The sequence below is a fragment of the Phalacrocorax aristotelis genome, chromosome 1 (assembly GCF_949628215.1).
Source record: "Phalacrocorax aristotelis chromosome 1, bGulAri2.1, whole genome shotgun sequence".
Classification (NCBI taxonomy): Eukaryota; Metazoa; Chordata; class Aves; order Suliformes; family Phalacrocoracidae; genus Phalacrocorax; species Phalacrocorax aristotelis.
The window spans coordinates 136108321-136252499 of NC_134276.1; the positions used below are offsets into that span (position 1 = coordinate 136108321).

Consider the following 144179-nt stretch of genomic DNA (forward strand, 5'->3'; position numbering starts at 1 on the left):
CTTGCCAGCACCAGCTGAAAGGCTGCTAGTGCCTTCAGCACACAGGGAAGAACCAAGCACCTTCTAGCACAAGCCACACCTGCTGAGCATAACACGGGCTCATGTAGCCACCGGTTCTGCTCTCCTGCCTCTGTGCAGGCTGTTGCTAGGCTCTTTTCATCACCCACCATCCTGTCCTACCCTACCCTTGCCTTCATCCCTTAACTTGATTTAACAGGGATTGACCCTCTCTTTGTATTTGTTATCTGATTCTGTGCTTTTTAGAAAATCACAGCCATTCAGGGAAAGTCCATGGCTAGGAGAGAAAGAGGGTTCACATGGAGGATTTATGCTGAAGTTGAAAGGCAAAAAAAATTTCTGCACCCTTTTCACCTAAAGACTCATGTTTTTCGCAAGGATGGATTAAGTTTTATTTTTACGAGTCATGTATGCTTGCAAGAGAAGCATGAAAAAAGAATAGGGTGCTAGTCACACGCAGATCTCAGACACTACCAGGAGATAGAGATTATGAAGCATATACGGCTACTCAATGAAATAAGAGAACCCTTAAGTTTTTTTACCTGGAGCTGTCATTCTAAGAGAGGAAGACAGAACCAGAAGGGTCACACCTGCCCCAGACTTCTGTTTCTGACAGTGACCTGTACCAGCCAACTGAAAGGATGGTCCCAATAACAATACCATAGCACCTGCTTTTTTCTGAGCCTTGTGACGCTGTTTTAGAGCCTAAAGCATCAGGATTCATGCATCTTCCAGCACTCTTGTGCTTCCTTTTAATCTTTACTCCTTTAATTCTGTAAATCTTCATTAACCTACTACCAATCCTATTCTACTTAGCATCCTGTTAAATGCTTGATCTGGATAACATCTTACAGAAGTCTGAGTATTTTGCTTGGTAACTTAGTTGAGGGCTATGTGGTTTTGCTGAAGCAAGGGAAAGCTGCGCACTGCAGACAGCAGGTTGAATAAGACCACAAACCTGTTGCAGAACTCTGGGTAAATCCTCATCCCCAAGAATTCTTCTCTGTGTTCAAACAACCTCTGGTGCATAAGCCGGGAGTCTATTTGCTGAGGCAAAGGTGCAATCCTCGATACAGCTTAAATGTTTTTAGAAGGGAGAAGAACTGATTTTAAGGCTCAAGAAGTAGTAAGATTGGCAATTTAACCTCAATTTCTATGATTATATTGGTGGTTTACTAGCTTGAAATCCTTCAAAGTAGATCACACCTTCTCTTGCCCCACTATGAGCATTTAAATGAGATGCAGGACTTGTGCCGTTCATCTGCCCAAGACTGAACTTCATTCCTATCTGTTAGCTTTCAGGGTAAGCAACATGCCTAGGCAGGCACAGGTTAGAAAGAGCAACTTTCCCAAGTGAAATATTGCCTACTCGTTCCCCCCAGAACCAACCATGCATTAAACACAAACTCCTGGGTCTGTTGCAAGGGGAAATCTTTTACAAAATGCTATTGGTGCTCATCTGAGTAACTCGAGGTTTTCACTGTATTTGGCTCAGGTCATTGTCTTCCATTTTCAAGGTAAAGTTACGTTTCTCAGCTCCTCCTTTGAAGTGGCAAGAATTACACGTAGCGTTGCAGGTGAGATCTCATCAGTTCTTGTACAACAGCATTAATGACTCCTTACCTTGACCAGAGACACCTTTCAGGATCAGGCTTGTCCTTCTAGATGCAACACCACCAACTACCCAGAGTAAGTCAGAACTCAATATTAAGCCACGTTATTCCCCTCCTTTGTTGTTTTCAACAATTATCTTCCAGCTTGGAGTGGACATTATTGTCATTGGTATCAAAGTGCCTGAGCTTGCAGTCTGTAGTAGCTGGTTTCATGGCATGTTTTTAATTTCACTTCTCAAATTCATCATTTCTTCCTCTGCATGATATTCTGACCCATGATGATGCTTCCTCACTAACATTTCCACATTCCTATATTTTTATTCAGTTGTTAGCAAAAAATTGTCCCACAAGGAACTTAAATATTAACTTTACTCCAGCTCAGTGCTTGACATTGGACGCTGCTTGTAAATTGCTTGCATACCTACTTCACTTTTTTTTTCTAGTAACATTTATCTCTACCAGTTGAGCTGATGGTTTCCATCGTGGCATTGTGTCTAGCGTTCAATTAAAATTCACCTAGATCATATTCCATGATTTTTCCCTTGCCTAGGCATCATTTATTTCCTCAAAGAACTACCAGTTTAGTCTAGTGTAAAAACTCATTTAATTATATTCCAGGTTTCATTTCCCTCTCTTGTCTGTAATTACGTTCTCCTCCAGAATTTCTTCTAAAGCCCTGAATGTTATTAAGGTCAAACTAACAGTTCTGTAAGATTACTTTGTCCTCTGTTCTCAAATAAAAAATATTTTATTTCCTATTCTCTAGTCATACGGTTCCACACCCAACTTGACAGATCTATTTAAAATACTTGCTTACGGATGTGTAATTTTAGATGTGCCTTCAGAATTCTGGGATAAAGATTAGTCATTTCCCCTGACAGGAGCATATTAAATTCTCTAATTCTTGGCTTTAATTGTGGTATTTTCCCTATTCTCATTCCCATCATCCATCCTCTTTTACCCTTCTGTTTAGTACTTCTGTAAATGAAGTAATTCATTTTGGGGATACAATTTAAGACGATCTAATCTCTATTCCATCCACACACTGCAACATTTCTGACACTCCTTGCTCTCTATTTTGATACATGCGTACCTCAAGATCTTTTTGCTACTTATTTTAATTTATTTTGCAAATTCTCATCATTTCATATCTAAGGTACAATGTTCTGTATGATGTAACTTTCTTGCTACACCTTATAAGCTCTTTTCCCAGAATAGGTAACTTGTTCTGAAATTATTATTGAACTCCTTGGGCCTAGAGACCTTCCCCATAATTTTTGCCTGTTTGGGATGTAACTTCTACATTAATTTTTACACCTCTGATTTAAACAAGCAAAACTTTCCCCCCTTTCTTCCATATTAAGTCCATTTAAGGCTCTTAAGTATAGTTGTCCTTATTAACTAATTTTGTGATTATTGCCATTCTGAAACAAACCTCTCTTTTTCACCTCATCTTTTTTACTTAAGTAAATCCACTTTTCAATAGCTAGCTCTTCCTAAACATATTAATGACTTATCACAGTCAAGTCTAGTGCATCACCCAGCATCAGTTTAGCTATGGCTTCATCAGCCAACTGGGCATCAGAGGGAAGGAGTATCATATCCAACTATGCCCCAGAAGGGGTTCTGCCTGGACCTCAAGCACATTTCTTTGGTGACCAGTAATTGCAGTTTATTATTTGTGTTTTTATCCTGATACCCTCCTGTGCCCATAGTCTCAAGGCCTCTGCTGTTGTTCTCTGTGCTCTCAGGAGCCCCACTGCAAGCTCCTGGTGTTCATGTAGGACATTCACAGGCTCCCACAAGGCTCCCTGCACGCCAGGAAGTCCCAGAGGCGTTTGCAAGTGACACTAGAGCTCTCTCAGCGCAGGTGACCTGCCTGAACAGCACTGGATTTACCACGCACAAACAGATCATCCACACAGCGGGTTTGCCATATCCACAGATGTCAGGGAAACAGCTCACATACTGTGCAGTTGATTTGTGCTTGCGCAGCTGCCATTTGCCTGGGATTACTATATATCCAAAAACCTCAGGCTCACGGCCAAAGCCCTCACAAGAGGGACACATCTGGGGAAAATCTGACATATATTAGGTCCAGGCATGTGGGCTGTGGGTCTGAGGCAGTCTCATGAAATACCAAAAGTTTGGATAGAGAATGTATCTGATCTAAATTCTGTACTTTAAAAAAAAAAAAAAACCCCACCAAAAAAAACCAAAACCAAACAAAACCCCCCCACCTCCTCCTTTTGCAAAGACAGGGCTATGTCTGGAAAACATAAACCCAACAGAGAACTGTGGGAACAGAACAAGTATCTTGGAAAAAGGTCTGATACTTTAGAGGAAGGAAACTGTGATACTATCAGAGCACTTTGCCAAAGTGCATGCCTGATGACTGCTAGACATTTAGCAGACCTGCCAGGAGATGATGTTGGTGGAGCCAAAACTGAGGAACAAGTGTGCTACCATGCAGGGAACTTTGAACTCCTCTTTGTCTCTCCTGTCACCTTTTCCAAATCAAGCCCAGCCTGGTAAAGCACTGCTTAAACATGAACGACAGCTTTATGAAAAGAGGTTACAACTCCCCTACCTTTTGAAGCATCACTTTTTTGGGAGCAGGATACCACTGGACTCTTCAGCAAAAGAAAACGTGAGCTTAGAAAGGAGGCCAAGTTTCCTCTTGATCTTGGTGGTCTCTACAGTCACCTTTTCTGCTCCTATTGTTCTGCTGAAAAAGCCTGCCAAGACAGCTTTTGCTTTTGTATTAACTCTCACCAGTTTAACAGATAATTTTAAAGTGTGCATTGGTTCTCTCAGATCTGGCTACAGGCCATTATGTAGGCAAGCTGACATGCTTTAACATTTATTTCAGCTCTATTTTACTACAAAGGTATTCAAAAGGAATTTACCTTTTTCTTATCACTTGAAATTCTTGTCATCCTGGTAATGTGTTTAACAGCTCGACCTGCTTTCACGGTCTCTCTTACATCTTGGCAGCTACTGTTGAAAATCCACCCTGTAGTTAAGGCCTTGTCTCCTGCTGCTAATTAGAGACTGGCATTTCACAGGGACAAAATATTCATTGCCCACTACTGAGTAATCCCTCAAATATTTATGTTCTACTACTATTCCTAACAGAACCATCTATAACTGCAGCTCTCCTCTCCCAATAAACTGTACGGAATTGCTGTACAAATGTCCAAGAGTCACTTTATTAAAAGAGCAAGAGGAAAGATTTAATCTCAGTGTCATTTCAAAGGCTTAAAAAAAGACCAGTACTATACATAGACCTAAAGAAAAAAGGGCTTACAATTAACTTCAGAGGTTTCCAAAATTACTGATTTACTTCTTAATGCATAGAGAAGCTTACATATGATATAGCAAAGGTGAAATAAAAAGTGTAACTATATTAGGGCAGGCTATAAGACCACCTAGGCCAGTGTCCTGTCTCCAACATGTCAGGTGCAGATACACAGGGAAAGAATACAATAGGGCAGCTGCAGAACATGCCTGACTGCTTATATTCCCCCAGCCACTGGCAGAGGTGTTTGCACCGATTTAGTGTGTTTTACAAAGTCTTAATTAGGAGATTGTGGCTCCTAAGTTTTTCACTGAAAAAATGTTACTTTATTAACATAGGAGCTGTTTAGAAAACTTGGTTTTAGCCTTTGGTATTTTTCATGGTTAGACACTATTGTTCCTGCTGCTTGCCCTATGTAAGGGTTAACACAAGATGAAAGAATTTGTTAACAATAACTTAAAGAAAAAAATCATAAAGACAGGTTTCTTAGGATGGGTCTAAATTTTAACCACCTACAAATACATTAAAGAAGGTAAAGCATACTATAGAGGAAGAGTCAAAAAAACCCTACGTGAAGAGTATTACCCATGAAGTGGCAAAGCATTAACAAGTAGATGTTTCATAAGATATTTATCTCATCAGCAAGAAAAAATGTTAACTTGCTTGAGGGTAAGCAGGAAAGAAAAAGAACCCTTTAAAACTAAAGGAAGCACAGAAATCGTGAGTATGTTTTGAAGTATTTGACAAAAGTTACTGACTTAGGGAGGAAAACGTGTTAGGCCTCCACTCATTTTCTAGCTGATGAAGGATGCGCATTTTCAACTTGGTTACTCTGGCTCCAAGAGGTATTAATGGAATGACTGACCAAACTCAGGGCATGGCAATCACAGAAAAGTTCAAGCTATTTAAAGCACCAGCAGGATAGTCTCCTGCTATGTAACTAGCCTTCCTGAAATAAACAGGCACTGCCAGGGACAAGCAAATCAAGAATGAAGTCCTGTCCCACCCTCTGCCATTACTGCTGTTAAGTAGACATAGTTAAAACTCTTCTACCTTCTTCGGCTGTGATCATCAGTTTAGTATTCAGGAGCCCTCTAGGAAGATGCATTTCACAAGAAGCTCAAGGATTCCAGCCAAAAGCCCACATCCCCATTTTTCCTTCCTGTGTACACAACTTACCTCCTCTAGTATATTAAGAATGAATTCTTTTATTTGTGAAAAAAATCTATGGACACTTTTAAACAAAAGTCTTGAGCAGTTCCTCAAGCTACCGCTGTCATCTCTGTACCTTCGATTTGGAACAGGCCCCTTTTAATTTCACAAACACTAACTTACCGTTTGGGTGGTAATCATGCATAATGCCAATAATGGTTGGCTACCAAGGATTTTTCAAGTTGGCTGGCTTTCTAAAAACAAAAATTTTACTAATTTTCTGAACATTTTATTGTGAATTCAGAAATTTTTACTTCTGAGTTACACTGAAACACTTTGCATAAGAATATTTTTTGATTTCTGTTTTGAGCAAAGGCTGCTTATATAAAATTGAACATGAAATAGAGCCATTTTGACCAAAGCTTGTTTTTATGTTATCGAGCAATCTCAAGTTTCCCAGGATTCTACATTAAGAAGATTTCATGTTGGCTGGAAAACCCGTCACAAAACTTTGCCCAGATACACCTGTACATTTATGAACTGCCTCATATGGGGAATGAAGAGACATAATGAAGTGGCTTTCCTCTGTTTCTGTAAAGAAATGAAAGGAAGCCAGCTGACCAATAAGTAGCAAGTTTAGCCTATCAATGCAGAAGTTCAGTATAAAACACCAGTTAAAATTCGCCAACTTAAGATTGTTAAGACTTGTTAATATTTCAAGCAAGATCGGTTGAAAGACCAATCTTTGCCAACACCAGTTCCTAGTACCCATCTTTACACATCAGGCAAGCTGCTTTACTCTCTACAGACTAGTTTTCAGGCACAGCAGCAGACGGTTTCATGGCCATTGGCTAGATAAACAAGCCCTGCTGCAAGTAAAAAGCCTTAGGTTCATTCCCAGGTTCTGGGGAGCACTACCTTAAAAGCCTATCTCTGGTCACCCTAGGGCTGAACACTTCCCACTTCATCCTCTACTTTCTAGCAGTATTAGCATCGGGCAAACAGCAGGGAGAACGGAAGGAGGTCCCTGTTCTGTGTTCAGCTAGGAATCATGAGAACTTTCCTACTGAATCACAGCCACAGGAGTGAAAGAAGCAAAGTACAGTCACTAGAGTCAGATTAAATAATTATTTTGCTGTTTTTCAGTAAGGCCGCAGTAAAGTACAGGTACCCACCTCTTCAAGGAAACAACAGGAACCTCTTTTTCCTCCTCAGAATTCAAGTCTCTGCCTCAAGGCAAAGAAATCGAGTAGTCTGAAGTACACAGGACAGCGTATTTTTAAAAAGGACAAAAAAATCACAACTTCAGTCAAACATTCACTTTGTGTCATTGCAAGCAATGTAAGACCAGCCTGGGTTTTTCCAGAAAAAAACCCGGAAGTTATAGGATCCAAGCAAAACTTCACAGAGTAACATTAACAAAGATTTTTACGTCAAAAGAAACAGAGATGAAATGGAGTTCTATTCAGGAACCTTTAATTTTATTTTTTTTAAAACAGGCTTAAAATATGCAAATGAAGAAAAAGTATGTGGATGTTATAAATAACATAAGTCAGATAAGCTTACACAGTAACACTACAAACACCCCAGCGGGGAAAGAATACAGTACTAACAGCAACTACAAGCAACCATCAAGCAATCAAACTTGCCTAATTCTAGGCAAAAATATTCATCCACCAAGTATATGGCTGCAACTGGCAACAGGATTCTAGTCGGGTGCAACTCACCCTGTTGAGAAGGTTCCTTTTCAGAAGAGAGACCATTATTTCAACTATGCGCACATGAGGTTCCTCGTCCTGCTTACAGTTAAAAATAAATACTATATGTTTGTGTACAGTGCTCTTCAACAGAAGCCTCAACAACACTAACAATTTCTTACAAAACACTCCTGCGAGGTAGGTATATCATTGTCCCTGTTTTACAAATGGAAAAGAGATTTGCCCAGAGTCTCACAGCTATTTAGTATCAAAGCCAGGAACACGTCCCCTGACTCTGTACCAAACCTTTTCCACTAGGCAATGCTCCTTTTTAGGTTATACTACTGCATTAAAAAGAGTTATTTTAAGACAGCATGTATGTTTAATATTACAATATAGCATTTTGTAATAAAACAAGAATACAGTATAGGTCATCCTTGAGGTACCATTCCTCTCCCCTCCCCAGCTCCTCTATCTGGAGATAACCAAAATAATTACCGACTAATCAAAAGAAGTTTTTAAAACTATGCGCTCTAGGAGCAGATATGCAAGTGACTGAAGTATGGCTCTGTTCAAAAAGAACATTTGTGTTATTTCTCTAGTGCCAACTTATGTCGGGCACTATGACCATGCAAATTGTGTTATTTTAAGATGGTAAGCAGTTGTATGTCTTCGATTTTCCAGTTTAGTGTCAATAACTCCAGTCAATCTCAGTAATGACTACACATACCTTTCCCACGCTTAGTATTATGGTGATCTAAACCCACTTCCCCTACAGAGACACTTAAAACACTTTTGGAGCTACACATTCAGCTCCCACATCCACTAAGTGAGAGTCTTGATTAAGACAAACACATGTTATTTCAGGTTTTAACAAATTTCCGTTTTCAAGTTTTATAATGAAGTGACTAACTCCTGTATTGGGACTGACAGAAGACAACTGAGACTTTGTTAAATTTCTTGGTAAAGTACAGTTTAGATTTGAAACAAAATAACCAATCCAGTTCCTCATGTAGGCTCCATGACTCACCACTAATATATTGGCATCTAACATTTTAGAAGCTCCACTGTTACCAGAGCTAAGTTCTGCTTCACTGCAGTGGTTTGTCCATGGGAAAACTAACTGTTCTTCAGATGCTCCTGAGCTTCTGCTTGCTGCACCATGCACATCTTGCTCCTTCTGTTCCAATTCAACAGCTAGCCGACACAGAAATTCAAAAAAATCCCTTGCACGTTCTCTTACCTAAAGAGAAAGGTCAGAAGAGTACATTGTGAAGAATGCAAGAGACTTCAGCTTTCAGAAATCTGATATAACTACTTCAGTTAAAAGATAAACATTTATGACCGACAAGTCTCAGAAATTAATGATAAGTCTCTGAATGCTGTAAAAACTCCTCCGCCCTCCAAAGCCAAGGTTGAGAGTAATTGCCATCATCCTTCTGCAAACGAGAGCTTCATGAGGAGTCAGTCTCAGAATCAATATTTTGGTTCTAAAGAGATTCAGCCACTGCAATCAGGTCAGGTAGTGTTCTTAGCTTGGAAAGTAGCTACCTCTGGTTGGGCTAAGTTCTCAATAAGTTGTTCCTAAGTAGCCATCTGCACTCATGAAACGGCCTAGAAACTAGAGCACAAATAAATAAATACCATACTTCATCCAGTGTTTCTCCTCCAGAAGGTGTGAATGAAGGACACTGCTCTCCGGCAGCCTTTGCCATAGCCTTGAGGTCAGTCAAAGGCCTTCCTTCTGCAACACCGTATTTCTGTAAGAGGTAAGTTACGAAGAGGGGGCTTAGCAAGATATTTCGAGTCTGCAGAGGCGCTTCCAATGCAAACATCTCTTAACAGCTTTGTTTTCTTGGATTCCCGAGCGTAACATGGAGGCTTAACTACCTTTTACATTTTATACCAATATTGGGGGAGGAGGTATCTTTATAGCTGCTATTGAAGTTAAAGTACATGTATTTGCTGAGTAGAGAAATACATTAAGAGCAGTATCTCATTTAAAGTATTAACATTCAAAACACTACCTTCAGCCTGATCTTTGCCTTGAGAATTTTTCCTACATTCTTGACACTCATTCTTAGCATACAAAATTCAAGTGTCTTTGCAGCTGAGGTTACATTGCAACCACCTCTGTACATAGCTGTTCACATAAGGTTAAACTCCATTTACTTTTCATTTGCAAATGACTACAGGGAATTATTTTTCACATATAAGAAACAAATGTTTTCTCTACAGACCTCTGAAATCTCCACAACAGAGGAGGATGATTCCATTTTAAAATCTGAATTTTTGAAAAAGACATTAAAAAAACTTCCCAAAAACAAAACCCCAAACCAAAAAGGCCTCCCCCCACTCTTTCAGGATACACATTACTGCTGTGGACAGTATTTTCAGAGAACAAGAAAGGCAAAAAAGATCTTAAAAACATATGCTAGTGGACTCAGAGAACATGCAATTAACTATCTTTAGTGATGTGCTTATTCCTGAGACCTCCAAATAGAACGGCCATATGAGAAACAGTAGTAAGAACCCATATATACCAGCTAGTTATTCTGGATCACTAGAAGTCCCATTATAAAACATAATATTTATCATCTGTAGTGTATTTTACAAGATAGATTACTTGGACGTGCTTTACCATTTTTGACCTTGAAGATCTTTCCAAGGTACTTCTCTAACAATTGTAAAACAGATTAACACTCTTCCCTCTGAAGATTAATACTTCATTACCACTAACAGATGAAAAATATTTTCCAATGGAAAGCTTTGGTCTTTCCTTGGAACATCCGAAGACTGAAAACGCTGCAGTTATGGTATTTTGAGAAAGTAAGAGCTGATGCTATACTGCCAAACACTGAGTTATGCACATTCCAGAAATCCAGATGTTGATGACTAGGATACAGACATGCACTCACTACTGAGGCTTTTTTGGCTTCTATGTCACTATCCACTTGCTGTGGATATGCAATTAGATGTCATAATAATTAATTTATTACAGTCTTCAGAATTTAAATGTACCAAAACACATTTAGTTCAGCCTCTCAATCCCTTTCTCTAAAGCAAAATATTGGCAATTTAAGAACATTAAGAAAGACATGAAGAAATAAGTGCTCTGAAGCTGCTGAAAATGAAATCCTAATCTTAAAGATTTTTCCAGACTTGTCTCATGAAAGCAAGGCATGAGAGAATAAAACTTTATTAATAGGGTCAATGACATATGTTCTTTTAAAGGACTTTTCTTCTTTTCATGCAATTCAAACTTAATTTCGGTTATCCAGAGTAGTGACTTACAACCTGTGGCCTGTAGACACTGTACTGGCATTTCTATACATCCATACAAACACCGTGAAAGGGGAAAAAAGTGTAACAGAGACTGAAGATTATTCTTTCTAAAATTCTGTATCATGAACTGTAATATTTTCCAAAACGTCAGGTGGCAAAGGAACCAAAGAAGTTTGGGAGGTATTTAACTTGCTGATTTCAGGGGAAGAACTGGAATTTCTGACCAAAAAAAAAAGAAATCTAAGTAGGAAATGATACAATCGTGTTCTGCTTCTTGAACACTTATTTGCCTGATGGCAACTTGCCATCCCACTTTTGGTTTTATAGCATTTCCTTATTTAAAATTCAGCTGACACTCTCAGTGTAGCATCTGAAGGGTGAGTCATATTAGCAGAAACAGCCAGCATCTGAGTTTATTCTGATCAAGACACACTTAAAAGCAGACAGGAGGTACCATTATGCCTGTTATCAGGCAGAGAGGCTAATCAGGAAAGCAGACTCCATGGTCAGCAGAAAGCTTTTCAGTAGTCTTTGTGCAAATGAAAAGGTATAAACAGCTAAAAAGCCAACACTGAGTTGTGCAATCAGGCTACAGAAGGCAGGCAGAGGGAGTATCTTTAACACTTTACGTATGGGGTTAGAAAGAAGAGCTAAGCTTTTTATTACATTTAAGATAACTCTCTCTGCATGTAAATCTTACCTTACTTAAAGCATTAAAGCATCACAGCTACAGCACTAATCACTAAATTTTGGCTTTGCTTCCCAAGTCTGCAAGCAGTTTATAGTACCTGATGTGAATAGTTCAGTTTTCAGTGATTAAAAACACATCAATTAGTGCTCTTCACTGTTAAATCCACCATTTAATAAGCCAGGATACCCATCACCAGTAAGTTACATTTTCAAATTGTTCAACATTCAATATTAAAACAAACTCTTTTGGCACTTACTCTCTCTCGAAGTCTTGCATCATACTTGATTTCCAAATCTTTGCAAAACTTATTTTTTCCTAGAATTGTGGCAGCAGTCTAAAAAGTGAATACACAGTCGCATAAATGAGCTGTTTTCTCATGGGATAGCTAGACCATCTTACACCACTACAGCCAATGCGAATCACATTAGTAGTGCCCAACAACCCAAACAAACAAGATAAAAAGTTTTTCAGAGAGTCGTGTCTGTCCGAATTGGATATATGGCCTGTGTCAGGCCATAAAAGGCAGAAACACTGCCATCTTTTGAAAGTTCTTTCACAATTCAAAGTCCAAAACAGTCAAAGACACTGAGCACCCATGAAAGGTGGGCAGCATGATGCACAGTAGCAGCAGGATTTGCCACTCACAAAGCAATTGTGACAACATGTTCTTTACTTGTAGTATGTGGGTCAGATTCACAAGCAGTATGTTCCTAAAAACTGATCAATTAATCCAACTGTGAAAAACATAGCATCTTACAAATGAAATTACTTTCTGGCAAGTGGCTACGTAATGCACCTCAGAAATCAAATACTCTGGAAGCAGTGAAGAGGCAGAAGGGTATTTGCTGGCAACATACTGAAGTGTCAGACTCGATGTTAAGAAGGAAAAATGTACTGGATGATACACTTGGGGAAAAAAGAAATATCTAGCTTATTGTATTCACCTGCCTTCTGATAGCATGGCTTAAGAGACAGAGAAAACCCAAGGGGCTTAGTCTGCTTTTAACAATAGGCTGGATGTCTTAAGTTTTGTGCTATGTATCTTTTTTTCTTCCATGGAAGCATATGATTTTGGGGGTGCAGGGAGGGCAAGACAACTGATCAAGAGGAAATTCTGATACCACTTTGGAAAAGTATTGCCTAACACAGCCTCCAGCATGTTGGGTATCATAGACCCGTCTCGCTGCTGCAGCCAATAATGGGAACTAAAGGATGGCTAACCTGCTCCTGTTCTTACATGCACCAGTGTGTGAAGGCTGTACCGGATTTGCATAGTTTTGACTGGTAATATCAGCTGCAAGTCTTGTGCAAATGTCCACATCCAATCTAACTGACATTCAAAGAAGTAATTTTGAAAAGGCTCCTTGGATTCTGGCAAATAATAAGCAGCCCTGTTGTACTAACAAGATTTTGTGACCTAATTAATGTATGGCTTAGGAAAGGCTTTCTGTTGCAACTTTACATTTCTGTCACAGAGTAATGTCAAAATTCACATAGGGTTGAATCAATGTCCTTGTATATATGAATAGCATAGTTAACTGTATTATCATATCCTGAAATTTCTCCAGTACTGAGGTCCTGTTCAGTACTTAGATTAGACAACATTCACCTACTGAGCACTAATTCGTACTCTAAATCGTAAACATTGAAAATGAAGCCTCATTTACTGCGCTGAAACCAAAATCTGCTCTGAAGATGAGATTAACTTCCTCACACCTTTCCTATACTATCCATTACTAGAATATCAGCATGCTTCAGAAACGTTCCTGAATCTTCACAGCACCCCAGTGAGAGAAGGGATATTAGGCCCACTTTACATATGTAAAAGCCTCAAAGATTTTCTCTCATCCTTCTCAGAGCCCAGCCTGCCCCAGTCCAGAACCTCCCTTCACTGCTGCAGAGTTCTTGTCCCAACGGCATGAGCATCTCACAGTAGGCCCCATATTCCCCTGCAGGCTTTGGTGTTGTGCTCTGTTAAGCTTATGAGTCTTACAGAATCATGCTCTGTTCATACCACATCCCAGTCTGCCTCACTAGTCTTTTTTTTTATTTTCACATTGCAGGTCTGCCTGCTGTCTTCTGCCCTGCCAATTTCTGGACGTAGTCTTTGACCCTCCCTCCTAGGCTTACTCTCTCAAACAAGCTTCCCTGCAAAGTCTCTCTGCATTTCCTATACCTGCTCACTTTGCATCTCCTGTAGCTCTCAGAATTCCTGCCCAGCAGGAATCATTGCATTTCTCCTATCTTGCTCAGGCTTGAACGTTCAGCTGTCAGCCACAGGCAGTAGCCAGACCGCGTACCACTCCTGGTTCCAGTAACCAGCACACACCCTGACTACAGCTGATGCAGGAAACATTGCAAGGAAAACTAATCTTTATCAGTAACAGTTTCTTTAAAACCCATTTATTCTCTTTTGCAAAGGAACTTGTACATTCCTCTCATGCTTGAGCTATGAAGTGACAGTGTAGTAAAGACTAAAGGACACTTCTTCATAAATCTGCAGCTGCCAAAAAAGGGAGTTCCAAGCAAATGGAAACTGCAGCTTTACACATCTTTGGAAAAGCTTCGACAAAGTCTGGATAGCTTGTCAAACGAATGGCAAAACACATTTCCTTTATACAAAGAACAAATTCAGGTCTGTCTTCTACATTATGAGAGTGCAAATGCTTCTCATGGAAAAGGCTGTCACTAATATAAGGAAAAAAATCACCAACCTTACTCTCAAGTGGTTGAGCATTCAAAACCAATTCCCCCAAGGCAGGCACACAGCACAGACAGTCTTATGAACGCTATAAAGCACTATTAATATTTTTAAATACAATCACTGCCATTCACACACTTAAAGGAAGTGACTTGTCAGGCAGTTATTATGCATTTTAAAAATATCTAATTATTGCACTCCTCCCTGTCTGTCTCTCTAGTTTGTTTTCTGCCTAAGTTGTGCTGCTACAGCAGTTTATGGGACTGTTCTGCAAAACTGATGAGCAGTGTTGATGAACGTTTTAAGAGAAAAAGGGGATTTATGCTAGATATTGTTGATCTGGTTTACAGCAAGGCTTTACAGACTTCTGTAGCAGGACAACAGAGCAAAACACAAGGAACCAGCAGAGCTATCAAGAATTACTTAGTAGTGTCAACCACGTGAAGCCTACATGTCTCCTGAAATCACAGCATCAGTAACAGTAGAGAGAATTGAGGATAGGGCTTCCACAGGAGATATGACCTTCCTAGGACAGCTGATCTACTCCTCTACCTTTAAAAGTTCTGTTTCCCTAATTTTTTGAGTATTTTATAATCTTGCACACAAAATCACCTGTAATCAAGGTGAGAGGTGTGCTATTACGTTTCCTGCCAAAATCCAACCTCTCTCTGCACATTTAACAATCCTTGTACTGACTTTAAAGCAAAACTTGATCTTGCCTATACTGGTCTGCATTCCTCAGAAAAACACAGCATACAGCCACAACGCATAAGACAGCATAACAATATCACAGCCAATTTGTTTTGTTTCTTCAAAGAAAAACTGACTTCAGTCTGTGTTACCTCAAAGTGCCGATTACGCCGTTAGAAAGAACCTATGCACATATAAAATACCAGCAAATCCATAAGAACACCACTGCATAACAACCTGAAAAGCAAGCTGGCCTTCATCGCTTCCTAACTGAGCTGGTCTCATGGTAATTTCCTTACTCACTGAGGCCTTCTTGAATTCTACAGAACTCCAGTTGCAGTTCTAAGTCCATCAAAATGCTTTTGGCCCTCCATCACTGTATTATTTTTGCATCATCAATAGCAAATAAATGCCGAAATCTGAAGGTAGTATTTACATTCAGTTGCCTCAAGAAGCACTTGCCTGCTTTGCTCGAAGGAGGTCACTTGAAAAGACATGAGTAAACTTCACATTACTGAGAAATAAACCAGCAGCATCTGCTTGTCTGAAACCAGTTGCAGAAAGCGGCTCATCCACTCCTTGACCTACAAAATAAAAACCCATCAACAGTAAGACATGCAAATTTTAGATCATTTAGCAGCTGAGCAAGCATGGCAGCAATAAATAATCTGATCAGTCATAATAAAACACTTCTTCATTAAAGCCACCATTAGTAAAAGTCACTGTTCCTCAGGTCTTCCCTAAACTCACTCAGATTGTATGAAAAAAAGGAGTGCAGGCTAGGAAGACAGAAGGATCATCATTGATATTTATATTAATGTATACATACAGCAAGTTTAAGCATAAAGCAGAGGCCTACATTTTCTAATATTAGTAGTAATTTCAAATCACTTGTCCTTTTTAGAATGGTTGCTGGTAGGCTTCCTGCAAGAGGAATCTCACAAGTGAAACAAACTCTATAAACAGATTTGGTGATGGTAAATAAGAAAAAGAACAATACAATTGAGATAATGTTGTTGATACTAAAATACACATATGGAAAAAACACGCACAACGGGAGAGTCAAGTCCTGACAAATATGAAGTGCCTGCTCCTCCCCATTCCCTAATGTTGACAATGCCTTGAAGAAATGAGGCAACAAGAAGGGATTCTCTGTAATGCAGAAAGCAGAACACACTCTTTGCCAAAGACAGTTTCACAAAAATTTTACAGTTGACGTAAACACAATCTGTTGCAGTCTCTTCCTCTCCCCTACTCCACCTCACACATTGACACTGATGCTTATGCAGCTGCACAGCGAGCAAGATGATGGAACGAACCTAGCAGAAAAGCAGCAAGCCTTCCAAAAACTGTTTTCAGCCAGAGTAGTCTGTGAAACTAGCTGGTCACAGAGCTCTGGAAGAGTGTTGAGAAAACCAGCACTTTGGTGATCCAACTTGAACGAAATAGGTGTGCTCCTGTCACAGCTCAGAGAGCCTGTAGGAGAACCAAGAAAGTGGCAGAGGGACAAACCTGTAACAATGTTGACACTTGTATCGCCTACTCTACTTTTGTAGGAAGTCAAAGCAGAGAGTGTGCAATTCTCATCAGATCCAGAATAACAACAAAAACAATTTTCACCAAGTAAATGCACTGTCATTTATATGCTTCCAATAGCAAAAGGACACCAGAAATCCAGAAATTGAGTTCTAAGCACCTTGTCTGTAATTCAGCCGTGTGAGACCTCGGACCCCACCATGCTAGTATAGGTCTTACAGCTCTCAAAACACAAGGCAATGTTCACTTTCTGCACTGGAGAGGGGAGAGGAACCTCCTACCTCTCATTTGACACAAAGGGCTATGAATTTAAAAGACACCACTGGTACTTTTAAGAACATAAAGCAGGGGAATATTCTTTATTCACTTTATTATGACCAAAAAGCGATGTTGCAAGAACTGTAAAGTGCAATATCAAAACAGAGGTAGGAAAATCCAGAAGCACGATTCTTCCTCACAGCCCGTAGCATTATATAAAGGTTATTCATTCAGACTACAACACCACTAGGTTCCTTGGGGTGGTAAGCCTCATTTTTCCTACAACAGACATCCATACAGCTCAGCGTTTTCAATTCTAGATGTACAAGTCAGACACAATAAAGGAAAAGTCTGGTTTTAAATGTTTTGTCCAAAAGCCACCTTCCTAGAAAGAGCTGGGATTGAACAAATCAAGCATTTAAACAATCTTCACTTCTCATTCATCCTTGTTCTACTGTAGGCTTTTTTGCAAGCGACAGACTACCTTCTTAAGGCAACAGCCCCTTACAGCACGACTTTTACCCAACCTTCTGCAGCTCCTTACCAAATCCATCATACAAGTGTGTACCTGGCTGGTTCTTCACCAGAGCTGCAGTTCTCACTTCTCTGAGCCCCAGAAGCCCATTTCCCAGCCTCCATACTGCTGAGATTTAACACAGTGCTATGGGACATTATGACATCCTCAGGAACAGGTGCTGCTATTGTTTTATTTGATTACAGGTAACCTTTTTTCCCCCTGTTCAGAAAAAGGAACTATTGTAATACTGCTGATACCAGAAATGCACCACTATTTGTTGGCATTCTGTGGAGACTGACCTAGAAGCTTCATAGTTCTGTAAAGCTATCAAGCTAACACCCTGGCTTACAAATAAAGTCTCTTAAGGGTTACAATGTTATTCTGAAATAATACTTAACATTTCATCAGTTGGTTACATGATTTCATATTTTGCAGGGAAGAATAATTTACCATCTCAGTGTCAGAATAACTGACACTAACCTTGCAGTATCTTGTCTTTGTTGTATCTTGTTTCTCCGCTGAAAGAGATTATAAACAAAAAAATTAGCTCGCAATAATTTTACTGAACATTCAAAAATATTATTGTATTAGATACCAAGAGGATACAGCAGAGTCTGATTATGAAAAATGAGATGTAGTACAGCACAGCCTCTTTTCAAAAAGACATACCTGAAGACTTTACAGTAACAAAAAAACCCACCGATTTCAAGTAGTCAACCCCAATCATGCCATCAATATTTACTAACACAAACCTACCTGGGATAAAAGGAAGGAAAGTAATTCCTTAAATTTATCGTAAATGCAGCAAAATTCATCTTTTACAATAACACCTCTATACTGGAGAGAGAGAAGATGCAGGAAGACTCTGGAGTCCTCTTATGCAAAGCGTGTGCTAGCCAACTAGACCTTGGTGCTTTTAAAGGGAAGCCAATTCGAGCACCTACCAAAGACAGCAGCAGAGCACACTGCACAGCTTGAAGTAACACTAGATTAAGCCAGAGCTGCAGAAAAACTACTGGAATGAACATCACCTTCTTTAAGAATTAGAATATTCTACCTTGAAAACTATAACTGACAGTATTTCAAGAGAAGAGTGACTAAAACCATGTGCAGATTTATTCAGGAGGGGAAATCTAACAACTAAACTTGACATGAACAAAGTTAAGCATGTTGACTTCGTTGAGATTCCTCACCTGACTGAAACATCATGTGCGTAAGTTTTTTGCAGCATTAAGGCCAAAGTGTGCTGCTTGGTTTTTATACAGAGAGCTATCAACCATGCTGTACGGAAGTTCTCAAGATGAGCCCCAAAGAGGTAACTGATCACAGAACCTTTCTGAAGTGTCTGCAAGAGTCCCACCTGAAGATTTCAAGTTCAACAAATTGTTTCAGGCTCACATGTTTTCTAGCTGATGTAAAAAGTTAGGCTGCAACTGCAGCACCAAATCAGCAGATCCAGGTCTTTAAGGGAAGTCAAGAGTCACTCTTAACAGGAGGACAATCAGAAGGGGAAAAAAAAAAAAAAAAGTCTTCATAACTCCAGTTGCACTGATCAAGTATTAAACTGTATTATGCTGAAGTGGAAAAAAAAGTTAAGCAATTGACTACTGTCAGTTGAAAGAAGCTGGATCTGTTTAGTCTCGTTAAGGACAAACCTTTGACACTGTCCACCGTAGCTTGAAAGAAGAACTCACCTTAACAACTTCAACTAAGTCACAAACGCCAATTCTTTAACATTTCACAGTAGAAACGTTAGACTGCCACTCCTAAACGAGCTCCCTCACGGCGCACACCCGCCCGCCACCCCTGACGGACGGAAGGACTAACGGACTGACAGGGGCCGTTACACCTAAAGGGGACTGACTGACTGACTGACAGGGGCCGTTTCTCCTGAAGGAGCCGCGCGCGCCTAACGGACCGCCTCGGGAGGAGGGGGAGAGGGGGGGAGCGGGGAGCGCGGAACTCCACTGACGTCACGGACGTCCCGGCACGGCAGGGGGGTGGGGGTGGGGGACAGCGGGACGATGGGGGAAGGGCAAGGCCCGGCACCGGCGGGGGCGGGGGGTGCCCCGGTACTCACTGCCGGACGACGGTCAGCCCGAAGCGCACCATCGCGCGGCCGCACAGGTGCGCGCAGGCCCAGCCGCCGCCGCCGCCGCCGCCGCCTCCCGTCCGCACTGCGGCGCCCGGCTGCCCCGCGCCTGCCGGTGACGTCACGGCCCCGCCTCCCGCCGTCCCGTCGCGGTGGTGAGAGGAGGCGAAGGGAGGGCGGGTGGTGGACAGGCGGCGGGCGGCGCTCACCTCCCGGAACACATCCCCCCATTCCCCGGGACACCCCCCCGGTTCTCCGCCGCCGGTTCCCGGGGGGAAACGGGTAAAAACGGTTCCCGGTGCCGCCTGCTCACGGAACTCCCGCTGGCGCGGGTGAAAGCGTCGCCGGGGGGGATTCGCGGGAGTTCGGGTCCAGCGCAAAGGGGGCCGGCTTGTTTCACACCCCAAAAAAATGAAGAGGCTTGTTCAGCAGCAGCTGCAAAACAGCCTTCCGCAGGGAGTTCCTCTTCTCAGAAACTCCGAGAGCTGCTCCCGACGGCGCCCCGGGGGCTCAGAAGCGCAGTTACTTGACCGCTTTCCTAAAGGATGACCTTCCTCCACATTAACTATGTTTAAAGCTGCAATGTACGCGTTCATCGTCTTAATATTTGGCAGAGACTGTGGGGAGAGTTGCGAGTTCAGTCAACGTTTGGTAGAAGGATGTGAGTGTGTGGGGACAACCTGCCGCTCTCTGTGGCCACAGGTGCGGGCAGTGCACCAGCCAGCGCCAACAACCTACGTATTTAGAATATTCATTTTTTAAAATTAGAGGGAATATATGTCTAGTCTGAAGCATTTTTGAAGGCCTCAAGGCACATGTTGAGAACAAGTCTTAGGAGGAGCGGCTGAGGGAACCAGGGTTGTTTAGCTTGGAGAAGAGGAGGCTGAGGAGGGACCTTATCGCTCCCTGCAACTACCTGAAAGGAGGGTTTGGTCTCATCACCCAAGTAACAAGTGATAGGGCAAGAAGAAATGGGGTCAAGTTGTGTCAGGGGAGGTTTAGACTGGATATTATGAAAAACTTCTTCACCAAAAGGGTTGTCAAGCATTGGAACAGGCTGCCCAGGGAAGTGGTTGAGTCACCATCCCTGGAGGTATTTAAAAGACGTGTAGGTGTGGTGCTTGAGGATATGGTTTAGTGGAAGACTTGGCAATGCTAGGTTAACGGTTGGACTCGAACGATCTTAAGGGTTCTTTCCAACCTAAACAATTCTATGATTCCATGTTCTTACTTTACAATTATAATCAGATGGCTGTCACCTTAAAACCCTAGTTTCCACATAATCTCATGATTCTGGGACCAGAGAGTTGAGTATGTTTACCACATTGCAGAAGACGGAATTCTGATGATGTTTAGTCTTGTTACATCATCTAAACTAAGAATGCTAATCGGCAACAGAACTTTGCTCAGAATAATATCAATACTTGGATAAAATATGTTAATTACATGTCGATTAAAAGTCTTTGAAGCCAAATCGTACCCCTGAGTAATCATTGGCAAGGTGGGAACTGTTTCGAAGCAACGGTTTCAGTCCAGCAGTTTACAAGGCAAAGGAGTGTGTAGTGTGGGCTTCCACAACACAGACATCCACAACTAGCCAGGGCCATCCTGGCCTTGTGCAGCAGAAGTCCAGAGCCTTCATATATTTTCTGAAAAATGAGACAGACCATAATCTTCTTCAGGTCCTATTTACCCACATTGTTTCAACTCTTGGGATCTAGATGGAAGATTGGTGGAATACAGTTTTGGGATCCACAGTCCTGGGACGGCTGAGCTTCATATTAATACTGCATGATTTGTTGGAAAGAGGCCACTTTTGCTCCACAGCCACCATCATACTTGGGAAATAAAAGAGAGAAGAATTAGGGCAGTTGGGGGGAGAGAGAAAAGCAAACCTACTACCTACACACTCTCTATATTACAGTGATGTTTTCAAACTCAGGAGTAAAGCTGACATTTAAAGTAGATAAGAATAAATCAGCTCTCCTCTTTTGCCTAGCTGTGTTCTTTCCGGGCCAACTGCAGCATTTGTGGGAAGATACATGATACATCTGCATTTTATGGTTCGCACTCTTGTTGCCTGTGCATTACTTGCTGGGTGAGTAAGGGGATTCTTCCTTCAGTTGGTAGGGTTTGACATTCAGGCTCTCACTTTCCCTAGTGAGAGTGAAAAAGCAAAGCAGAAGAAAAAAAAGAAGTCTTACAAAAGTAGAAATTTATTTTGCTGTTCTTTCCCCACTTCCCAGTTTTTGAAGATTTATGAAAAAACACACATCTTGGCAAACTGCAAGGATACGGCATAGAAGGTGTTTTCCTCCACACAGAAATACAACATTCACCTCAGGAAAGGTCCTGCTGGACAGAAAATTTTAAGGATTAATATTAAATATTCAAAATGGTTTATATTTTAGGAAATTAACGATAAAAGATTGGTCAACACTCTGTTTTTGATGTAGAATACAGCAACAGGTAATACCTATTTTACGGTTGCAAAAAGCAAGGAAAGAAATAGGAAAGTCACTTTAGCATGAACAAAAATATCCAAGGTGCTATAATAGCACACCAGAACTGAGAAAACAGCATTTAAAGTTAATATTTTAATCATTTTGCTAATGGTGATTTCTAATAGACAATGAGAGCAATGATCCAATTGCTATTATTAAATAATAGCTTTATGAAATTACTGCTGGTAAAATGGGCAAAGTAATGAAGAAACAACTACAAATCATCCTTTTCCCTTCAGAAAGTTGAAGCTTTATGAATTATGGACAATCTGATCAACAAAAATATTAGCTGGTCAGATAGATGAGTGTATCTCCTTTAAGATTTCACAACTGGATGGAATAAATGCTATCTGAAAAATCACTCATTTGAGAAATTCTTCTGGGTTGCCCAGAGGTCTGACTTAACTTTGAAACTTGTTTGTGCTTTAACACCAAGCAAATTCTAAATGAAGACTAAAACGTGATTTGTTTCGTTTGATAGCAGTTTAAAAGATGTGCTAAATAAAATATTTAATGCAATGGCGGGTCTGCATCATTGCCTTTTTATCTTCCTTTGGCAGTGTGGCACAATGCTGTGTTTCTGCAGTGCCTCTCCTCCACAGATTTCAGAACTGACATTTTCAAAGGGTGAGACTAGTGACATGTCTAGCCTCTAAATGAGCCAATGCCAAATGACTCAGCTCTGACCTATTTCTATTGTATCACCATTAAAAACAACTGTGGTTTGCTACAATGATAAGAACCCAGCTGTCTTTCAAGCATGTTTTAGAAGGACAAGAAACAAATATGAGCCAACACTGTTAGTGTCTATAATCTTCTAAGTGCATGTTTTGACACAGGTCCCTTTGCAAAAGTGACAGCCCTTCAGGCAAAGTTTTGAAGGGACTTTGAAGTCACACAGTTTGGGTTAGTTAGAAAACAGCTCGAAAGGCCTGCAGCTTCTGACTTACGGCCTCATGGTTTGCCTACTAGATCATGTTTCCCTTTTCCACTGTTTAATCCTCCTATCTTTGCTCCTGTCTCCTTTATCTTTATAGTATGTGCACATTTTTTCCTGATCGTTAAAATTCTGATTTTTCATTTTTCTTCCTCAGTAATTTCTCTGATCTGCTGTAGCACATCATGTCTGTCTGTGTTCATGAGTCTATTTTTTAAATTGATCCACTGAAACAAAGTGTTTCTAAAGCACAACTGCTAACACAAGCACTATGCTTCACCAGATGATTAATAGCCCTTCGAGGAAGTCATCTTAGGAAGAAAAAGCTTTTGTGGAGCTGGAAATTAAACATTTTTGAATGATAAAGTTTTATTTTAGTAAAAATTTTAAACTCTAATCTACTAAATTCGTCATCATATGGATCACATACCACTAACGTCAGACAATATTATCAACCCAGGGAGAGTTATCTAGTCTCCCTGAAACAACAGTCAGCAATTAGGAACGCAAAACTGAAATGACCACCTGGGCTATATTCCTGGCAGCCCACCTGTCATTCAGGATCTGATCTTGCTTCTGTCCCACTGAACAGAAAACCTTCTGTGCTCCTGCAACAGCACTTCACACCAATTTGCCCAAACTCCCAAGTGTAAAAGTTCGAGTCGCAGCTGCAGGGTTACTGGTTGATGAAGATGTTCAGATGAGCTGTTGGAAAAGCGAGAAGGTTCATTTAAACATTTTACTTTACAGAAGGCTGGGAAACCCCAGGCAGCTCCTGGAGGAGCTCCAGGAATAGCGGCAGCTGTAGGAGTTACATTACCGTCATCTAGCGGTCCTGCTGCAGTCTGCACCCTCGGGTTTTACAGTCCAACTATAGTCAGTTCTCATTCAACTTTGCATTTTGCTTAGATAATATATTTAATCTTTTGCTCTGGTGCTGCTATTCATCAAGGAGAATGATATCCAAATTTTGTGCATTTCGGTTGCCAATTCCTATAACATTAGGCCAAGCCTTAATACCAAAACTTGGGAAACTAAATAATAACATCAGGACACTCCAGAAAAATCAATATGTTGTCGTGTGTGAGAAGAAAATCCAAAGAAATTGAAATAAAAAACTTCCTGGAGAAGCAAAGAGGTTGAACTTGAGAAAGCTGGAAAAACTGAGGGAAATTTTTGTTCGGGGATGCTGGGTAACAATCCTGAATTCATTCCTCATCCTCCAGCTGGTTATGTCCAACTCACAGTTTTGTTCAGGTTCTCAAAACCCTAGTCATCAGAAAGGTCACTCTATTGCTCTTCAGGGATGCTTGCTAGTCTCCTGCCAAATGAACCAGTTTTGCCTTAAGAAGCATTACCAAGTAATCTGAGGAGCCGTAGCCCCGAACGTGGCCAGTGTACTGACCTTTCTCTCTTTCCCTCACCACTCTGTCCTAATTCTTCTTGTACTTTCTGCATGTTATATTTTGGAAGAGCTCAAATAACATCCCAGTTTATTTTTAGAGAAAACTCAATAGCAAGACAGAGCTATCACCACATCATTTCCACAGAAGGACAGACATTTAAGGAGACAGACATTTTCCCCTTTTTATTCTCATTTTCTTACTGTGCTTTGCATCAGCTCCTTTACTGTCTCTCGCAGGTTGCAGCAGAACTCAGAGCAGCCCTTCATGCCAGACATATTGCATACACGAAGCTCATACCTAAGCATAAATACCTCAGCTTTACTCGCCTTAACTTGTAAGGCCAACAGGTCTTGATTTAACGTATCTGCTACTGAGGGATGCCCTTCCCCACAGTGTACCTGAAGGCCATGCTGAGTGCTAGCCTGATGTTCTCCCTGACAAGTGTCCATACTAAGACCCCGCGATTTTCACTGTTGTCCGCTGGCAGCATCAGCACCAGCACCAACATCAGCTGCTATGCACTCTTTTTGGTGTAAAAATATTGTGGTACCTGTACCCCTATGACTGCACACAGCTGAAATGCAAATCACCTTTGGGAACCCTTTGAAATATATCATTATATTAAGAAAAATGAAAGAGTGTGGGGTTTTTTTTTAGTATTTCAAGGAGGTACAAAGTAAACGTGATCTAAAGGGATCCCCAAAGTCTTTCTGAAATAAACTTTCCCTTAATTGGGAGAAATGATTCAGTGGGCTGTGGGGGACAAAGAAGTAGAGCATAGCCTGTTTCCCTTCATGCCAGCTGGCTGGTTTTGATTTGCAAACAGTGCAGAGAAGGCTCTAATATTATTCTCTAAAAACTGAATGCAACTACTCTATGTTTATGCCTGCCAGTGACTGCAGAAGGGTGTGAAAGTATGTCACCAATTGAGTCACTCGCATAAGCAAAGCCATACTCTTTCCTGACCTGTTTCTTCTCCATTAAATGTTAGATTAAAATACACCTTTTCTACCTTATGATCTACATTGCCATTAAGCAGTCCATGTGTTTGATAGTGCACGCGAGGTGCCCTTTGTCTCAATCTTTGCCCATGGGGCATTCCAGTTACACTATGTTTGAAAATGCTTGTCATTTATGCATCCTCCTGCGCATCCTTCCAGGCAGAGTATGGACAACTGATGGGCTGTGACTGCAGACAGTGGGCTTCAGTGTGCTGATTTTAATAGGATAAAGCACTGATAATGCTCAAGGGTTAACACCATATTCAGAAATACGGCTTCACGCCTCTCGTACCTCTTGGCAGCTAAATCCTGACTTTTCTTGCTGAAAAAAAGGAAATGGCTTGGCCAGACTTAGCAGAAATTGTACCTGCCTTTACATCAGCTTCGCATTTATTGATGTGATTGAGGTAATTTACAGTACAAGGCAAGAATGAACTGGAGTTGGTGGGAAAATTATTAAACCTATTAAAAGGTTTAGCAGCAGGGATAGAATTTCGTTCTCCTTGTGCTGGTTACATTAGATTTGTAGGGCTTTTTGCTTCTTTACAGCAGTGCAGGCTGAGGAGTGGCTACATAGTTCATGAACAAATTAAAAAATACAGCAATTGCAACAGAAGCGTTTGAAAAGACTCCCGAAACAAGCATTAAGGATGCCTTATTTGCAACACAAAGGAAAATTGCCTGCTTAGAAAGATAAACTGCATTTCTATTCCCTACAGAAAGATTTGGGGAAATATAAAATAAAACATAATCTAACTCATACACCAAGATTGGAAACACTGAGCAATTGCATGGTGTTTTTCTCTTCTGAAATCTCAATGCTAAAGCCGCCTTCTCTTTGCCTCCACAGTTTTCTTATACATAAAAGTCAGTCCAGCATGCCGTTGTTTTAAAGCATGATTTTGCTATGTTGTCTTTCCTTAAAATCGTCAGGCTGTCCTCATGTAAAGTATAGGATCATGATGGGCAGAAATTGTTTGCAGATGGTAAGAAGATGACAATACAAAATGGTTTCACAGGCCACATAATAATGGAACTTAACCCTATTGTATGTGGCTTCTCGGCATTCAGCCAGCTTTCTTCAAAGGAAGGGAACAGGCTGTTGTCCTATTAAATTCAATTTCAGCTTCTACACCCTATATCCACTAATTCTAAAAACATACATTTACTTAAACAGCAACAGAAGATCTCTTTTCTGCTAAATCTAGATTTAGTAAAACCTCTTAAACGCAAAACTGCAGTGCACATCCCTGCAGTTCCAGGACTACTGGTGACACTATAGTGGGAAAGGAATTAATCCCCTGAAACCTGAAATTAGGCCAGAGAGCACCCCTTTGAGCTTTAAACTACAAATGGAAGGTGTAAGAACAACTCTCATGAGTTCCAGTTCTTCATAGGCTCTAAGTTACACCTAGGAAATGCTGCAGATTGCTGTTAAATGGTGGCCGGAGGAACAGGAGGAATCACAATGCTTTAAAGTCTCTACCTTTCATGCAGACAACCTGTGAAACGTGAGGCAACAGGTCACTTTCACATCGAAGTATTGAGAGACTTTGCCTAAAGCTCCCAAGTATGTGTGATTATGACCAGAAAGATCTGTATCTCCTGACTCACCACCTCAAGATTTTGTTCGTATTTCCTTACCCATCCATGATTTTTTTTCTATTTGTTCATATCTATTTTGCTCACGTATTTCTTCATTTTAGCAATGTGTTTCTCCTTTTGCATATTTTCCCTTCTCCCTGTTCATTAAATCTTTTTCCTTTTTTTCTTTCATTTCTCTTCTGGTTTTGGCTGTATTATTCACTTTATGATGGTGTTACTTTTTCCCCAGTGTGTCTACCTAAATACCTCTTCTTCATTCTTCAGTGCCTCTTTTTTCTCCCCAAGGGTGCCCAATGCAGGCCTCAAATTCAGCATAAGAGTACTACTGGATGGCAGTGGAGAAGGAGAGACCCTAGGTCAGGCCAAGCATGTCACATGGGAGACTGGTGAGTTCACAGCAAGCATCCACGAGCAGCAGACATCGAAGAGGGAGAAGGTGAGCATCCTGCCTCCTGAGCGCAGGCTGAGGAAGGACACTCTGTGCATGGAGGCTCATTTCTTCCCACTGGCTTCACCACAAAGCCCTCTCCTTTTACTCAGTTTGCCCAAAGCTTATAGAAAGAAAAACGACAGAATTTTTGCAGTAGTCTTTAAATGCAACCAGTAACTGAGTGGAGGTTTAAATAATATTTCAATTAGTTGCAAAAGTGTACTTACGAGGACTTTTCCACCAGCTCAATTTGATTTCCATGAAATGTTTCGATCCAGCAACTTACCATTTCCAGGACTTTGTTCTTAAATCTCATGGGACTGTTTCACAGAAGAAACAGGCCAGAATTTGCCTACCCAGGACACAATGAGCTACATTTTAGAGGAAAACTTGTTCTGTGACTGCAAAATTCAATAGTTCACATTTTATACGCCTGCTAACACCATCTACCTAGAATCACGTCTCCTTTTGCACCATCTTCACACTGAATGAATAAAACCAAGACAGGCAAATTTAGGTCAAGGTGAGTTTATTGTCCATACAGCATACCTAATCCCGCCAAAACACTTTTCTTAAAACCATCTTTAAACTAGTCAAAACAACAGGTTATTAATAAAAATGACAACACTGAATAAACAAGACCTTTTAAAAGGCAATCAAGACTACACTGTATCAGAGTCTTATCCATCAAAAACAACCTCACATACTTTCTAAATACTTTTGTTTACACTGATCATGTCTACTACCGCACTTTCTAGCATCCCCTGACCATATAAACATCCACACCTCTTAAAGAGCACATTGTGAGAGAATAACGTTGACTTGATATGGCATCACACTCGATAAAGCAAAAAAAAAAAAAAAAAAAAAAAAAAGTCTGAGAACAGAAACTGTGCAACCGAGAGTGATTTCTGAGGTACATGAGAACATGGTAATAAACATAGTGGAAAAAATCCAGTGGCCAGGTGGTTTGCTGAGTAATTAAGAGCCGTCTGATAATTCAAGCATAAATCATTGACATTGATATGGGATTAATAGTGTTTTTCTCTTTCACAAGCATGTTGGGAATATAAATAAATCGATTATGAGGTGCTCCTACACTACAGTAATGGGAGGGAGGGGAAGATCATCAAAGTACCATCAATAGGAAGCTGGGAGAGAAATGCCTTCAGTGATTGTGCCAATCCTTTGGCACTTGTGAAGGTATAATCAGCAACGTATTTTTTTGAGTTTGATTAACTCAAAAGGTTAAAAGGAAGGTTTATGATTTCTGCAGTTTGGGGAAAAAAAAATCTCACACTTCATTTTCAATAGCAATATTCATTTTTTTAAATGTCTGTTAAAAAGGAGTACTATGCAGTATTTTAATTTTGAATGCTACTGTGAAAATGCTCAAGTTCTACGCTTTCCAGACTCTAAATACAGCATGCTTCTGGGTGTAACTAGACAATAACTATTTTTTGAGTACATCACTGTAGCCAAGGACACTCTTACTGATGGCAGTGACACTTGCAGATCCGCCAGGTCCCTGTGAGGGACCAGGGCTGCAGAACGGCACTCCAACTCCTGCGCCTGCTCCTCACCCCTCTGACTGCCATGTGAAGAGCCAACATCGGTGATGGAACCTCACCCCCCTTCCCCATCAGTGCTGCAGAGACCTGGGGGGACAATATTGCAGGAGGGGACCCCCGCATGGGACCGAGGCACTGAAGGAGGTGGTACAAAGAGCAGGGGCAGGCACCCTAAATACTACTCCTGCCTTCACTCAACCTACAGCACAGTGGGGAGCAAACCAGGCAAATGTGATGGATGTAGTGCCTACGCTCACTATGGGCAGCCATGATACAGCCCAGCGTGTGGACAGGGCACCCCACCATCTGGGGACTCTCTGGAACACCTCCCCATGAAGCCTAACAAAGGAAGGCTGTCAGGGAATGATCTGATCTGTCATATACACTGCCTGCAGCTGTGAGTCTTGCTTCCACAAAATCCACTATTTTTCTCCTCCAGGAGAGACACCATCACTGAACTTCAGGTGCTCCCAACATGGAACATCAAGGTGGGAAGTGACGGCAGTGAAACAAGGCTGTCCCCACCACCGGTTTTGGGAAACATGGACCTGCTCCGGTGAAGCTGCCAGCAGAGAGTCAATGCATTTTTTCCACTATGAGAATGATACCGAAGACCGAAAGGGAGCCAGCGCTCCGGCTGCCTGCAGCTTCTCCCCGGCACGGCCGGAGCGTGGGCCCCAGGGAAAAAACAGACTGTCATGTTGTGAGGTATTGTGAAAATGGGAACCATTTCTGTTTTGTCCAGTAAACCTGAGGTAAGTATACCGTCTTTGCAGGATGTGATCAGGAAGGAAGGAAAAAAAAAAAAGAAGGAAAAAATAAAATAAAATAAAAAAAAATAGTCATGAACACGCTATTAGGAAAAAAAAAACTGTACAGGGCATTTCCAGTAAATCAAAGAACTCATCATATCTCCACTTAACCATCTACTTCAGGATTTGAAATTTAAGCAGTAAAATAATATATTATAAAAATGTTTATAAAATAGCAGCACACTCAGTGAAACAATACAGCTAAGTACTGTTAATGTGAATAAGAATGAAACAAATCATAGCTTCTTAGCAGCGCAAAAAAAAAAAAAAAAACCAAAAAACCCCCAAAAACCAAAAAAACAACAAAACCTTAGAATCTTATTCCATTTTCTACCCTCATCTAGCCAAATACGGCTGAGTCCATTCATATAATATTCTTCAAAGTAGCATGTTCTTTCTGGATTTTTGTCTTAAAAACGCAAACATTAACATTTCAACCAACAGCTTCATACTGTATATTTGCAAACTGTTAATACAATTGTGCAAAAAAAAAAAAAAAAAGTTGCTCCAACTCCTTTGCCATCTAAATGCCTCTTCATTACAGATGGAGCAGAAAAATAAATTCAAGTACACTGAATACACCTTTGTAATGAAACTCCAAGTCACACACCTTGATGTTTACCACTCGTGTCTTTTGCACCAGCAATTTCTTACGTCGTCCATAGATAAGTATGCAGGTGGTATTAAGATCCTTCTGTGACACTGAACAATACAAATCATCAGGCTTTTATCCGGAATGTCATGACAGGAATGTCATCTGAAGCAGGTGTTGGTATTTCCAGCAACACCGCAACTAACCAAGTACACCAGATACTGGAAAATATTGACTATAAAAAGCTATATGCTTTGCTTTTGTGACTTTTTCTTTCTTTTTTTTTTTTTCATTTTCTTTTTTTTCTTTTTTTTTTCTTTTTTTTTTTTTTTTTGCTCGGCAAAATTGTCATAAACCATCTCATTTAATCCCTTAGGAACAATTTTCAAAGTGCTTTTCGAATGAAATGGTTTATAAAAACACTCACTGTGGATCAAGAAAGTTAATGAAATGCTGATAAAGTGTGCGGGGGCAGTGGGAGAAGATGGGTAGGTAGAAGAGGGATCAAACCAAATCTCAACCTTCTTTAACACAGTGAGGTTAAAAAAAGGAAGATGGACAGAGCATCGTTTAAATGTCCTTACGGCCAAGCTAAGGAGCTGCCAAAAGTTAACGTTGACGTGAAGCATTAGCACTGTAAAGGAATATAATGCTTTTCACAGATGATCCACTGCATCTTGCAATCCAAAGGTTGGAGGCGGTCTGATTAGCTGACTGGTCGAAATTAATTGGTGCATTTTCCCCATCTAATGTGAACACTTGATAACTTTGGCTTGGCCCACAATTGGGTAAACGGAATTGCCCTTATGCCAAAGATGCTGCTGTGTTTAGAATGAACCATTTCTGAAGGAAAAGTAGAAAAAGTCAAGAGGGGAGAGGGGAATTTGAGAAAAACAAAAACAAACAAAACAAAACAAAACCAAAAAAAAAACCAAACCACCTGCTCTTCTGGCTGGCAAAATAAAGCATCTTCTTTCTTAGGTAGCAGCTACCACAGACAGCAAGAGTAAACAAAACTAACATACAGAGATCCAACAAACACTTCTGACTAATAACAGAGGTGACAGATCAGCAAATCTCTTCTGCATTCAAAATGGTTCAATTGCTTCAGGGATCTTTTCCCACTTTGCCCTAAACCCCTTATTCTATTGCTTTGCAATCTAGTCAAGCCATAAAATCGCACACACGATTCCTTTCTTAAATCTAAAAAAGGGGTGTATGCACTAGGTCATAATACACAGACAAGTATACTCTACTTTGTTCCCACAAATGCAGGCTTACATTTATCTAGCTACTTTGTATGCTTTTATAAGCATTTAATATCACTGATACATAATCAAATAGCAATTACCAAATATATTGTGGGATTCCCTTCTGTAGAACATCACAGGCACCAAATGCTTTTTTTTTTCCTTATTCAGTTTTTATATTTTTTATACCTAAAAGAGCTTTAAATATGTTCTATGTGGGAGCAGATTAAAAAAAAATCACTCTAAAAATAATAACAAAAATAAAAGGGCTGGGGGAGCAAGCGTGACTTTCTGTGCCGGTGTCCTCACAGGTTGATATCTCTCACATCTGTGGGAGTGCTGGCCTGGTCCAGTTCGTCCACCGTCTTGGAAGGATTGCTTTGCTGTTGCTGCTGCCGGACTTGCCTAAGGTTGTTTACTAGCACCGCCTCGATCTGTTCTTGACAAGCTTTAAGGCAGTCCTAGAGGACAGAGAGCAAATTGAGCTGTTAGTGGAGATGATAGTGGTTTTTTCCTTACTGAGCTAGTAGAAGTTGGATAAGCATCAGTCTGGTATTCCCAAGAAGCATCTGCTGTGACAGAAAATGACCTTGAATTCTCCCAGGTAAAATCACTGTTTACAAACTCCCTGGGTTAAATAATGCTAACGCCATACTTACCCGACTCTCTAAATCTTAATATTGTATGTGTTCTTACTCATTTGTGTGGTCTTCTTCAGCAGGAACACAAAGTGTTGCAAAAAATGAAGGGCGGGTTATATTAATTTTTGCGTTCTCCTATGCAGTATTAAGTGACTTGGGTGGGCCTACACCACAAAAAAGCTGCATCTTTCTCCTGAAATAACCATTATCGAAGTCGCATAGACAGACACTTCAGTTTTACTGTCAAGCAAATGATGGTAAATCAAAGTGAGAGTGGAGTTTTGAGGTCCCTGGAAGAATGCGGTGCTCTGTCACTGGGTTTTTATCAGTCACACATTTGGGTCCCCAAGGCAAAGGCAAAAGAAGGGTCCATTTATCTGTGAAAATTCAGGCAAGAGGAGTGAATGATGCAGCCCCAAACATGCAGCCATCCTACCATTCTCTGAGTGCACTCCAAAGAAGAAAAGTGATTTCAGCAGCAGAGGACGAGGAGGTGGTGTAGGGTACACTCCCACACCTTCACTCTGAGAGCAGGTCTATTTTAACAGCCCCAGGAATAGTTATTGGCAATAATTCACACATGGAATTAAAGCAAGGACAGCTACTAGAAAAAGATGTAAGTCAGAAATGCACAGCCAAGCCTGAGAGACTACTGCATTACAAATTATACTACACAACACTTGGAGAAAGAGCAGCAACATAAATTTGGGAGCGCTGTACATTGGGAGTCCTGCAAGGAACATGAAGTACAAATAAATAAATGTGAAGGATTCCCCACACTTCAACCAGACACAGTGGTGAAGATGATGACTATTAAAATATTACAGGATGTTCCATGTTCTTGATAATATGCTGCAAGACCAAATAATATGGATATTTTTTTAAAAAGTGTGAGAAAACAGAGACAAACACGTGGTTATAGTAGAAACTGAAAACTAAAACCCAGGACATGAGTGTATAAACACAATGCCAATTATGTGCAGTGTGCTGGGACTGAGAGTATCAATATGACACTGGGTAGGTGGGCAGGTGGTGAAATAATAAATGGGTTTTCTAAAAGCAGCCCTGTGGAGTCCTTCTACAACACTGGAAAAGGTACTGATAGTATAAACTCACTAAAGCCTCAGTCTGCCTAAGAGGCTGTCTCTTCTGAAGACAGCAGAGAAATGCCATTTTTGGCAGCAGGAGTTTTACACTATTTAACCAGAATACTGGCAGTGGTGAGACCTGCTATCACCATTCCCACTTTCAGGCAGGGGAGCTGAAGAACAGAGCTGGGCACTGACCTCCATGGGGTCCCACAGGCGCCTGTGTCAGCCCAGAAACCGTGTATGGGATGCAACTGCGATGCTGGGAAGCTGGGCTCTGACCAACAACGCCCACTTTCTCCATGCAATACCAGGTTATTCAGGAGAGTCTGAAATATTCATGTATGGAGGTTTAAATTGTCATCCTAGCCAGACTGGGAAAACACGTCAAATGCAGAGTATCTGTTCTGCTGACGACATTTATGTTCGTGATGGGTGCAATTAGCTCCAGTGGGTCATGAACACCCATTTTTCTTGGCTACCAGCCAGCAGCTGCTAGCTCCAAAATCATGTCCTCTCCTTGTCGTGAAACTGTCCTGCTTAGTATAATGAAGCATAACAACCTTCCTCTGAAGGTGCATCTGCGAAAAAGAAGCCGTGAGGGACAGCTTTTCAAACTGACCCAGGAAAAAGGGGTTAGATGAGATGCTGGCTGTCCTGGAAACAAAAATATTCACAGTGATGTGGTTCACGTCAGCTAAAGCCAGAGTGAGATGTCATCAAAATCTCCTGAGTATCTGGGCTACCTGTGTGCAATCTGGCTCAGGAGTTTGTTCCCTTAGCACAGTGAGTAACACCATGCTGAAACCGAGTACAGGGCATGGCAACATGAAAAACCTCTGCTGCAATGTTGAGTACATGCGGTGGCAGACCAAGCCTTCCCCGGGTTCACTTTTTGTCTCAAGAGTTGGGGACTGTGGGACTGCCCCTGAAAAAAAGAGCTGCGGTCAAGTTAACTGGCTTGCAGCCATACCATACCTACCCCAACAAAGCTCCATTATAAGCAATGCTTCTCACTGCTAGCAACTTTCCTAAGTCTCAGTTGCTGGAGCTAAACTTTACCCCCTGCTTCAGGCTGGCTTGTTTGTGGAAGGGGAGAAACTGTGCCAAAAAAAAGTGCTGCTATGTCCAAGGAAAAGGTTATGGAAAGCAGGTAATTTTACCAGCATTAGCCAGCCCTTAACCAAAGTTTCTAATTGTATTTTTTAAAGAGTTGAGTATAATTAGGATTCAGTATGGCACATGGAAGGGGGGAGTCAGATATCTTTTGATATCCTCAGGAAATGCAGCTCAAGGTTAGCCAAGATACATGACTTAGGAAACTGCAAACGGCATTCATCGAGACCCTGTATGATCAAGGAAGCCTGTGCTTTGGAGGAGGGCAACCACCACCCCTGTTTGCATCTAAGCCCAGCTGAGCACATGAGGGTCCCTGCAGGGGTGCATGGGAGCTCCCTCCCAGCCCAGGCACCCATGATTCCCTCCTCTGGAAACCAGGTTATAGGAAAAATGGTACATATGTGCCATAACACTGGTGCAGAAGCAGAATACAAATGAAGCATGATGCCAAAGTAAGCTGGGACACAGCTGTTTAAGATGGCCTGGGCAACACTCAACACTGAAGTCAGGTGGCTGGTTAGTGTCTGAGCTTGCTCAGAGTGGACCAGGAAGCCTCAGAAGTGAGACTGAGACAAAAGCCTTTGAAGATGCAATAAAATGTGAACACAGTGGATTTTCTGGTGATGAGATCCAGGACAGATAAGCAAGTTTTTGAGCATGCTTCACCTCATGGGGTTCTTCCTTTTAGCAAAAGGTAAAGAGAAGGGCTTCTCTGTCTGTCACCACTTTCCTGCTGCTACTGGCAAAACTTATTTTTTTAAGGTAAGAATATGTCCTTTTGTTTAACCAGGTAAATGGTTTTTTTTATAGCTGGGGCTTGGTCTTGTATAATTGGGGGCTTAGTAATTTCCTAATACTGGAATTGCTTGTTTAACGATGGGAGCTGGACAAATTCCTCAGCCTTTCTTCCGAAGTACCTATCTGCCAAAAGCTATCAGAAACTCAGATAAAGAAAATCCCGTTATTAGCTTGGGTGGGTTTTAGGTCTGTTGTAAGCATTCACCTGCTTGTGAGAGGGCAATGGCAGCAAGTCACTTCAAGGGTCAAGGCATTTTCAAATGGAAGAAAGAGCAGGGGCACCAGTTCGTAGACTCTTCTAACAGACTACACTCATAATGTGGGTTTTGTTTGTTATAAGAATATCTTCTTTTAAAGCACAGTGGTGCACGATTTCAAAATAGTATGTCCTTCTGAAAATAAGCCAGATTTTTTTACAAGCAGCTTCAGACTGGAGAGCTTAATGAGGCAATTTCCTTGCAGCCAGGCTTAGGGAAGGAAGGGTGGTGACACTCGGAACATAAGGCTTGAATATTTGGATCAACTTTATCTGTTGCTAAACACCCTTCTGTATGGTCATTTACACTGTTATACAAACTTCTGATGGACAATATTATGCTTCATTTAATGTATGAAGTGGCTAAAATCTCTAGGTAATCCTATAGAGAAATGGGTCAGTTCCGATATCTTCATTTTGTACGTAAAACCAGTGAAGGAGCACAGACTGAAACTGTCACATCTTGCATAGATTTTATTTCATATGGGGATCCACAGGCCACTGATGTATCTTTTTCTGTCATGTGTTAGCTCTGGTCTACGCTTACGTTTTGAACTTAAAATAATGTACCACTGAATTCTTTAAAACAAAGACCCTATGGTGAAATGACCAGCATGTTGCATTCAGCATGAAATAGCTTCCTAAAAAAGTGTTGCTATTTGCATACTAAAACTCATGTTTTTGGTAGTCTCAGTAAAACAGTCTATTTAATTAGTCTTGTCTATGAAGCATCTATCCAGGAGCTGAAAATACCCGGCCAGCACAAACCAAAAATGGTGAAACCTTTTATTTTGCAGGTTGTCAAGTTCTACCATCAAAATCTAGTAAGGAAAAAAAGCCCCAATGCCAGATTCATGAGTGAACCCCAGTCTTGCAGCAAAACAAGCTGGAACACACCAGCAGATGCAGCCCAAACTCTCCATTACTCATGGTGGAGATACGGCAAACTTGTCACGTGAGGCTGTGGCTGTGCAATTTTTAATTCTGGCTCTGCACACTACCCGATCAGCCAGCCATCCTGGTTTGCTGAAAATCACGCACAGTCCCACACCACCACTTCTGCCAAGGTATTCAGGTCACACGATGGGTTTTTACTCACTGTGGTAGCTGCAGGACAACAGATGATATATGGCACTACACAATGTCAAGAGTGTTGTAGACAGATTTGAGCAACAGGTTTTATGCCAGATGAGATGCCAACTAAACCTGCCAATGGCTATTTTAGTAAACTGGAATTGGCAGAAGTTCTCCCCTTGCCAATGTGACATGTGGGCAAAGTGCTTGTACTCTTACATGAAAAATCCTATAACCACAATTGCTGTGCACTTGAACCACTGTCTCAGTCTGCAACTAGCTTTAAGACATATTAAGTACACCAGCTGGATGGTAATCTCATGGGTGAAAAGAAAAAAACAAGAATTTATTATGAGTATCTTATCAGCCCAATTGTCACAGTGTGATACAGCCAAGTGGCTTATTTTACAGATGGGGCTACCACTTCTGTTTGCCTTACTGGAACTTCCTGTCAATCCAAAGTTAAGTGACAAAATACAAAAAATACAAAAAAACAATCAGGACAAACAGCCTGGCATTCCCATGATGCAGTGTTTTTAATCCCTCCAAGTTTCATGTGGATTTGTTGCATGCGTACATGCTTTATTGGTGGAGTTTCATTTTACAAGCTCTAGATGGCATTGACAAGAGAAACTTGAAGCTTTCAAAAACATATCAAAGAAAAAATACGAATGGCACTATTTTCAGCAAATCTTCCTTTAAAGAACACTATAATGCACTGAAGTAATGGCCCTAGATTTTGCAATAAAGGGACTAAGCCATTCCTTCAGAATACTGTAGGGTTGCCTTTGCTGTTTTTATAAAAAGGTTTTTTAAGTGTGTGTCACATGGATCAACTTCCCCATTCTTCTATATGGTCTAGTAGTTTTAATGATTAAAATAGTTCAGGTACTTTCCATTCCATAGTTTTATTTTTACTTCAGCATGTACAGAACTAAAAAGGCAATTAACTTTTGGGTTTCTTTTTTTTCTCTGACACTCTCTAATCCCTCGGCGATTTTACTAGCACACTTAAAATGCATTTGAAGGAAAAGAAATGCTCTTCTCTGTCTGATGAGGAGTACCCTCGTGGCTGTGAAGGCAGTGCTGGCAGTGATAACGACTAGAAGGAGGAATCAGCAGTGCTATGGCCGGATCTACTTATTCAAGTCAGTAATAATTGAGGATTTCAATTTCCATTCATTACAGTCTTGAAAGAAAGCACAAGCACTAGGAAAGGTCCTGCGGAATATTATACATAATTCATTTTCCTGAACTTTTCAATATCTCTATAATATACATGCCCTATACTGCCCCCCAGCTTCCAGTTTTAAACCGATGTTTATACTCCATTGGCAAGCTATCAGGGGAGGAGGCATCCCACTCAACCAACAGGCTCTCGCTTTGCACTGGTAATTGCTGGGATTTTCAGTCCTGACTGCTCCAAGTTCCAGGACTACCTCATTGTGACCCAGGCAGCCTGTTGCCCTAGGTTTACTGTGTTCAGCAGGTGCAAGACACCCTCTACATCTTGCAAGATTATGACTGAACTGATAAATTTAAAAAAAAAGAAAAAAATAAAAGAGGAGGGTACTGAAAAGACACTTTATAGCTGTTTTAATAACGTGGCTTGGGTTTAGACTATAGACTTGTTCTAGCCATTTTCAAGTCTTCCTCGGCACCCCATCCAAACTGAAGCTGACAGATGGTACCTTTCAGATGACAATGGTATCTGCATCAGATCCCACAGCAACTGAGTAGAAGCACACCACCTTCTCCACAAAGATCACTCCTCTCAATAGTGAACAGACGATAGTGGAGGGCTATCACAAGGAGGTAAACTGTTTCAACCATGCATCTTTTCTCTCCTTCTCTATTTTGAATGAATCCAGAGCTTCTGTGACCGTAAGGGGACTGCAGCTGTGTATTTATTGCACCTACTCCCATGATGACACTCCCACTCTAAAACAGACTTAAACCACCGGATTCATTTCACAGCCAGGCAGGGCCGAGAAACAACAGCGCACTCCTGGATCCATACTAGCCACATAACACCCAGGTCTGCCAGCCTGTGCGCTCCTTGTGCTAGCAGCCACCACGGCTTTGCCGCTCAGGGACTCCGGCAGGCAGGGAGGCATGCCATGCAGAAGTGGTGAACTTAGCTCTGGTCCCTTCCACAGTGCCTCAGGACACAGTGCTTTTTGTATCATGATTTTTAGATTCCCCTTTTGCACCTCAGTTTTCATCTTGCCTGGGAGAAGAAATAAGAAAGCTTACCCCAGCAAACCTCCTCATGTTTGTTTGTTTATCAAAAACTAAATTTAGGGAAACATCTGGGTACATGGAAACTGCCTTGCAGCCATCCAGCTTTTGCCCATCCAAGGTGGTACTCATTGGGGAATACCTGTGTCCACAGAAAATGCATTATGGCAGCATTTAAGGAAGAAACCAAAGACTGCAAAGCTACTGTTTAATAAGGTTCCATTTTAATTCTGTTAAATTTAAACATTGCTTAACCCTTGACAAGACCTTAGCTTTATGATGAGGTGTTGTTCATCAGCAACCACAGGATAACTAAGGCCAGCACCAGCCAAAGCCTGAGACAAACAGCTTTGATAAGACCAGTGCTGAAGAGAAGCAACACCATATCTCAGAGCCCCACCTTGGATGTATGGACATCTAGCTGCCAAGAGCACAGCTTGGTAACCCCAGGGAAGTCATCAGGGATCGCACGCCTGCCATCACTACCACAGCCCAAGCCAACAGCAACGCAGAGTCATGAAATCCCTTGTAATGCCAAGGCTGAGGGCACCCCTGCTCAGTGATTGAGTGGGTCATTTCTCAAGGGCTTTCAAAAGCCAAACCACACCCTACTCTCCTTTACAACCAGCAGCAGAAGTGTAACAGTAGGACTGTTGTTATGTATAACATATGCCTACAAATGATGCAAAATACTGAGCTATAAACTCTACTGGATACTTCTTGATGCTCCCGCATTTCCTGACCAGCTTTAGAAGCCTGGATCCAAACCCTCGGTGCTTTGCTGAGTGCTCAAAGTCCCAAATCTGGGAACGCTGCAAAAGCCTTCTGGCATTTTTGTGCTATAGTGTGGTTGGGTTTCCACATATACATTAATTACTTAACAAATACCTGTTAACGCCCCTGATCTCTTCCTCTTTCTTAAAACTAATTGCAAAAGGGAAACCAGAAAAGGACTCTTTTTAGGTGTAGGACCTGGTATGGTAAATGGAAAGGGTGGTGGAAATATCTGTGACAATACTGGTCACCAGTCATGTATGCATTGCCTGGATAATCTAAGAAAGCAGCAATTAGACATGCACTAAAGAGTTGGGATTTACATATATTCCAGCATGGAACGTGTCATCTGTACTCCTAAATAGAAGAGATGTCGGGATTGCCCTGCTGGTTTACATTTAGGCCCCAGTTCAAACACCTCCAAAGCACATGCTTCATTGTTGACAGACAGGGATTCCTTCCCAAAGCAGGGCCTTTGGGTGCTGAGCTCTGGCCTTTAGCTCGCTGATGTTCTCCACAACAAGAGCCTGAAAAGCTGCTGTGGGAATATCATGCCCATTTACTACATTTACCGTATCTCAGTGATCTCACGTCTAATGTACACAGTTTAAAACCAGAAATATTTTCCCTCCTAAATGTGCCTATTTTTGCTACTGTAACAAAGAGCATCAATTACAGATAAGCATCTCTATCTCTGTTTTTCCATCTGTAAGTACAGAAAGTAGTAATTTGCTGTTCTAAAGGGCATTTCATGTTTCACACAGACTAACGAGGGCATCTCACTTCAAAAAAAAAAGAAAAATCTCATCTATGCCAGAATTTCTCGACTACTACTGCTACATTATTGTAATAATGCAATATACAAGATGACTAACATTAAGCATCTGAAGATTGCACATTTTTCTCTGCAATTTTTCGGTCTTTTCAGCACTTTCAACAGTGTACTTTCTAGATTCAGTTCCACTGTTAGCTTCAACAGTCAGTTTGTTGGTTTCCTGTTGCTCATGTGGGTATTTCTCATAGCAACAGGAGAGAACAATGTTTTCAGAACTGGAAAAAGTGAGAGTAAAGCCAAAACACTGGCAGGGTGATCCAGGGGCAGATGCCATGCCTGAAATTATACTCCCTGCTTAATGTGACTTGGGATTTTGAACTGACTGTCTAACAGGAATACGTCGCAACTGTGAAAAGCTGTGAATTTACCCTGCTCCAATAAATGCCACAAGCGTTTATTGAAAATGGGGTTTTTTAAAAAGCTGCAACAACCCACCTGCGTTATACAAAGCTGTATGAGCCAAGCAAGGATTTGGAGGTCAGGGGCAAGTCTCTGACCAGACTGTCTGCTGCCGGCCCATGAGCTCCTCCGGCAGTGATGCTTGGGCTGCGGAGCCGGTTCCTCGGGGGGCCTGGCTTCCTCAGCGCGCCGGCCGAGGCTGTATTTATGAATGGATCTGACGGAACTCCGCCATGAGCCCGCAGTGTAACTGCATCACCCCATTGTTGCTACACACGCACAGCACTCACTGGGGAACAAAAAGCTGAATGAAGCGGAGCAGCTGCCAACTCAGGCAAAGACAACTTAGGAAACTATCTCATTCTTCCTTTCTTTTGGAGGCTATTTTGTCTGTTGTTTCCTTGCATACAAAATGTGGTCTGCAACAAATAAGGCAGGATAAGATACAGCGAGTCCTGTTACTTGGTTCCAAAACCACAAGCCCTAAACACTACAAAGGAGGGTATAAATGGTGTATGTGCTGTAGGGACAATGTTCAAATGCTATCCATTCAAGATAGATTTCCATGATTTTATACTGCAGCTCAACAGAAACTGAATTCTTGAGCGTGGTGGTTCTGACTGTTGTTTCTGTGCAGAGACTTGCAAGGATCTTTATGAAGGGACTTTTCAGACCTTGGGGGAAAAAAAAACCAAACCATCCCAGCACTGACATATGTAGCACATTTAAGTGGAGATATTTTAAATGCCATTTATTATGGATCCAGTCTTCAAAACAGCCTGACTCCACATTTTCAAGGGCTCACAGCCAGCTATTTCGACAAGACTTTAAGAAAAGCTTGGTTCCTTTTTTCTTTCTACCTCAGGCCCTTAAATATGCTTTGGATTTTCAAAACCACTCAGTACACACCAGTTCCCATCTGGGCACAGACTTTTAGAAGGGACTTGTGCCCACGCACAAACCTACATGTTGGCTCTGCCTGAAAACCCCTTTCCCTGCTGCTGATGCTGAGGAGGGCAACTCCTTTTGTCATCTGGATGCAACCTTGAAAGCTGGGCTCTAGGAAGAAGATGCTCCTTATGTGCGCATAGAGCCCTCATTATCACACCGAATGAACCTGGCCAGCCTTCTGGCAGCTATGGTGCTACAGAGTTTATTACACAGCAACTAAGCAGCTTAATTTGGGAGCTAACCTTGCCAGCTTTTGTCAATGAAGTAACCCTGAATGCACTTTTTAGTATGAGATAATAATTTCTACATTTCAGTGCACTCAGCCTCATACAAAGGTTGGAAGGGACCTCTGGAGGTCACTTAATGCAACCTTCTGCTCAAAGTAGGGTTATCTTTAAAACTTAGTTGTGTGCCTAATTCTCAGTGAATTTAGCCTACAAAATTCTGGTCCAAGGTGCTTTGTAACCGGTGAAGACCTCATCTACCTACCCCTGCAGTAGTTTCTTGAGCTCCTCAGAAAATTTAATGTATTTCTCCTCCATGAGGAGATCCGGGGTACCATAGAACGGAAGGGACAGACTGAAGGGAGATGCAAGCAGTAACCAGGCCAGGGCATGCACGCCCTGCACATGATTTATGAGAATGCTCCCAGGCATGGCCAGAGAGGCAGTTTCCACCCACAGCTAGCGAGCTGACAAGGAACCGATGGCTGCTCTTCCAGGAGGTGAGGAGAGAGATTTGCCCAAGGCAGGTTTGTGGCAAAGGAAAACATTGATTGCAAGGTCTTAAAACGTGCCCTACCCATTCAGCTATCCTTCCTCACATCCCGTAATTGTACACAGCGGGGATGCTTGTATCCTCCTCTGAAGTATCTGGCTCCACTGGGGACAGGATACTGCATGCACTGGAGTGCTGCTCTGGGATGCTGTGGAAATTCCTGACTTCCTGAGTTGTTTATTTTTCCATTGCAATGACCCACCAAGAGATGTACAGGGAGCTCGGCGCGCTTCCTGTGAGTAGGTCTGTTAACTCTTTGCCCACCAGCCTCCCCTCTCCTTGTCAAGAAACAGTAAAGGAAATGTTCCAACTCTCTAGCAGCAAAACACATCAGATAATGCAATCCCTGTCCTGCAGAGCTGTGTGAAGCTGTATGGGACTAGCTCTTATTGACTCTTTGGGACAATAATGATCAGAAAAGGCAATTCAGATATACCACGCAGAGCTACTTTCACTATGCACAAGGCTGCTGAGCTTCTCCAAGAGTAGCTCCCTGGCATTTATTTTGGTGGGTGGAAGAAGTAATGAAACTGAGGTTTGCACAGCCTCATTGTCACTGTCTCTTCAAACTGCGATTCAGCCTTCACCAAATGGCCCAGGACAGCCATCTATCAGAAATATCTGACACGATGCCTTGTACTATCTTGTCTGAAGTCTGGAGCGCTGCTTTGGATTCATACAAGGATAGCCGACACCAAAGTAGTTTTGAAAGAAACACTCATGTGTTGGTTGTTTGCTTACCCAATAGCTGGGTTCTAAATCAAATGCTGTTTATTAATAACATATTTTTGGTCTAATTCTTCATGAAACATCCATTAAAAACATTATAGCTCTAAATGCCAAACTCCAGTCTCAATTACACCAGTGTAAATCTAAAATAACTCCATTAACTTCAGCCTCTTGGTTTATGCTGCTATTTCCTAGCAAACAGGTATCACCCTCAAATTATCATTATAAAACAGTAAAAGTTCAGAAAAGCTCATTGCAGTTAAGTTGCATCAGGATTTCATTATCATTCTCTATTTTCATATGCTTGCAACTTTGAAGCTGAAATTTTTCATGCTTCTCCTCAGATGGTGACATTTTTTGGAACGCCAGTGACAAAGTCCCATCGTCTGTTTCCGTGCTAAGCAATCATACACATCAAAAGTAAAAGAAGCAGAAGGCTATGGGACCCCTCTGGTCAGGAAGGTCTCTCCCCCCAAGCTCTCCACCATTTCCTATGGGTTACCAGGAGGCGGGGCAAAAAGCTTTTCATCCACAGAACTGCAATTTCTGCGAGTTCCCTCGCTTTTCCACCACGTGATACTCCTGAAGCCTAGAAGCTCTTGTTTCTTCCTCTTCCCTAACCCCCCCTTTGAAAACAATCATTCACAAAGTGACGATGAATTAATTGTGTTGCTGCAGGAAGAGCTCTCAGGCAGCAGAAATTAGGAAGTGAGAGAACTGAAGCTGTTCATTCAACTTCAATTAAGTCCCAGGGAAAAATATATTACAATAGTCTTTATTCTCATTAACACAGCCTTGGGCTAACTCTTACACAACCTAGCCAGTACATTTTTTCCAACAATACATTTTACAGATGAGGCTGGTATCACTACCTATTACTAAGATCGACCAATACTTCTCTGAGACCCTGTCTTCTGTTGCTTATCTCTTTCTCAAGCCTTAACATGTGGGATGAAATTCTCCAGTCCTGGGCCCTTTCACATTTTTCCAATGCAAAAGTCACGGAGAAAGTTTCTTCCAGAATATTTCTCCCATTTCCAAATATCTGGTTAATGAAAAATACACTATTTTGCACAAGTTAAAAAATCTGGCCGCCTTTGTTGGGCTGAGACTTCAAAGCTTGCAGGAGACTGAGTTAAGGCAACCTCTGCCACAATGGAAACACCTTGAAAAATGACAGCACCTCTAACTTCTGCAAAGACTTGAATTTTTTTAGTGATTGAATTATCCAGAAGCTCCTTTTGTCTCGAGTGTGCCCTGATTCAGGGGGCAACTAAGACTCTCCTCAGCGGTCCACGCTGCTGTGGGCTAAGACCAGGAGCAACGGGAAGAAAGTTTGTCTCTACCAAGTGCCGACAGACTCTTGGAAAGGATGTGACCAGCAAAATGTTAAGAGTTCTTTGTTATTTGGAAAGAGTGATTTTTTTTTTCCAAAGCCAAATTTCGGAAGATTTTCACCAGAGTGGTTAAAAAGCACATTTCTGACAAAAACCAATCTGTTGAATTTCAAAGAGAAAGCATGAAGAAATTTTCAATGCAAAAAACAACACCCTTTTTTCTTTTAAGCACTTACGAACTACTAAGCTGTTTTGCCAGGTATTTTCTTTCTGACTCAAACAATCAGGATAGAAAAATTAGGCATTAGAGAAAGCTTGTTCAATCTGCAAGATGCTGCAGAAGGGCCTCACATTAAGAAGCGCTGGGATGCCTGAGAAAGCTTTAAGTATCTCCTATAATAAAGAACATGAGCTTTAACTGTATATCAATAAATATCAAATTAAGAGGATCCAGAAAAACTCCCAAGAGAGCAATGAAAGCCATGTATTCCCCCTTAAATGTGGTTGTGTGCTAATAGCTCGCAACATGCTGTGAAAGTCAATTAACATGGGGTCTACCAGACCAAGGAGGAAGAAAATTCCACCAGAAAGACACCCTGCTGTGACTTTTCTTCTGTCCCTACAAGCCTTCATAAACATCCCCAGTATGCAGACTGAGCATGGGGAAGAGTCAGCTGGGATCCCAGTTCAAGCAGGACTTCACAGATGAAGCAGTGAGGCATGAGCCAGCAACCAGAAAGAAACATATGGAGAGGTGCAGCAGCAAAACCCATGGGTGTAATTCCCCCTGTGAAGAGCAGCTATGCAAGCAAGCAGCTGCATCTAGCCTTGCGGGACCTTCTGAACATGAGCCTATGCACGAAGGTGACTAAGGAACAGATTAGTGAGGCAAGGGCTGCATCAGAAAGGGATGCTCAAAATCTCTTAGCTGGCAAAAATTACAGGTGAGAGAGGGAAATCCTCTTCCCTGTGACCAGGGAAACAAGGCAGAACTAGGTATCTTCCAAAGTCCCAATGATGTAGCCCTTGTGGCCCATGTGTTGAGCCTGCTTGCCCTAAGAGCTGCTTATTGTCAGCACCGTGCTGTCACTGCAACCCAAACCTCCTGCCCATGCTGGAAGAGAGCAAGAAGGGAAAAGGTACTTGTGACTGCACAGGGAAACTGTTAGAGGAAATGAAGAACTACCCTGAACAACTCCCTGGCATCTCCAGAAAGACAGAATCCAGCTACTCAATGGTTGATCAAAGCCCACCAATCACCTCAAATACAAACACACCAGCAAGAGCTACCTTGGCATCTCCCATTTGACAAGTGCTAAAATACTGTGGAAACAACATCAGAAGTTTATCTGGAGCTTACCAATATGGAGAACATGGCCTAGTGATGGAAGACTGCATTGTTAATCAGATCGTACAGGAACAGAGTGATGAGCTCTGCTCAGGGTATCTGTTCTAGGTCTGGGTTTTGCTGGTACCTGAGCACCACTTGCTTCTGCCTTCAAGAAAGACTTCCAAAGGTCTACCTGGGGATTACTGCGGGCAACATGCTCCATTCTGCTTCACAGCAGCAGAAGCAGGAGCCAAGCTTGTGAAGGCTCCCCCTAAACTTTCCATTTACTGTCTTCTCTTTCATTCTGCATGCCTCCCTGTCCCATAAGGTCTATTTGTGTTCCCAGTCCTCACCCCACACTGCCATTCCCTCACTCTCATCATTATCCTTTTCCTGCTGATTACCAAGTTGGTCCATCAGGCTGTAATTCCTATAGCTGTAGTACAAGAAGCTCAGAGACAATGATGGTTACAGAAATTCCTCTCATTCCCATCTCCCCTACAGTCCTGCCATCTGCCACTGCGCTCAGCTCTCCCACCAGTTTGTGAGGCTGATCTTGGAAATCTATCAGTTAACTGATCCAGTTTACAAACCAAGAAAGCCCTCAGAGCCCCCACCTCTGAAAAAACAAGTGGTCCTTCCCTCCCTTCTTTAAGCTGGATTAGTTCCAGGATGGGGTTTGAAACACAAGGAATACAAGAGTTGTGTGGGCATACATCAGCAAAAACAAACATGAAAATAAGCAGCAGCCAAGCAGGAACAACTTCACATGACTTTGTCATAGAACAAGGGAAATCACAGCAGAGGGGCATCAGCCTTTCAGATACTCCATGGAGGTAAGGCATGGAGTTACACAAGAAGTCCTTAGGGGCTAGCACAAACCACTTTCCCTATTCTACGGATATTTGCAACCTTGGCTGTAGACAGCACCTTTGCTAACAAGATGTTAGTCTCTCCCTAAATCCTTGTCCTTCTTTGTCTGGTTTTCTAATGTTCCTCTCACATCTGCACACTTGTCTTAAGAGTCCCCCCAGACATTCGCTGCATGCAGGAGCTAAAACTTACTGTGTTACATCAAATCAGACAAACATCCAAGGAGGAAATTTCATTCAGCCAATAACTACCAACATCAGTACCAATAACGGATAATTCTTGTTATCCACGTAAATAAAGTGAACTTAATGGGTTTGCCCAGTCTAAATGTACAAATGAGCTCTGTGCATTACTTGCACCAGGCCATGCAGTCTGAATTGTTATATAGGATTCTCCTTGCACACTCCTGTTGCTTACTGTAATGTATCACTGCTGTTTCTCCATACTTATAAAACGAGACACGAAAGAGCAACTGCCTGTGTAAAATTTTCATTTACACTGGAATGAGTGTATGTTACGTTTCTGCAGCTACTTTATTTACCTTATAAGCATTCAGAATTGGAAATGTTCCTTCCTCTGTGCAAAACCAAGTTCCAATCAGAAGAAATGGAAAGCCCCGGAAATGCACTTGAAAATTAGGCTCAATCCGATTGAAAGAAAAAAAGAAATAGTGAAATTCTTCCCTTTTTGTTAAGCTGGACTACTCCTTTTTAACCAAAACGCAGAATATTTGCTGGAAAAAACAAACCTTCTCTTGACAATGTTATCACAGATCTAGTAACTGCAGTGTATTTACTCCGCAAAGTAAAAGCAATAAAAAGTTTTATAGTTAGCACACGATAAGGACGACGCATTGGAAACTCATAGTTTTATGGTAAAAAAAACCCACATTATCTTATTAGTGGCCTGCATTTCAGAAAGCCTCACTCATTTTCTTTCAAGTGAATTTCATTATGGCAAAACACGTCAGCTTCAAAAGAGATGAAACTCCTGTTTATCCAACCAGTTTGGATTTGCAGGAGCGTAAGCTCTCCCCGCAGTGTCCCACCGACACAGAGGCAGAGCAGGTGAGGCACCATCCCCTGGGGAAGGCACCCTGAGTGTTCCTTTCAGTCCTCCCAGCTTTCTGCCGAGACTGCCAAGAAGAGCTGTCAGATTTGGGTTTTTCTGTTGTCCCCACTAGAAGCTGACCCCAGACCAGCAAACTCATTTCTGTGTGAGTTTGAGCCACTGAACTGCTGTCAGCTTCACCTCTCCTCCTGACGACACGACCTTCTGACAAGCCAAGAAATGCCCTTCGTGGGGCAATCTTAGTGAAGTCACAGACAAAAATCCAGACAGCCTGGGCTGTACCTGCCTCACACTGTGCCAGTGCATTAGGTCATTATTCACTTTGCTTAAGTCAAGGATTATTAGAAGATACCTCAAGGAGGGTGAGAAGAGCATTTCCAAGGTTGCGAATGCAGGACCGGCGCACATACTGGTTTACCTTATGCCCCAGGGTAAGCTCTCTGCCTGCTCACCCCATCACCTGGGGTGGTACCCAAGGCGGCTCCCCGCTATAGCAGGACTGACGATCAGCCAGGGTGGGCAGAACAGGCTCTCCCCACCAAGCTGCTGAACAAAGCATGAATGAAAAATGATCCCAGGAGCCTAAGGAGCTTTGGACATCCAAAACACTGCAACCAAGGTGCCAGGTCCATGCCTGCAATCTGCTCACTCCAGGAGCACCCCTCCTCCTTTGCTCCACTGGGCTTTCAGAATCAGGCTGGATTGGTGGCCCAGTTCTCCACTGCACCCTCAGAAGTGAAAGGAGAAGGGGAATGTGGGACACTCACCACATCTGTGTTTGTGATCTTGGCCAGGAGGTCCGTGAGGCTGTCCCCGTCATCAAGCTGAAGGCCACAGATGGCTGCTCCCACACTTCCAGTTGCTATCATTGATGGTGGGTACATGGCAAAGTTAAAATCTGCAAGAACAGATCTGGGAATTAGTCCAAGCCCGGACCAGAAAAGCTGCAAAACATCAGAGGCAAGCAACATAAAAAAAAACCACACCCAAGAATAAAAAACGGGGAAGTAGAAGAAAGGGAAAAGTGCCACTCTTTTTGGTCCAGCGGAGCTCATTAGTCACAGTGCTCATCACAAGCAGTCAAAGGAGGGGTAACAGATCTGCAAATTAAAATGGAAATGCAGTTTGGTCTTTTATTCTCACTGATGCATAAAGTAAACCTGGACAATTTTTAATAGTCTTTCCTTAGTTTTAAAGAAAAGGAAAGAGAAGAAGGAGGCTTTCTGTAATTTATGTCAGAAATTTGGGTCTCAGTCACATTAGAGCTCTCTGTATAACTGGAAAACTAACTGGAATACGGTATCACAAAGGACCAAACTGCGATTTTTAGTTACGTCAATTTTTAAAGACTTAATTAACTGAAGCATTTAAACACCTGTCTGTGAAAGAGATTTTAATTAACAATTCATCTTTACCACCTTTGCAATTAGGAAGTGAGAACACTTACAGCCCATAGCTATGTCAAAGAAAAAACAAAGACCACATTTATCATTTCTATTATTTCTCAATAAACAAGTGGAAAATACATTTCAAAACTTCCTCTCACACATCTGTAGATATCAGGAGAGAAATTAAAATAAAACTAAATGTTCTTGTTATCTTTAGAAGGCCATTTTATGGTTTGTGATACTGCCATAGGCACTGGCTTATCAGCATGTCTTACTAAATACCATTTCCAGGAGATTTTCTTGGTTACCGATGTCTTCCTAAAATGAAACTTGGTTTGCAAGTTTGGTTCATCAATAACTCATTAACAAACCCTTCTCTACCAGTTTTCAGTTGGGAGCGACTGGAAGAGAAGGAAGAGGAAACCCAAGTAACACTTAATAAGAAATAAACCACAATCAATATATTCAGTCTATTTATAGAAACAAATTGTTACAGAAAACTGCCCTTCTGTTAAGGGCAGATCCCAAGTCCTCTCTGCACAGCTAGAACAACTTCTGTAACTGTGTTGATGTCTGTGTAACTGCTCACGGTTTAGACACCTGGAGTGTTGTTCTCAGCCTTCCAGACTCTGAGCTGGCAGATCCTGCAATAGCTGTGGAGGCGGCATGTTCTCCTCCAGGCTGGAATATACCCCTGGGACCCACAAGGAATGAAGTCAGGTAAGGCTGGGACTTGGGTCATAACGTTCATCCAGATGGACTGGTGGGGGGATGTTAGCAGTGGAGAGAGAAAAGGAGGAGCTGAAACCCTGACATGGATTTGTCTGTCTCACAAAGCCACCAGGAGATAACCACCTGCAAGCCCACCATTGCACGCTGCTGAAGTCCACTGTCCTTCCTACCAGAAAAGCTCAGCAGACATCACACTCGGTCAAACACTTCTGAAGGAGCAAATTCCCACCAACAGAAGCAGTGAATATGGACTGCCATTATTATAAAAATAATAATTATGCACTATTGTAATAGTAACAACCTACTGTACACAGGAAAGCTGATGATCTTGCAGATTAAGTTATATTGCCCCCACTAATGAGTGAGTAAGCAGGAGAGCCTTGACTCCTACTTACCAGTGTGGGGGACAGCCCTAAGGATGCTGATCTCAGCACATGTCAAGGTAACCAAAATTGCACTTTTATGATCAAAATCACCTTCATACACACATCACTTTTATACACACATATGCAAGGACATCCAGCCTGTAAATGGATGACCAGGTAAAAGAGATAAGGCTACCTGACACAGAGCACATGCACTCCCCACAGAGCCTGCCCTATCCCTAGTGCCTCAGCCTGTGGTTGCACTTATCATCAGGCCAGACCTTAAGAGCAGGCCACAAATACAGTGGGATTTTAAGCCCTTGAAACAGCCCCCATTTTATATTGTTTTGCCTCTCTTCTTACTCACTGCTACTGACAGGGGACCCCAGGACTTGGCTCTGGGTGACTGCTGCAATAGCTCATGCCTGCGGATTGATCTGGTAGCTAGTGGCTCCACAGAAGAAGCGTGATTGCTGGGCCACCAGTTTACAAAGTCTAATACGAAAACCAGGAATCGTTAAAGGGTCCCAAAAATAAGAGGATGTTTATGTGTTTGCATGACTGTCCTGAGTGTCCTCCTGGTCCATGGAATAAATGTCTATAAAATTTAAGTATGTTGGAACATCTATGAGAGAGACCTAGTATCCCCAAAACCTGCTGTCATCTACATAGAGCAATTCATCAGCAATCCCACTAATTTCTTTAGAAAAGGGTTAAATTAAAGCAGACTACATCTCCACGTGTGTTTCTTCTCTGGTACACACTGCATTCACTTGGGTTTGCGAAATCTGTGTGCTTGCATTGGCGTGAATGAGGCTGCACTTAGCCAATGTGGGCTTAAGTTGGGATGTGACTTCCACATTTAAATCATTGAATTTATCAAACCGTCTCCTAGTTATGCATGGGAACTACGGGCTTCCCATAACTTACCCCTCATTGTCTTGAGTTTTGGGGAAGATGTAGCGAAAAGATGATGTGAAACCTCTCAAACTCTGCCGGTATTTGGATAGTACCTATGGAAGCTACGATGCAGTGGATAAGGACGAAAGCCCACCCCCTCCCACCCATAATTTGAGCCAGCAGCAGGGAGAAATGTACTGACTCGGAGGCCTGGGTGGACCCACACCCTCATGCATGGTCACTGAGCCCCCATGGAGCAGTCCCACCCAGCCCCAGACAGCTGGTGGGGAAACCCAAGCAACAGGGAGCTCCCGTGTCTTGCACTCAACGCTCAGCACCAGCCAGGCATGGCAGGCTGAGCGAAGGACACAGCTCCAGCCTGTCCTCTGAACTTCCTTGCCTCTTAGGGGCTTGCATCAGGACCTCCACATTATCCAAATGCCGGTTTTCTCATGGTTGATTTTATATCTACTCCCAGAAAGCGTCTTCCTAGGAAGCTGAATAAAGAGCCACAGTGCCCCTGCCAACTAGCACTGCTGTAGGTCTGCTTCCACGTGGGGTCACATGAGAACATTTCTATGCCCAATAACCTTGTTAGTTCCCTTAATGTCATTCATAATGCAAATGAGACAGCGAGCGAATGGCCAGAGGCCCAGAGTGACTAAAGCTCAGCATCCAGAAAGTCTTACATTGCCTCTAGCTCTAAACTAACTTCCCTCCATAACAAGCACCATAAACTTGGCTATCAAAGCTACACATGCCCAGTCTTTGTTGTACAACAGGCAGCGATTTGTATCACTGGCTTCTATTTTTAGCATATTAATTAACTACTGCAACTGGTGAGGCAAGTGTCTCCAACTGGAGAGTGTGGCGCCATTGTCTGAAGTCATCACCTCATCTCGCGCTATTGAAAATCATGGCAGTGACCCTCCTGCTGATATGAATTTAACCTGACATACCCACAAAGGGATGGGGGGTGGTGCACCAATTTTGTGCACATGGTTCTCCACATCACCCTGGACCCTATTAGTGTGGAAAGAGCTCATTGAAAGAAAAGAAGCCACATTGTGCTGGGCCACCTAGAGGGTTGAATAGAAAAGGCTGAGGAAAAGAGCAGGCAGCGGAATAAAGGCCGTAATTAACATATTTCCATATTCAAGCAAAGCAATAACTACGTGAAATGTTTGTCAAGGTGCAACGAAAGCATAAAAATTAAGTACCGTATCTGAGGGGATGCAGAATGCCCCTCAAGTCCCTTACATTCCATCAAGAAATTCAAAACAAGCTTTTTACATGTTATTTTCAATTATAAACCTCTACCGCTGCTTCCCCCATGATAACAAGCCAAGTCCCACCACTCGTACTCAGTTTTCACCCAGGTAAAACTGCCCCCAGAATTAAGTCAAAAGCTTGCCCTGGGATTTAAAAAAATAAAAAATCAAAAGGGGGAGAGAGACGACTTAAACATTTAACTCTGAAACATATGCTTTTACTTTAAATTCTTGTTGGAGATTATGAACCCTGAATTACAGAGGGAATCTTACAAAAATCACTTCTTCATGGACACCTGAAGCAAGGTTATGGGCTAAATCCGTCTTTCGGATCTATGTGCAGTCCTGGTTAATGGGCACCCAGAACCTGCACCGAAGACATGGCTCTGCCTCCAACTTTTTTGTGATTTATGCAATTCCACTGCAAAGTACAAGAGCCTCGTGAAACGTCAGAGGAGCAGTGCAACAGCATGTAGATGCTGAGAATCCGAGCACACGAGCTGTTCAAGGGAAGAACTGGGTAGTCAGAAAGCGTGACTTTTTTTACTTTCTATTCACAGGAAATAAACACCAGAAACTGTCCTATCGCCATTTCGGTACCAACTTTTTCCTAAACTGCCTAAAAACATGGGCCAACCTTGCATAACCCCAGTGACTTCAAGTGCTGGAAATAAAAAAAAAACGACACAAGAAACAGTGCCCTTTGAAACACAGCCACCTCTGGACCAGCCAGCCGCAGACATCAAGCAAATTCAGGGTACTTCGAGTCCTCAGCCTGCTTTCAGGCTGGAGCTCACACTGACAGCTAGGGCATGAACGTATGCATGTGCCAAGGACGTTTTTCTGCCCGCACAGCACATGTAACCTATGGTCAGGTTCTAGGACCCTGTGCACCACAGCCGAGCTGTTTTGCTGGCTTTCTCCTGATCCAGTGGACTTCACTACCTCCGAGCCAGGAAAATGCAAGGTTGACAGTCAGTCTAAAGCAGGAGGGAACCGGAGGCAGGAACCCAGAGAGGTCCTGCAAGGGGAAGCCCTAACTTGCAGCCAATAAATGAAAACTGCCGGAAGGAAAAGAACACTGACAAATATCCAGGCTGAATGTGCTCGGTGTGCCAAAGCAGGTGCGAACTCTACCTTCTTATAACGACCCTTGTTACTGCTTGGGCCGCAGGTTGGTTTTTTTTTTTAACAGCCAGTTTTCATCTCTATAATTCGATAAAGATTTATTTTCAGAGTTGCAAATGGAGAACTGGAAACTGCTGCCTGGAGGAAGACAATACTCTCACAGGAGGAAAAAAAAAGGAATCTTACCTCCATTAGCAGAACAGAATCATGACAAGTCACCAATATCCGTTTATAAAACTATATAGATAATGGTCAAATTTCACCCAGCCTCAAACTTCACTCAGCCAATGACTTTAGTATGAGGACTTAATGGATCTATATTTTACCATGTAAGTTTAAAAGAGAGGTCTAAGGGAAACAATATAAGTAGTGAATCTAATTCTTGCCTGTTTTGATCCAAATGCAATTACAGAGTCAGTGTGCTACTTTTTTTTCAGATGCAGCTGGTTTTAACTGCATTGGTCATTTTTTTCTCTTGCTCTTTTATTTCTACAAGACACAGCAATTTTTCCCCATGATAACTATTTCTGCTTTTAAAGGCAAAACCAGGTGACTCTCCAGCCCTTCAAAAAATGGCATGGCAGTGCCAAGTATGACCAAACAAAAAACTGTCAAGTAAAATGTAATGCAGACCTGCTTCTATTTGAGTAGGCGGGAGGGCAGACATCTAATTCTGTTCCTAGGCTACGGTAAGGCAAAAAGTATTTGGCCTTTACACTAATGGGTCTGAAGTATCCTAAATGCTAATGCTACGTTACAACCATCCAAGTGAGGCAGAGACAGGGAAACACGTTGAGCAGTCTGTGTAAAGTATATGAGCACTCAGTACAACATGCTTATTAGCGGATCCTAAACTCTATTTCTGAACAACGGTTTGTACTGATTATTATTTTCACTTGTTCTACACCTCCAGTAAGGAAGCCTAAGCAAGGATCAGGATTATGTTAGTGCTTCAACATCAAAAGGTCAGATCTGCAGCTGGTAAGGACAGCAACTTATCTATCAATTACCCCAGCTTGGATCAGCAAAGTCTCTCTTCCTCCATTTCCTTCCACCTCATCTTCCCAGATTTGACGGGTCCTACTACTCAAGGAGTGAGTCTGCTCATACAAAACACTTCCCAGGCCCTGCTTACTTGTTCATGGAGCTTCCCTGGTTCTTGTGGCTTCATTTTGCTGGAGAGCTCAATATACTGATATGAGTTGTCTCTCCCAGGAACAAGCAAGAGCCTTCTTTTGTACGACAATAAATTCATTATTCTTTTTTTCTGTCATGCAAGAAGATTCATGCAACCACCGCCACTTTGAAACATAAATTTCCTTTCTAAGAGATTAATCCACACAACGAAGGCTCTGTGGACTTCTTTCCCTCTGCAAAGAACAGGTCCTGGCTAAAACTCATATCGCACTTTTATCCTCTGCAGGGACAGAGCCCAGTAACTCTCACATTGGCTGAGAGAGGAAAGATGCATAGTAGGCTGGCCCAGCCACAGTCCTGAGAACCAAACATGCCTCTTGGTGTTACAAAGCATTCTGTGTGGTTACCCTCCAGATCACTAGGGTTTATGGGCCTCATCTTGCAGTCTTTGCTCAGACAACATTCCCATTGACTTCCACAGAACTTCTGTCTGAGTAAGGACCCAGGATTTGGCCCAGAAGTAAAAAAAAAAGCCTCTCAGCTTTCAAATGTACATGATTAATGTCCCAGAGACAGTGGGCAGAGGTTTGGCACACTGTACAAAACTGACTTAAAGCTGAAATTTTCCTCCTCTTTCTTAGCCTCTTTGCAGACACCGGCTTTGAAAGCCACCAGTCTGTGAGATGCTGCATTGTATCCATCATGGGAACATGTCACCTGCCACAGGACTCGGCTGAAGCACAGAAGAGACCACGCAGAGGGCCAAGTCTAGGGATCTACATAAATTGCCGCCTGTCTCTGCAAGTCTGCAAAGCTTTTTGCTTCCAAGAGTTGCACGCCACTTAAACACTGAAGACCTCCTCATTGAGATTAGTCTCTCCATTACAACTTGTGTTCGGAAACACACAGCTCCTCTTTCTGAAAGCCTGACTTGCACAGCTTGTCCTCCCCCAAAACCCATTCCCTTACAGGCTCTGACATAAAAAGGGATCTCCTGTGCTGTAACAGTGGCACATACAGCCTCCAACAAGAGAGCGTAATGCAAAGAAGCAGCTAGGCATCTGTTACTCTCAACAGCCTGGGAGAAGAAGAAACGAAGGGCATGCTAAAGTCAGGGAAATAATACATGGTCCTCTTCTGCTCTGCACACAGCTCCATAGCTGGTGCCCTTTCCCACTCCTCCAGGAGTGATTCCCTCGCTTCCCCAGCATGTACAAGCAAAGAGGCAACCCCAGAGAAAACACTTCTAAACTATGGAGCGCTGTGCGAACAGAGGAGGGATGAAGGGTGCAAAGCAATGAACAGGTGGGCTCAGAGCGGCAAAGCAACAGGATCCCAGAGAACAGATGAGGGATGATCTCCATTGGGCTTACAGATAACAGGAACCCCCGATGCTGAAAAAGCAGTAAGCTATATTGTAAGGACAAGGGGTCCAGACGCAGCCTTTTAGTGCCTTTAAAATTCAGAAGACTCCTGAAGGAAATTTCGCTTACACAAGGAGCCACCAGTGGGATGAGAAAACAAATGACATGATGATAGACTAGGCTACGCCAGGGCATGTCAATCTATATGCTCTTACTGCGCAGCAAGCGAGGCAGATTGAAGGAAGCTGGCCTATGCATGGGCAATTCCCAGCCAACAGATCGAGCTCTCGCTTAATGACAGTACCCTGTTTGCATGGCCACGTTGCTGGAAGCACAGCCAGGGATGGGCTGCAGCAGACACCATTTTTGGCTCCTTCCAGTAGAGAATGAGGCTCCTGAAAGCACTGTGAGTGCAGGGCACAGTAAAGAGAAAACTTTTTATTCAGGGAATAAGGTTCTGTCTTGTTTAGCAGCCGTACGTTCAGATGGGACCAAGGGCAAAGAGGGATACGTTCCAGTTTCAGTCATGCTCATGTGAATCATTAATCACCGGAAGGACTGGGGGAGAGGCTGTGGATTTATATCCATGCAGCTTGTTTCAGAAACTGGGCTTAAAATAAAGAGAGAGAAACAGAGATACTGCCAAAATGATAAAACATTACTGAGAGGAATATACAAAAGAACCAAGTATCATCTCCTTTTGCATAACGTTCAAAACAAAAGGAGAATAGAGATGCATATCAAAGTGACCCTACACATCCAGCACAACATCCAAAACTGTTACTGGTTGTTTCCTTCTCGATTGCTGGCACAAAGTATTGCAGGACCAAGACCACAACCAGCTCTTGTTGTAAAGGCAGGCAACACTTGGGAATTTCTGGTGTGCGCTTTTGCTGGGAAATTAAAATGGTGCAGCTGGTGAAGAAGAACTGGGGCTACAGGGAAAAAGTTCAAAATATGCCAGATTTTGCAAAATACATTAATGAAAAAAAAAAAAAATAGTTGAAAGCAGAGGAAACTGCACTGAGATGGAAATAAAAAGAAATTCATCGCTGTGCTCCAGACCAGACCCGTTAGCCAGCCAGCGAGGTCAGGTCTGGTGAAAGAGTCAAACCCAGGCTAAAAACACGTGTGGAGGGAGCGAGGGAAGAGGCAGCCACATGTCAAAGGAGGTCATCCTGCTGAAAGAAGGCAAATGGGGAAACGAAACACCAGGCTTAACCCGCGCTGGCGGAGAGCAGAAGCTTTGAGGGAGAAAGGGAAAGAAGAAACAGAGTGGCTGATGAGACCTCTGCAACAAATAGGACAAGAAAAGGAAATGACAACTGGATCTGGAAGGAAGTTTGATGAGAAGGGGCTTTTCTTCACCGAGGAGGGTAAAAACAACTTCAAGAAGTGTGGCAGTGAAAGGGAAATACAGTTGTAATAACATGACATTTCTATAACGCAGATGGGGGTAGTAGCCTGCTAGTAAACTGGGAATGAGGTAGAAAATTGGGAATGAGGGCTTGGGTAAGATCTCCGCTTTTGAAATTGCAAGGGGTTGTGGGTCTTCCTCAAAACCGAATGCCAACACAGTGGTTTGTGGAAATTGGGATGAGAAGAAAAGAAAATCTACAGCCAGCACCACGGTGTCCTGTCTTTTGGGAAACTCTGTACAGAGTCAATTACGTCTTTCCTTTTCAAGAAAAGAAACTCTGACTGGTTGCCTCTTTAAACTCTATGCAGAGGACTTCAACTCATGCATCAGAGACGTACAAGAAGCAGGTCACATGGGGGAAACACATGAGAGAAGTGCATGACTGGACTAAGGGCTGGAGAGGAGATGCTGTTTTGGATCTCGGTAAATGTACTAGTAAGGCACGGAGCTAACCATCAAAGAATTCATGCAGAATGGCCATGGACTTTGGAAACTCCTTCATGGCCCACAGTCCTGCAATGTTTTGGTTATATGTAAAACTTCAAGGGCAAAGGATTACAGACCAGAATCTGGAAAGTTAAATCATAATGAAATCTATGTCACTCAAGAAAATGTCCTCTTGGACAGAAATAAACAAACCAAAACACTATTGTAGGAAGTGAAAGCAACAAAAGACAGGGAAGATTGGTTTGGTTTGGAAGACAACATCCAGGTATGTTGGAAGTTGATGGCTGATGGTGTTGCAAGGATCCAGAGAAATGTCCATGGGAAAGACCATCTTTTTCAGAAGAAAAGGGTAGTGTGAATGAATCCTGGGTAAGGGGAGAAGGCAAAGAAAGAAGGCAAAACTGACAGATTAACCCTAAAGTAAAAAGCTAATTAGTCCAGAAACCTGATGAATTACCAAGAGTGATCCTGCAGACTTTGAGCAATATTTCTATTGAGTCCTGTGGTCTTTCACTAGAAAGGATCATACAGCAGTGGGAAAAGAAGGAAAAGCTTGATCATCTTGGTAACCAAAAAAGTCAATTACCAGAACTGAGCCCCTGTAAGATTCTCTAGAACAGATTGACTGAGGTAGCAAAAACTGGCCTACATTGCAAAAGCAGCCATTACATCTCAAATACCAAGAAGCAGGCATAGCAGGAGATATTCATACCAAAAAGCTGCACCCTGTCTTCCTTACCCCTACTTGATAATAATCCTGGAAGACACTGCATGCTGTTCATCTGTTCCAGGTCTAGCTTCTAAGAAGTGGTCTAACCATTTCATTCTCTGGATGAAAATTAAGAGTACACTTATTTTCTACAAGTCACTGGAGAAAAAAAACAAAACCCAAACAAAAAAGTGTTTTGCAGAGAGGTATAAATTAAAAGCCTCTCTTCCACAGAAGCTATTATTCTCATCTAAATCTTCAGAAACTGTGCTCAGCCAAACATATGACAAAAGGGGAGCGTAACGGTTCCCTGTGAAACAAACTAGTCTCACCATTTTATTTGAGTGAAGTTACAGAAAGAATCCAAATGTTTTTAAAAAAAAAAGTCATTACTCTGAATTGCCATTCCCTATGCTTCAGTGATGTGGAGTATCACATACATGTTAAAATACAATTTTTACCTTTTATCTAGACAGCATCAAGTTAACGAAAAATTTACAAACACATTAATTTAATGCATTTGCCCAATGCATTTTGGGCTAATGTGCCATAACTGCTTCTAGTATTTTGGCTGTCCCATTTCCGTCCTCACAAATGATCTGTGGCCCTTTAAAAGAATTAGTGAACGGGCAAAGTAGAAAATCGTGTGGTCTAATCCAGTCTTACTGACTTCACTGCAAAAGCACCGCACACGCTAGCAGGAGCAGGACTGCAGCTGCACTACAGCTCCCGGCTGCAAGAATTCTGTTTATACACAGTTTTGGGACCTGATTCACAATGCCCTTTGCAAACAGTCCCACCAGCTTCAGCCACTCTTCCCATATCACGTAAGGATGGAGGGGATGAAAATCCTTTGCACCACCAAGGACTAATCTACACTTTCAACCACATGGCAAGCAGCAGGCGCACCCAGATCATCTTCGCCTACCTGTGGCACAAAGGGCAATGAACGTTTGTGCATGCTTCCGGATCAAAAGCAACTTGTCTTTAGGTAGAGGCAGCTTCCTTAGGATGTGTTCAATGAAATCATGCGGGGTGACGGCTGCGAGGTTCCACTTCAACTTCCCCAGCACCACCAGCTCCCATTCCTGCAGGGAGGGACGGGGAGGGGAGAAGAGAAGAAAAGCCATAAGTAAAGCTGAAAAAAAACCCACTTCGCTTATTTCTTTGATTGCAATTATATCACTGCTAAATCGGTTTTGCTCAAACATTTTTTCTGTATGCCCCTACTGCTTTGAAGTTGTTGACTTTATTCTTTTTATTCTTTTTTTTTTTTTTTTTAACACTGGAAATGTCAAGCTCTACTGAAAATAATGAGACCTGGCAGCTCCTGCCAAGATTTTACTTTTTTTGTATCCAGTGTTGAATGCCCACCCAGAAAGTTTAGCCTGCAATTAGATATTGCCAAGGTCACTGTGGTCTTTTCCTAGTAACTTCTTTTAAATGGCTATAGTCCTTACTTTATAGCCATTTAAAGTCCTAGGGATAACCATGCACAAAAATAACCTAGATATACAATCTTTTTTTAAAAACTGGGGAAGTTAGCTTGACGGCATTCTCTCCTAAAACTTTATTCAAAAGCGCCTGCAGATAAATCTGATGGTGCTTAAACTACTCCAAGACAGCCTTTGCCGAAAGGAAATGCACATAACACAGCCAAGAAGTAGCCTGTGTAAATTATCTGCCAATAAATCATGTAGGATCCATTCCCACATTCTTTGCACGCCCAAAACTCCCGGTGAAATCAAAGGAAAGCTTGGGTGTGTGTGTAACTACTGGCCATTCCCTGCAACGTGATTACATGTAGAAATGGTACCTAACCAACAGATCCAGCCAAGGGGTTCAAGCCAGGCTAGACCTGCACGCTTCAACATTTAAAATAAGTTTCGAATACCTTTCAGTGCCCCACAGAGTGAACAAAGCGCAGGCTTTGGACTCATTTCTGCCTCATGCATGAACTATTAGCTATTAACTAAATTCCATGCACTGATTCTTGAGTCCTGATGATGCGTGAGCCTGATGGAGCCCAGCGTGGCGGGGAGCCCCAGCTAAGCTTGTAGAGCTGGCAAGTCGAAAAAAACCGTCCTTTTAATTTTGCAGCCGAGGAGACGTCAACCAGCGTTGCTGAGAAACCATAAACATGGACCCCACAATGCCATTTCTGCAGTCGTTTCTCTGAATAGATGCCCGCTTTAACAGCAAGTCACTTTCCTACAGGCATTCCTACTGGATTATGACAAAGCCCTCCATAGCTTGAAAAATCTCATGTTCATGTATGTAACCGGCCCCAGAAACTAGATAGGTTTTTTTTCCTTTCTCAGGAAAACCTGTAAAGTGCTTGAATGTAATGGCAATTATGTTAACTAAGAACTGACTTTCCCAACATTACTGATGTGACAGATTTTAATATCAAAGAGCACTAAAATCTAGAGGGCCAAATACAGGGAAGCACTTAAAACACATGCTTAAATTCACGTGGCACAAAAAGCTAGGCACATTGTTTCACACCTTCCCGCACGGGGGCCAAGGCACTTCCCCCGACAGTCCGCACCACCAGTGGGACAGCTCGTGTCTGTGACAGCCATGGCAGGGCTCGCAGTGCAAAGCTGTGCAGAAGCGTGAGCTCCCAACCCCTCCCCGGGGGGAATTCCCGCTGCCTTCACCCAGTGATTCATAGGAGAAATTCTCCTGGGATTCGGCTGGCTACGCGCATTCACCAGGGTCTGTGAGAACAAAGCTATTTGGCTGAATATACATCTCACTGAGAGGCTAAGACTTGCCTTACCGCTCTAGATCATGAAGCGCTTAGCAAATATTATTCCATTAAATAATCTTGATTGTCTCTGCTCTCACTATGTCCAAATTGATCTTGAGGTCTCCCAGGAGAAGGACCAGACGTGGCCTTTTACTCACGGGGTTGTTTAACCGAGGTGAGTTTTCACCTCGCCACCTGCCTCGGCGATAACCTCCCGGGTACCTCAATCGCAAAAGCCGCAGGACCAAGGCCGCAGCTACCCAGGTTATAAAACCAGGCATTTACCTGCTGGCACCTGCGCCTCCCCAGCAGCCAGCCGGCTGCAGAAGTGCCCCTGGGCCCGGGCACGGCGGGGAACCCGCCCCGTCCCGCCGCACCGCCGGGCACCCACAGCGGCCCAGCCCGCGGGCGGTTGCCCGGCATTTTGCGGGGCGGTGGGCGGCCGACGGGCCCCCGGGACGGGACGGGACGGGAGCCCCCCCACCCCCCGCCGTCCCCCCCGCCCCGCCGGGGGCGCGGGGCCGCCCGGCAGCCGCTCCAGGGGTGAAGTCACGCCCGGCGGCGCGTGTCTGCCGCCAGGTGGCGCCGCCTCCCCGCGCCGCGCACGTGCGCCCGGCGCCTCCCTCCCGGCGAGGTCCCCTGCGGGGACTCCCGCACCCACGGCGGGACAGGCGGTGCGGGACGGGGGACACACACGCGGTCCCTGCGGTGACCCCAACCCTGCCCCCCCCCCGCGCGGGCTGCCCCCGGCAGCGCCGCCCCGGCAGGCGAGGCGGGGAGCGGGTACGGCCGGGGTGCCTTCAGAGGAGCCCGAACCGACAGGAAGGTAGCCTGCGTCCCCTCTGCCCCCGCTCTGCGCGGCTGCGGGTCCACACACCCCCCACCCACCCAGCCCCCGGAGTCTTTAGCGCTTTTTGACAATTCACAGAGCGCATAAAAACCCGTGAAAAGCGTGATTTTTTTTTTTTTTTAAAAGCTGTGGGGCGGGTGGCAAAGGCGGCGGGTGGCCGTGCTTGGGAGGGAGCGGGAAGGAGGAGGCCGCCAGCGCGAGAGCTGATGGAGAGAAGGTGGAAGGGGGCTGCTTACCAGCAGCTCTTGGGGTTTGATGGAATTGTCCGTATATATGCACAGCTTCTCGGCTGTGAGGGGGATTGTCTCTTTCAGCTTGGAGGCCAGGAACATGCACACTGCCCCCAGCAGTTGCAGATGGCACTTTCGAGTGGGCACCACAGCTAAGAATCTGTCCAAGTAATTCATGGCCAGAGGGAAAACTTCTTCTTCGCACTTCTGCTCTTCACAGACCTGCGAGCGAGGAGCGTGGTGAGGGGAAGATGGGGCAGCGGGGTGGGGGGGTGGGGGTAGAAAGAGAGAAAGAGAGAAGGAAAAAATAAATAAATGAGTGATCCCACGAAATCGACCGCTGCCTCCCTGCTACGGCTCCTGCTATTTTTGTTTCCCGGGGAGCTAAATTTTGGGGGAGGGGGAGATCTCTGGAGAGGCTGGGAAGGCTGTCAATCGGCTTTCACATTCCTTTAGTTCATTCAGTAAGAAATGAATTCAAGACACTGTGTGGGAGAGCCGAAAAGCCCCATCCAGCAGCAAGCGAGCAGCCTCCGACTTTTTTTTTTTTTTGCGACCCAATTTTTTCCCCCTTTTTTTTTATTTCGTCATATTTTCAAAAAATCGATAAAAATATCAAAACTTCCCCGGGGGTCCCGGTTTTGGTGCCGGCGGCATCCCGGGACGGTCCCCTATCGTTTCCGACAATTGTAAAAATTCCCCCGGGGGGTGTCCCCCAGCTCTGCGCCCCCGATCCGGCGGGGGGGGGGGAGGACGAGACACAGTGAGGGTGAGATGGGGTGGGGAGAGCCCGAGCAGCCTGGATCCTTTTAGCAGGAGCGAGCGTAAAAATTATTTCAAAAATTTACCAAAAATCGGAGCAAGGGTGAAAATGCACACATCGCACATGAAAACCAAGCGGGGAGTCTGGTCTTTCCAACCCGGGGGGGGTGGCCCGGGAAAGGTCCCCCCCAAGGGAGATCCGAAGGGGCAAACGATGGGTGGTGGGGCCAGGGCAAGGCAGGCGAGTCTGCGGGGATCCGGGCCCTCTGCCGCCCCGCCTGAAGTATCGGTGGGAAGGGGGGGATCGCCGCCAGCTCGGGCCTCCCGACAGACCCCCGCCAGGCCTGGGGGACCGGGGCGCGGCGGCGGGGTGCACTTCCGAGCGCCTTTTTGGAAAGGAGGGGGGAAGACGGGCTCGGCGCCTCCGAGCAGAATTGCATGCAACGCAACATGGCGAAAAAAGGCACGTCCTCACCACTGCATACGTGGGCATGAAATCCTCGCTGGGCAAAACGCAGGGGGCACCGGGCACCCCCCGTCCCTCGCCCTGCCCCGGGCGCAGCTCCTTTTCCCAGAAAAGCCTCAGTCTCAAGCGCTCCCGGCCGCCCGCAGCCGGAGGCGGCTTTTCTTTACTTTTTAATTGCAAATGACTTTTCCAACACCCCCCCACCCCCCGCCGCTTCCTCCCCTCCTGCACCCCGCTTGGCGGCAGCCCCCCGGCAGGAACGATCCCCTCCGTGGGCCGCCGATGCGCCCCGCGCCCCTTCCCCCACCGCACCGGGTGAGCTCGCGAGGGGGAGGAGAAGCGGGGGTGGGGGGGGAAGTGGGGCAAGATGAACCCCCACCGCGACCGGAGGGGCGAGAGGCTGCAGGGCGAGAGGGGACGGGGCGAGGCGGAGGTGCTGCCCCACGCGGGGAGCCCCCAGCCGGCCGCCCTGCCTCCCCCCCTGCCCCGGCCCGGCCGGCACCGCTCCGAGGGGCCGGGGAAAGGCGCCGGGATACGAACCTCCAGCATCCAAGTGGCCACCATCCTCCTCATGAAGGGCTGGATGTCCTTCTGGACGCACTTGAAGTAGGAGCATTGGGGCAGATACCTCTCCTCTATGGTTAGTAAGTTGTGCAAAACGCGGTCATCGTAGAGCAAGTTTGGGTCCGGCAAAGCTCTCCTCATGGGATCCACCTCGCAGCACAGCAGCTCCATGTTTCCAAAGAGATCTCCCTCTTTCTCTGATGGAAAAGTTTTTTTTTTTTTTGAGGGGGAAAGGGGGTGGGGAAAGGAGAGGGGTAAAGGAGGAGGGGTAGGTGGGTGGGAGGAAGACGGCTGGGCTTTCCAGCTCGCTCCTGCCTCCCTTGAAACTGGTCTCTCCCTCTCTCTTGATTTCTAGCCTAAAGTTGAAGCAAAGTGACGCAACTCGCCAGGGCAGGCAGTTCTCTCTCTCTCTCTCTCTCTCTCTCTCTCTCTCTCTCTCTCTCTCTCTCTCTCTTGTTATTATGGAGAACAGCAGCTGGTCAGACGTAACATCAAACGCGGTTTTTTTTTTTCCTGTCTATAAGCTAACAAGGAACCAGGAGGCCCTCGTATAGGGACACACACACACACAAATGACAGCTTCTCTTTTTCTTCCTTCCAGCGACCAAATGAAATCCGCTCCACACTTTCCTTCTGCGGGAGCCCGTCTCAATCGATCCCCCCGCCACCACCACCCCCACCACCCCGCTCTTCTTATTGCAAGAAACTAAGGGCTCCCCCTCGGTACCCACCGAGACGATCGGGACGAAGGCTTAAGCGTCGAGGCTCGGCAGGGAGCCAGATCCACGTCCCGTCCCCGTCCTCAAGCCCCTGACCCGCTCTCCCCCCCCCCCCCGGTACTCCCTTAATCTGCAGCCGGGCGGGGTGACATCAGAGCTCCCTGCTGACTGCAGCCTAAGAGCAAACCCGAAAAAAAGGCCCTTCAGGGGTCCTTGGGGGGTGGAGGTGGGGGTGGGTTCGGCAGCGTTTTCGGGGTGAAATCTAACAGTGATCACCACGCTACTTCCTCCGGCGCACAAACGTGTTTCCAGCAGCCGAACCGTTTTAGCACGGCACGGCCGCACTGACACAACTTTCTAGGAAACGCGGCGGGGGAGGGAGGGAGGTTGGCTGGAGGGGGGATGGGGGGGTGAGGGGGGAGAGGAGTTATGTCCCGCACCGGGTGACTTCCACCCTCCTCGCACTTCGCCGCCGTCGCTCCCCGGCCGCAAAATGTGTCAACTTTGCGAAGTCTCTGCCGCTGCCTGCTACGGTAGAGCGGAGGCTCCCGAGGGGGGCAGGAGCTGCCGGGGCCGGCCGGGGATGAGCCGCCCGGACGGGCGGGCGGGCGGGGAGCTGCGGCGGCCCGGCGGTGCACCGGAGGAGCAGCAGCACCCCTCCCCGCTGCGGCCGGCCTACCCCCCACTCCGGGCGCCGCCGAGGTGGGCTTGGGGGGGGGGGGGAGAAATACCGCCTTAAATGTGTGAGTGGGGAGTTTGGGGCGCCGCTTCCCCTCCCTCCATTTGCATAGCCAATAGCTCTGGGGCTCTCGCCGCTGCGCGCTGATTGTTACCGGGCAGATTATATTTTAAGGACGCATGCTGCCCGGCATCGAAAGCAGCCTGGGAGGGAAGGGGGCGAAGCGGAGACCCCTCACCTGACCGCACCGCTGGTCTCGGGAGCCGCACGGGCCGTGCTGGCATCGCGGGAGGCGGGCGACCCGCCGTCGTTGACCCGCGAGTGGGCAAAGGCGCCCGCTCCCACGCCAGCCCTCGCCCCTCCGCATCGAAGCGGGTGGGAGGGATGGGGCCAGCTCTGCCGTGGATTGCATCTCTTCGGAGTACAGCGGCAAGGGCTCCCTGTCAAAAACCGGCTGGTAGGGCCCCGCACCTAACCCGCCCGTCGGAGCAAATGGCTACTTCGCCACTAAAAAGCCAGCAGGACTCCCTGCTCCCCATCCCCCGGTAACGCGGAGCCGGGCCGGCACAACCGAGCCCTCCACCCGTTGGTAGCAGCATCCTCCCGCAAAAGCAGTTCCGCGCCCACCTCCTCACGTCCCGTCCACCAAGCGAGCAGCACCCGGCCGCAGCCCAAACCAAGTCGCGGCGGCGCCGTCCGGACGCTGCCGGGCACCGTGTGTGGCCCCTCGCCTCCCCCCGCCCCGCACCCCCGAGGCGGGAGCTTACCGGGGCCGAGCCCGCCGTAGGCGGAATTGGGCAGAGCTTTACCCGGCCAAGGCTCGCGTCTTAGGAGGGCGAAGGAACGGGGCGAGGAGGGGTGCCCCCGCCGTACGTCGAGGGCGGCGAGCGGGGACCCGCTGCGGCGCGGCGTGCTCCGCAATGAAAGGCTCTTTAACTTCCACCATTCATTTCCCCTTCCTGGCTACTCCTGTGAACAGGGAGCGTGTTGTGTCAGCGCACGTTTTCCTTCTCCAAACTTAAATTCATAAGCGCTCCCGTCTGGCTTTGTAGCCCGACAATGCAGCGATTGTGATTTATGTGGGTTTCGGGGGGGAGGACAACGGGTGTCCTAATTGTCCGGCACCGACTTTCCGAAGTGGGGTGATGTCTGGGGCACGGCGCGGCTGCCGGCGGCGGGGAGCCGCGGGGACCGAGGGAGGGATGTGGGGGCCCCCCGCGCCCCGCGATGAGGCGGCCGCCGGGGGAGCAGCCAAAGGCCCCGCGGGCGGGCCGCTGCCTGCCCGCCACCTTGCTGGGGGGGGGGTCCTGGTAGGGGAAAAAAGCCCCTATATCAGTAGATGGAAGCACGCCAGCTCTGCAAGCGGAGGTGCCGTTGATCTGCAGCAACGCTGTGAAAAAATAAAATAAATTGTTAAAACCCCTAAACCAGTTTACCCCAGTGCGACGGTTTCTAACGGGGAAACGCCGGCACTGCAAAAGGCGGGCGGCGGGGAGGCGGCGGGGGCGGCCGTCGGGGGGGCCCCGCGGCCGCGGAAAGCAGCGTGCCCGAGCTGCCCCTTCGCCTTGTCCCCGTGCCCACGGGCGCTGCCGCATGTGTTTGGAGGCAGCAGATGTTTTAACAGCCTCTGTGTAGAGATTACCGAGTGCCATATGTTAAATACCACCCTCCCTCCGGAAAAAAAAAAAAGGCGAAAAAAATAAATACATTTCGCATTCGCTCCTGTTCTTTTGCCGAGCCGCTTCGCCCGTTTAAAAGCATAAATGATTAAATCAAGCAGCGTCGGTGTATGGTTTTTGCCCCGGCGGCTCCGGGAGCGGCGGAGCAGCCCCGGGCGGGGGATCCCGCGGAGCAGCGCTGCGCCCTGCGCGGAGCCGCCGCCGCCGGGGAGGGGGGGAACAGCGCTCCCGGGACCGCCGCCTTCCCGCACCCACCCCGCTCCGCTTCCTACACCCCCCCACCCCCAGGCCGGCGGGAGAGGGCCGTCCTGCTCCGAGGCCCACCGCAGCCGCCGGGGGGCAATACCGCGGTCACTGCTTGTGCCCTGGGAGCCCCTCTTCTTCGGGTCATCAAGGCTGGTGCCACCGCTCCTCGTCATTAATCCGACACACAGGCATCATGTAATCGGTAATGTGCGATGGTATTTTATTGGTGTTAGTCCGAGAGCGCTGCAAAACGCGGTGACTCTCGTTTTTTAAAAAAAAACAGATCCTTAATTCGTCATCACTCCTATTTATTTCATTTCATTTCTTTGCAAATCCCAGAGAACCATCGTGAAGATGCTTCAGGGGACAGTATGGGATCAAGCTTTGCGTTTGAACCGCAGACCAATAGACATGTTGTGTGCTTGTGCCCGGCGGCCGCAGGTTTTATGTTTGTTTAAAGGAAATAAGTATTCCCTTGCAGTGCTTGAAACCTGAAGGCTGGAGTGTGAAACATGAGAATCTGAAAGTGAAACCGACTGGAAGCCAAAAATGAAACAGATGAATGTGTTTCCACTGTCCAAGCTGAGGAAAGCCCTGAAAGCAAACAAATACTGTGAATAATAGAGTGTGCAACAGATTTGAAATAAAAATTATTCCAGCTTCATCACTGGAAGCAGTCTATCTGTGTGGTTTCTTTTTTTTATTATTTTTTTAGATACCTGATTTTTAGCTGTTCAAAGGTAAATCCGTAATTCCATACTGTGCGTTCAACAGGAACAACATGATAAAAATTATCTTTTCTTTCCTCTGGTTTCTGATTAAAGACTAGAAAAGGATTTGGATACCATAGGAACTGCTGCACATTGCCTGTGTATTTTCAAGGAGTTATTTTTAATTGTACAGGCAATTTTTGACCCTAAATACCTGTGTAGTGGCAGCTTTATCATTAACAGCCACCTTAACATAATTACTGAGCAGGTGAAATATATCCTGTAGTAAAACTATACATGCTTCACATGGTGATTTTATGTGGGCATAACAGTTGCAGCATTAACTAATGAATTCTGTGTGATTGCTTAACGCATTTTTAATTAATTACTCCTTTCTGTTTTAGGCAAAGCTTCTTCTTTATCCTTTCTCATTCCTTAGTTTAAACTTCTTCAGAGCAGTAATTAGAAACCGCGTGCAGTGCCCAGCGCAAGGAGCGTGCAGCTCCACTCACAAATTTCTTTATTAGGCAGGATGGGAAGGGAGTCAAAAAAGAGCTACCAGAATGATTGTGTACCTGGGACTCATGTTTAGGCTGGAAGACTTCGCAAATTCATCACAGTTAGCCCAAAGACACTCCCTGGTTTGGCATGAATGTAAGCTAGAGAAACTAGATAAATTCAGGGAGGTTTAGGATGATAGAGGTGGTAGAAGTACATTTAGGCTAACAACAAAGTGAACTTTTCAACTGCAAGTTTAATTAATCCCTTGATATTTCATTTAGGGCTGTGTCTTTAGGGTGAGGTGGGGTTAAAGCCTAAAAAGTATATTCTACCACAAATCACAGTTGCAGAGTTGAAGGAAGAGTTACTGTGTGGGGTTCTGTGACCAGTGTTACACCAAAAAAAAAAACCAAACCAGATATGTAATCCTTGTGATGGATTCTGGCCTTAAAATTGTTATATCTGTGAATCTATATAGAACCTATAACCTGTGGTAACACAGGCACACCCAGAATTAGGATGAGATCTGGCAGTTTTTCCTCAAGCAAAAGAGTTGAAACCAATAAGAAATTTCTGCTGGAGCTGAAAGTCTAGAACTGGGGTTTTTCTTGCTGTACAGGACACAGGGAAATTTTTGTGTTGCTTAACTCTCCTGGTGCCACAGCCTTATCTTGCAGGGGTGCCACGTACTTTGCAGCGAGTGCTGCTGGCTCGATCCTCTCCTTGGTGAGCTGGGTGATAAGGCTGCTGTTCGTTTACAGGGAGCAGGAACACACAACAGGTGCCTCCCACATGCCAGGAAGTCAATAGAAAGGGAAAGCTTTTGACATTTTTTATAGAATCGGGCCCCTGGTATGCAGAACTGTACATAAGTGCCGTCATTCTTTTTTTTTTTTTTCCTGCTAAGTGGTGTGGGGAAAAAAATTGGCTTTTGGAGCAGATATTTGAAAGAGCAAGAACAGTTCTGACAAATTACAGGTATAAACCGTTGATATTTCTTTCGTAATTAATAGGATGATAGGATCTGAAGGTGACAGAATCTTTCTTTTCCTCTGCTTATGAATCAGCTTGCTTTTCTGCCTAAAGCTGACTTTGGTGTTAACCTCTTGCATTTTGCTGTGTGATTTCCCTGCTCTTTGGGATGTTTGTATCAGTTCTTCGTTCAAGGATGGCTTCGACATTAAATGTGCAATCTTTTTTCTTTCCAGGCTGTTAGGAGAGATTAATAAAAGACGCTCTGTCCCCAGACCTTCAGCTGATTTCCAATTTTTGAAGCATCTTGCTGTCACACACTCTCCTTCAAAAGTAATGTTATAACTTTCCTCTGTGGTCTCTCGGTCTTGATCCAATACACGTGGTTTTGCTCTTACCAAAACAAATGTGGAGCTTCAGTTCCATTTTATTTTCTTTCTGTCTACACTGAGGCAAAGATTTTCACATGTGTAGCATGCCTGGGTCTATACAAACAGGGGGGAGGAGGGGAAGAACTTCAGAGCAAATAGCTCTTTTTACGGGGAGTTGGGAAGGGATACTACATGCCTTGGTTGTCTTAACATTGCTGTGAGCTGCTAAATAATCATGGTATTTATTTCCAGAAGCAGCTGTATTTTAAAGGTAATGATTCTGTTAATCTGCAGTAAAAGAATTATCCTGACACAGGTTCCCATTCTGAATAGTTTGCATATATTATGCGGCAAATAGAAAAAATCATATTTTATATGGAGCTACATCAGTATGAGATTTTGCTCTGGAAGCCATGTGAGTGACTGTGTTAAGTGACAACTTGTTATGGGGATAAGCTGGACTTCTCATTTTGTGCAGATGTATAGAGCACATCCGAGTTCTAAAAATAGGTGGATTTTTAAAGGGAAGAAAAGCTAGGTTTCCCCTCAGCACTTGGCTTGTTTCATCTGTAAAAGCATCAAAACCTATCCATAAAGAAATGATTAGTTGCACAAGTGTTCTGGCTTAAATAACCATTGATACAGTATTTTGGATGTCCCCTTTGCATTCCAGGGACTATGAAATACTCTCTAGGTTTGTTGACTTTGGTCTCCTTAATGTGGTCAAACAAAAAAATGGAATGAAGAAAGTTTATTTGCCCAACAAGTGCATGAAAAACAAAACAAGAGCAAAACAAAATAAAACAGTGTAAATAAATGCCCTCTATTGAAGTAAACAATTTTACTTGTTAATTTCCTCTTCCAAAACTGCTGAATTAAAAGCTATTCCCATGGATAAACAGTTCAGGTACATTTTACTACTCTGTTCTGTGTCAATTACATCCACGCCTGGGAAAATTAGTTACTTTCAAAACATTAATAGCCTAAAATATTATATTGCATATGATATTAATTACCACCTGAATGCAGTGCTATCACTTAGCAAGTGCTTTTTTTCTCTCCTTTTCTTTTGGGAATGCAGTATATTATTCCTGTGATGGAGTGTCTCAGCACTAGTGTGTTACAAATGAAGAATTACGCATTTTCAAGCTAGTCATGAAATGAAAGTACTTCAAAAGTCTGTGCCCCTTTTCACAGCAGCAGTTACAGCCGGTCTTCAGTCGCTTGCCAGGTGCCACATGGCTTTTGAAGACATGGTTTTCCTAAGAAGTAAGAAACTGAGGGTGGTGTGAAACCCCTCTCACCCATGAGCTCCTTAGCAACCCTTGCTACTCCAAGTCCTCATGCTCAGCACTGCTGGCCTTGTTGAGGCTTTGCTGGGCATTTGTGAGTAACAGGGAACAAAGACCTCAGGGACTGGCCCTCTGCCTTTGTGCAATGGGATGACGAACATCTTTGTTTCAAGCCCTAGCCCCATGCATTTCAGATCTAAGCTCCCAGCACTTTCATGCAAGTAGTTTTTGGCTGACTGGGGTTTCTTACTAGGCATGGTGAAATATCTGCTTTGTCTGAATTACATCCAAAGAAGTTCCTGTTTGGCCTGGGCAAAGCTCCTGATGTAGGTAAGAAGGTCGCTTGGGCAGGGACTGAGACAGAAAAGCAGCTGAAATGATAGCTGCCCTCCTGTTGAAGTGGAATGAAATTCTCACAGGTTTCTGAGAAATCCACTGGTGCTGCCCCAGAGAGCTCCCAAAGCTCCTCCATCACCCCACAGGGGCAAAACACTTCAGCAGCAGCTGGGTGATCGTGAGCAATTTCTCAAGGGCCACCTCTCCCCAGGGCTATCAGAAGAAATGTCCTTCTCTCTGCAGCTCGGCTGCCTCACTTCTGCATCATTTTGTTTTGCTCTCAAATAGGAAACCCTTTTGCTTGATTTCCGTTTTCCCTGATTCTAAGGTTGGTGTTCACAGGCACACACAACTTGCTGTGGATGACTTGATGCTCCCTAAAGGTTGGTGCTGCCCTTCAGCTGTCTTACTGGATGTAAATACACACAACTCTGAGAAAAACATTGCTCATAGAAGGAGTTAGGTTGGAAGTAATCTAGTCCAATCCACGGCTCACAGAGGGCACCTTGCAAGCTAGATTGGGTGGCTCAGGGCCTTGTCCAGCCAAAATATCCAAGGATGGAGATCCTACAGCCTCTCTGGGTAATTTGTCTCAGTGCTGCACCACTCTCAGGAAAGAAGAACCTTTCCTTTGTGCCTGGTCAGAGTTCGCCTGGCTGCAATGTTTGTTCATCACTTTGAAGTTTCCCGAGTATTTGAAAAACAGCAAGAAGCAGTGACAGGTGCTTGCTGTCCATTGACACAACTCCATATACATAGCTCAGGATGTAGTGTGCAGGATCTGTAGGTGTAGGTTTTATTGTTAAATCGAACTAAACTGCCTTATTAACTACGAAAATCACTAGCACGTGTTCCACACTCTTCTCCTTCATTGAAACCTCCAGATTTCCTCCACTGTCTCCTCCCTCGCCGCCGCTCTTGATTGTGAGCTATGCTCTTTTTTCATCCATGATGTTGCAAATCTGTACCCCCAGCAAAAATGTGCTCAATTCATTGTATGCTCAGACTCTCACCTGGGCTTTTTTCTCTTCTAGACAGCACAATAGCCACTTTGAACAGGGAGTTCCTGGGGCAATGTTGCTAGTTGCTCATCTTCCCTAGGTACTGACCACTGGCAGACCCAGGGCACTGGGCTAGGGGACCTTTTGCCTGAGTGGCTGTTCTGATGCCCAGACATGAACTGTGTCTTTCTTGGGTTTCAAATTTTTATTTATAAGGTTCTTTGGTAGCAACCACCATCCTCAGAACAGATGCTTCACGATGACCCGTGGGTTAGGAAAGCATCATTTCTAGTTTACAAATGGGAAGCTGAGGTTCAGTGGTGTAAAGAAACACCCTGCGGAAGCTTCGCAGCACATCTTGGAGTAGTACTGCCTTTCCGATGTTAGAGCGGTACGTGAACAGAAACATCTCCCTCATCAGAGTGGACGGGATAGGTAGTATTTTTAAAGAATCTATCCACAGTATAGAACCCCAGTTTCATTTTATAGATGCTTTCCACCTTTATGTTCTAGGACTGTCTGTTGTGTCCTTGTCTCACAAACACTGCACTGGGAAGGAAGGGAGGGAGCTGGGTTCTCTGTGAATGGATGGATCATTAGAGGCTGTTGGCACCTGAATGGGCTCATTAGTTTCAGATCAGAAAGGAATTGCTCCGTCCTGGAGAAGGTCAGTCTACCCAGCTTCTCTGGAGCAGGCTGGGATTGAGGGAAAAGGATTCCCTTAGAAGCACGGCTAAGCAGCCATATGCAAAGAAAACTTGGAAAGGAAAAAAAGGAAGAGAGAAACATACTTCTGCAAAAGAAGGATCCTTTGAAATGAGGCAGTACCTGAGAATGGGGGCTGCAGAGGAAAGGCTGCACTATCATGTGGAGAGACCTTGTGCAGGAATGAAAGAAGATCCTCCTGAGAGGACCTGGAGATATCACAAAGGATGGTGAAGAACCAGATGCAGGGAAGTGCGGATGGGCTCTTCTGTTGCATTATTTAGTGCTATATATTTTCTTGCACATCTCAAGTAGACAGTGATCATTTTTATGAATGTTGCACAGGCAATCTGCTATGTATCTTAATAGTTTTTATCCCTGAGGTGGTAAATTATAAAGTAGAGGGCCTACAAGGGTGGAGTGCATGCAGAAATATAAGCTAGAACTCCTGGAGACCTAGGAAAGCCAGCATTAGTCTCCGGTTCTGGCTGTGGGGTCTCAGGGAGAAGAAGTACTTGCAGGAGGACCCGTGCCCTGAGAACATGCTTGGAAATCTTCGGTGCCTGGGATCTGTTTGGTCTAAGAAAGCACCAAAACCATGAGTCCAACATGGTATGTATGATTCAAACACAGCTGTATTATGAATAATCAGAATATTACGAGCAGGGTTTTGAAAGGATTTAGCAGGTTTGGGGGGCAAGGCTTTTTATTTTTGCTCATTTTGTCCTTTTTCCTGTGAAAGTCAGGGACAGATTGAAATCTGCTGACTCCAGCACTTAGAAGATGGTTCAAAGGATTCCGCTCCTGGCTTGGAGTTTCTAAACCCTGCTGGGAATCAGAACATATGTCCAGAAGAGCATCAGATACCTAGAGGAAGTTAGCAGGAGAAGTAATTTTGCTTTTCTTCTGAACTGAATCACAATTACTATGTTTGCTGACAACTTTCTGATGCCTACTGTAACTGTAGCTTTTTTTTTTTCTCACACTACAGAAACAGCATATTCTTGTCATGCAGCTGTTGCTTACTGTGTCTTCCTTCTGCTTTGGGTGGATTTTCCCATGTTCATATCCGTAGCTTTTGAGTCCTTCTGTCACTGAACAGCTGCGGGTTGATACTAGATAGAGCTGAATTTTTTCTGTGTTCACACACAAGCAGGCTTGTGAACAAAAGATTTTTAAGAAAGCTGATAAATGAACAAGGTCTCTTGGACACTGCAATGTTGCTAACATTGCAGACAATAAAAATCCTTGTACTTGTACACACTTAAAGTGAAGGAAGACATAACTCAATCTGTTTTATCTGTAAGCCTCCAAGCTTTTCCCTACAGGCTTGAGAGAGGATGTTCTATAATGAACTCATCTTTCATGTGACAGAAAAGGAAATGCTATCTCACAGCCTAATGCTTACATTTCTATTTGCCGTTTAACTTGAATGTTGTCTTCTAAGGTGAGCCCCTGTTCTTAGGGGTCCGAGCTTAAGAGAGGATCAGGGCTTTGCAGGTAGTTCCAGCTCTGGCATATGCAAATCACATAGTCTCCCTCTGTCTATGAGGAAAGCAGATATAGTTATCCTGATGTACGTCCATCTCAGGCACGCTCTGAGGTTTGATTCAGTAAATTTTGCCAGCTGTTCGGGAGGCAGAGGACGGTGGGCCCAGCCAGGCACACTGACTGCCATTGTCTCCTGAGCAGGATGGAAACGGGAGCATGCATGGGGAAGTGTCATGTACACTTGCCCCGTTCTTGCATCTCTCTCATGTTTCCTTACAGCTTTGTTTTTTCATGTGAACCCTGGGGATTTCTGCTTTATTTGTTTGCTTTCCCTGCTCCCTTAGCTTTTTTTCCTTCTTGAAGTAACTCTTCTACCCATATGAAAAGAACCCCATCAGCGACTGACCCATTTAGCTGGCATCATCCACTGTCCACTCTTGCACAAGTGGGCACAAGGAAGAGACAGATCCTGGTGCCGTGGGAGGGGGCACTGCGGGGAGTTCTCTGGCCACCTCACCCTAAGCAAAGTGCAGAAGGCTTTTTTGAGGACAGAATGGGAAGGCCAGGGTGTCCAACGATGCGTTTGGCACAGAACTGGCCACCCTTTGCCCCCTCTGCCAAGGGGCTTTGCCAGCATGGACATTTGTGTGTGCTGGGGAGAGCAGTGTGGGCTCAGGACGGGGGGAGGCATATGCTGACAGATGGACAAGGGAGGGTAGAAGGGTTATGCCCAGCTCTGCTCAGCCTCCCTGAGACAGCCCTGTGTCACAGCTGCTTGGGACACTGCCAGTGGTGGGCTCTGGTGTGAGCGTGGTGGGAGGCAGCGGGAAGCACCAAAACCAGGCCTGGTACTGAAACAGAAGAAGAAAGCAGTAAAAGAAAGCTGGGCATAGCTGAGGACAAGATACAGGGCTAGGTGGGTCCTTAGTCTGAACTGGCTCAGCCGCGTCCCATTGTTTTGCTCTTCTGTTTCATTTGTCTCATCTTATGTGCAGTATTGCAAGGTTGCTGGGGAAAAGATTGTGCCATGGATTTGTGTTTGTGCAGAGTCAGACACCGAGGGACACATGTCCCTGTGCCAGCAAGGAGACCTAGGTCCATCTCCACCTTCTCTTAGGGCAGCCCTGTGGTCCACTTCCCCAGCAGCAAGAGAGCTGCGAGGAGAAATATGTGAAGGCTTCCATGGCATTCACCTGTTTTACAGAGTGCTTACAGCAGATAGAAGGGCAGAGTGAAAATATTACGTGATTTTAACAGCTTAAGACAGTGAAGCCAGCTTTGGGCAGATGTCAGCCTACCAAGGCACAATGTTCTGTTGGTGTAGGACTACATGCATTACAGCCTTATGGAGAAGAGTCAGGCTTGAGAGGCATTTATCTTGCGTTCATCTGAAAAAAATGCAATACTCTGGCTGAATTAGCTCTCACATAGACTCACACAAAGCCAGAGTGTCAGCTTCTGCTTTGGGAGAGTTATTCCCCATTTTCATCCTATCGGTGAGATCAGGACGTGTAACGGAAAGGGAAAAGGAAAAGAAGTGTAAATGGGTAAGTGGTATATGGGACACAGCTAGTCCACTGTTGGCACTTTCCAATAAATGTGCATTTTGTCCTCTACCAGTCTTTACACAGGGAAAGTGCTTCCTATAAATCATTGCCCAGCCTCGTCCCACAGACCTTTCCATGCTGCTCTTCTCTTCCTCGACCCCTACAGAAACTTGGCAGCAGCAATGCATCTGGTGTCCTGTGATTGCTGCTCAGCATGCTGAATGGTACCATCTAATTTCTTCCTGGGCTCCTGCCCTTCAGTTCAGACCCACCTGCTGCCTCTCATTGTACTGCTGCATGTGTGGCCGGTACCATAATGGGAGCCTGGGTTGTGGTTACCAGCCTTGTTTGGGACAGTGCTCCCCAGCCAATGTAGACGAAGTGTCATCCTAAGAGTGGGGTCTCATGTTGGGGAGATGTTGCTGCTAGCCCTACCCTATTACAAATATTCCTCATCTGACACTGAGAGCCTAGGAAGAGGTTCCTCTGAATCCTTCTATTCTCTACTCCCATTAACGATGGCTTAACGCTGTGGTGAATGCATGGAAGTGGCAATGCGAATGAGGGGAGAGAACTGTGTGGGACCTTAGGCACAGAAGGAACAGGGCCAGGGAAGAAAAGTCAGAGTAGCGAGGAAGATTTTTCAGGGGAAGAGAGGGAGAGTTAAAAGTGTCACTTGTATGAAAAGTGGAGACCTGCAGTGAAAAGCACAGCTTAAACTCTGCGTAGGGTGCTGTGCCAGCAGGAGCTAAGCTACGACAGTGGGCACTGATGGAAAATGACAGCTGCAGTTTAAGTCAAGGAAGGACTCAGGGCCATCTTCCATCACATTTTGACAGGCTGCAGCATGGTACTGGCCCAGAGATACTGCATCATCTCAGCTGGCATGATGGGGAATTAAGAAATCTGGCAGTAATCTGAGCAAACTGAGGAGCTGAGGTGAAGGAACACAGTATCGGTGACAACCCAAATGTTAGAAAATGCTTTTAGCCAAAGACTTAAAGAAAATAAAATGTGTTGGGGGGATTGCTTACATAGGAATGTGACTTAATATTTTGCACCAAGGAATTATTACAACTATAATGGCTTATTAATGGGACAGTGCTTTGTAAACAAGCAAGAAATTAAAATTTTGCTCTAAAAAGTAGCACAGGATTGGAAGGGATCACTTTCATCACTAAGGCAAGTCCTCTGCAAATCACAGGCCACTGAACAAAGGTGCTGAGCTCAAAGGGTTGATCACCCATTTTTTCCCAATGACCCCATCACAGTTTAGGTTTTTCAGAACTCCATAAGAAAATCCTGCAGGAAAAGCCAAAAGCAAAGCCATGGGAAGACTGTGTAGTGGAAGAGTGGGATAGATTAAGAACTTTGCTGGGATGGTCAGCTCCTGCACTAACAGGAAGTTTTACTTCCCTGTCAATCCTAAAAATTGGTTCCTCATCGAACAGCTTCCAAACACTCTGCCAGTCAGCAGACTGCTTATGTTCAGAGGATGTCAGTATGACTGCTTGCCAGGGATGCTGGAGGTTTCAGTGCTCTGAGGAGCCCTGCATAGTGACCTGCATCCCCCTTCAAAATGTGACTGACCAGGTAAAGACAAAACACATGGTTTTCATGGAAGCATGGTATTCCTCAGCTGGTGTGAACAAAGAGCAGTTCAATCTTCTTTCCAACTGCCATGGAGATGATGCTAACACCTATGGACTCCAATCACAGGCATGATTCTCTCCCTCTGGATATTTTCCCATTTATTTATAATCTCCTTTTTGTAAGTTTCTAAAACTTCATATTTACTGGGGAAAAGCAAAGGAGGGAAGATTGGAAGGGCAGATTGGATTTAACCTCACTAAATGCACAGTATTGCACAAGAAAAGGTGCATCCCTGATGCATCCTTAAAGTCTCAGGAAGCCTAAGCACCTTCTGTTGGTAGGCACCATCCTGCTCAGTTTTAACCATTTCTGGGGTGTTTGATTGTGTATCATATTTGATAAAGATAATTGCTCACTTGCCGCAGCAGTAACTTCCCAGTTACAGATCACAACCTTACGTGGGGTATGAAGGAGGGTGTGAGCCTGACAGTAGCTGATTTTCATCTGCCAGTATCAGGGGGAATGGAAGAGACCTCTCTTCAAGGAGGGCAGGAGCTAGGGGGAGGTTGAGGAGGCACTGCTAGACTGGCAGGGGTTTGACGAGGGAGCTCTCTGCTCCCACCTGTTGGTAATTAAAGTGAGGGATAGTCAGTGGTAGAGCTTCATTTGCATAATCTTTCTACCCAGAAGTCCTCTGGTGACAGTTTGAGTCACTATCAAGTCAAAACCACCTGGGTGTGGAGGAAAAAGAGTTTCTAAGAAGTTGTCAGAGCCTTGCCTGTGCATTTTCTCTTCTGAGTGGTGGAGTTTTCTTTGAGCAGCGTTATCCTTCTGTTTACGAGGTAAAATACTAACATATTAAGTTGTTGGATGGGATACTGGTGTGATAGTTGCCACATTGCCAGCATAAACCTTAATATACATGAGTAAGGATCTCCTAAGCTGCGTGAGCTTGAAACCAGTGGTACATCTCATTGCTTTGGGGTTAGAACACTAAATCCTGACTTTTAAACTTTAAAAAACTTTTTTATTTTTTTTAAAGTGAAAATTCTTCCATAATTTATGGCTTCAGTCCCTGGGGCCATTAGACAAAGCCACAAGATGTAATAATACACTCTAGAAACTGTGACCATATGGAGGAAGATATATGCTGTTTTCTGGTTTGTTTTGGGTTTTTGTCTGGGGTTCTTTTTCCACACAAAGAGTTGGCTCAAGAGAAATGTTTTGAAAAAAGTGACAGTCTATAGGGTTTTCAGGGCCAAGCAGACCTGGAGGTGAAGTTTCTGATGAGGTGGGAAGGGAAAGGCCATTTACCAGTTCTGGGGACTGCAGAGCAGTAGGAACAGTGTGTACTGGGTAGCATGTGAATTGCTGGTGAGAATAAAAAAATAAAATTGCTTGTACAAGGCATGCAGAGAATCAGTACTATCATTTCAGTATTTGTTATGATGAAGATAAAAAGGAACTAGGTGTACACAAGGAGAGAAGGACAAATAAAACAGTTTTAATTAGAAAATGCCAATCCTGTATAACATGAATTGTTTTGTAAACTGCTTTCAGTTTCTCTGAAATTGTATAAAGGAAAACCCAGGAAAAAACCCCAGGTTATCCTTTGTTTATTTGTTTGTTTGTTTTAAAATATTCTCATTTTTCACTTTGAAACAACCCTTTCAATGAGGCTTTATATTGAGTTTGTGTGACCTCACTGTCAAAGAAAAGCTGAGCACAAATCAAAATCCTCTGGACTGTTCTGAAGTGATTTATCATTGCTGATGAAATTTTTGTCTGTGGAGAAGTGTGGAATTTTCAGTTTTCTTTATGCTTGAAGCTGAGCTGAATTTGGATTTCCAAAGTCCTTTTGTGTGAGCAGAATCCACAGCTGCTGGGTACAGCTCCTTACAAGTCAGCCCCCCTGAGCCCACGGAGCTCATAGCCTAAACACATATGAAGCAGATGAAGGACGCATCATGGGGGAAAAACGGAGAAGGGCTCAATCTGCAAGGTGCAGAGCTCTGCAAGGTGCTCAATTCAGCAAAGCTTTTTGTGGGCTTAGTTTCATTCTCAGTGACTCAATAACTATTTACATGCCTGAAGTTAAGCACCTGATTAAGGATTTTGCTGAATTGGAGCCTGAGTGGTTGGTAGCCCTGGGATCAGGTCTGTTTTTAAATCACCACTTCCAGACTTGTATCCCCCTCAGCATCGCTGCCCTAGTCAAGATCCCCCCTGATTCTTCTCCCACCCCCCCCTTTTTCCAGGCTCCAGCAGAAACTCCTTAATACCTCTGCCTTTTCTTTTTTTTAATTCCTTGCTTGTGTTTATATTTCTTGCCAATTTATTGTCACCTGCAACTTTCATTTATGTACAGATCATTCATTCATTGTTGATCACATGATGAATGCAGTTTAATAACACCAGTATTAACACTGATCACTTTAACACCTCGGGAAAGAAAAAAACAAAAACAAAGTCCTTCCAGTCTGATTCGTTGCTGTTTATCATTACCCTTTGTTTCTGGTCTTCTAGCCCGTTTGCAGCCTACATATTAGTACTTTTTTTCCAAGCCAATTTGGACTAATTTCTCCACTGATGGTTTCACAGGGCACGGGATCAAATACTTTACTAAAACCCAACCACATTGTATCTCTTGTATTCCCTTCACCCACTGTGTTACCTGTCCAAAAATTAATCAAATTTATCTGGCAAAACCCAATCTTCTCAACCTCTTGCTGCCTATTCTCACGATTTTCTTACCCTGGAGAGGTTTAATGATGTACCACTTCCTCCCACCCCCCATAGTTGTTTCAATACTGTATTTTGGATAGAAGCTGGACTTGCGGGATGAGTGAGTCTCATGGCCAGCCTGCACTGTGCTGGGCTGTAAATCCTGGGAAGAAGGACTGCTGCTGGGAAGGGTGTGTTACTGGATGTGCCACCAGATGAAATGCTTCCCTGTCAGATACCCAATGATTCAGAGTGCTTTCACACAGTGTCATCCTTGGTCTGTGTTCCAAAAGGCACTTTCAAAAGAGTAGGTATCAACTCTAAAGCAGTCAAAAGGAAAGCAAACAAAACTGCTTATCATTTTGGACATTTAGGTCTCTCACTCGTGACACAGCCATCAGTGGTGGATAGGCTAACAGTGTGTTATTTAAATTCTTACACTTAAAAATACCTTGAAAAAGCTATTGGTGTCTCAGCTAGGACTGGAAGTGGTTATGTTTGAGTGACCAGGATCTGAATTACCCTTTATTTAAAAGGGCTCCGTAGGAAAAGAACCACTGCAGTGGGAAGAAGGACATTCCTGTGAGCTGATAATGGAGATAAAAACTGTTTGAATCAAAAGGGTCCACTGTATCTTTAAAATGTACAGTGCTGCAAGTGCTGAGAAAGAGGAAAAGACTGTGGAAGAGGAGAATGAACTTTAACAAGTATCTACCACATTAAAATGAGAGTTTAAAAATAATTTTTTTTAAAAGCTAAATTTTCAGTGCTTTGTAAATCATGGTCAGGGTGTCATATAAACTGTCTGGTAGAGATAACAATGGAGAACAAAACTAGATCATCATATATCTGGCATTTTATACTATGGGTTTTCTCCATGTGCATTGGTGCTCCAGCAGAGCTACTTGCGTTGCATACTTGAGAGCAATTCAGTGACCACAAAATATTTCTCTTATTCCAAGGAGATTTTCAGAATGACCTGAATATTCCCAACAGGCTTCCCAACAGTACTTTGGGAAGTTTCAGGTGAGTCTGAATTCGAATAGTCTGGTTTGTTGAAATGGCTCCAGATGCTTTGACTGGCAGAGGCTCCACATTAAGCTGTGGTGCATTGCCTCCTTGGAAGGGGAGTTGCAGTCCTGTGGCTATGCTCTCTGATCAGACCATGTCCCCCCATGATGTAGCGTGGTCTCTCCTGTAAGTGAGCAACCCCAGGTGGCAAGACAAGATGGATGGGGGGCCTGTAGCAGTGAAGAAAGTTGTGAGCTCCTTCGTTGCTCCTTCTCAGGAGGCAGCAGCCTGGCACCATGGAAAAGTGCTGCTGAATTTTGAGCTAGCTCAAAATGAAATGCATAGGATGAGTTCAACACATTAAATCACGACATATCAGTCAAGGGGTACTGAAATTATTTTGATAGAGAGTGACAAAATTAAGAGTGTTCAAATTTCCATATAGTATTTTTACTATTGCATTTGATTACTGTCTCCTGAGGCAGGATGAAAATAAATGTTGTGATATTTTCCTGGTCTTGGAAATTCCTAGTTCTGCTCAACTCAAGTTCTAAAATATTTCATTTTTCCAGCACACAGATGTTTGCATCCTTGCATACCTGTCCACTCCTAATACCAGACCTTAGTTCCTTTTTTCTCCTAAGTCATGCACTTGCAAAGACATCTTGAAACCTCAGAAGAAAGTTGGAATATTTATTCTAAGTGTAGGGAAGATTGTTTAAAACTTTAAATGAGGGTTAAATCTCAAAGTCATTACTTAGTTTTATTTAGGTTTTTATCAGGTAAGGTTACATTTGATTAAATTGCTGCCCATGTAAATGTCACCGCTGTGGACACTCTGCTGAAGACCTGGCCTCTGGGAAATTAATTAGAGCCAAACGTGGTGTTTTTGTCCTGCCTTTTCATGGGTGGACTATTGTGCCAGTCGAGACTTAACTGTTAAATGGCAGAGAAAAACATGATTTTATCCTGTCTGAGAATGTGACCCGTTGCCTTGTATTTTTTGTTTACCAGTTCCTTCTAAGAAAACCCATCTGGGCTGATACACTGTTTCACCACTCAGTAAGCTCCGGTACAAAATGTGTACCTTGTAGCTTAAATTTGCCCTTCATATAGGGTTGCACCAACAGACCTTCAGTCAAATAATAGGTACATAACCTTTTCCATGAAAAGTCATTGTAGCAGGGCTATAAATAAAGCTACACTTCTCTCATTTTGGGATATGTATTCTATAATCTTAAAAACTCATGGACGCTCACAGGTCTGTGTAGAAAATACATTTGTAAAATTTTTACTACACTTCCTCTACATTTTTGCTGGCTTTTAGTAAATTGAGGCATCTATGCAGCACAACCAGATTAGATACAGGCTTAACGTACATAAAATGTTTCCCCCATGACTTACTTCCACCTGGCTTAACCCACTTCAAACACTCTTTCGGAGGGCCTTGGGTTTGCTTGTCTTCCCAAGGCTGCCTGCTTGTTTCTCCAACAGCAAACGCGAATAGGCTGGGTTTAGGCTTTGTGCTTGTGCTCTGCCCACTGGGAACCTTTACATGCTGAAGAAGACCCAAGCCAATGGTGCCAGTAATGGTTTCTTCTTCCTCTCCATCACCAGTTTCATGTATTAGTAAAGAAGAGTTGCAAAGGATAAGCCACTGGATTTTCAGCATGAATTTTCCCTGTCCTTTGCCAGCAGTGAGGTAAATATATTTTTACCTTGGGGTTTTTTTTTTTTTCTTCTTATTGATCAGCCAGAGTTTGTAGTAATTTCAAAGGAAGCAAGACAACTATTAATCTGAAAGTATATGGTGTTGCTTGCCATTACACTCTACCTACAGACAACTAGGGTGCTGGTGGACTAATTCCAAGGAGTGCATATAGGCTAACCTATGCTAGGTGTTGATTTGTGTCTGTGGATGAGGTCCACCACTCCTCTGGGAAATCCACAGCTGGAAGATTGTTAAAAAGTCACTATCCTTACTATGACAAGGCTAAGCTAGTGTACCTGAGGGTGCAGTATGCTTTGAGCTGATCAAACAGCTAGTTTCCACTTAACAGGGCAGTCCTGCCCCCCCCCCCCCATCACCTCCCTCACCTCTCTTGTGCCACTGATGGTGTTTCCCTGGTCAGGCAGGGAGCCAGCGCTGGGGCCTGACCCAGCAGGAAGCTGCTCAGTTGTTGCGACTGTTCTATTTGCCACCGATTTAGGTTGTGTGTCACCAGTCCCCCAAAATAGTTCAGTGGGAGGTCAGCTGAGCTCCAGAGCTTGTGGCACAGAGATCTGGAGGAGGACAGGAGGACTGCTTTAGCTTTGTGACAACAGGTCATTGAATTGGTTCAGGCATAACATGAAAAATATGATCCCTACAAAATAATACAGAAGACCTGTATGGCTTCTCTGAATCTTGCAGGAGTGAATCCCTTACTGATAGAAAGGAAAATCTTTGTGAAATTGCAGCTCAGTTAAAAAGTGAGAGATCTCTTTGGGTTTGAGAAATAGCATGTAATTGTGTAATTAAAGGTTGGATCCCTGATACATAGCAAAAGGAGGAAATTATGTTAGCCTTTCAGTCTTCAGTGTTTTGATAAACTTCCCCATACAGAATAAGCAGCTGAGTTTAAAAGTGCAGTCTTTACTACAGGAGAATTCATCTATTGTTGATCTTCTGTTCAGAAAAGGTGTTATGAATAAAAGCCAAAGTTTGCAAGAGGATTTCTTTGGATCAGCTTGTGCTTTAATCTAAAGAAATGCAACCATAAATCTTGTCCTTTCCTCTCCCCTTCTCTCCCTTCCTCTTCTCTCTCTGAAACCTGTGCTTGCCCTCTGGACAATCCCTAACTTATATTCTTAACTTTTACTTTGACATAAATCTAGGACATCTTCACTGGAATGTGATTGGTGTACCAAACCTATAAATTGCTGACCTGTAAAACAAGGTAAAATTTGACCCTTGTTGCAGATTTAGGGGTTTGATATAGGTTCTGATCTCACTCACAGTCATAAACTGTTTTTGTTAATGAAGTGACATACAAATTGCTGCAGCATAGCCAAGGGGGGAATTGTTTGTTGTATTAGTAAACTGTGGTCCACAAATATGATATAGTTACTTTTTAATAAAAATAAGACTCAATGATATTTTGTACTAATGCAGAAACCAATTCATTCTCAGCAGACAGACTTATGTAAAAAAAGAAATTAAAGCACTGCTTCACAGTATTTCTAGGGTGGCTCCAATCTTGTTTGAGGCATTCCTGTTATTGACAGTAATAATCAAAAGAAAAGGAGTACACTTTTTTTTTTTATCCTCTTGTCTAGTGCTTCTGCACTTAATATCTTGTTCTCAGAAACAAGTCTTGTGTACTTGAAGTCCTGGCTGTGCAACACAATTCTTGTGTGACCTTAGACAAATTCTTCACTTTCCCTGGGTATGATTCTTATTTATCCTCTCCTTACTTCAGCAAACCACCCTGAAAGCAGAGACAACTCGTATTTACCAGGATGCTATCAGTGATGCAAAGTGGCCTTGGCCCAAACTGGAATTGGTTTCCCACATATGAAATAGATTCACTGGTATTTTCTTTGCCTGCTTTTGTCTGCTGTGTCCATTTAGGTGATGATGTGCTAGAGAAGGGGCAGTCTGGAACAGCAGGCATGTGTTGTGTCTAGTGCTAAGAGACTTATGCATTCGCTGAGGTCTCTAAGCGCCACTGTAATGCAAATAATAACACCGCTGTAATAGCGCAAGGGGGGAGAAAAGCTCAGATTCTCAAATCTGAAAGTTTCTGAGGTGCCGAAGCCCATGGCAGGCAGTTCCAGTGCAGCTGAGGGCTTTCCTTGCCTCTGAAGTGGGGCGGTCCTGACAGCTTTCCTGAGGCAGGGTAACACAGCACTTTTTTTTTTTTTTAAAAAAAAGAGTTGTCTGCATGTGGGCTGTGAAATTACAGCCTTTAATAACGCTGGCCTAGTCTCAGTCAAGCAGGTTACATTTAATGGCCCCCAGCCTTCCCCATGCCACTGGTGAGAAGGGCAAGGTGGCTGGGCCCGCTGGGCAGCTCATCCCCCGGGCCCCCTGGGCCGAGGAAGATGTCCATCCTCCCCTCCACACACCTGGTGGGTCAACATCAGTTAAGCAGCTGGGGCAGCAGGGGAGGTGGTGGGGCAGAGGACTCATGCTGCAGCTGCTCCGGCTTCTGCTGGCTGGGCTGCTGCCAGGCCCCATGGTTGTAGGAGCTTTTCCTGCCGCTGCCTGAACACAACGGCAGCATGGGCTTTGTTGCAATGTATCGGGAAACAGCTTCATCTTCTGCGGAAAATCTTGAAATGTTTAGCTGACTGGTGTTTACCTTGTGCTTGTAGTTGAAAGGACAGGAAGAACAGACAGCCATCTGTGCACCCAAGGTTTAGGTATTTGGGTTAGTGCAGGTAATGCAAAACCCAGCAAGAAGGGAGTGCAAAGCAGGCCCCTGACTTTGGGTCTGTTGTTTACAGCTAATGTATGTTCACTACCTCCCTCTTTGCTGGTTGAGACTGGGTTAATTTTCTATCACACTGTGGTTCCTGAAGGCAACACACTGCTACCAAAATAGCATTAAAAATAAAAATAAATCCAAGCCTGCTTGGTGTTTTAAATCCAGGAAAATGCCTCTGGGGCCAGGTTGAGTGTCACCAAAATTGCATTACAGCTAAAGAAGAGATGTAGCCCGCTTGCCTTATCCAGGGGCTGAGGGATAACACACTCACTGCCACAGTTTTTGTGGTGGATAGGCCAGGGGAGTTTCCATGGCTCTTTGTGTGCAGTAGGTGTCATTAAAAACTCAACATTTGCCTTGGCTGCAGCACTTGGATGGTTACAGCTCCCAGGCGCAGTGTGGTAGAACAGTGACTTGATGTGGCAGTTCATGACTGACTTAAAGGCACTGTTTTTTCTTGAGCAAAAAGAAAAGCCATTTTGGGGGCACAATAGCTTCAGGTCTGTGTGTGCCATGGCAGCGGTCACCTAGACCTGTAGAATAATAATAATAAATAAGATTGCCTGTCATGGTAATTGGTCTTGGCAACATCTCAACAGGTTTATCTAGTGGCTATGTTCCTTAACCACATTGTGGACCACCATTTTCCTGCTTCTAGTTAGGTGCAGACCTTGGGACTTCGGGGCATACCTCAGTTGTCTCTAAAGGGAGGGTGTGATGATGCTAAAACCTCCATGGGTGAGTGCAGTGCTCAGGTATTACAGGGATTTTGAAGTTCCTGGGTTGCCCCTCATTTATGATACATGAGCAGAAATATTTGGAGGGAGAAGTAGTGTTGGTTAGAGCCACTGATCATGAAATGCATTATACCAGCCTGTCAGTGGCATCCTGAGATGTCAAATCTTGTTGGAAAACATTTTGTATGAATGTCTTATGGCAAGTGCCCTCTACTTCTACCACCTTTTAATAGTAGGGATGGTGGGACGTGAAATAATGGTAAATGTGCAAGGATCTTTGGGGGAGAGTAGGCAAGCCAGTATCTGTTCTTTTATTTTTTCTTTGAAATGTGACTTTTACCATTCTCAGGTTGCCTACAAGACCAGCAAATCTGAACCAGAGAGGCTGATCAATTTTCTATAGACTGACTCAAGAAATATGGTTAAAGACACTGTTGCAGTAGCTACAGGTCTGAATCAGAAAACTTGGTAAAATCCAGAATTAAGAGGTAAACTGTGCAGTGCACATTTTCCTTCATATAGCAGACCTGAACAGTCTCTGAACTGCTGCAAATTCTGATAATCCTGATCCTTTAATTCCAAATACTGTCTACAACTTCCTCATGAGGGGTAGCAGAAATGGAGGTGCTGATCTCTTCTTTCTGGATGCAAGGTAATGGCTTAAAGACGCATCAGGGGAAGTTCAGGTTGGGTATTAGGAAAAAGTTCTTCACTGAGAGGGTGGTCATGCACTGGAACAAGTTCCTCAGGGAAGTGGCCATGATGCCAAGCCTGATGGTGTTAAAAAGGTGTTTGGACAACACTCATATATATGGTTTAATTTTCAGGTTGCCCTCTGTGGAGTCAGGAGTTGGAGTTGATGATCCTCATGTGTCCTTCCCACTCAAGATATTCTGTGTTTCTGTGCTTCAATGAAATAGTGCAGCTAGGTCCACTTCTAATGGTAAGATTCATAACCAAAAGTCTCATCCAGAAAGACCTAAGGTGTAAAATGGAGTTTGTTGTGGCTGACTTAGCACTCAAAAATTGCATATCTTCACGTAACCCCCAGCTTCTTGAATATCTGTCAAACAGTTAATGGATCCAGATAGCTTCTTACAGCTTTGCCATCCTTCCTTGCTCTAATAAGCCTTCCTATGGTGCATGAGGGCCATTTGGTCTCCATGTTGCCATCTAAAATTTTTGGAGTTCAGCATGGCATGCTACCAAGGGGTGACTGGAGCTGCATTCCTTCAGTAGAAACTCAAATTTTTTTTAACTCCTCATGAATGTGACTGCACTGACCTTGATCTTTGCAATCAACAGTCCGTAGAGTAATGACTTTTGATCACCATTAAATTTGATTAGATTAGAGCCACCAAGCTACTGCCTTCACTCTAGGAAACAGGTTCACTAACACGGAGCTCTGCTCTATTGTGAATTTGGTACTCTCTCATGTTGGAGATTATAGAGCTTTTTGGTAAAGCTATCTCTCCTAATGTTTCTCAGGTCTGTCAGACGTGCAATGGTCAATTGATTTGAGCTTGATGAGGTGAGATTTGCAATACTGAGCACGATGAGGTGAGACTGGAAGAAGTGAGAACCCAAACAGTTTGTGGAAACACTATTTTCTGTCTTCACGATCTTCTTGTTTCTAGCTTGAATTAATTTATTTCTCACCTATTCTTTCTATTGAGGGCATGGAGAATTCATCTACCTGCTAATCAGGTGAGTGAGCTCTCTAGGTACTGCACTCTCCTTGGCTTGGTTCTCTCATTAGGGCTTTATCTCTCTCCCTCATGTCCTGCATGCTTGAATGGGAAGTTGAGAAAAGACTAGCAGCTGGCTTGCAAGTTTGTCACTGCTACTTCATTTTATTATCCTGAAGTAAATTCTGAGGCCTCATGAAACATTTTAGTTTGAAACATTTTCTCTGTAAAGTGCTGTGTACATTTTTATGGACATTTCAGGTTTTTTACCAAGGAAAGAAATCCCTTTCTCCCATACTTGTTACTTTTCTGCATTAAAGCATTTAGGACAGAAATATTTGTTTCTTTGGGAGGGCTAAAGAATTAGACAACATAAACAAAAAAGAAGAATAGAATAAAAATGCCATTAATGTTTTTAACAGGATTACAGAACCATATTCTCACCATTAGTAATTCCTGCTAGTTTCATAACTCTATTGAACAGAGACAAAAATCCTAATTTTGAGTAACATACAGGTTAAGTGGACTAAAAAGACCAAATGTGAGAAACTAAGATTATCATTCTTATTTTGCATAAATGAGTCACAAGGCATCTAAATTAGCTGATCTCTCCCCTTCCCACAATCATATGGATAGTAATGATCTGTTCATAAATGGCTTTGGATGCCTAACCAGACTTCTGAAATGTTGGCAGAGCTCAGGCTTTCTTAAGGCTCTTAGTGCTCTGGCTGAAAATTGTGTTTAGAGGAGTTCATAAATTGATTTTTAAAATTATCTATAGGGTTTTTTTCTGAGGAATGAGAATCCCTTCACAATGTTTTCCCTTTCTAGGTTTTCCTACTGTAACAATTTTGAGACAAATAATTTCTGGATAAATCTATTTTTAATCCACTACACCATGATTGAAATCCAGATCCTCTGCAACAGGATGTTCTTGAGAAAGCAGAACCTTGTGAGGCGAGACGAGGAATCTCCAATGGGAACATTTGCCAGACCTGTGACGGAAGAGAATTCTGACAGTCAGTGCAAGTTAGAAAAACAGAAAGATATCTGAAAGAGAGTGAAACAAGCAAAAAGCTGAGCAAAGCAGATCCCCAGAAACTTCCACAATACTGTCTACCAGGAAACTTCCACAAAAAGAGACACCACAGAGTGGGAAAAGAAAAAAAAACCAAATTTTGCCTTTTACAGGTTAACAATGTGCTGAGTCCTATAGCAAAAATTTTCTAAAAGGAATCATTTGGCCCAGTGGAAGTTGTACATTCCCATGCTGCAGCACAACACTGCATGTGGAGATTATCATGGTCCAAAAGCTGTGCTGTCCTGTTGACTCAAGCACAGGGCCATGCAGACATGCTATCCTTGTGCTACTCTGGGGACTTGTACTGTGCCACTTTTCTTTGCATGAACCAATTTTTATTGGGGGAAAATATTAATAAAAACTCAGCACAAAGATCTCAAAGAAGCTGCAATACAATGCCTTCTGCAAGAGTTACTTCATGTAGAAAGACTTGCTTAAGACTTTGTACTTCATTAGCCACCATGAAATGTTCAGGTGGGACAGTAACAGTAAATGAACCAAAACCATCAGCTGTTATTAAACATTAGAGCATTCAAATACAGAAAGAGTCTTAACAATCTACTGGAAGTTGGAACACCTTCAGATACCAGACACAATAGCTGAGATGCCACCTGGAAAAGCAATCAGGAGCATGCCTTTCTGTGGGCAAATGCAACTCCTTCTGTTCAAGTAAATGAAAGCGGTACCTTGAAATGACTCCAAAGCCATAATAGTGTCGTGAAAATGGAGCATAAATTCCTTGGTTAATCTAGGTGGCCAATTGGTGTGAAATTTCATGTAAGCTTAGTTTTAACACCCTTTGACTGTTGTTTTGCAGTTTGGATTTTTTGAGATTTTTTTTTCTCATCTTAAGACTCTTACAGAAAGTCTTTGAAATTAGATGTTGTGTGAAGTTCAACCCCTTCTGTTTTTAAATGCATATATATGGACTTTTTAAATGGATTATATATATATAAATACGTAGTCAGTGAAAAAAGTCTAGCATCCTGGATGCTAAGTTTTCCTGATTTAACAGATGATTTAAAACTGAAATTGTATTTCCTTCCAGTTCCAGCCATTCTCCATGGTGTAACTAAGCAACACCACCTTCATGTTATTGATGGGGCTGTGTGCACACAGATCATACTGACTGGGATAGGCATAACTACAGTCCTCTTTAACCAGTAAACCCTGGATTTCAACAACAATGATTTTCTGCTGGTGAGTGTAGAGTCACTGATGCAGTGCAGAGCCTCACTAGAGGTAATTAGGCTTCTATAGGTATGAAATATACCTCATTTAGGCTTGTAAAGTCAGGGAAATAATAAAGCACTTGGCATTTTCCTCTCTTCTGCAAGCACAAGGAGCACATTTAATCTCTCCTGCCACTGTTTCATTTCACTGACCATGCTCTCCATTCTTATCTCTGGCCCTTCTGACAAAATGTCTCTTTTTGTCCCTTTGATGTCTCTTCCTCAAGCACCTGTTTCCAAACCAGCACGAGTACAACATACTTCTGCACCAGGTGTAGCAGAGCTGGAGGAAAAAAAGCAACCTAACAAAGGTTTGCGCATTGAATGGGTCAGAGCTAAGGACAGTGTGATACAGCATCCATGGTCCCCAAACAGCCATAAATGTTTTCCAGATGAGGCACTGCACAGGGCTGAGGTGGGTGAGTCCCACTGGTGAGTCTCTGCTCATGGTCTTTGTCTAACTCTCCTGGAAATAGAAATTCTAGGGTTTTGGACAGAGCCAGGTGAGTTCCATCAAGTTTATTATTTTGGCTTCAGTGTTGACATGGCTGGAGCTGGCATAGATGTGGAGATGGCAACACCAGCTCCAGGCAGGGCATGTAAGACTGTCTTGGAAGAGCTAGGAAGGTGGGAAGGGAATGAATTGATGGTGCCAAGCAAGGCATGGAGCACGACTGACTTTCTGAGCATGGCCCATCTACCCACAGCATACTATGGGAGGTCTGTCATGTTAGTAGTTGTGGGAGGGGAGGAGAGAGTGTCATATGTGAGTTGACAGCCTGAAGATGCATTTGCTTGATTTTGTGAATTTGTGCTGGGGGTGTTATGCTCCACCTCCAGTTGTCTCAACAGTGTGCTTGGCAGATAGATTAAAAAATTAATTTTGAAGACTGTAGAGGGATGCCAGTCAAAGGTGGTAAAGAAAAGCAAGGGAGCTTCTTTCTGAAAACGAGGGATGATGATCTGAGGATGACCAACTAAGGCATGAAGGCTTGATATTGCAAGGGTTTGAGTGCTGTGCCTCTCATCCAGTAAAGAGCATTTAGTTAACTTCAAGTTTGTAACTGCATGAACTGGAGTCAATGGTAGCATTCGCAGGCTTAAAGTTCAGCAGCTGCTTTTGTACTGTGGAATGGTATCCAGAATTCCTCCTCTAGGACCTGCCTTAAAAGTGGGCGGGATGCAGACTGTCTACTAAATATCAGTGGGATCCACAGAAGAGGTCAAGCTAAGACAAAACACATTCCCAGGATAAGGTCTATCTGTCTGAAATTTCTGACCTAGAGTTTTCTAAGCCCAGTAAATATATACTCACTAATGCAAAATTCCATGCTGCCTAAATGGATTTCAGTTAATTTTCTGCTATGAAAGCATTTCAATTTTAACAATAGCTGTCACTCCCAATATAATACAGAAATAGTTTAGTGATATAGGCCTTAAAACACTAGACTGATAAATATTTATATTACTTATTTTAAGTTAAAAGCTTGGTTATGAATTGTTTTCATTCCAGCAGTGTAAACATCCTTCTAGAGTATGCACTGTAATGTTGAGATTGAAGTCACCCACCCTATTTGCCTGGCCTTATTTTATCAGTGCAAAAATATTCTTTAGTGGGTGCTGATGAAAGTATTTTTACCACTTTCACTGTAGAAACACTCTTCTCAGGACAATACAGAGGGGAAAAATGATGTTAGGTACCTATGGCAAATGAGCATTCAATCAGCAAAAGAGCTTCAGTTCTTTATTTGTCATATGTTATTTTAGTTCAAATAGAAATTTGAACACATGAACATAAAACCCAGACCTTCTTTGCAAGGGGCATTTTCCTGGTGATAAATGGATTTTGCTTATTTTTTAGTTATCGGTTTATGCTTATTTCTTAAAGAAAGCTCAGCTTTATAAAATGAGAAACAAAAGCTATTTAAGGTGTGTGAAATGAGGTACCAGCATAAATAACCTCAGCTCTGAACTGACAAGCAGTAATAGATAAATAACTGTATATGGGTTTTGAACTGGAATCCTAGCCATATTAATGTGGTGAAAGGGAAGTATTTGAATGATGGCAGCAGAATGCAAGCCTCCCCAGTATCATCGGAGTCTGAAGTGGCTGTAGAAATTCAGGCAGTCATTTAATAAAACACCTCTTTTACTATGGAGGCTGTAAATTATACAAGCCTGTCAAGTTACAGCTCTGCCTTTGTGCTCAGCACGATTGTAATGTTCTCAGTCCATAATTCAGAAAAGGATTAAAGTTCTCCAATGCTCTGCTGTTTTTACAATGTTTTGGTGATAATAAGATTACCTCAGCCTCCTTCTCTCATGTGAAAATGTCGCTAGAAAGACATACCATATATGAAGGTGGGGTTTTCTCACACACATGCATATATATGAGAGGGAGAAAACACATGACAGTGGTGTCTGGCATCAAAATCTTATTGTAGGACAGGAGATGCCTCATTACTCATGGATGTTGAAGACATGCAGCTAATTTATGGCTTTGCTCTGCAGAAGTGCTGATAAGTCTTTAAGGTTATGTCAGTAAGGTTTCTGTTTATTAAAAGCAAAGTTTAAAAATAAAAGTTTTTTAAAAGCTTGCAAACACTACAGAGCTTTTAGAGGACCTATTGCTTGGAAAGCCAAGTTTCCTTACTTACCAGGGCTCTAAATGCATAAGCCTCAGAAGAGGAAAAACATTACAACTGGTGCATATCAGAAAGTAATAGCAAAATAGATTTTCTATTAGAATAAAGTTCTGTTTTTAAAAGCCTAGTGTCAGTGGATATCCTGGGGATGGATAAAATGATACATGCTCTGCTGGTGATCTGGGAATTCCCTGTTTTTTAGGAAGCTCTGATTTCTCTCATTATTTGCCTCAGCATATCAGGTCTTCAGTCTGCCACTGGGCTTGGACTCCCTCTTGCTGGTTCTGCAGTTCTGGCTGCTATAGCTTTTAGGATGCGTAGGTATCTTATTTTTGAAGAAAATGGAAAAATATTCCCCTAACAAGTTGTTATTGGTTTTGGTGGGGTTTTTTGGTTATGTTTTTGTTTTCAAAGGTGATACTATGAAGGCACACAGAGATGAGGCAGAGGTCTTGTGGAGGACAGATTAGACAGCAAGAGTGCTGGAGAGTTAGACAAAGATGCACGAAAGACAAAATTTGTCATATGTTGCTTCAGTATTGCTCTGATTATCTATCACATACCAGACATACTTAAGTTTCAATTTCTATGCAAAAACTCAGGTTAATTCCATTTACTTGAATTATTTAAGAAAAGGAGAGGATTCTAGGAGATATCAAAGCCCTAGACCTCACTTACAGTCAGAGCCTACAGCATTATACAGGAAAAATAGGGCCACAAAAAGACATTAAATTCTTTGTGTTATGAAGATCCAGGAGCAGGCAGCTCCCCTAGAGTTAGCTGTTATTTCAGCTATGCCCTGTATGAATGACCTCAGAAAGCAATTCTGTCAGGAAGGCTCAACTGTTGTCCATGAACACCTTGATCATGCCTCTTCCACCCTGCCACTGGGAGGAGGAACTGAACAACTCAGCCACCATTAGCCCCCAGGACTTGCCCCAGTCTGGACAAAGGACAGTTTCATGCAGTACATTGTAGATAACTACGGTGTCACTGAGGTGTTGTCAGGCATAACTTTGTCTTCAAAAACCACAGTCCATTCCTCTGGTATGGAACAGCCAGTTCGCAGAGCTGTGCAGCTGTCTGCTTCAGTTGTGCTGCTCTGGTTGTCCCTTACATGCTCTTCCTGTGCAGATGCAGAGGAAAATCTGTCTGCAGCAACACTGAAGTCTGCGGTGGACCGTGATGGAATTGAACAAGCTGGAAAGCTGTGCCCACCACCTGGAAAACTCCTTGTGCGAGCACTTCAGATACCACACATGCTCAAGGCAGTAGTGTATATTTCTGCTGCTGGGAAGCTGGAAGTGCCTATAGAAAGAGGCACCTGGGAAAGAAATAGGGATGGACCACACTAGGCATAAAGCAGAAAAGCATCCTTTCTGTACAACCTCCAGCAAGAACTGTCCTTGTAGGACACCATCTGTTTACTTCTGTACCTCTAGGCCAAGGCATTGAGCTGGCATCAGCCTTTCTGCTCTCCCTCTTGCCTCTCTCTGCGTGTACTGCATCTGAAGCCATAGTTGCAGCCAATGTGGCCAGATCAAGCTGGCTTGAGGTAGGTTGAGCCAATACATGCATTGTGCACCACTGTTGCACATGTCCCTCCTGGAAGAAGAGCAAGGTGAAATTTCACAGACTGGTGCAAGTCTTGCAAAGGGCCTCTAGGATGGTCAGGGGCTGGAGCATGTGGTGGTGTATGAGGGGAGGCTGAGGGTGCTGGGTTTGTTCAGCCTGAAGAAGACTGAGGTGGATCTAGGTGCAGTCTTCCACTGGCTAAAGGGGAGTTACAGAAAAGGCAGAACCAGATTCTTCTCAGAAATGTACAGAGAAAGGACCAGAGGCAAGGGACACATATTGCAAGAAGAAAAATTCTTATTTTTTTTATTAGGAAAAATTCTTCCCTGTGAGAGCGGTGCAGCACAGGAGCAGGACCCCAGGGAAGCTGAAGAATATCCATACTTGGACATTGTCCAAGCTTGACTGGGCAAGGGCCTGTGAGACCTCATATAGCTTTGGAATTAGCCCTGCTGTGAGAATGGGGTTGGACAAGGGGCCTCCAGAGGTCCCTCCACACCTGAATTATTCAATGAGTCAAAGTCTGCGCAGATCGTTCTAGCTCCTCCAGAGCCACTTTCCACCTTGTGTCGCTGCTCCTGACACGGGCTGCTCTGGGGTTGCTTGGTCATTTAGAGCTTACAGATATTGCTGCAGTGTGTGCAACTCATGATATTGTGTAGAAAAGAAAATCTGCCTTATCGCCCCTCGTTATTCCTGCCTAAAAGTTTTTTCCTAAATAGTAAGCTAGGAAAACATGAAAGAAGCTCGTTTTTTGTATACTTCCTTGTCATCCCCCCTGCATTCCTCACCCAAAATCTCGTTAAAACTTTGTTCAGTCAGCCTCAAGTTTCCTAAAAGAACATTCTACCCTGGGATAATATCATGCCTGTGAAAGTTCAGGCAGATTATTTTTTGTCTAGAGGGAGAGTAAAAATTGGTCTTATAATGGAGGTCTTGTTTCAAACAACGATGAAAGAATTTAGCATTTATGACATCAGTGGGGTGGCATGGGCGTGGAGTCGCATGCAAGCAGGGGGAAGCTGGGCTCTTCTCTGCATCAGTGGTTTTGTGAAGGAGTCTTTCACTGATGGAGGTTTATTCAAGCCCACCTAAACACATGTACATATTTATTTACTAAAGCAAACCAGACTACAAATGGGACCAAAATCTGCATTTAAACATCCCTACAAGCAACCCCTCTATGACAAATTCTTTCTCCAGCCCTGCTTAAGAAAAAGCCTGGGAGAGTTTATTTTCCTCAGGCTTTACAACTCATTGTTTTCCACAAAAGCACCCCTCTGCTTTTCCAAGAGTAAGGATAATTCTGTGGCTAAAGCACATGACTAGGACTTGGGGTTTTCTTCCCAGCTGTTGCACAGACGTCTTGTGTGTCCTTGAGTAAATCTGATTAATCTTGCTGCACATCTGTAAAATGGATGCAGTGCTCATTTTCCCCATTCACAGGAGCTGATGTGAGCCTTTTAGGCCTTCATGAGACAACCAGATAGCAATGGAAAGAAATATGCATACAATTTTGTGTACAAGTGTGTGTGCTAATTGAGGAAACAGTGGAAAATTTTCTGCCAGAATATATTTGACAGAGCAGCTTATTAATTCTGTAGAAGTTTGTATGCAAAATCTGTTTCTAGAAAGCTTATGGATTTTTCCTCCCAAACTGAAAAGGATGTTTGAGTTGGTCTTCCTTTCTTTTTTTTTTTTGTAAATGAAAATGAGAAAACTCAAAATTACTTTTTAGTGAACATGAGAAAACCTTGTTTTGTCTTTTTCTTTTTTAAAAGGTGGAAGTACCTCTTCCCAGATAGCTATAGCTCACACGTGTATGGGAAAAGCAACGTCATTCTGCCTAAATGCAGGCACTCTCAGGGCTGGGAGGTGACTGAACAAATGAACATCCAGCTCCATCCCATCGTGCTTGCTCAGTAGGCAGATATGCAGGATTTGCTTTATCATCAGGGTCAGTGTACAGCCCTGTACCCCACCATCAACTTCTGAACCCTGCAGCAAGGAGACAGTGATTACCACCTTCCTGTGATTGTCTGTCATGCTCGCCATCCTTGTCCCTTGAGTACTTCACAAATATTGACAGAGAGAGTTTCAGGAAAAGGTATCTATTACCACATGCATTTTCTGGTTGAGAGTTGAAGTTACAACATTGTCAAAGGTGTCCCCAGATATATGGTGTCCTGCTAGAGGCAAATCTGGCTTGAATTTGAAGGAACTACATATGTTGAAAAAGCAATATAGCATGAATATGTTCAACCCTCTACACTTCAAAGAGTATAACTACAGCAATTCATTATGGGCAAGGGTTTTTAAACTGACTGGTGAACTTCTGTGCCTCACTTCCAGCTGTTCATAATGTGATACCTTGGAGGGACTAGATTTTCTGTGAGCTGCATGTTCACAGCTGAAACTGAATTCTTCTGACAAGGGGGCTCCTCTAGATTAATTCAAGATAAGGTTCTTAAAATAGTATCCACAATTACTAGCTGAATTGAAAAGTTAATAAATATGATAAAAATTTGGAAATCATCTTAATTTTCAAATTATATTTTCCCTTCAAATTCTTTTATAATAATTTTAATCAGTTGTCGTGTGGTAGAAAACATTAGTGAAAAATGGGGCGAGCTCTGTCACATCATGAGATTTAAAAGAAAATGCTTTTAAAATAATTTTTGAAAATTATAAACCACTTAACGAATTACAAGCCTTAAAAAAGGTGTTTGCATTTTTGTGAACGTAAATTCCCATTAATTTTCAAAGACTATAATCTGCACCCTGCACTTTAAAGCATAAGCATGAGAAATATTGCCAGTGCCAAAAGTTCAGGTTGCAAGTATTTACGGGAGTGGCTGAAAAATGAGATTTAGAAAGTAGTTCAAGTTCTCTTCACATTTTTCAGTTTTCATTCATCTTCTGTTACATTCTTAAGCTTTCTCATCAACAACAAGCACTGAAAATTCACTTAAAGAATATCAGTGAGTTGCTTATGTTGCCACATATCTTCAGGAGCTGGAAATTTGAACAGAAGAGTATCATGAAGTCATGATAAATCCTACACATTGGCAAAATTGGCTTCACTATAATGTGTAGCTCCCTCTATTTCTAACATTTTAACTCACTACTGTACACGGATGATCCTGTTCCTGCTGATAATAATTACAGACTCCCCATTGACTTATGCAGGAGCAAGATGGGAACATTTTGGGCATGGTTATATGAAGAAAAATCCTGATGGAAAAATGTGCCTCACAGGTTAGATACTAGCTCAAGACTCAGAAGGTTATTTCTGCTCTTTGCTTTCACACAGCCTTCTTGTGTGATCTTGGGTAAGCCTTTGAAGGTGACGGTGTAACCCTGTGCCTGTGTTCCTGCATGGCACCTTTGCTAGGAGTGCAGGAGATGCAGCTCAGCCCTAGGACTGGTGGTTAGGGGGTGGTGGTGGGACTGGTGGTGGAGTGGGACAGAGTTTGGGAAGAGAGCTGTTTAGAAACACCCCCTTGCAGAGTGGGCTGACAAGCATGGATCCAGGGTGTACATGGTCCTGGGTGCAGGTCCACTCAGGACCTGCTCCATCCCTGTACCAACACTGCAGCACTGAGCGATGCTAGTATCCCCTTTGAGATAATATCCTCTTCAGCTCTGAGTGTACTGGTCTACCCCTCAGCTGCAGATTACACCACCTCCTTTTCTTCACCTTCTGCAGCTTCTGTTTTGTTTTGGTTTCTGTTTTTTGTTCCCAGGGGCTTTGAGATTGTGTCCTAAATTCGCTGGGGCTGCTCTGAGCCTCTCTGGAACTATAGCTGTCAGAAGATGTTGAAATTATCTTGTCTGAGCTCCTTGATCACACTGAAAAAGACACATTGTCCAGCAGTTCCTGTATCAAGTCCCCATATCCAGAGGCTGAACTCGACTATCCCTGGAGGGAAAGTCAGTCACCATAATCCAAAGATGTCTCATTATGTTGCACCCTTCTCATGCAATGGGAGTTGTTACAGTGGATGACTCTCCTTAGAGTGGGCGTTTTACCTCTAGCCTAAACGTATCTCTTTTCAGATATCACCTTGCTGTCTGAGATCTTTTTAGGCTTTTCACTTGCTAGGTGAGAGCTCTGTGGTCTTTCCACGCAAGCACTTAGAAACCTTTGCCTGGGCACATCTTCTTGGATGAAACAAACAGACTGAAGTTGCTCAAGTGTTTTGCAAGGGCTGGCTCAAGGCACCCTGGTACTGCAGGCAGAGCTGATCTTTCTCATCTTGCAGGGGGGCGGTAGACATATTTGTCCAGGTAAGGGGAAGACATGGGATAAGGCTTGAAGCTGGGGCAGAAGAGATGCACCTCCTGGCACACTTGTGGCTGTGCCACATGCCCTGCCTTCTCACTCAGTGGCATTGGCAGCAGCCAGCCTGGCACAGGCAAAGCAGAGCTGGTGCTGCCTATGGTTGTCTGCTCTCTTAGGTGATAACTGCCTGCTTTGCCTGTGGTGAGAGCCAGCTCCGGTCTCATTGCAGGTATTCAGGACTGTTGCAGCTCTTTTCTGAACCATTCCCAGCTTTTTAACATCCTCTGTTTTAATGACATCCAAACAGGGACACTACATTCAGTGGCAACAGGTCTTTCACTGTTCTTCCTTGCTCTTCTTCCACCTAAATCTCATTTACTAATTACTTCACCAGGTGGGAGTTATGTGCTAAACCAAAGCCCCAGGCAGAAAACCTTTCTGATGCACCATTGTGTCCCAGTTACACTCCTATTTGTGTGTATGCTGAGTCACATGTCTACAACATGAGATGCTCATTGCTTCTGTTTTAAGCCCAGACCTGCGAAGTGTACCACACAAGCTGATCCCTCAGCCCAGGTGGAGCCCCAGTGAGCTGATTTGGGTGCTGTACCAGTCCTGGGGCCTTTTTCCAGGATCAGAGGCAACATTTAAAGCCTTGCTTATTTTGACAGTCAGCAATTGCCAAGCCAATAATCTGTTTGTTTCTTTATCAAGCAGACTAATAAATGGTGCTGCGCTGCTAAATCTGTCTAAAGGGGAGAGATGGCCTTTAGTCTTATTCAGCATCTTATGATTATATCAGCCTGTCGTAACCCAGCCAAGTATATTTACATGAAATAATGGAATGAGTTTTGCAAATTTCTTCCCCCCTTTTTTTATTATAAGTGACTGTCTAGCCAAGTTCATTTCCTCTCCTGTCTGAGCTCTTCTCTGAAATATATTATCCCACTTATTAAAAGCCAATAGCACTGTGCTTGCTTTTCTTCCACCCTCTCAGAAGAAGGGGCATGCAGGGGATGCTTGGATTAAGTGAGTGGGGCACCCCAGAGCTGGGATTCTTTATGAATGAGCTCATATCCTCTCTCCGTATGATAAGAGGAATGCCGTTTGCATCCCAGAGTTGACTACATAAACACACACACTTGGACGGGTGAGCATTTAGCCTGAGCATAAACTACAGTTGCCAAAGATCTGACTGACAAGGAATCATCTGCCCGCTCTCTGCACCGGCAGACCGCAGCCATTGCTCGGTGGCGATGGTCCCTTCATTCCTGGTGAAATCCACCCCTGCCGGGAGGGGGAGGGGGAGGAAGGGAGAGGAGATGACAGATCCCTGTTTGCATTCTTCAGAGAGAGCAGCTGCAATTGTCTTACTACAGTATGTCAACATGAAATTATGACAAATCAGGCAGGGATGTACTAGCAGATGAAAACAATAGGGAGGAAGCAGAGCAGAGGGAAGTTGGGAAGAATGAACTATACCTAAAATTCTGGAGGTCGATACCGTCCTGGTGGAAAGTGCCTCTGAAAGTGTAATAGGACTGAAGACTGTTGGTATGCCTGGACATGACTTAAGGAGCATGTGCTGAGTTTTCAGGTTTGTTTAAATCTGCCTCTAAAATGCCTTTTTTTTTTTTTTTTTTTTTTTACATTCCATAGGAACCTTTTAAAAATTAACCTGAGAGTGGCAGGAAAAAGGCTAGTCTGTCACCTTTTCCTGTGGATGGGACACAGTCAGGATCCCCACAGAGCCAACTGAGCACCCACCACTCTCACACTGTATGTGATGCCATGCTCTGACCTTGGCAAAGGTAAGGAAACCTCCCCGGCCTCCACGGTTACGTGTATAGAGCCACTAAGAATGAAGAAAAAAGAAAAGGGATTTCCTACCCTCCCCCCCCCTTTTTATTTTCTTTTCCTTTTCATTAAAAATGTTATTGTTTGATAGCAAAGGGAGAACTAGCAGTAGAAAGGCTTCAGCTTCCTGCTTGCCGCCTCCTTTCTATCTAACAGAAGTCCTTGAAATGGGATGCAATGAATGCTTCCTTTATTAAAAACTAAGCCTTCTCCAACCCACACAGTTTCACAACACTTGACAGAATGCACATTTTTCCAATGTCTTTTTTTTTAACAATGTCCAACAATAAAAAAAAGTCAGTAATGGAGCCATATTCAGCATTAGTGTAATTGGGAGCAGCTCCCTCTGGTCTCAAGAGGAGGTGCGCTCCGTTTCACCAAAGTAGGATTTGCTAGCACGTGGACGCCTCATATTTAGGATTGTCACTGCTCACTACTAAGAGTGGCATATAAACTTCATCAGATTTGTGAGTCTATTTATTTAGCGCTGTGCATCTTGGCTGCAAAAGAAAGAAGGAAAAAGGCAGTGAGCACAGGATTTTTACCTAAAAGCTGGCTTTATTTCCCTCCACCCAGGTTCTGCTGCCTCTGCCTGCTGCAGCTGGCTGGCACCTCTGAGGAAGCTGCCATGTCACACCTCACTGGAGTCGGGGAGAACGTGGTGGGTTTGCTCTGGAGGGTGGAGGGTGCATGAAAATATTTTCTGTGGTTTCAGTTTGCATGTCTGCATGGAAAAGTCTAGTGAAATGTAATAGGTATGAATCCAGGAGGGTCCACAGAAATGTGTGAGGACAGTTTTCAAGGAAACCAGTGCAAAAACCCCAAAACCTTTTCCGGGCAAGGAATATTCCCAATAAGCTTTCAAAATCTGTAATATCTTTTTCTATTAAATTCCACAGGAGTTTTCCGTAGGGCTGGTTCCAACCTCCCCTCTTCCAGGCTCTCAGTGTTACATTTTAATGAACTGAAATAGCTTTGCTCTGTGCTCACTTACATTGCATCTGTCATCAGTGGCACTTCTCTAGCTGCACTGAAATTATTCTGTGCTTGCACTGCTCTTCTGAGGCAGTGTGAAGTCTCCAGTCTCAGAGGAATATCTGAGTGAAAGAGCTGCCTTTCACCAAATTTAGTCTTTAAAACTTCAAGTAATATGACAAACCTATCCTGCAAGGGCATATCCTTCCTGTTGGGCTTACTTCCGGATGCAGAGTGCCCTGACATAGCCATTCTGCAGATCCATCCCTGGCAGCCACTGCCATCTCCTTCTGGAGATCATAAAGCCAATGATGCTAATTCAGTGGATGGAGAGTGAGCTCTGTCCTGACCAACAGCCTAGTACAGCTGCTCTGTCCAGCTGGCTTGTGATGGTGCCCCTGGAATCAAAGCAATGTCACATTTATTATTAGGTGCCATTTTCTGAATGTCTTAATGAACCTGACTTCCTTCTTTGAATGCCTGAGTTAGGTTAGTAGCAAGGTCCTTGTATTACTCACTCACGGAGAAAGATGCCGGGTTGCCAGGCATTGAAAAGCTTGCAGGGCCAGAGGAAAATGAAAGCTCCCCTGGCTGAAGCTGGGACAAGTCTGCAGGGCTATGAGGGAGTATGAAGCAGGATCTTGGCAGCCCACAGGCAGTTGTATGGTTGGAAGCCCCAGAGTTATGTAGCTGTTCCTGCCAGTTACATGAGTCCTCACAATACTAAGGCATTGCATGGCAAGAGGCTTTCCTCCAAAAGAGGGATTTAAGGGTTGGTGAGGTGGTGCTGAACATCAGAACTTCTCTCTTACACATCCTCTCCTTGTGAAATTTTGCTGTGGTTTTCCCATTGGTTGGGGAAATTCCCCTACTGCTGATATTAGCTACTCTCAAGAAGCCTCTCTCTTGCCTTTTTGACAAGCAATAGTAAAAAGCCATTGCCCATGTTCTGTGCTTTCCTATATTCAACTTTTATTTCTTCTGCAACCAGATGGCTTTATTGCATTTCTTTTTATTCCTCCTTTTCTCATAGCTTCAAACAACACAGACTTGTCAGGCTTTTTTCTTGTGAGTCTAATGTGAATGTAGGTATATTCTTACTAAGGTGGTCTTAAACTTGAAGGCCACAGTCACAGGCTGTGTTCTGGTTCTTTGTTTTGTTATCACTGTATAAAAGGAAGGTGATTTGAGAGGGAATTTTTAGCAAGATATATCTTCCTGGCCTGGATGAGAAACAAGCACAAATGTGTGCTGGGAAGCTCAGCAGAAGGATTGGAAGAGGTACAAACTCAGGAAGGCAGGCAATGTGAAATGATCATATGCAGCCCACCGAAAAAGCAACTTACAAAGAAGGATCAGGGTCAGCATTATATTTAAAGGGTCAAGTCTCCTTAGTTTGACCTAATACTCTACCTGCTAGGCTGTCACAAGCTACGTTAGTCCAAAGATTGTTCTACAGATCTCACTTCCCAACATCATTCCTGTATTTCTCTCATGATTAATCTGATGAGTTAATGTAAAAATACACAAGACTAAAGACAAAGACTGCTCCCTAAACCTGCTTTGTGGCCTAATTCTTGAACTTTCTTTCTTCATGTGCTTTTGTTCCAGCCTTGGGAATCTCCAGTGTTTGCTCTCTGGGGCCCACTATCACAAAGGAAATTCATGGTACTTTTGCCATGAGTTCATTCTGCACACATGCTGTAAATCTGGTGCTACAGGGAGCTCGCAGGTAGACAGCAACTGCACTCTGGTTGTGGAGTAGCCTGTCAAGTGGCAGAGGGTTCCCTATACCCTGCTGAGCTTCTCTTGGCACTGAATGAGACAAATGGGCAGCTTGGTGACAAAGAGACCAAGCAGAAGCGAAGTCTCACACTCAACCTCCAAAGTCTATACCTGACACAGTCCCATCAAGCTGAGCGTGGGAACGCTGTGGTATCACCCCCTCATGACGTTTGGGAATTGAAGCACAGATGCACTGAATGATTTGACCAGACACACAGGAAACCTATAGACGACCTATGAACTGCACCCATTTCAGAAGTCTCTGTCCAGTGCTTTACCGTAAGACCAATGCTCTTCTCAGAACAGTTTTCCCAGGGTCTCATAGTCTGTGCTGCTAACTTTTACTGTAATGAAATTGGTTTAGAAATAATGATTTTTATTCTGAAAGTTTGATGGCAGCAGAGGGGAAGCCCTGCACATGTGTAGGTGAAGTGAAGAAATGAGAATGTCTAACCAGAGGGTTAGCAGAATAGTTGTTTTATCTGCAACACTCAGTTTTGCTTAATAATACTAACTCCCCTTTGATGTGCATTTTAATTGCAAGCGATGAGTGCATCAATGCCTTTTACTTTCAATTTGAATCACAAGTAATTTTAATCTGATTGCAGTCTCAGAAGGCACCTACCCACTTTATTCCACACCTTTGTGAGCCAATTCCTAGTATCTAATGATACCACTATATACTCCTCCTTCTTAAATGGGGGCATGGAATATTATTCTCAAAATGCATACATATCTCGATTTATTTCTGAGGTTTGTAGTAGAGCAGAAGGCACAAAATAAGCTTGAAATTGTGGGGGTGAATGGTGGATCGTAATGCATTTAACATGTGATAATGAAAGCAGAGGAAAATGTCTGGAGGTTTCTGTGAGGCAGTATTGCACTTTCAGCAGCAGTTGATAATTTACAAAAAGGAATTACCCTTCCTTCCCTATTGGTAAATCTGATGGAATAATAATGTGGTGATGATGATGATGATAATAATAATAATAATTTTTTTTTATTAGTCTGCTTGCTGCTAAGCTATTGTCCGCTTGTTAGTATGTTTTTAGAAACATGCCATGAACAGGACAAATCACTGGAAAGCTGTTGAAAGATTCCAAAGACACTTTACACAGGAATTTGGGTTTCTCCCAGCATTTACAAATCCTTTCCTGTATTGCCCTTTCACTAAATAAGTCCCACTGGAGCTGTCTGAAGAAGCCACATGAGCCAGACCCACTTGTATAAATACAGTTGTGCAAGGTAGGAAAGTACACTTGCAGGTAGGTAGTTCCTTTTCTTGCTCACTTCTTCAGGATCTTTAATACTGCAGACTACCAGACTCTCTATTTATTTTTTTCCCCTTTTTTGCCTTGGTGAATTTTGGCTTTGCAGCAAAACCTGAAACCTCTAAGCTGTAAGCAGACAGTGTTGAATGAGAAAACCTCATGCCCTACTTCCTTCTGATAGGGCACATTCTGGAGCTCAACTGGGTCTCCCACAATGCGGTGCTTTCGTGAGTTGCTTGGTGCATCACATGCTGTCTTGAAAGCCACAGGCAACAGGACCCCAGAGAGGTGGAGTGAGTGACCCGTGCTGCTTGCTGGTCAGACCAGCAATAAAAGAGACCTCTCTTATATTGACCATCCACTCCTAGAGTCTCTCTGAAGACTTGACGTCTCAAATCAATACCAATTCTCAACTCTCCTTTTCCCACAACAAATCCTGGCTGCTTGTCCCAGTCCAGATTCTCTTTCACAGGGAGCTCTGATCTCCTTTCCTTATTCCTCACTCTGTACTCATATCCAGCTCTGTTTCCTTGTCCCAGTGGTCTTTCTTTGTCTGGTTCAGTCATGGTGCTTCTATCTTCCCTGCTCCCTTCTTGGTCTCCTGATCACTAGTCTCTTTTCCCTCCCTCTGCTGGAGTGGCAGCCAGACTGCCCTAGCTGTCCCTGAGAAACAACCTTCAGTTCCCCTTGGTGTGGCCCAGGCTGGTCAGCACAGGCAACCACAGGGGAAGTTATGGCTCATGCCTGTTTTCCTGGTGAGACCTGAGGGGGACCTGCTGCTCCCTTGGGTCTGTGCATGCACAGACAGGTCCTAGGTGAGGGCTGTGAGGAGTTGGGACTTATAGTAAGGATGGAGCCTTGGAAAATGTCAACTCAAAAATCACCACATAGATACTTTTATTAGACATCGTCAGGACAACCTGGCTTTCTGCCTCTGTGTTCTTACAAAGAGCTAAACTATTTTTGTTAACGTCTAGGAAAAAAACCAAGCCAACAGTTAAACCTCAGGATATCCCTCTCCACTATGGCCAGAGGTCTTGTACAGGTAATACTTGAACTTAGTATTGTGGCAAAGTGATAAGCTACTGAAAGCAAGGTCTTGTCTGCTAACAGTACTTACAACAACTGAAGTTTCTGTCTGCAGAGGAAGTAGGTATCTTACTTCTGGCTGCCCCTAGGTGAGCACAGCAGTTTTATGCCATGTTTCCACAAGGCAAGATCTCTTCTGGTCACCTGTGGCACCCTGCCGTTCCCGTGAGTCATCACAGCAGCAGGAGGGGACACTGCCAGCAGGCATGGGGGATGGCTGAAAGGAAAAGTTAACTGTACTTTTGCAGGTTTGAGAAGATCAGTTCCTGATCTGGGCTAGTTCTTAATTCTTTCCAAGCTCTGAAAACCTTGATCAGCACTGGTGACATAATTTGTGCTCAGCTTCCAGTTTCTATTGTCCTGTGACCACCTGATTATTTGCTCTTTCTTGCTTGCAGCTGCAGCTCATGTCTCTGGAGGAAACAGCTACTACTTGTCTTTTCCTGGGCCAGGATGGTAGTACTTTGTGTCTCCATTTGGTCCATACTGAAGACCATTTGCTTGAGTGCTGAGGAGGGTCTATGACCTTTGACAAGAGCAGAGACAGGGCCTCCTGGTCTCCCTCCCTCCCTCCCTCCCTCCCTACCTTCCTTCCTTCCTTCCTTCCTTCCTTCCTTCCTTCCTTCCTTCCTTCCTTCCTTCCTTCCTTCCTTCCTTCCTTCCTTCCTTCCTTCCTTCCTTCCTTCCTTCCTCCCTTCCTTCCTTCCTTCCTTCCTTCCTGCCTCCCTTCCTTCCTTCCATCTCTTCCTTCCATCTCTTCCTTCCACCTCATCTCTTCCTTCCTTCCATCTCTTCCTTCCTTCCATCTCTTCCTTCCTTCCATCTCTTCCTTCCCTCCCTCCTTCCATCTCTTCCTTTCATCTCTTCCTTTCTCTTTTCTTCTCAGCAGTCTGTGGCATTGCTACTATAAAGAGTAATAAGAGTGAAAAAACAAGTGTGGAAGGAATGTGCTTCAGTAAAAGAAAAGCAGAATAGTTTCTCATTTTCCTGAGTGAGTGGCGAAAATACCTTGTTTCTTCAAAATTATCCCATTCCTGCCATAGACTCACAGTCATTATGCACACTGCAGTGCACACACCGAGACCTTTGGGAAAAAGTATTGCTTTTCTTTTTTCTTTTTTTTTTCCCCTAGTCCAACAGTGCTACATGATAAATGGAGTTAACTCCTTTGAGTTTTGCACGGCCTTCTTTCTAATCATTAGCCCTTTGAGAAATGTGGAGGAGGGGCCAGTCCCTTCTCAGCAGTTATGGGAAATAGAGACCGATTAAATCATAGGCTTTGCCCTGTCAGTAAAAATGTAAAAATGTCAAACATGAAAAAAAAGTATTTCCATATTGGGTGATGTGGGGTTTTTTTCTCAGCTATAATTGCTCTAGCAGTATAAGAAAGCAACACAAGGTTTAGATTAGTCAAGCACATTTTTGCGCTATGTATATAATAACAAAAAACCCAGACCTGCCAACCCACCCCCAGGCCTTGAATTTTTGGTAGATTTTCTAGTAAAGTTCCCTCTACAGTCCTTAGGGGAGTCTTCAAGGGTGGACTGATGAAGACATGCCTCTTGTACCATCTGCATTTGTACATCCTGAGCTCCACTGTAATATTCTCTGTCTGAAATCTGTTCCATTAATGTTTCACTCAGGGGGAGCAAGGACAGCTACCCCTACCCTGGAGCAGCTCAGCTCCCCTCTGTCACATCAGCTTTTCTTGTTGGTGGAATGCCATGTTAGCAACCTGAGCCCACTGTCCTCCTTGCCACACAACCCAAGGTGTAGCTCCTCTAGTTGCAGAGGGGACTGATCCAAATCCCTTTAGTGTATTACTCATTGCCTTCATTGGTCTTGAATGCTAGAGTAAGACCCTGAACAGGGCATGATAATGTCTTTCCCCTATCTTTATCCTCCAAAAAGTTCAAAGTCAGCTTTTAACTTGTTGTTGAGGCAAGTCCATAGGCCAGAGTGAGAGGTGGATGGTGCACCATCCTAGAGGAGGCATTTGAGGTAGGTAGTAAGAATTCACCTCTGTGGGGAGAATTTTCTTTGCAGTGGCTGTAGAAGAGGGCTAAAACCCCAGTTTCGATGGCTTTTAGATGCTGTAGCTTTTAGATGTTTAGCTTAGATGGCTAAAGATAGGAGAGACAAATCTTGTTAACTTTGAGTTGGAAGGTGTCAGACCTTGCCAGTGGTAAGGAGCTACTTCATAAGCACAAGGATGGCAGATTCTGGAGTGGGAGGAGGGGTGAGGGTGGGGTGGGCTGAAGAGGCTTCAACCAGCTAGAAGAGCATTTTCCATATGTCAGACCAGAGGCTGCCAGCTTTGCTCATGCTGAATGATACCTTTCCCCATGATTAGTTCCATTGATTTTATCGGCTCTGCTCACAGCGAACTAGATCAGAGCATGGTGCTTCAGCCCCAGGAAAGAGGCCACCCACTGCTGAGCTACTGCTGGGGCAGACCTGTCTCCTTGCTGCTCTGGGAAGGGAGCAAACCGTGATGGGTCTGTAACTGGCACAGCACATGCTTCCTGCTGCCAGATGCCTTGGGAAAAGAAATGAAGGATTCATCAAGTTCTCCCTTCTTCCCACTTAGGCTAAGGAAAGGGCATAGTCCGCAGAGGCTATTATTCCTCTGTGTGTGAGAAGCAAGACACAGGACATGTCATGGCCCCTTACTTCTTGCATTGGCATGCTGGCCATGATCTGGCCCAAACTGAGGTGCTACTCTGCATGAAAAAGGGGCAGAGCCTGGCTCTCAGTGGCCAGAAGGCTTTACATGGCCCAGGGCATGAGGTCAGTACAAGCCCCTTGAAGAAAGGTGTAACAACAATGCATCCAGTGCATTTATTGGTGAACACAAAAGCCATTTGCAAGAAGCGGGGAGGGAAAAAGAAGGAAAAGAAAAAGGCGTGCGTTTATTCTTAGGGCAGAAAGGGTGTATGTGCCATCGAGCGCCCACTGAAAGGCAAAGAATTGGTTTGTCACAATGCACCATTTGCTGGAGGTTTCAGATCCACTATGATATTATGGCTGACGGCTCAGAGACCTTGCCTTGACTACCAATGTAATTGGCATGGCTGGATGCTTTTGATTGAGTTTTAGCTGCTCTCCGGTAAATCTGGCGAATGATTCTGCAGGACCTGTGGGCGTGCAAAGCCCCCATATTACACACTGACCTGCCCCTCTGGCTTGCTTGTCATGAGATTTACAATAACTAGCACTGTCCTTGTAACTCTAAGGTAAGAAGTGAAAACCCTTTCTTTTTCCCCTAATTGTTCTACTGGTTTTACAGTTACCAAGCTGTAAAGCACCTCATCACTCTTGTTAATTCTTTCTTCCTTTTGAGCTGCCAGTTAGTAATCAATTATTACCCTTGTCATTCATGCTGCAGCACAGCAGCTGGTCACAAGAAGCCTCTGTTTCATTGGGCTGGAGCCAATCAAGTCTCTCCAGCTGTCCCTTGCTGCTCTGAATCATAATGTACAGTACTTGTTGCTTTACAAGTTCCTTTACCAGACTGCTTTAAAAAAAAAAAAAAAGAAATAAAGTTTTTGCTCCTAGTTCTACCCTCATGGCACATCTGGCTGCTGGAGGTTAAAGTAAACTCCCTAATGCTGCATTTTTATGAGGGGTGGGGGGAAATACTCTACATAAGCACAACAGATATTTTTGTCATATTCTCCATTTTATGAGATGACTGCATTGATATAAAGACTGCTGACAGATCAAAGGTTTCACTGGTAAAATGATATGAAAGGCAGAGACATTAGCATCCATCAAGGTCCTGTTAGGATTTGCAGAACAGGGGTTCTGGGCCTCCCAAGTGAAACCTAGCAGGAAGGTCTGCGAGCCTGCATAGCAAATGAAAAGAAAACAAGAGAGGGCACACAGAATATTGGAGGAGGTAGTGACCCACAAAATAGTAGCAATTCGAGCTGCAAGGCACCCTGATTGAATTGCAGCGGAGGCAAATGCTCTCAGGCTTGCTGTTCTTGCTATGGAGCAATGCACCGTTCAGCATTGCGCTCTGAGATATCAGCTACGCTTTCAGATGACTTTAATTCAGAGAGGGAAACAACAGTACTATTGCTTTCCTGATTGTCTTTGTTCCCAGCTCCCATTGCTTGACTACAGGCTGCTGAGATAAGAAATCCTGCAAAAATACCCAGCCAAGATGTGAAGTATCAGGGGGAAGTGGCTGGCCTTGGGGAATTGATATTATCATCCTGTAACTAACGTTCCTCTCTGTATAATTTAATCAAAAGGAAAAAACTGATATCACGACTCTGCTACTGATGTGGGTATTTTCATTGGCTTTAGTGGAGCAAGTCACAGGAATAAAAGTTTGGGAAACATCTTTTCAAGTTACTTCTCCTTTCTGATGTGCCCCAAGGAACCAATTTCATGGGAGCACTAAGCAACAAATTAGAGCATGGTCTAACCCCCATAATTACATCCTGTTACAAGAATTTGTCCCCCTGGTATTTAGGAACCCAATTAGTGTTAACTATATGATGGCCATGAGTGACATTATCTGAAAGTGTCTAGGTTTTATTACTGCTGCAGCTCATATCAATAAATTCATCTCTGCTAAACTGAGCACAAACAACTGTTTTACAGGAGCACTAAGCACATCATACAGTGCATGTTTACCATGGGGTTGGTGACAGCTTTCCCAAAAAGGGCATAATTAGTAGGTGTAGCTGTAGAGAAGTGAAAAGAAGTGCAATGCAGTCACCCGTATTCCCTGTGGCACGGTCTGCTTTTGCTTCTCAGCTGTTTGCGCCAAAGCACATGAGTGGTGATGGTGCTCCAGTACTCTTTGTACCAACATACAAGTTTTGGAAAGGTTAACATCACGAGATACAATGCTGTGCAGATGTATGCCACTTAAATAAGTTAGCAAAGGTATCAGGCCTGGCATAGACCCTAAGACTTCATACAGGGAAGCTTTACCCTCTGCTTCAGTTTTAGCAGCTCTGCGCAGAGGAGTGAGTTTCTATGGTTGTGTTAGCCAAGACTGAGCACTAAGGCAGGTAGACTGCATTGGATACCCTACCAGCCTTGCAGGCTGGTTTGATTATCTCCATATTGCCTGGTATAGCATTTTGTAGACAGCCCTTTTGGAAGGCAATATGTTTTGTCATTGTGAACTTCAGGGTGGAATTAATTTTTGGTAAAAGGCCAGCACCCGGGTGTGCTCTGTTGATGTCTTCCTTGTTCGTGATCAGCGCTCTGCTTGGGCACAGAGGTCTGCTGATCGGTGGTACTGTTTAACAGACTTGCAGCTGTGGAGGCTCCTGACTTTCAAGGAAAAGAGGAACTTGGGTGGAGTTAGTAGTCTCCTTCAAACAGCAAGGGTTTTCAAAGAAAGGGCTGTTTCTGAAGTATGAAATGACATCATGATGAGGTCCCAAAAGGCCTGGTAGAAAAGAGATTTGTGCAGCTGTCAGGTGGACCCTTTGCAGAGAGCTCAATTCCACCCCAGTGAGTGGCCTTTTCCAAGGGGATATTTGGAAATCTGGTGCCATGAAATCCTGTAGGCACAGAGCTTACACAGTTTTGCACTGATTGGTAACTCTGAGGGTTTTCCAAGATTCCTGGCCTCACAACAGCTTCTCTGAGCCTCTCCTAGCAGACCTAGTTCTCAAAATCCACAAGGAACAACATGTGATGAGAAAAGAGGGAGAGCTGTGTTTTGTTCTGGCTTTCCACATTGTCTTAGAAGAACTGCTGATTAGACTCCATAACCTTGTCACTGGGGACATGCCAAATTTGGACCGGGTATTCGATTTACCTCCCTGCTATCGAATAAAAATATATCCTTGTGAAACAGACAAATAGTAAATATGTATTTTGGAGTTATTCAGACTTTGAGGGATCAAATGTAAGCATTCACTTCTGGTTTTGATTTCTTTAAATTACAAAAATAAAACTCTTTTTAAAAGGAAAAAATAGCATTTGTTCCTATACAGAAGGGGTTTGGTCTTATTAAAACACTCTTTTTAATGTTGTGTGGGTTTTGGCATAACAACATTGTCAAAACTAGCAAGTTCCAGTGGAAAGACTAAATTTTGATGAAATGACACCTTCTGAGATAAAAATATTCTGTTGGAAAATTTTTGCTAGCTCTGCTCAGAAGCTAAGCCTTTGTTTCTGGCTTTTGTACAGATATCTTGCAGGCTGTGGGAAGACACTCTTGGGAGAACTGAGAAAAAATTTTGGTGTTTACAGCACTCACCAATACAAAGCATAAGACTTAAGTGATCTGAACAGTGGAGTGGGATCTGCAAAACTCGAGGCAGCCATTTGTATGTGATGATACACCAGTGGCTTCAGCAGAAGAGTGACTGGCTAATACAGCACAATGATTCTGCAGCTACTTTTTCTTTTCCCAGGGCTGAGCTGGCAATTTGCTGCCTCTAGAACCAGGGACTACCTTGTGCACTCTTACTCTTCCCCCTTCCTACACTGTGTGGAGCAGGGCTTCTACCACCAGGTAGAAGAATTTAGTTCACCCTCTTTCACTTCTGGGCACTAATACTTGGTCACCACATTCACTGTCCTACTTTCCCCACTGGCGTATCTGATAACAGCATCTGTCCTTTTAATGTCACTGTAATCTCTTCCTGCTTTGTCTCAGACACCCCAAATGAAGTTAAAGCCTCTCAGATCACAGTACACATGCTGAAATGGCCCATGACAGTTGACTTCCTATCACTCAAGCAATTCAAATCTTGCTGCAGCAATAAGAAGCTGTAAAAAACCCTCCGGGAGGATGCATAGTAAGTAAGAAGTGCTGCAGGAGTTTGGAACTTGCCTTTAGCTTTAAGGTGTGAGGATGTAAAATAAAATCTTCTCCAAAAAGCTAATACTGCTATTTTTGCCACTAAAGTCAGCACCTGAGCAAGCTGAACAGGAGGTGACTCATTGCTGGAACATCCCTTTCAGCCTTCTGCCTATGAGAAAGATAAAAATATCATCACAGGAGATCCATCACCTTGCATTGTGCTTAGCATTCTCCTGTTGCTGCATGCTTGTGCACATACACATTTGTTTAATGGCCACTTCAACTGATCAGTCATGGTGAACTTCACCTGCCTACACAACAGAAACTTTCATAATGAAATGTAAAAAAGTATTTTGTAAGTATAATAGAACATGGATCTAAATATATCACATGTTCGTTTAGTATTATGTGAATGAACATTAGCATGTCTACTGGAATAAAAACATTGGATGGTTCTTGGGTTGCAAGGAGAAGAAAATGACTGTGAGGCACCCTTTACAGATCACCTCCTGCACAGATCAGTGGAGAAGACTAAAAATTTTCTTTGCTTTCTCTGTCCCATAAGATGAGCTTCAGATCTGGTTCATCCTCTTATTATTCCAGGATCTGCAGCAGACTAGGGCCATTGTATCAGACATTTTGTGCCTCTCTGGAATATCTCTATCCCAAGCTACCTGGTACCAGTAGAGTCACAGCATGTAATGGAATAACCTTCCAGAAGCCAACGAAAGAGAAATGTATACAGTTTGTAGAATAAGCCTTATACAATTCCATATTTCTCTGGAAATTCAAGCCAGGATTCAGCTCAGCTACTATTAAATGTCCAGGTGAGACTATACATCTGAGGTATAGCTGGTTAAAGGCAGTTGTCTTGCCTGTCTCTAGGCATCACCACCTGAGCTAGCTGTGTAGGCTCCTCTCGAAGTCAATGGAGGGAAGCCTGGGCTCCTAGAAGGTTTTAGTGTTCTGATCTCTCTTAGATGTCCTTTTTCTGAAAGAAAAATTATCTCCGTCATTCAGCACATCTGAAACTATACGTCTCTGGATGTAGTTTGCAATTACAATGAACCTAGCTTTAGAACTTGTAACCAGAGAGCTGGGCCAAGGGGAACCTAATGAAATTCAACAAGAACAAGTACAAGGTCCTGCACCTGGGGAGGAACAACCCCATGCACCAGTACAGGCTGGGGGTTGACCTGCTGGAAAGCAGCTCTGCTGAGAAGGACCTGGGAGTGCTGGTGGACAAGCAGGTTGACCATGAGCCAGCACTGTGCCCTTGTGGCCAAGAAGGCCAACAATATCCTGGGATGCATTAAAAGGTGTGTGGCCAGCAGGTCGAGACACGTTATCCTCCCCCTCTACTCCACCCTAGTGAGGCCACATCTGGAGTGCTGTGTCCAGTTCTGGGCTCCCCATTTCAAAAAAGACAGGCAACTGCTTGAGCAAGTCCAGTGGAGAGCTACCAAGATGATCAGGGGACTGGAGCATCTCTCTTCTGAGGAAGGACTGAGAGACCTTGCTTTGTTTAGCCTGCAGAAGAGAAGACTGAGGGGGGAATCTTATCAATACTTATAAATATCCAAAGGGTGGGTGTCAAGAGGATGAGCCAGACTTCTAACAACAGGAGAAGGGGCAATGGGGACAAGCTGGAACACAGAAAGACCACCTGAATATGAGTTAAAACTTCTTTACTGTGAGGGTGACAGAGCAGTGGAACAGGCTGCCCAGAGAGGTTGTGGAGTCTGCTTCCCTGGAGACGTTAAAAACCTGCCTGGATGCATTCCTGTGCCCCCTGCTCTAGGTGTCCCTGCTCAAGCAGGGGGGTTGGATGAGATGATCTCCAGAGGTCCCTTCCAACTCCTACCATCCTGTGAGCCTGTGATTCTGTGATCAGATCACAAATGCCACCTCCACGGGACTCCAAGTTAAGCACTGTGTCATCTCAACTTGTTGGTTTAAGTGCATTCGAAGTTGTTCAGAGGTTAATCCTGCACAAGCAGGACTAATGCCACATCAGGTATTGTGTATTGTTGCTGTTTAGCTAAAGGCAAGAAGCTTCTTAAAGCAGTGATCATACCAGGAATAGCAATACTAAACCTGATGTTAGATTTTTATTATTTTTGGAAGTAACTCTACAGTTTTAATATTACCGTCCAAAATATGCTCTTTGTTTGGCACTTGCTTTGCTGGTACCAGGTGCATATCACAAGTATGACTGCTGAGAGAGAGAAAAATTTTGTGACACACGCCTGAAAATAGACTTTCACATCCAGAGTTTTCGTCTATTCAGTGTCATTCATTTAGCAATACCTTCTGCTTTCTTTAACTAATACCTACACCATTTTTTTTCTGAATCTCAATTTCCAGTAATTTTGCCCTCCCCTCTCTTCCCCTGGAATCAGAGGTTTGTGGTTAATAGCTTCCTGAATACACAAGCTGCCTCATACGCTTTCAAATTAAAGAGAACATCCCACAGAAATAAAATTTAAGTCTAACAAAAACACAAAGCAAACTATAGAATAGGGCAATATCCAGATGTGGGATACTGGACTAAATTCTTGTCTTCTTTGGACTTTGTATTGTGGAAATCAGAGTGCTGAAGGGTGATCATGGGAAAAGTGCTACTGGCTTTTCTCGTCATAATAAGCTAGTCTTTTCAATATAGTCTGGTCGCTCATTCACTTTATAGCTACAGTTTTCTATTCAGTTTGATCAGCCACTTGGAATTCCCAAGTGTCAGCTGCACAGTTTAAAAACTGCTTTCCAAAGGATAATTATGCAGACCTATTTTTAGATTCTTAAGTACCTGCTTTTAGAAGCAGAAGTGTGGATTTAGGCACCCATCTTAAAAACATATCCCACAGCAGTGCATTACCATCCAGACTCCAAACTTGGGGCACAGAACTAGAAATATGACACTGCACTTGTCCTGTGTCAGTGTCTCTCCATGGCTTTCTTACTGGCAAAGGGACAAGAGCTTACACACTTCCATAAGAAAATGTCTCCACAAGATCTAGCAGGAGGTAATAACACCCCTCAAAGTGATGGTGGTGGTTTGGTGAGAAACCTACACCCCTACCCTCAATTTTCCATCTCTCCTTGGACTGTAGTCACCCAAGGGTTTGTTCATGTTTACTAGACAAATCTTTGGGAAATTAGGTTGGTACTAATTAGAAGTACTTCGGGTTTACCAGATTCTTCTGCATTAACTACAAGCACCAGGCAAACCTACAAGGAACAGAGTGAATCCCATTGTAGGAAACCCCTGTGTCTGGGATTTGATTAGAGCTTTGGAGCGTTTTGTAACTCCTAGAAGAAAACAAGATGCCAATTTCAGAGCATCCCTGGCCTCAGTTTATGGCCCTAGTTGTCCTCTAGCTTTTTCCGCAGACGGGAGCGAACCATTTTCACTGGGCTTCGGAGTGAGTTCTCATTGAGGCTTTCCTCAGCTGTAGAAATCTACAGGTCATCCATCTATGGTCACCTCATATCTTAAAGGTTATTGTTCACAGTTAAGCTTTAGGTCTACTGGACACAAGTGAATCTCTCTCAAGCTAGCTACACCTTTTCTGTACCCTACTCAACTCACTTGTGAATCCTTTCTCCACCTTCACCCATTCATCTAAGACTGCTGTTCACCAACTGTTGTGGTCACTCAGCTCAAAAGCAGAATGGATCCTCTTTCCGCTCCATCCATGGCCTTCTATCATCCCGTGGTCCTTTTTGCTCACCTTTCTTTGCAAATCCTTTGGAGGTTGCATAGGGGTTTTTTTTGGCTGTTCACATTTTCAGGACCATTATAATACTTCACAGTTCTCCTATGGTGACTTGTGTTCAATACTCGTAACATTCTTTCAGAACTCATGACTTCCATCTTTCCAGGGAGACAGATAAAGCATGTCCTATTGATTTTATACATGGCATACTTGGTTGGCATTTTGAGCTTTTTAAAGTGAATTTTGCTCCTTAACCTTCCCTCCCTTTTGGGGTATCATTATCCATGGCACCTGCCATCATGGAAGGCACAACTAATCACTAAATGGCAAAACAGCACATGCTTCTTTCAGATGCATTTACTGAGATTTCTAGAGGAAGGTCTGAATACCACTAGTCCTGGAAGCATCCTGATGTATATTGTTCCCTTTAAAGGCATCCTCACTGTTTAACTGGTCTCACTATTGGACCAAGAGTTGCCCAGGCAGTGTTTGGTTCAACAGATATTTAAAACCAGCTAGTACTGCTGCCTAAAGAAACAGCCCCACTCTTACTGTATGCCTGCTGGCTACTCCTTTTCTGTATCCTTGTGCTGAGTCTGAATGGCAAGCAGATCAGGCCAAACACCTACACATTAAAGAAAAAGAATATTATTTTTCACCTCTTTCAGTTCCCCAGACTGTTTCACCTGACTGCAGAAAGACCCATGCTGGCAGAAGGGAGGAGTGGTGCAGGAGGTCAGATCTATTACTTTCAGTGCTGTCTCATGTCAACCTGAAGTATTTGTTGAACTGCAACTTAAGGGAAAATATTTGTAAAAGTACTTCTTTCATTGCTTTCCTGTGCTCCCCTGTCTTTCTAGTTGCTGTGACTAGTGCTTTAGCATGAAATCTCTCTGGGACAGGGACCATCTTTTTGTTGTGTGATTACACAAAGACTACCACAACAGTATCATCGTACTTGGGGCTCCTAGATACTAATGCAGCAGCAATAATCACAGTAATCCAAAGGCTGTGCAGGTTAGTGGGCTGTTGGATTAAAGCAGGTTGACCTCCATGCTCTTTACAACTTTGTGCCCATCTGCCTGAGGAAGTCACGTCATCTGTCTATGTCTCTACTGCAGCTGTAAATTCTTTGGGGCAAGGACTAGTTCATGCCATGGGTAATATAAGGGGTTCACAACCTTGCTTGTAAAGTATTTTTAAATTGTTCTGTTCTGGTATCCAACACTTCAGACAGGACAGTGAGTGTGCTTGGCCCAGCTGCTGCTCTGAGTGGGACAGTTCCTTTGTTTTTCTAGACCATAAACCCTCTCCAGATATTTGCCCATGTTGACCACATTGCTCTTGGCTGCAAGATTTGGGGCTGCACAGATTTATCTTGTGGCTAAGAGAATTTTAATTCATGTACAACAGTTTCTGGTGCAGATTTGAGGGGCTCTATATGAGAGAGTCTTACAGCTGGTTTATCATATAAGAACGAGTAAGACTTTCCTTTCTTTCCAGACTGGAAATCTCTCTTTCTCACTCTAAACATGTCTTGATATTTTAGCCTAATAGCTCCTATTATTAATAAAGACCCATCAGAGATTTTAATCTAAACCCCAAACACACATACTCATTAGACCTCCACAGCAATATTCTCTGATAGAACCATTGCTTCCCTTGGAGGACACTTAGCTCAGAAAATGTGTGCAAGACATCCTCCAAACCACAGCTGACACTCAGGTGAGAGCTATAACTAGATGATTTTTAGTTTGTTTATTTTAATTATTTTTCATCCTGTATTTATTGGATATCACAATGGTTGAAGATGTGGTCAAAACATAAATACAATGGAGGTGCTCTTTCTGCAATGGTGGAAGCCTGGTGGAGTTCCCATCGCAGTGGTAGATTTCTGGTGCCCTGCTGGAAGAGTTTGCAAATCGCACAAATTCTCATGCTGCCTGGTTATTTCAAATCTGATGTTACTTTGGTGTGTTTTTCCTATGGTATCCCCTAATTTGGACGCTGCAGAACCAGATGTTTCCTTTTATGTCGCTACTGATCACAGGAAAGAAAAAACAAAACTAATGTGCAAAAAATTTGGCAAGTGACAGCTTGAGTGCAGAATTTTGTAATGCTGAGCCTGTGAGCCTCATATTAAACTAGTTCCAAAACAGGATGTTGCAGTGCATGTCTAATATCCCTTTTCTACCACACCCCAGAACAATTTCTGTTGCTATCTGAGCTATGAATTGCATTAAAAAGCAGCAATCAAATCTCACAAAGAAAGATTGTATCTATTTCAACAGGCAGCAGGCACAGTTTTCATCCATTTTACTATAAGAGATGGACACAAAGGTGTTCTGCTTTGAGACATTGTGCAACAAGAGCCCCCCCCCCAATGCCCTGACAGTTGTGTTACTACAGCGGCAGAAACAATCATCCTGTTTGTTAGTCATATCCAAAACTAGTGGACTTGCATAGCGGATTTAGCCTTTGATAATTGCTGGTCCTGTAATATAAATAGAGTCAGGATGAAAATCAGATCTTCATCTGGTGAGTCATATGCCAATTCATGCCATCCTTGATTATCAGCGTTTGCTCCCCATGAGTGAATATGTCAGTTCATTCTGCAACAATCTCAAGACAGTCTCAATTTCAGGATATAGTTATCAGCAAAGTTTTGAGGGGTTTATTAACATTGTCTCTTGATCTGTGGGATGCCACAATTTGTGTAGCTTGGGGAAAAGGACTTAAAAAAACCTCCATAGTTTGCACTTTTTTCTAACAACAGGCTGCTATTTATTATTGGCAAGAACAGAGTAAGGGCTTTTGAATTTAAGCAAAAAAGACCTCTGGCAATGAGGAAATGAGCCTAGACATTTTTCATGAATGGGGCAGAGCTGCTTAACTCTGACTGGCTTGTTTTCTTTTCTTCCTATTCACATCACTCAAGTCCCACCTTCCTGCCTTAAAAGGCATCTCGTTCCCTGGCAGCAAGACAAGTATCTGTTTGATGTCAGCACCCTTTTATTTGCTTAAAAGCATCTTTTTTTCAAGCCAGTAAATTGAAAATGACTACCGCGTCGAGAACTAGCCAATTTCCAGCACTCTCTGCAGAACTGGTCTGCTTTCACATTTGAGAGATATCATTAATTTTCTAATGAATAATGAGATCAGAGAGCTTGCATGCTGTATTATGTGTAGGAAAATGCTTATGTAAATCAGTATGGCTGTGGTAGCTTCCCAGGGGAACTTTAAAGCTTATCATATCATTAAATCTGATAACAATTCATTTTTTTTAAGTAATGCAAGAAAAAAAAAAGGTCTATTCACTGCCTATTTGTAATAATATGTTTATAATATGAGAGAGAAAGGTAGGCTACTAGATCATGTATGAGAAAATGCAACCAGAAATTCCTTAGGCTTTGCAATCTGCACCCGGTATCAAGGGAAAAAGCAGCCCATATATTTACATAGCTGAACCTTGTGAAATACCTTGAACTCAATGAAAACTTTTTCATAGTCCAGTGTTAGCATTCAATGTGGATTTCACTTTTCCAGCCTCCCTGCAGCAGATTCCAAAGCTCTTCTAGCACATCCCTTCCAGTGACCTTAGAGGCACCTTCCTCATATTTCCCTTCTCCCTTCCCATGTTAAATGGTGAGCTCATAGAAATGAATAGAAAACGTCCACCTTCCTTTTAACTTGATTTTAGCATCTTAGCGACAGGGACGCTTTTGATTTGTACTGGGGCTAAAGACACCAGTATACCATTTTTTCACTGGGGCTGAGAGCTGCTCCATGGATTCTAGTCATCATGTTTACCACCTAGAAAACTTTAAATTAATCTTCCCATTTCCTTCCTCCCCTGCTTGTGCTGAACATAAACAGCATTTAATTTGCCAATACTGTTAACTCTGCACATTACAGTATATATTGTGCTAGCATCACCAGTTCTTCCACAAAAAATCTCAGAGTCACTTTTCTTTTCTTAGGTTGAACTCATACAGGAATATGCCTATTCTCATGCTTAATGCCCAGGTGCCTCAGATAGCCCTGCCAGGGGTTCAGGTAGCCCTGCTTCTCTGGATCTGCAGGGAGAGATGCCTCATGGGATGGGAGCCCCGTGTGTTAACTAGCAGAGAAAGTAGTAGTTGTTCAGTATCACTACTGAATTGTGGTAATTGTGGCTGCCTGCAAATATGCTGCAGAAAAAAAAAACCACTCCTGGAGTTTTTAAAGGGGCCTGTGGAAGGCAGGTGTAGGAATTTGGTGCTTAACAGCCCTTTATCCCTTTTAGAGTATCCTTCGTTATACTTCTTTCTCAATGTGCAGTCATAAACTTCCCCCCTACATAGTGCAGTTGCTGCATCCCCTCCCATCCTCTATTCATAAAGCCATAGCCGAGCCTTAGGAGATGAGCCGTGTTCTTGCTGCTGTATCAATGTTGGGTAATCAGCCATGACCCACTGAATAACAACTAATAATATTTTGCACTTTGTAGCTCTTTCTCCCCTGAATCTTACAGCATTTTGCAAAAAAGCGTCACTTCTTCCTAGGAATGCAAAGATGGATTTAGGAGGAGGTCATCTTATTAGCTCAATCTGATGTGAAACATCCTCTTGCTTCATGTAGTGGAGGATTGCAGTGACCTCCACCATCCATCCCTGAGAAAGCCCAAGTGAGTACCACTGAGCACTGGGGGAGTTCAGGGCAGGTAGGTCTGTGCTGATAGGAAGACAGGAGATTCCTCTTTTTATACTAGACTATTCCCTCTTCCATGTTAAATATTAGCTACATGTTTTTCCACATTTTGTTAGACAGGGGGGAAGAATGCATCTGTTCCAAGGGGATGATGAACTGAAATTGGCCTTGATTCAGAAAAAAAAGTCTATTCAGCACAGCACTTAAACTGAGACATAAGTGCCAGCCTGAATAGGGACAGAGTTAAGCCTCTGTTTAAATGCCTTCCTGAACAGGGGTCATTAGCACTAGCTCTCTCACTGAACAATGGGTTATTACTAATGGAAGCAGCTAGCATTCAGATAGGCATCCAAACTTTTTGGTGCTTTCTTTAACTTAACTATTTTCTGCTGCTACTTGCAGGCCAGTTGGCTGCTGCACACTTAGAGATCCGAAGCAGAGAAGGCTCCCAGCAATCTGCCAAGAGAGCCATTCAACTCTGAAGTGCCGGTTTGGAGGGCAATGGAATGAGGTGGAGAATCGAAAGCGGTGTGAGGCAGGTGGGGACTCCCTTTGAACTCTGTTGAAAACTTGCTCAACTGATTATTAAGTAGCAATACTGAGAAAAGTTACAAAATGACACAAACAAACATTTTGGCTAATTTCAAAATAAATCTGATTTTCTCAATGTTTTATCAGGAATTTAAGCATGTTTTGTTCTGTGATCAGCATAAGTATTTGAATGTTGCATGTCAGACTGTGAATAAAATGGATTTATCCATAAAATTACACAGTTTTACAACACATACGGATTCATTCAAAACTCTGTTTGAACGCTTTTCCCCTCCCCGCTATATAATTTTGGATTTATTCTTCATACATGGATCATCCAAGGATATTTTAGTTAAGTAAACTTCAGCTGTATTTGCTATCTGACCTCTTCTGCTCTCCAGTTTACGAGTTAATGCAGGGGCAGGAGCAAAACGATCACCAGTGAGAGAACAACTGCTCATACAGATTATGTGAACATCTAGCTTTGTGTACAGCAGGGTTATTTCCTATGGAAGTTCTGGCACAGTTCATAAGTCTCCAGGTATTGCACACTGGTTTTGTTATTTCTGCTAAATCTAACTGTCATGGGAGATTGTGGCCTTCAGGAAGGAGAGGACAGTAGGGATAGTGCCAGGCAGGGCTTTAAAAGCCTCAAGTGGGGCTCAGTGCCCACTACAGAGATGGTGGGAGAAGGTAATGTGTCTGAAAATGTGCATAGGTCTTTAATTTTTTTTGTGCGTCACTTGGAGCCTTCTCAGTGTCTTTATTCAACATACAGCATCAAGTGGGGCAGACCACTTGGGCAAGCCCTGAGCCTTACTACTGAGCTGTGACAAGACTAGAAGCAAAGGGTAGTGAGGCAGCATCACCTCTGCCCCTAACACTGCTCCTCTGATCATCTTTTATCTGCACAAGAACACGACACTTCGCGTGCTCTGTCTTGTCTTTTCTTGAAATAGCTTTTTGGAACACTTTTCTGGGCACATGAAGGGGAAGAAGCTGTTTGTAACACGGATTTACTAAAGGTGATCTGGGCTCATCCAAGCTGACTACCTTCTATTACAAAATGACTAGGTTTGTGGGGGAGAGAAAAGCAGTGTATGTCATCTACCACCACTTTAGCAAGGCTTCTGACACTGTCTCCTACGGTATTCTTGTATTCAAGTTAGGATGTTATGATCTGCATGGGTAAAAAGCTGGTTGGATGATAGAACTCAAAGGGTAGTGGCTAATGGGTGTTATTCTACCTGAAGGTGAAAAACAGACTCTGTGAGTGTCTATGATAGGTTCTGTTTAGCATCTTTATCAATGACATGGAGGGGGTGGGGGATGCTTAAGAATTTGCAGATGTTATCAAATTGGAGGCATCAGTAAATATGTTGTAGGGTAGGGCTGCCATTCAGAGAGACCTAGGCAGGCTGGAGGAATGGGACAACAGGGACCTTACAAAATTTGACAAGGACGAATGCAAAATTTTGCACCTGGGAAAGAATAACTCCTTGTAATGGTACAGGCTGGGAACTGGCTTGCTGGGGAGCGGAACTGGTGAAAATGACCTGGTTGTCTTGGTAGACAGCAAGCTCCAGTGTGCCCTGGCAAGAAAATACACTGACAGTAGCCTGGGTGGTATTAGCAGAAGAATAGCCAGCAAATTAAGGGAAATTATTATCTCCCTCAACTCAGCACCTTTTAGACCATTACAAGCATACAGCATTCAGTACTTGGACCCCTAGAGGAGGTTAGACATTGACAAAGTGGAGAGAGTTCAGCAGAGGGACACCAGGAGGAGGCTGGAGCATGTACCCTGTGCAGAGATGCAGAGGGAATGGGGCTTGTTCAGCCTTGAGAAGAAAAGGCTTTGGCTGTCAAGAAGTTGGAGCAAGGCTCTTCACAGTGGTGCTTATCAGGACAACAAGCGACAATGAACATAAATCGACAGAAGGGAGGTTCTGACTAGATATAAGGAAAGCTTTTTCATCATGAAGTCATTCAAGAGTTGAAACAGGGTGCCCAGAGAAAATTGTGCAATTTCCATCTGTGGAGGTTTTCAAGACCTGATCGGATAAAGCCCTGAACAACAGGGTCTGATCTCATGCTTAAAGCAGCTGACCCTTTGTTGGGCAGGAGATTGTACTAGATGACCTTATGAGGCCCCTTTCTAACCTCAGTTTCCCTATGACACTGTCCTACAACCTGGGCTCATAATGCTTTTCCTTCCCTGTACCTGTTTTCACAGTCCTGCATTCCTCTTTCAGACCTCATAGCTGTCTTTCACTGAGGATGAATTCAGTAGCCAGAACTGCACATCTGGGCAGAGAGAGGAGGAGAAAGATAAGAGAGAGCCAATCACTGCAGAAACATGTTAGCAACCACTCAGAGTAACAATCCAGAACTCCCTGAGATGCTCCAAACAGACAGATGATTCCCTCAGAGGGGGAGATTTGTGCTTATGAGTACATAAGGCACTTTTGTTCACCTTGGAAGACCTGTGGATGGAGAATGATGCCTGATGAACCCAGGCTAATCTTCCTTTGCAATGTGGTGTAATTTGGAAAATTCCTTTAGATTATGGGCTTGTCTGAGGGTGTCCATGTTGTGGAGCTGAAGAACAGAAACACAGTGTGGAGGCCAGTTCACATGGTCCCTGGAGCTCTTGTCATTACTGATGAGCTGTTAGGGGGAAGAGATGAGGTGCTTGCAACTCTTGGTGTAGAGCCACTGAGTGCACCCTCAGCTTCAAGGCAGCTGGTGTGAGTTTTGTGCATTTAATTAGAAGCTGAGCTCTGCATCACCCAATGCTGGGATGGAGACTAAAGTCCCCAAATATTTTGTGGCCATTGATCAAGAGACTGGCTTTCTTGGATGTCCTAGAGCACAGACAATGAAATGGTGAGTATGACAGAACCAAGGAAGGAGGAGGTTGTCTGGCTACCTCAGCAGCAATGCAAGGAGGGCTGGCTTGAGGGTGACTGCCCTGACCCATGGGGCGGTAGTTGCATGTGCTTTGCTTTTCATTTTCTCCTCTGTGTGTTGCCCCTGGTGCTGCCTTCCCAGGTTCAGCTCTTTGAACACCTCCAGGGTCCTTGGGTGTGACTAGGGAAATATGGCTGTAACTTACAGGTAGGCTTTTTCATTTCCCCATGCTCTTGGGAGGAGTTGTTATGAGTCTGAGAAGTATTTCTTTTTTCTTTTTTGTGCAGTCACAGATAAAATTTCCATAAGAACTGTTGGACACAACTGCCTTACTGTCACACAACGTGGCAGAAAATTTATGCTTATATGACAAGAGCAGAAAGAATGGGAGTAATGGCCTGTGAATGAAACATTTCTGAATTACATTTAGATGTATGTTCTTTGTGGTAATGCATTGAATTGAACACAAGAAATACACAATGCATGAAGAAAATCAGGTTAAACTATTTCTTGATATCTGGATTCTAGTTAGGTATCAATTACTATGGAAAATATCTACTTGGAATTAAAGTCATATCTCCTTCAAGAGGGAATTTACATCAGGGTCAGAAATGGTTGCTTGTGAGGATTAGGATTTATTAATGGATTTGACAAAAATACTCCAAGTAGTGATTGATGCGTGTAACCAGTTTGCCTTTACATTGCAAATCTTAAAGTTTTCAAAGGAACATAGACCTTGGAATAGGAGTTATTCTTAGAACAGTGAAGAAAATTGAGCTCTGCATTGCAAACATCTGTAACACGGTATCACAGGACAACAATTCTTCACATTCTTTTCTTAACACTCAAATTTCTGAATTTCACATGCCAGTTCTAATGTTACCTGAAGGACCTGATTCTGCTCTTGAGCTCATGTTGAGCAGCACCTTGATCTGTAAGCAGCCCCACTACAGGTCTCAATGTGGAGGAAGGTATTACTCTGTGTGTTGGAAGAAAACTGCTAGTGCCAAAGCTTCCATGCTGATTCATCAGTGCCATAAAATCGCATCTTCTATGGGTTTGCAAGACTACTGAATTATGCAGTGTGTAAAGATCTTTTGTAGAATTGTATGCGTGACCTCATTTTAATTGATGAAATCAGTTAATGTAGAATTATGATAGTGTCTTTTTGACACTCTTAGTAATGCAAGGAATGTCTACTTCTAAATCACATTGCATGCCCAAGAAATAGTCATGAGTTTCACCCAAGTGCTTGAGTAGCTAAAAATGTTACATCCTTAACATTCCACTTACATGGTGTTACAAACCAGCTGATGTTCATATGAAGGCTAGCTCTAATTGCTGGGACATGACAAGAAAGGACTGGCATTTAATTTTGGCATGTATTTTCACATTTAACTAATGACATTGCTTAAGCAGTCAAATGAATAAGTCAAATGCTGACATTATTCATTCATAAAGCTGGACAGCCACACCCTCACTCATAAGCAGGAACATGGATGAGAAATACTGACAAGGACATGCTGCAAAAATAACCACCTAACCTTGTGCAGTGCCTCTTTCACAGCACAGGGAATGTACCTACTGTGTGGGTATATATTGACGTATTATTATTTACATATTTGGGTTCTGTTTTGTAATTATTTGAAGCCTTTACTCTTTCGTAAGGTGCATTTCTCGCTTTAATGAAGGATGAGTACAAGGGAAGAGTCCGGTGCTCTGCAGAATTCACCAGAACTCATCCAGTATCTGTGCAGGAGGTCTAACCTGTAAAGAAAAGAGGTGATGATGGGTGAAAAATCAGAGACCTGCCATTGAATGCAGGGGTGGTGAAAGTGCCTAATTTGGGCTGTGGGGATTGGGTTTGAGTTGCTGTTTGGCCAGATTTATAGCAAAGATGTGAAACTGCTTCTCCCACATCCAGTGGGAATACTTCCGCAGCCCAGAGCTGAACATTCTTCACAGTCTTCCTTCTCCGGATTGCTCTGCTTCTCCATGTAAGTAACTGAATATCTGTTGGGGCAGTAAATGAGAGAGAAATTTGCTAGCACATGGCATAGGACACTCACCCTATTTCTGAGGTTAGGCTTTCTTGACTCGGATGCATTTTCTTGCAAATATTTGGTTTGGATGAGGTAGTTGCTCCTACTGACCGGTTCCCAACTACCTCCCAGGCAGAAGGGACCTCCATCAATGGGAAACTGCAGGAGAGAAGGAGCAGCATTGTGGAGGCAGCAGACTGGGAGCTGGCTATGCAGGAAGGCTGGAGAGCTGCAGACGTGGGAGCAGAGGACCCTGAAAGGGAGATGGGCTCTCCCTGCAGCTGGCAGGGGACCAGCTGCAGCCGTAACAGAACACAGGGTCCTGGCCTGCAGGCAAGACACTGGGATGGAAGCATCCCAATAGGATGCCTATTTTATTGATCTTGTATGATCTGCCCACAGGGGCCGGGCTAGGAAGTGTTGTTTTGTTCCTTCTCTGTAACCATTGCAGAAGTTGTGCTCAGGGTATTTGCAGCAGTTTGTTCTGGCTTCTCTAGCAAAGCCATTCTTTGTTGATTCATTGAAAACTGTGAGTGTTGATGCAAACCCAGTGAGGGCTGCAGCCTGTAAAATGTTTCTGGATCTCTTGGTGTTTGCACCCCAATTTTAGATATCTCCCCAAATTAGCATAGGGTGGCAAACAACTGTTGTGCCACAACACTCATGGCAGCACCTTCTGGTGGGGTGGCTTGCACTAGCAGCAGTCTGGGTGCAGGTGAGAGGTTGACAGAAGTTGCATGAGCACTGCTTCCAGTTTCTGAGCACCTCTCCCAAACCTGACTCTGCTCTGATTTTAAGTTCGTATTTCTTTTTTGACTCTTTGCACCAGTAGTCTTTACTTTATATATGCTTTCAAGTATTTGTCTGCGACTGAGGGGCAGAATACTACCATTTTTTAATATGAAAGCTGAGATTCATACTGGTTTACAGCACCCCAGGAGCTCAAGATCAAAATACAGTAAGCACTACTATCAGATTTATAAGCATGTGATGGGAAACAGCAGTATTTTGTGCTCTTATTTCTGGATGTAAATCAAGGACCATTACATATAGATGTTATGTAGATACTACCCAGTGTTATGCCTTTCTTATCCTGTAGAGACAGGCAGTAATTGAAGGTAGCTGACTTTTTGTAGAAGGCAGTCAGCACATCCTAATAGCAAGCACCAAATTTTCTTCCTCTGCAACCTGTTTTTTTCCTTTACTGCAGCCTGTTTCCTCATGCATTTAGGTACTAATATCTTTAGCTGCAGATGGTTAAATGATTGTTTAATGTTTTGATTGTACAGAGGCCTTAATTAGGCCAAATTCCTGTGTTGCTAGTTACAGTTCAGATTTGTAGCAACTGCCTTTAAGATGTTTCTGTCTGAAAAGCCATCCCCTCTGGAGGCTGCCTATCCAAGGGTGACAAACTCCTCCTGCCCTGTAATCCTAGGGCTTTATAGTTAAAAGCATGTTGCACTAAAGAGCATGATCATTGTCCAGGCTGTCTCATTCTGGGATTTTCCAGACTCAATGAGCAGGATGTATCACTGTTGTTTGCCCCTAACGCCACATTTGGAACAAGTCAAGCAGCTGTCTGGAGCAGAGAGTTAAGAACATGGGGACAGTTGCTGGGAATAAAACTTTAATTTGCCCTGTGTGAGAAACATGGGAAATAGCTAATCCTAGCTCTGTCTGCCCCCACAGCAACTCCACTGGCACAAATAGATGTGGGGTATTGCATTAAAGCATTACATCATCGGGACAAACCCTAATGGGCTTATTTATGGCCAAGGCAAAGCGAGATGGAACTAGATTCTGATCTCTGCTTACCTGGTGTAAATTGGGAGTAACTGCAGAGATAAACTGACATAACCAAGATTAAAGTCTGGCCTCTTTGTTTGTAGCTGTTTTTGGAAGCAGCTGGCTTTTAGAAATTAAGGATGTCACATAAATCACTGGTAACAAAGTGGTTCTGGATTTCAGCCTCTAGCAGCTTCTGACCATCTATCTCTGTAAAAGTGATGGTTCTCCATGCAGCTGTTTTGTGTCCAGAGGCTTTCAGTCGAACGGAGTGGACAATCCTACATCTCCTACAGCCTCAAGGAAGCAATGATATTTGTGTAGCACAGGAAATCAGAAAGAGGCAGCTTTTGAAATGCCATCCGATCAGAGATGGGACTCTAATAATGGAAGTCTGCTGAGCACGAAGCAGTCATATCTCATCTGCTTAGCTTGGAAGGGAGAATGGTGTTAGGCAATATGTAGCCCTGATAACAAAGTAGATCCTTCTGCAAGATACGGCCTTTTCATGACTATAGGCACAATTCTCTGAATACAGCCAAGGCAGAGTAGAGTAAGTATATAGGTGTGAGTAAATATATCTCACCCATTCTTAAGCACCTTGGGAGGAGGAATGTAGAATGATTTGTTGCTCTTTTATATTAAATGTGGCTTTTATTACAAAAGGACATGATATTCTACATACAAAATAACCGGAGGCTGCCCTGATTTTGGATGTGTGCATCTCAGGATGATGGTCATGGGGTTCTATCCTCTACTTTTTCGGTTCCAGGGCTGGGAGGCAGCATATTTGACTAAATAATTAGTTACCTGTCTGGGAAGAGTAGAAGGATATGAAGGTATTTAGACTGAGGCTACATTGGGCAGAAGGCCATTTTTATGCCTTGATACTGCTGTTACAGATCAGCTAGTCCAAGGTGAGTACAGGCTTCATTTTTTAGTAGTATGTTTGAGAAATAGTTTAACTAATAGTTTTTTTCTGTTAGAGTTGCTAAAAGATGATGTCTACCTTGGGCCAGAGCATTTTCAAATTATACAAATTGCAGTAGCCCTACCAGCATCAGTTTGCACTGGCTGAAGATCTTGCTCACACTGTCATTGATCCTAAATTGCAGACACCTCCAGGTTACTGTTACTGGAATTCAGCTTTTGCCTCCTTCAATATATTTCTTGCATGCAAAGTTTGTTCTCTTCTCTGGAGTCTTAGACAGGACTCTCATCAGTGTAAGCAATTTAGTTAATGTGTCTTAATGAATATCTCAATTCCTGGTATCTGTTGTAATGTTTATATTTGAGAAAAGCAAGTCTGGTTTATCCGAAGGAAAGCTAGGAGAAAACTTAATTATGGTTAGTGGTACCAACGTGGGCAAAAAGTCCCACCAGCCAAAAAATCCCACCCCTAAATCATGTTACGAGCAGCTGAACAGGCACAATCTCCTAAAGAGAGATTAAGTTCATCACTTCAGTATTTAATAGTGTTCCACTTTGAAAATAGGCAGACAAGTATTTGCTACGCATAATGCAAAATTCTCCAAGTACAAATTCTTAACTGTTTACTTTGATGTTTCTTCATGTATTCCCAGTCTCCAGAGATGACTTCTACCTTCTTTGTTTTAGAGAGGTATCTTCCACACATATAAAGCATTCGTCTGAATGCAAGTTGCAAAGATAAATGCAATTAGCGCTGGCAGTGAGTGCCTAACACAGAAGCTTGAGAGGCCATGTGGTGAAGGTGTCAGCATTTGCAGAAATAAAAGCTAAAGTTCTGAGTATGTGAGGTCATCAGCAGCCTATTTTTGTAGGTTGCAGAAAGGTTGTCTGTTAGTTAGGACGGACTAAAGATGGACTAGGAAAGAAACCTGTTCCACCTTCCTGGTTTGCAAGTACATTTCCCTGCACTTGTCTGTTTTCTTTGGAAGTCTCTCTCTCAAATATTGAGATATCCTGATATTGCTCTATTCATTAACCGAATAGAAGTATACAGGAGGAGGGGTAACTGCTCTGCCTAAAGTGAAGCTGGGGATTTTTGTCACGATGGAGTACCTGGCAGGCTTTGCAAAGGACAGTAAATGATTCCTTCCTAATGTGAGAGCAGCAGGAGCCAGGCATGTGGTAGAAGGCAGTGCCTCTGCAACAGAGGGAAGAAGTTGCTGACACCCAAAGAAACAAGAGAGGGTGTGATAGGAAAGAAAAATATTTTGAAAAATTTTGTTTGCAAGTAGGGGCCGAACGGCTGTTAGAAAACCAGGGCATTAAACTTTTTTCCTCTTCTCTAAGAAAATCATTTCCGAAGGGTGGAGCTGTAAAATACCTCGGTATTATAGTTAGCATTTCAGTAAAATATTGTTGTAGGACAGAGGTCTCTGCACATGAAATATCTCCTGACTCCCTATCTCTCATGGAAATTCTGGCACTTCTTCATTAAAGGGATCAAAATTCGGCCTAGAATAGATGCCAGCTGTAGCTTGAGCTTTTTAATGCTTCCAGTTTCATGTGAGAGATCTGCAATTTTTCTTAGGGGGGAAAGGGACCATGAAATTTCCCATGGAGAGCTGGAAGAGTGTGTGAAGGAGCCCTATGTCTCCCATGCATAAGGGTTGTTATGTGAAGGGTATGATGTCTGTCCAGGAATTGCTCAGGGGCTCGTGTTGCTTACCCCCTTTCTTGGGGGCTGAGGGACTGGGCATGGTGTGCAGGACACATCTAAAGAGGAGGGCACATGCAGAAAGCTCCATGTAAGAAGGCATTAAGGGGCTCACCTTCTGGAAAAAGGGGCTCTTGTTTCAGAGAGGGATGTGTGAGGGTCATGACATGGCTCTCAAAGTAGGCTTCAGCCTTCATCTCTGTGCTGAGCTTTTTGCTTCTGTGGTCTCAGCTTTCTCCTGGCTCTGCACTCCAAACCCCCATCTGCAAACAGCCTGGTGGGACGGGAAGCTCTGCAGGGCAGAGGCTGTGTCTTGTTATGCATCTGGCACTGGGAAACCCTTAGTTTGCCGGGCCTCTGGGCATTATTGTGAGGCGGATAGTAAATAAGAGTATTGACATGATTATTTTTTAAAGCGGCAGCTTGGCAGACTACAGAAGAAATATATACAGATAAAATGACCTTGTGATTTTGAAAGCGAGACCCATTATTTGTTTTGAAACACATTGCCTCAGTGACCCTGTTAGTTCTGCAGACATGTCCTGTCTGGAAATGCCAAAACAGGTTGTACACTATATTTTTAACCAAGTTAAGGTTTTGTTGAAATAAAGAATATCAGTCAAAAGCTGTTAGGCCAGAAGGCCACATTCCTTTGGCTGTTGTTGATTTCACCAGTATCTTTTGTCTGGAAAGCCTGTGCTGACAGGGCATCAGAGGAGAACTCCTGGGGTGAGTGGGGATGAGTGAGGGGAGCCATACGTATCCACATCCCTGCCAAATGGGTGTCACTGGAGGTCAAGTTCTCAAGCTCCAGAGAGGACCCTCCAGTGCCCAGTGATTAGTCAAGGGGAGAGCTAGACACCCTTCACAGCACAGAAACAACATTATATGGAGCGTGACAAGGAGAAGTGGAATATAATACACAGGGGTGAGCAAGGGAGGTGCAATTCACCACTCCGGTAAAATGGGTGAGGATGCAACCCTCTCCCTGCCCCAGATCCTCCCCCTTGTCGCAGGAAATGTTCAAAATGAGATTGCTGTGTTGGGACTTTATAATCATTGTGCTGAGGTCCCTCAAGTGTATGTGCTGATGTTGGTTAATTGCAGCTTTTTTTGGGGCCAAGGCTGGGTGAATTTCATGTTAGGATTTGAGCCCATGTGAAATTGTAGCTTCTGTGCATGTAGTAAAACAGAGCTGGGTGATTTTTCTTTCCTCTTGGTGGCAAATGGGAATTTTGCTGAAAAAGGGCTGGTGTTTTTGTCTAGAAACTGCACACAAATTTGAATGGTACTTGCTGAAAAGTTCTTCAGAGAAAAAAAAGTATATCAAGATACACTGACAAAACCAAAGGAAAAATACAGGTCTCCCTTTTTAACATCCAGGACGCGGGAGAGACAACTTCAAGTGTCTCCTTTTCCTGAGGTGACGTGATCCTAAATCACTTAGTTTCCATTGTAATTTCATATTTGGGGTGTTGTGGTTGGTGATGGTGACGGTTGCTCCTATGGAGCCATCCTGCTCTGTCAGGGATACTTAAATATTTACCAAGCCGGGGGGCAGGGGTGGGGAGGGGGAGTTGGGGATGAGAAAAGGTGATCACCAGCCTGGCCTGAGGACACTTACCAAAGAGAGGGAGTAACTGACTCACAGGCTCTGATCTCTTGCATGTTTGTTTAGGCAAAGAGGACTCAGGTCAGCCAAGGGATTGAGAGTAGCTTTCACTCCTCTCCCAGTGAAAGCACTGAGGTGGTGAAGGCACTGCCCTCAGATGTGAGTCTCCTAAGGCAAAAGGAGGGGTCTAAATCTCAGACAACTTGCCTGAGAAGCCCCACCACTTAGTACCGGAAAATGGGGGACATGACTACTTTCTGTCCCTGGTCAATGTTTTTCACCATTCATTTTATCTATTTTTCTTGTGTGTTTTTTTTCTTGGTGGTTTGGTTTTTTTTTTATTAACTGGAAAGTGAGAACATCTAGTTTCAACTCCAGAGTGCTTTATTCAGTGCAAGTTGAAGTGTTTTGTTATGAAGTGGAAAAAAAGCAATGAGTAAATCATTGTCCGAACTAAAATCGGTCCCACTCCTTGCCTCGGCTGGGAGTGATGGAAAGGAATTTAAAGTCACCATTTGTGAAGAGGTCACCTGGCTTCCTCAGCCTGTGGAGGTGCTTCATCTGGAGTTGAGAAGGAAGTGGGTGGCTCAGGAGGAGAGGATCTGCCATGGAAAGGTGGGATTTTATAGCTCCCTGGGAGGGGAGCAGGACAGAACAGGCACTCTACTCACTGTTGCCCTTGGGTCTGTCTTGCTGCAACAGGCTCCATCCAGGACCCTAGAAACCATTAACAGTTCCCAAGGTTTTTTCACACCTTTGTCATTTCTATGAAAACTTTTGGGTTTGGGATAACAGTAATTATGATTTTTTTTAAAAAAGTCCTTAATAGTACTACCATTTATCCTAACTAGTATTACCATTTTTCACACTTTTTACTCTAAAACATTAACTGAGGAAGAGAGAATTTTAAAAAGTTGTCCAGAGCTGCAGAGACATCAATGCCAGAGGCATGAACACAAGTCAGCGTCAGCTACATCTTGTTCTGATGTGCTGCACAATGGACTAACCTCAAGGCAACAATTTTGCTTTAGCAGCTGAGAAGCTTTTTATTTTGTGAATTTTTCTCTCTGCAGTTATCCATGGCTTTCCACATTTCATTGTTATTCATAGGGTTGTGTGGATGTGGCATGTTAGAGCACTTCTGTGAAGCACCTTTTCATGCAAACCACATGGAGCAATCGAGAATAGAGGAATTTCAGAAATATACTAATGTAGTAATTCAGAAATATAACACATCTCTGTTGCTGCAAGTAGCAAAAAAAAAAAAAGCTTAAGAAATTTTCTAAAGGCATGAAAGCTGTTTTGTTCTCACTCAAATTAAAAATAAATAAATAAAATAAGATCTGGGAATTGACAGCACTGACTTTTTGGGCTCAGTTTTGTTTTATGTCCCAGTATATGTCCATTGATTTTGCAGAGGTTTCTGCTGGCTTACACCATTATAAAGACCAGCAAGAGCACCTTGATGATTATCCTACAGCATGTTTCTTTCTTTTCCATTTCTTATGTTTACTCAATGTTTGGTGCTACCAGACAATGTGCATTTCCTCAGTTTTCATGGGTTTGTCTTTTTCATGATGTTCTTTTCCTTAACTTCGACAAAACCATTGCCTCAGCTGTGATTACTTGTGGTTTATGAAGCATCACTGGAAGAGGAGGCACAGAGTAAGGAACCCTGTGGTGTCCTCCCTCACTCTGACCTCTGGAGGAGGCAGCCAGGAGCTGTCACCAGCTCAGCACTTAAAGAAAGCAGCTGATGGAGGGAAGCTGGTGATGTCCTCTGTCTCCTTCTTGAAGTTTTCCCCACTATGTTCTTTTTCAGCCCTTGCTGCCCTCTCTTTTTCTTAGACTTTCCATCTCCTTGGTGACACTGGATGAAGATGAAAATGAACTCCAAGAAGAAGCCAGGAAGCTTTTTGCCTTTTTGTTGCCACCTCTTTCTTTTCTTGGCTGTGCTATCTCCCTACCCTCACCTCTCCCATCTGTGCTGGCTGACTCTTTGCAGCAGGATCTGGCCCTTTCCTGGTGTCTGTGGGGTCACTGATGCAGCACAGGCTCCAAGTGCCTCGGGGCACCTGAAGAAAAGGAAAAAAGATAAGCCATCACTACACGTAATAAAGGAAATATTCACCCTGATTTGAGGAGCCAACAAAAGCTTTTTTATTTTTCATTACCGAAATGCATCCAGACCAATGTGTGGTATATTGGCTGAGCCTGTACACAGATGTTCCAGCAGATTGCTGGGGGTGGGTCCTGCAGGGCTAGAGGGACCCAGGCCGAGGACCAGACTGAAAGGGAAGAGCGCAGAAGCATGGCAGTTACTGCTACTTGATGATTTAATGACTGTCATCTGCACAGTGGTGACTTACTTAGCCTGTGGCAAACGTGAGGTAAACCAGGTTATGTTAAACCTCAGAAGAAAGTTGTAGAAGTTAAGCACTTTGCAGCTCATGCTGGCTGGGGAGTAAGAGCATGGGCACATACCCAGATACCTTAGCTCAGCTGCGGTGCTTTAATCTGGTGTTGTCTGAGCCCTCTAGACCCATCATTGAATTAGGTAAAAAAAGCAACAATCTGTAATGAGTGTTGCCAGCTACACTGTGTCTGCCACATCAAGGTTAGTGTTTCCAAAGTATGCAAGTGACTTATGAGACTAAATTCAATTCACAGTTAGACTTTGTGGCTCCAAACCACCTTAATTATTTTGGGAAATTAGATTTTGGGCCAAGTTAGAAAAAAAAATCAGAATTGCTTAGCATGGAAAACAATGGAGTACAAGCTCCTCAGTTATTTGGGTAGCTTTGAAAGCATTACTCATTTACTTCACTCTTTGAAGGAATGAAGTGACAAATGAGAGTGAATGAATGAGAGCAACAAGTCTATTTCCAGAGAAAAAGAGTTTCAGTTGTAGGACACAGGTACAAGTACAGGTTAGAGAGTAAGATGGGATAAGACAGAGGTAGCTCTTAAGAGGGTAGGTAATGATACACTTGATTGAGGGGTGGTCTCCGAATCTGCCACCCCTCCTTCATCCAGTGCTCTTAGGAAGTCAAGAATGAGCTTGCCTGAGAGGGGGGAGAAACCCTCTGCCAGAGACAGCAAAACCCTTGAGCCCGTTCCTGCTGGCCCTCTGCCCCTGCAGGTACTTTCTGCTACAGCAGAGCTGCTGCAATGTTTAAAAGCACTCAGCTCCTCAGAGATGGAAACAGCACAGGTAGGGTATGATAATCAAGAAGATAATCTGGAAGGCTATTTACAAGCACCATAATGGAAACAGGTTTCCATGACCTGCCCCTTCTTTATTGCAGTGCCTTCGGCTTGACCCGGCGCAGGGCTTCCGTCGCTGCATGGCTGGGAACACCGTACCCAGCCTGGCAGGGGGCCCGGGGCTTTTGGAGGAGGGGGAAGGTTTTGGGTACTGCTTGTAGTGGCAAATCAGCTGCAGAAGGGGGAGCCAATGTCTTCTCCAGCCTGGCACTTCCACTTTCCCCAGTCATTTTCACACCCACAGAGCAGGAAACTCAGAAGGAGGGAGAAAACTGGACTGGGTTGAGGAACATGGGTGTGGAGATATCTACCTGCCAGACATCCCAAACACCTTTTGAGCCTCCCCACAGGGCCAGGTCCCTTGCCTTCAAATGCCAGAGGTCGCAAAAGGAGGAAAGCTCCCTTGGACAACCACAAGAGGTACCAGCTGACAGTCTTATGACTACCTAACACACAGGTGCTTGTACTCCAAGCATGATCCTTGCAGGGTATCAAAATTACAGGAATGTTTCCTCTGCAGCACACAGACATGAGCAGTCTTGCATGCGACATGGTTTAGCAGGAGGCGCCTCAAACAGCCTTAACATCAAAACAAGCAACACTCATACAGAATCACTCTGATTATGTCCTTCACCCACACACTTCATAACCATCACCTCTTTTACTTCCCACTGTAGTTCGTCATGACTGAAACAAAAGGCAAGGGAGATACTGTTAATGAGGTGCAGAGAGATGAATGCTATCACATTTTGCACATATGTAACTAGCGGGTTTAGCAGAGCTCCAAAATAAAACATACTGTACTGCATTAGCCAGCTTAAAAAGATGCCTGAAGTTACAAAAAATGATGTTATTTCCCGTGAATACTATGGTGTGTGTTGCCTCTCCACCCCTAACCAGGAAGGGAGCTGTGGCAGGGAGATACTTCAAGGAGATTGTGGTTTATATTACAGCTGCTAAGATAACCAGGAGCTTTCAAAAAGAATCTCAGCTAGTGCAGCTTGTTTTACAATACCAAACTCCAAGCGGGGGGGGGGAAGTAAGTTTGTTTTCCACGCTGCCCCTTTATCTTGATGTCAAATATATCCCCTGGGAAAGGAAAACATTTAACCAGCAGATCCCATGGACACACACCCCCCCACACCCCTACACCCACACACCCCCCCCCCCACACGCCTTTTCCCCATTAAGCCACAGTGGTGACTGGAGCGTAGCACTGTTCAGTCTGCTGCTGGCAGAGAGCTGGAGGCTTGGCGGGCAGGGAAAAGCCCAGGAAGAAGGTGCTTCGGGTGTGATAGTTACAGTTGCAGGTGTGGCAAAGTGCCAGCCTGTGATCTGAGGTGGTAAAACCCAGGAGCTGCCCGCTGCAGGTGAAGTGGTGATTTGGTTGCAGTTGAGAGCACCTGCATGAGGGGGGATAATCACGGCTGTAGAGGACCTTTTGATTACATAGACAAAACCATAACAAAATCCAGTCATTGTAAAGCTCCCTGGATAGCTCACGTCTGAAATAAGATGCACATTTTTAACAAGGATGGGTATGAACTGTTGGCACAGCTTCTCAGAGGAGTACTGAGTGGCACTTCATTGCCTCCCTGGATTACTGTAGATTATCTAACTCAGCCAGAAGCTCTGACTTTAATACTGACATTATTGCCTGGATTCTGTAGTCTTAGGTGATCATAATGAAACCTCTTGGTCTGAAAATCTGTTACACGGCACTGTTATATGTGAGAAGTGTATGCAGATGCAAGCCTTTCCCTCGTTATTCCCCAGCCTGAATGATGAGGAGTTGTGTCTCCAGAGCTGTGGATCGTAGCTCTGCTGGTGGCCATGGTGTTTAAGTGATCAGAAGCATGGTGCAAATGCAAAGGGAATGTCATGCTTTGGGCTAAATTGGTAAAAGGGCTATCACAAGGTAAGAAAAAATGCTGCAGCTGCTAACGTGGGAGCCAAATTTGCTTGCTGGCAGATGAGGAAGGACAGAACTAGCGTGCCTAAAGTACATGAGTGTGCCTGGGGAGACAACCTCTCACACAGAAAATAAATAAATAAAATGAAAACTTTTTCCTGATGTAGGATCAAAGAAGTAGCCAAGGCATTTACATAAACATATAGTCCTTTTCAGTGTTAGGTAACCAGAAAATTATACCAAAATGAAATATGGAGCTCACTGGATGCTTTGGAGGAACAGTAAATTCAAATCTATGTCTAGGTTTCACAGAAGGTTATTGTCTTCACATGAGGTTGATGCATATTTCCAACATAGAACTTCTTCAACAGGGGTTTGTTCTACATTGAAGCATGAACCTATAACCAGGCTCTGTGGCTTGGGGCTGCCACTGCACACACCACACCTTTACGCTGGGTCTCTGCTGCTGACCTGTTTTCTGAGTGGGGAAGACTGAATGAAAGAGGCCTAGTTTCTCTCTCAGTTGCACATGCTTTACACTGGTGTTGCTCCATGTGTTTCTATGGAGCTGTGCTGAATAGCTCTAGTAATAGGTAGTAAATCTTGTCCACACCTTGAGAAATGGAGAGGAGTGCTTTTTCGAGGAGCCTTATGACTTTCTGGAAAGAGTCATAATTGCTTAAATTGCAGTTATTTCAAAAGGTAGAGTCCCCGCACCACTGCAGGGAGCTGGAAGCCATGCCAGTGACCAAGGAGCTGAGAATTCATCATGGTGTCTTTCAACCCTTGCTTCTGTGTGCTCTGCACCCACCATGAAGTACTCTTCTCAGAAGAGGTCTTCTTTGGGAGACCTCCTAGGTTTCAGTCTCTTCAAAAGAGCTTTCAGCAGTGAATGGGTCTGAGAGGTGTGACTGACCACTGTGAGGGATCCATCTGAGGATGCCGCAGCAACAGGGCTAAAGTCTTGTGGTCATGGTATAAGGCCAGAGAAGAGCATTGTGATCATCTGTATGGTGCAGGCTTTAGAGCTTTCTTCTGTTCTGCAGAAAACCCACACACTTCAGACAACTGAAAGCAAAGCTCTTAGAAAAACATTCAGTCTTGACTTAAATACTTACGATGTTGGAGTCTCTACCAGTTCCCTTGGCAGGTGGTTGCCATTATTAACCTTGATGTTATGCCTTATTTGTTAAACTGGCCTTGCTTCCTGTCCAGCCATTGGATCTCATTATGCTTATGGTCAAGTAAAGAGAAGTTTACTGTCATAACTCTTGTCTGCAATGTCTCTTGTTCCTGCATGTCTCTCTTTCCTTCTCCCAAGGTCTTTTTCTTCATGTTGGTTTCCCATCAACTCTTCTAAGTATCCCAAACTATTTTCTCCAGTAACATAACCAGTCACAATAAAACAAGGAAAGTTCTTAATTAAAGAAAACATGTTTCCAAACCAAGTTATTTTATTTCCTACCTCTGTTTTTAATGGCACCATCTCTTTTGACTGTTTCCCTCTCTCCTCAGTTATTCATCCCTTCTTCTAATGTGGAGAGACTTACAACTCATACTACAGCATTTTTTGCTCCTCTCCGCCCTTGGGCACTCTTGAAATGCAACCAAGCCTAAAACAACCCATTAGACTTCTCCCACGATCAGTATTTTTCCATTTTTTTCTGAACTCTTTCTCAGAATGGGGCTTGTACCTCAGAAGACGTAAATCAGCATCAGGTTTTTACAGCCAAAAGCTTTACAATTATAGGAAGGTAAATACAATCTCAGTGGGTTTCAGTGGGTTTTCTGTCTAGGCAAGATGGTTCAATTTCCAGCAAACTTGATGAACTTTTGAATATTTTCTTTTATTTCAATAGATAAACACATGATGGACCAAAGTACAACTATATCTCCAACACCCTCTCATCCATTAATTTTGTAATTTCATCAGACTACTTGCCATCTGAAGTCCATAGTGTCACTATGCACTGTATGTCAGCTGAGCCTAACGCTAGCACCAGATGTTTTATACATGTTCACAAGTGCCAGGATCTCTCTTTCCTGCCATTTGCCAACAGTTTATGCTCATGGGATATTCATTCCTTTACAGAGAGCTCCAGCTTATTGTCCATCTTCTGGAGCTGATGATACATTTTTGAAAAGGAGTTTATTGTTGCTCATTTTAACTCAACAATAACTTTCCTCCTCTTTTTTCTCATTTCTTAATGCATTTCATCCCTCCCTAGCAGTTAGTCATCTGTGAATGCCTGAATTAGCTGAAAAGTTTTTTTCTATAACTGGTGGTTGTTGAGAATCTTTGACAATGAGTATTAATAAAGAGAAATGTAAATTTTGGGATTTTTATTGCTATTATTATCAATAATGTTTGTACTGCAACAATGCCAAGAGATCTCATCCAGGTCAGGGTCTGCTCTACACAGCTGGCAAATACTGTTTCTCAGACCTTGCAAACTTTAAGAGAAGGTGCACTGAATACACAAAAGGAATGAGTGTTTGGGTGGGAGGTAATGACAGGTCACAAAATTATCAAGATATTTTAGTATATTGAGTGTATTTCCATACCTTCTGTGTTCCCCCACCTCTTCATGAGAATTAACTTGTTGACATATATGTGTCTTTTTTGCCTTTACATACCTATAAGCCAGAACTGGTATGACACCAATTGATTCAGAAATACCTTTTGAAACTATGTATGATTTCTGGCTGGGGAAACATTGCTACTGACTTTGCAATGTCAGTGTGAGTCACAGGTTTTCTAATTTCTTGGCACAAACGACTATTCGTGCAGAAATCTCTGAATGAATTTTGCCATTTATATTCCCAGCTGATAAGTTAAAGCAGGGAAGTTATCCCAAATGCTATAGATGGCCAACTGTAGCCACTCCATGAGAATGTGACTATTGAAAAAATGAATGAAGTTGTTCAGGAAAAGCGAGTTGGCTGAAAATTGTAGAAAATGGGATTGGTTACATAAAACAGTGACTTACTAATCAAAGGAGGGGCAATCTTTGTCTTAGTGATACCACTGCTATGATGTCCAGGGAAGTGTTGTTCACATTAGCTGTCCTTAGTTGAGTTACTTCTTCTATGCTCCTGCTTTTCTTCTGTTTTGGAGATCTTGGCGCAAGCAATCACAAAGCCAGAACGGACTCTTCTTGTTCTTCTGTTTGTCTATTTTGCAGATGAACTTGATTGTGTCTCCATTAGAGCATCTTTTAAGAGTCCATAAGATACCTGTGTGCCTGTAGTAGTCAAACCCAGCCCATGTGGTCCATGATGTGAGGTGTACTTTAGGAAGTCTGGGTATTGCCATGGTGAACTCTTTGCATCACTCTGTCCTGCTTGTTTGCAAAGTTCTCCAGTTCGTTACCTAACTTGAGCTATTTAGAAAGAGAAGTGTGTAGCCCAGACTAATCATATACTTAGAAGTGTATTCATGCCTTAGACATCCATCTTTGAAAAGAGTCAGTCGTGCTTAGAGGATTCAGGTGCCTCCTTGCCCCTTTTGTGTTCATTTGCTCTACTGCAGCTTATTACTAAATATTGGGGAAAGGCAAGCATGATATCTGCTCTCTTCCATCCCAGATGGGAAGGAAAATCATCATTGCCCTGATATAAAAAAGGAGTAAACACTTCTGTGGGTATACAGCTGACACAGAAAGGGTACACCATATTTGCATTCTCTTTGAGTGTTTGTTACAGCTTCAAGTCCAAAAACATAATGACAATTTTTTGAGAAGTGATTTTCCATCTCTTTTCATATTTCTGGCAGGAATTAATTACTATGTCCTGATGTGCTTGTAATGATGATCAATTAATGAAGATGCATGTACCTTTTCCCTGACTGGCTTATGGACTATCTGCTGTTCTTCTCATAATACCAAAAGGAACTAAAAGTCCAGTATGAACTCTAGGCTGTTCATTCAGCTGCAGGAAACTTGTAGCATGTGGAAAGGTCTCCAGACTTCAAAACCTAATCACTTTGGAGAATTACAGCAGCTCAGGATGGAAAGAGAACACAGATACTACTGAAGTACGTGTGAAAAACATCTCTGTAGGGATTATCGCATTGTATCTGATCAGGTGTCTGTCTAGTTTGATATCTTTGAAGGAAGTTGGAAACATATATTATAATTCCCTAAAAAAGGAATTTTCTTCCTTGCCCCAGATAATTAACAGATATTGTGTCTATTCTTTCCCACATTATCAGATTCTTATTATTTAAAATATCTCATTGTTCATTCACTTTTGCAACTCAGTAAACCATTGTAGAAATCAGTGCTCAGGAAAACTGTTTTTAACACTTCTTAATTCTGGCAGTAGTACCTTAATTTTGGAAAACAGTTGCTAAGTGTGAACTATATTTAAAATCCTTCTGTAACAGGATTTAAACACTTTATCCTTGCATTAACATAGTCAAGCAGCTTAAAAATTATATTCTTACGAGTTACTTTGGCAAAATGTCTATCTGCAGTCACTGGTCTTGTGGCGATTTATCTACTCTAGCTATTTGTACTGGATTTAAAAGGGAGCGCCTCAATCTTAAACTAATTGCCAGTCATTTATTCCAGGGGAAATACTTTTATAAGGATAAGGGGCTAAAGGCCAACTTTTCAAAGGCAAGTAGGCACCTAAAGATGCAGATAGGCACTAGGAAGGTTTTCTGAAAGCACCGAGGCAGCTGAGGTGTTCTCGAAAAATCCTGCGGATGTTTGGCTATGCCTTTAAGTGCCCATGTACCTTTAAGAGTCTGTTCCTAAGAGTTTTTTCTCTGGCTAAAGGAGAGGTCTCCAGAGCAGCTGTAACTCAGAGGCTCCTTAATACAGGCATGGGGAGCACAGAAGCTGCTTCCCTTTCCCTCCTTGTGATCCCATGATATGGTTAAACTGAGCTGGGTGGGAAATCTGAGGGAGCCCCAGAAACGTCATTTGTATGCAGCACAATCCTGTCATTTTTCAGTGGCTGCTTTAAATGGTGGTAGAGCACAGCTACTCTGCCAGGAGTTACTCTGTGAGGGGCTGTATGGTGTCACACCCCTGTGGCACACACAGCATTGCAATTAATATGCAATGAGCAAAGTCTTGCAGGCTGACCCCTGCCCCACCTGGATATACCTTTCCTTGGAGAGGTTCCTCACCTGAGCCATGAGGCTGCCTGTGGGCTGGTTCCCTGCACCCACGTTGGCAATGTAAACGGCTGTGCCTACCACCACCAGTGGGGTGTGAAACTTGATGTTCCCCACTAAATGCAAAGCCCTTGTTTACAGAGAAATTAAAATGCTCACAGATGGGAACAATGAGAAAAATGTAAAGCTTTATACACGACATCCTGCAATCTACAATAGTAATAAGCAACACAATTGGTGTGGGGTTTTTTTGAGGAAAGCTTAATAAATATTCATTCTTGGTACCTGCATGCAAATCATTTACATGGCTATGTTGTGATTCCAGCTATATTTGAGACATCTCCTTCAGAGCTACTGTTTCCATTCGACATGTGCTTTAGTTTAAAAAACCTCAAACCAACAGAAATAGTTCTTTCCCTAATACTGTTGTGAGGTAATGACTCA

The 144179-nt window shown here is 43.5% G+C and overlaps 2 protein-coding genes and 1 long non-coding RNA gene across 8 annotated transcripts; 1 reads left to right on the top strand and 2 right to left on the bottom strand.

Moving 5' to 3' along the window:
• Positions 1 to 7538: 7538 nt before the first annotated feature.
• On the bottom strand, positions 7539 to 19692 carry TIGAR (TP53 induced glycolysis regulatory phosphatase). 3 transcript variants are annotated; one of them, XM_075111330.1, is made up of 6 exons: positions 19540 to 19692; positions 17940 to 17977; positions 15611 to 15732; positions 12014 to 12091; positions 9431 to 9541; positions 7539 to 9024 (listed from the first exon to the last, which is right to left on the bottom strand). In XM_075111330.1, the coding sequence occupies exons 1-6, from the start codon at positions 19569 to 19571 to the stop codon at positions 8566 to 8568; spliced, it is 840 nt and encodes a 279-aa protein (XP_074967431.1). In that variant the 5' UTR covers positions 19572 to 19692; the 3' UTR covers positions 7539 to 8565. The 3 variants fall into 3 exon arrangements, with proteins under 3 accessions (XP_074967431.1, XP_074967449.1, XP_074967441.1); XM_075111348.1 differs by having other exon boundaries at positions 17858 to 17977; positions 19540 to 19675; XM_075111340.1 differs by lacking the exons at positions 17940 to 17977; positions 19540 to 19692 and adding an exon at positions 17858 to 17879.
• An 8254-nt stretch (positions 19693 to 27946) lies between these two features.
• On the bottom strand, positions 27947 to 66803 carry CCND2 (cyclin D2). 4 transcript variants are annotated; one of them, XM_075111368.1, is made up of 6 exons: positions 66606 to 66803; positions 64417 to 64637; positions 62655 to 62870; positions 59742 to 59901; positions 48720 to 48850; positions 27947 to 32120 (listed from the first exon to the last, which is right to left on the bottom strand). In XM_075111368.1, exons 2-6 carry the CDS (start codon positions 64609 to 64611, stop codon positions 31965 to 31967), a joined length of 858 nt encoding a protein of 285 aa, XP_074967469.1. In that variant the 5' UTR covers positions 64612 to 64637; positions 66606 to 66803; the 3' UTR covers positions 27947 to 31964. The 4 variants fall into 4 exon arrangements, with proteins under 4 accessions (XP_074967469.1, XP_074967460.1, XP_074967477.1 ...); XM_075111359.1 differs by lacking the exon at positions 66606 to 66803 and adding an exon at positions 66466 to 66572; XM_075111376.1 differs by lacking the exon at positions 66606 to 66803 and adding an exon at positions 65600 to 65677.
• Positions 66804 to 79021: 12218 nt separating this feature from the next.
• Positions 79022 to 90048, top strand: LOC142052170 (uncharacterized). Its single transcript, XR_012658747.1, has 3 exons — positions 79022 to 79124; positions 88054 to 88169; positions 88715 to 90048. It is a non-coding gene; the product is annotated as an uncharacterized LOC142052170 (long non-coding RNA).
• The last annotated feature ends 54131 nt before the right edge of the window (positions 90049 to 144179 follow it).

Coding starts and splice junctions, on each gene's coding strand:
- TIGAR (XM_075111330.1), bottom strand. CDS start 19,571: ATGGTGCGCTTCGGGCTGACCGTCGTCCGGCA. Junction 17,978..19,539: donor GGGCTGACCGTCGTCCGGCA/GTGAGTACCGGG, acceptor AATCTCTTTCAG/CGGAGAAACAAGATACAACA. Junction 9,025..9,430: donor GAGGAGAAACACTGGATGAA/GTATGGTATTTA, acceptor CTTTCTCTTTAG/GTAAGAGAACGTGCAAGGGA.
- CCND2 (XM_075111368.1), bottom strand. CDS start 64,611: ATGGAGCTGCTGTGCTGCGAGGTGGATCCCATGAGGAGAGCTTTGCCG. Junction 62,871..64,416: donor TGGCCACTTGGATGCTGGAG/GTTCGTATCCCG, acceptor CCTCGCTCGCAG/GTCTGTGAAGAGCAGAAGTG. Junction 32,121..48,719: donor AGATCACAAACACAGATGTG/GTGAGTGTCCCA, acceptor TCTGTCCTCTAG/GACTGCCTTAAAGCTTGTCA.